Here is a 141,648-nt window from a genome sequence, read left to right on the forward strand (position 1 = left end):
GCCTGACTCCACCATCGCTTCACCAAAAATACATTTGCACTCCATACTAAACTCCTGAGAAACAGAAAAGGGACATGCTTAAAGTACGATAGCCATGTTTTACCTCTGTTTAGCGGTAATGTGGGGCCTATGAGTTTGCGTTCAATGCTGCCAAAAGAAGAAAATTGTATAGTGCCTTCTCATAAGGAACTATATGGGTGAGCTTTGATCTACTAGAATGAGAAGGATTGGCCGTTGTGTGATCATTCTCTAAAACCATCAACTACGCTGCTGCATCTAGCAATTATCAGGAATTTTAAGGAACATAGGGCAGCTTCTACACCTATATATAACTGTATGAAAGCAATAAGGAATATATAGAGTTCGTTCTCAGATGTAAAAGAATATTCTTTTATTGGGAAGTTAAAACAATAAAAAAAGAGCAGCAGGAATGCTAGAAATATCAGAAATCTGAGAGTAATGAACCAAATGATTGAGCATTTAAAGCAAGAAAATGAGTATGAACAATTTTAAACCCAGAAGTTGTCTTTTATTGTACCTGAATGCCTCATTTGGAGCTATTTTCCTCCTTCTGTAAACACTGTAGCTTCACTTTCTGTACTGAATCAGAAAGTCCAGGAAATGCTCCCTCACTGTGGCATCTCTGGGTTTTTTTATTTTGGTTTTCTTGACACAGTGGATCGAGTGTTTTTTGAAAAACACACTGTTTGGTTCTGGCCTCCTAGTGCTCTGAGAGCAAATGCCACATGTTTTAAAAAGAGACACCCCAAGAGACATCTGCGGTGTGTGTTTGTGCTAAACTTTGCATGAGTGTGAGCGCACAATTTTTATGTATTATACCTAGCATGATTATTTGCATTTATGAAAAGCACTTTGTGTTTTATTTTATGCATTAATCACGCAATATAAATAAGGCGTATTATTATCATTGAACTAGATTTCCACTAATATTTCTCTCACAAATGAGCAGGTGTTTCTGCTTCAAAGAGTTGTGGGATTTTCAATAGAAAGTTTTAGCGTCTAATTAAAATATATACATCATTTAACGTCATGTGGGTGTACAATTAACACTATGTGACATGCTTGGCTAAATATAACTATAATGACTTAATCAACAGTTTAAATGCTTCAAATAAAATGTTATTTGGAACGGCTTTGTCTGAAAAGCATTTTTTAAATTTTAATTGTTGGCCATAAACCACTTGGATTAAAATGCTCCATGGATTTTACAAGGAAAATAATCGAATGAAAATATCTAAATATAGTCATGCTGCTATGTTGGCATTCAACGGTCGTATGTACAGGTATTTCACTCTTGCTTTGCTCTCTTTACAAAACTTCAGTGTCATCTTTACAATCATCCACTCCTGTTTGTTCTGACATCCAAACTAAGACTGTGTTTTCTATCTTGAAACAGGTTTACAACCGGTGCTTTAGCAGTAGCCTACTTGTTCTCCCTCTGATCCTGTGGCCTGCTTCCATTCCCTTTGGTGTGTTGTGCATCCTTGAAGGGGACAGGACTAGACGTTTCGAGAGCAAGCTGAAAAAAAAAAAAAAAACACAGACAGCAGGAACCAAGTAGTATTTCAAAGATCCTCATTGATGCTCTAACTGGCTCATCATTATTATTTGCAGAACAAGAATACCAGGATTGTGTTCAGATAGTTATTTCATTCAAGAAATTACTTTTTCTATTTGCATGGCAGTCCTGTAGTGCTAAAAGTAGTGTCATGCAGTATGAAATACCATGGGTCCTGCATCCACAGACATTCAGTCACCTACAAATAGTGCCTGAGTGATGGCAAATTCTATCTAGTCTTGTAACATGCCTTTGACGGCACCAGGGATGGTTTCTTCAGATCCTGATCGTCAATAATTCTACTTTGCCGGGTAAAAGAAGCACCACAAGGAGGAATGTCAATTAGTACACATATATATATTCACAAGTAGACTTTTGGTTAAAAAATATACACTGCCATAGAGTCACAATATTACAGTAGCTGGTTTGCTATAGTGATTATAACTTTTCCGTAAAAGCATGTGAAACATTTGAAATGGCTGTATTAAGCTTTTAAATCTTGTGTAGTACGGTCATAGTTTCCAATATGTTTCATCCAAAGTTTCCACACCCATAACCAAATATGGCACAAAGCGAACCCTGCCTTAGCAACAGTGTAATCCGCACATCTGCTGAGCAGCCACATTATTAAGGTACCACAAATTCCAAAGGACAGGAATTGAATGTATGCCCCCACCAGCTAACTGACTTCAACATTCTCAAACAGTTTTATAGCAAATCCCAGTGATTACTTTACCAAGAGGTGAGGCTGCTGAGACGGGGTGAAATACCCTGACACGAGAAGACAGGTGCAAAAAAAACTGTGTTACAGGTCAATATGAGCCCTTTAATTACACCATTAAGCCTCACTGTCAGCCATATTTGAATTAATAAAGCCTTATAATTAGCTTGACTGTAATTTGAGGGTTATAAGAACCCCACGACCACAAGGTTTCCCTGAGGGATGCTCCATCAGCAGGGCCACCCACTAAACTGATTCCCCACACTGCATCCAGTCCAATGGTATCTCAAAGGGCAGCTATGTCAAAGAGGGGGGTGGTGTTCAGCTGATAAAGCCTTCTGGTGAGGGAACATCTGGCTCAATGCAAGCATAGTGTATTCAAGGAAGCCGAGAGAAGGGCGCCTGCAGCAGCATAGCAAGAGATGGCATAGCTCGCGGAGACAGACTCAGCAAGTGCCTGTGGGCAGCTCTCTGTGTGCGCTATTTCCAAAAGGAGAACCTTGTAATTACAATAAAGCGGCCATATTATATTGCTGACTTCCTTGAAAAGTCTGTATTTTACTAGGCAGGGCTGCAAATGCACACACACCCTGTTAGCCACAACACACTGAAATAGATCAGAGCAGGGGTTCGGCTGGGAGGAAACGGAGAAAGGGAGTGGGCTTATACTCTCCAACAGTTGGGTCACAGACTGTGTGTGCACATGTGTGGGGTGAATACACACTTGGCCTTCCTGGTGAAGCTGCTGGAGGTGTGCAGAGCCAGGTAAAGAAGGGAATTTAGAAAGAGAATGGCTCAGTGATTTTGAATCTGGCCACCGAACACACCCAGCTAACCACATACCTCGAAATAGGCAGTAGGAGGAGGAGGGAGGACAAGGGGTGACTAAGGGGCAGAGTGAGGGAGGGGGAGGCATAGCAAGGGTACACCTCAGTGGGTGTGTTTTTCTGTGTGGGGTGAGCTCTGAACTTTGCGTGCCAACTGATTTTAAACAGTGTGTGTTTGTCTGAGAGTTTAAATATGGGCACACATTATATTTTCATAAGATGTACCAGTCCTTTTGGAACAAAGTTAGGAGAAAAAAAAGCAAAGTGTGAGTCCTTTTCTTTTACATTCTCAGCATTTTTTTGATATTCATTAGTGGCTTTCAACTCTTGGCAATTATTTTTTAGAGAGTTTGAAGAAAGCTTCCTTACCCTTTGTTTGGTAAATATAGCAATGGGTGATTTGCACAATTTAGCACAATTACTCACTGTTAAAAGGTAATTTGCCCAGATGGCCATAATGGATGTACTAATAAAAGGCCGTTTGAATGACTAGTGAAAGGGCATGAACAGAAAGAGAAGCTATACTGAGCCACAAAGGCAATATAATTGAATGTATATATGGAGCAAGTGTCTATTGTACAATATTTATGTGTTAAAAACATACATTCACTATACTTAAAGCAGGAAAGCTCATATAAGAAGTGTGCCTACAAGTACTGGCAATCATTTAAACTATGAATGCTGATAATATAATTTAGGAATGATATAACCACATCTGGATCTGCATTAAATACCAAAATCCACAAAATGAAACCAAAGATGGCGGACACAGATAGGACACGAATGAAGGTTTGAAGAAACGGCTGCTTGGGAGGGGTCGTCAGGGCTGTGGAAAGGTACAGGCAGGAAAAATCACAGGAATGAATAGAGAGAGAGGGGATGGGAGGGGGGGGGAGAGGATGGGTGGGCAGAGAACTGGTGGTGGTGGGGGGCACAGAGGCATGCAAAGGGTGCGAGGGAATGAATGAGGGCCATTGATAAAGAAGGGGCGAGAGGACGGGGGTGAGGGGAGGGATTAAGAGAGAGAGCAAAAAGGGAGGGAGGAGGGATCAAACGGTATTTACACATGGAGATTCCTGAAAAAAAAAAACTGAGGTGGGGAAGGAAAAGGTGGATGGATGCACAGAAGCATCGTTACTGACCTACTGACTTTAACCCAGGGTGGGACCTTGGAGTCTTTAACACAGCCACATACTTGTGCCCTAAATGTCGCAGCTTTTTCCACAAATGAAGTCACCTGAACAGCTGTAGCACACAGTGGGCTACAGTGAAGTTCACAGCAGATTTTCCCTCAGTGAGCAAAGGTTACCTCAGTTTAAATGAAGTTCACATGAACAACACCTGTTCTGTGTTGGTTATATTGTTCAAAATTAAATGACATCTTTGTTTTTTTCTCTTCATTATATGGGTTAAAACTGTTCTGATGACATACCTGGAGCAAATATTCCATCCACTCCTGGGCAGCATCCTCGGAGTGATATAACTGCCCATAGATATGACATTATGCCTGTGATAAAACATGTTTGTCCCCCCTTCATCCGTGCTATTAAATGGGGATGGAAGCTATGATAAGGAATCTTTCACAGCTGACATCTTCTCTTGTACCCGTTTTAATCTAATTTCATTTCAATTCTCATAAAAAGTCACTAGAAATAGTCATTTGAGACATAATAACAAATGTAAAAGTATCATATGAAACATTTCCATGTATAAAACAAACAAACCAATGTTGCATTATGAAATGATCCCAAATATTACCAACCATTTTAAACCCAGAGAAATTCAAAGCTTTAATCAAAGTCATGGTTTGTTTCATTAGGACTTATCAGTCAGTGAGGCAGTGTTGTAGTTGTCAGACTCAGACTTTCTATCCAGTCCAGAAAGAAATTTTCTATCCAGAATCTGAAGTGGAATGCTGCTTTTAAAAATCCTTAAGTACAATAATGCAACTTTAACAAAGACAACACATAACTGGCTGATTAGATGTCAGAATGTCTGAGGATTTTTGTATTATGTACAACACCATGCTGTTCCTGAATTTCCCCACAGGGATAGATAAAAGTCCATCTTATCTTGTCTTGGTGGATTAGTGACCACATATTTCCTTTCCAGAGTCTTTGGATGTGGGTGCCAGTATACATCAGGCTGAAGGGAAGGAGACTTCATCTTGGACAGACACTGCTCCATCATAGAACCAATCCTCACCAACAGTTCAACCCACCACACATGCAGTGTTTAAAGTGTGGAATTAGAAAGAGAAGTATTTTTAGGACTGAGAAGGTTCTGACTGAGAACCAGTGTGTTCATTGTAAGGGATGAAAGAGGAGAAGCAGCAGGTATGTGAAGCATTAAAAGCATTCAGTTGGTGAAACAGTCAAGGGACAGAGGGCAGTGAAGCCTGGCTGTGACCCAGACTAGTCAGCTGGACACTGTGAGGTCGAGGCGGAGGTCAGGTGGGTCGTTTTGCCGATAGAGTGCTACCGTGCTATACCTGGCCCAGCTGACCATTACAAAGAAGTGTGGAGGAACCAGAGCAGCCGCCACAACCTTTTTCACACCATGCTGCCCAACTGAGCTCTGGTAGTAATACTGCATCGTTCTGTCCACTGTGAGGCATATATCAACAGTACAGAGAACAAGAAAAAGAATAACTAGAGCATTATGCTTTGGGCTGGTGGAAGCCTCAGCACCATGCAGTGTGATAGGGTAATAGCAGTGCAACATAAAGAATTGTTGGATTATAATATCTGTGTTGATGTTAGAAGATTAGCTGATACCAGTGTGACTTCAGACTGAAGCAACAAATACATAGATTTACAATTATTTAAATACACACAGGAAAAACATGTTGTGCTATTAAGCTATTCTGTATTATTCCAGGTAAGATGTTACAGTGTCGGGGGGTATAATTTGAGTTGAACTAACAAAGTGTTACTTCTGTATCTGTGGGATGAGTAAAAAAAAAAAAATCCTAATATTGAAAATATATAAAGAATAAATATGATATATCTACTCGTAATTTGAACACATGTACCTTTTATATACATTTGTGGAAAAACTTTTCGGTCAGTATGCAGTGTCATAACATCTTTATCTGTAAGGGCCGCTCAAGAGTTTAATTGCCATATTAGTTGCAGTGTATAAGACTGCAGCTGTATGCTCACGTGTGAGGTCTTTAACATTTCATTAAAGACCTTCTTCTTTTGAATTATAGTTTCTATACATTAAGTTGATTTTGTTATGTGACATTTTTGGGTGTGCAATGAACAGTTATCATATTATGGTACTTTATGGTGTTTTATGTATATGATGTTTTTATTACAATGCTGGGTTGAACTTTGATGGTGTCCTGTTATCAACTCTCTAAAGCAAATGGTAACGGCAATAAAGTGAACTCATTTTTAAAGGCGTACGCCACAGATGAGTAGACGCTGCTCCACTCTCACACTGACAGAGGGACTCCTCAGCCGGCCGAGGTCAATAAGGAATGCACCAGGGGAGAGGGAGGGAATGTACCACAGGGGTGTTGAGGAAGGGGGTGGGGTGGCAGCGGAGGAAACACAGAGGGGGGAAACAGAGGGGTCTTTTGTGAGACAGGAAGCTGCTGAGACCAGGGCCCTCTCTCTGGGTACAGTAGTGAAGCAGAGAGAAGCCTGGGATTTGAGAAAGATGGGACTGAGGGGATAAAGACGAAGTGAAATGAGGAGGGAAGAGAGCTCAGGACATGTAAGAGAAGAGCACACCTGGGAGGTGGAAGATAAAGGGCTGACTGATGGAACAAGATGCTCTTAAGATGTATATTGAGTGCCCAAATAGTTATCTTTCCCATAGACGGTGTGGAGCGGTTTGTATCGGAGCCTTTCTAACACTTTGGATTGTCTTCATATTAGGTCAGTGGCATTATGAGTAGAGAAACTGTGTTCAAAAAGTATGGATCAATATAAAAACTGTTCATAACAACTTAAATAAAGGGTAACCTTTAGTCCTTGATTATTTTATGTAAAAAAATACATAAAATAATTAAGATAAAGCATTAACTGACCACAGTTTTAGTTGTGTTGGTGAAGTTTCTTGTTGATCTTTGTTAAGTTGTTTGATAAATATATTAAATTAAATGTGTTTCCATGCAGCAACTATGGTGTGGTGATCAGGAAAACATGAAGAGATGGGACATTTACTTTGGTAATTATTTGTAAAACAAAAATATACAGAAGTTGATTAAAGAGTGGATAAAAACAAAATGAAAGCAAGATAAAACAGGCGAGGGCAATCAGTGTTAAAGCGTAGAGCACCTTAAACCAGGCAGCTCCACTGAAGTCTTTAAGCTGTCTCATTAGATGTTGTCTTTTGGGTGGCAAGTAGCCAGTTTTATTCCCGGACTGGTAGGGGCAGGATACATCTGGGTGGTGGAAAGTGCAGGATCAGTGCTGGCCATTTCAAACACAACTGAAGATCCCTTTAGCATGTCTAACCCCCTATTGCTCCAGTTATAGCTACTCAGTGACCAATGTATCTGACTGGTACTGGGAAGCTTCCATCTGTAAATGGGCCTAACTGTGTGGGAACAGAGCATTCCTGAAAATATCCGAGGATAATTCAATAAATAAATAAATATAGAACAAAACAAATCTTTTTAAAGACAAACAATAACAGTGGAAGAGGTTCAAAAGGGAGGAAAATGAAAGGAGTGTGAAAGAGGATGTGAAGACCCTGAGTGGGGGTGAGGTTAGGCTGTCCCAGGGACGGAAGCTCAAAGTAAAGATCAAGAACATAAAAGCTAATTATTGTATCCCAAAACAAGAGGCTGATCATACGGGACCGCAGCAGTGTTAATGAGGCGAGGGCAAACTCGCAAAAACAATTGTAGCTGTTTTGGCCATCAGCTCGTTCCAGTTTCTTTCCTCTGATGAGCCTTTAAAGGGCTTTTCATCTCTGTTCAGTCTAATCCGGGCAATTACTGCACGAGCAAAACATGCACTTGCCAAGACGGCAGGATAAATAACTGTGATGCAGAATGAAAATATTACCCTCCCTCTTCCTCTCTCTGTCTTCCTATCTACGCCTCTCCCTTCTCTATCTACAGTTTCTTCTTGCTGACACATTTGGGCCCACTCACGTTCTCTCCTGGCACACAGACAAAGGTCGGCAATCAATGCACACAGACTGCCCAGTCAGCCCAGTCTGCCCAGTCTCACATTGGGATTAAATATTTTAGTATTAAAGCTGCTGAGTAATGTTAAATGCTGGTTTGCCCTACAACACAATACTTTTTGGTGCTAGATTCACGTTTGAATGACAGTGGGGCAGCTACTATGATGTCAGCTTTTGCTTTGCGACTGTGGTTTAGAAGCCTGGAGATTAGTATTTTGGCCATTTTGTATTTTTTAAATCGAGAATTGTAACAAAAGTGTGGATGACAACCTTGCTCTGGAACAAAATGCGACAACAATTACAATTAACTTTCAAGCAGTAAAAAAGTACTCCAAAGCAGCCAAACCAGACATCACTGTGTTGTGTTAACCGGTCAATCACAAGGTTGTTCCGCCGTAAAGCGTACCCGACTTTATCCTCTATTAAACTCTAAATGGGACCATCATTTACTAAATGAACATCATGCTGTATTGAAGGAGACTTGAAACTAGCCATTGAGACCATAAACTCAACAGGACAATGTTTTCTGAGGTAATTAATGAAGTGAGTCAAGTCATTTTCTCATACACTTCTATACATCTGGCCTCTTTTGTGGAGCCGCCCCCTTCTGGCTATTAGAAAGAGAAGAGGTTTTAGTGCTGTATGTGCACAATAGTTGCCATTTAAAAAAAAATATATAAAATTATATTTTGAAAGCAGACTTTTTGGATATTTTTATTTGGACAGTGTCATTTAAACAAGATTGTTTATAATTATCCAAGTGTAACCACAATACCTTTTTCCTAAATGTGTGAATGTAATATAATGGGGATCTCCTGTTGGTTTAGTAATAGATGCTTTGACACATGTAAATGTACTTACTTTGTAAATACAAAATGTTTACTAATTAGCGTCATAAAAACAGCTAGCAAGTACCATAAGCTACTTCGTTTGGTAGGCAACTAGACTACATGCTTAAGCCGATGCATCTTGAGCTTTGAACCACAAAATGCAAGTAAATGTATCTGTTTTCCAGTTCTGTATTAGTCCCTAGTTATGTCTGGCACTATGATTATGTTCTTCTGAAAAAATAAATCAGCAAATCTCTTAGTCTGACATATTTTCATCTGACATGTTCCAGTGATTAAAAAGCAAGAAGAACCGCCTTCAAATGTAGAATTATATACCTTGTGTGGGACCCATTCTCAGTTTTACCCAGATTTAGCTCTGCCCAGGAGGCGCTCTCAGTCTTATAAGTGTACCCTGGCTCAGATATGGTCTGTGTATATCCCAAACCGGGCATATCATTACAGCTGAAAGCACATGGGGACAGATGGCTGACCAGTAATTTGGCTTCCCTAAATGTTGTCACTAGTCATTCCAAAGGTTCTTCCCATCCCCACAGTCTGGACCTTACAGAGGAAACAAGCTGTGCAATTTAGCAGGCATTTATAAAAAAATAAATACAGCGTAGACATGACTGTATGTGAATTTGATCCAAATTTGGACAACCAATAGACGTGACCCTTTAATCCAACATGCAAGCAGACATGGAAATATTGTCTTTAATTTATATATACACACAGGCTGCCAGTAGAGAATGATTTTAGTCAAAGAGCTAGCTGTACTTTTTTTTTTAACTACAGTGAATATTATTCTCTATTATGATAATTTTTTATTTCATATTTGTATTTTGAGCTTCTAATGAGACATGTTAACATGCTTTTATGTTCAAAAAGAGCTTTATTTTTATTGTCTGAAACCAGAGCCCACTCAGCTCTGATTGGTTAATTGGCCGGCTCTCGGACTGGTCAACATAGAGAACTTAGAGATGTCCTGCACCTTAGACTATCACGTACGATGTGAGAGCCAGCCAATAGAAGCACGAGTTTTAGTGATGTCACTATGTCGTAGAAGTAAACTAAGGAGTCCGATGGAGGCGTTTCAGGCAGGGGGGAGAGTGTGTGGGAGAGAAACTCCCTCTGGAGAGATCTTTGAGATTTTAGCCTTTGCAAACCATTTACATGCACCAAAACCTATACAACGCACTACAGGAAAGGCAGAAAAGGGCCTATTTAAAGGTACCTGTATTTCTTTCTTATGGGTACAAATTCCCTTTTCTCTGAGCAGATTGCAGATAGTGTACAAATATTTTTAAAGTTGGTATTTCACTTTTGCACAGCCAAGGAAACGTATGCAACCCTGAAGTTCAGAGGGGAGATTATAGTATTTGTTTTACATGGAAAAGAAAATAACAGTGAGCATCCAACACACCTGACATATTACCCTCCATTTTGGTATTTGACCTTTCAAGAGAGTTTGCAAGCTCAGTAAAGCTCTGTCTTTCTAAGGTGCATGTTTGTTTGTGTGTGTGTGTGTGTGTGTGTGTGTGTGTGTGTGTGTGTGTGTGTGCGTCTGTACGCAATGTGTGGGGTATTTCTGCCAAACAGGATCCACCACAGCGATGCTGGCGAATGACTTCAAACGCGGCTTGTTTTTTCGGTGCACAGTAATAACATTCACCTGGTAAAAATTGACATTGGTGAAGCAGAGATGAAGAGGAATTTGACCCCAGGGATAAAAGGTGTCTTTCTGCAGCGCTCACCCTCACACGCTGGAGGGGAGGGAGTTGGGTGAAGAAACAGGAGTGAAGGAGAGGAAGCATAAGAGCCAGAAGGAGACTGGGGAGATAGGAGGGCAGGACACTGGGAAAAGGGATTGAAGGGTTACCAGAATCAAAGAGAGAAGAATTGAAAGTGAAACACAAGAGTGAGACCTACAAGAAGGCGAACCAAGATTGTGATGAGGGAAAAATTAAGCAGAAAAAGATGGTAAAAGGGCCTGAGAAATGTTAAGAAGCATGAAAGAGTAAAGTTCAGAGGGCACAAACAGACCACTAGGTGTCTCAATGATAACTATAATGAACTGGTTTTCAGTTACATCATTATGTTTCATATCATTTAGTTATTGAGAGAGAGAGTATCTTACAGCTGGGGATAATCTTATTTTGGAATCCTTACACACTGAGGAAGAAGAAACAGACTGATGACCTCCGGCTGAAACTGCCATCTTGATTTGTATTTTTACATTATCATAGCACCAGATGCAGTAGAGGGGACTTATTGCAGAAGTCTGTCTGTATAGCCAACTTATGTTGGCTATTCCTGAATCATAATGGGCAACTTACTGTCTGGTGTTAAGGTCTCCTCTAAAAATGAAGCTGCTGATCCTGCTGCTGAACAGAAAACTCATTGTGCCTGCCCCTCTGTTGGCAGCTGCTGGTACTACAGGAACAGCTTCCAGTGGCACACTTGGCTCAGGCACCTGAAACATGGAAAGTGATGCTTAACCTTCACCTCATCCTACTTAGACTACTTATTCAAGACATGGTAACTAATCTCATGGTTTATAGCATATTAACGACCATTTTGCACAAGATTAACCAAGAGTTTAGCAAAAAAAAAAACATGACACTCAAGTTAGATTTCGCCTGCTCAGTCAAAGAAGCCAAAAGTCTCTGGTGTTTCTATTACTCTACCAACCACACATATAACAAAGGAAATGCATAATAATACTGTAAGTACTGTCTTCCAAATCCAGTTTGTACCAAAACAGGTGTTTTAAAGGGGAACATTTTGAGATATGAAGGATGGATTTGAACATGAATCACAACTTGGCCTGTTTTTTTAAATACATTTTTGTGGTCTAAAACCAAAGTTTAACAAAGCTACTGTAGAATAAATGACACTCAGACCCTTTCTAATTTCTGTCAGTAAAAACAGCCATGGACATTGCAAGCATCTGCCTGAAAAAACTAGTGTTTAATCATTAAATATTCTTGGTTAGCAGAACTTCAAAAACAGGCTTTAAATATTGATAATAAAGTAAAGTTCTAGAAAACTTAAATAAAGTTAGTAACTTAAGTTGTATGCATTATTGCAGGCCTTAAATAGTGAGCTAAGCACTTTACATTCTAGCTCATGGCGACCAGGAAGGAGAAGAGCTAAACTGGATGACTGTGAAAGACAAGGAAGGGGACAGACTGAAGGTGGTGAAAAGGAGAGCCAGAAAAAAAGGGATATAGAAAGAGGGCAGCCTCTCACTATGGCCAAACAGATGCAAGCTCATACCCACATTCCTGTCTTTCTTAACATTTAAATAAGCAGTTGAGGGAATAGAGCCACCGGTTCAGGGTGAAATGTACCTATTAAAATGTACTGATCATGTACTGAGCAGCTCTTCTGCTTCCTCATTGGCCAAGGTGCGCTCGGTAGGCGGGGATGCCATGCAGGACAATTTCACCACCGAGTAGCTCTTATCAAGGGAGGAGGAGGTAGGAGGTGGAGCAGCAGGAGACCCTGGTTGTCGGACCTGGAAGACGGAGGGGTCAGTGCTCCCTCTAGAGGGGGAAAGGTGGAAGTGCGGTGGAAGCGGTCAGCCGGGGCCCTGCGGTCCTGCTGGACTGAGAATCTCAGCAACATTTCTCCAGGACACAGAGGGAGTTCAGACTTTTCAAAACATAGACAGTGGGTGGGTGATGTATATGGAGCGGAAATGAAATCAGCAAACTGTCATTTTAAACCCACAGTGTGTTAAAGGCGTATGTGACTAATTAAAGGTCCTTTTCATTCAAATCTTTCAATATTATTGGACAATATTTAGTTTGATAACAAAATGCTTTGCAGTGTTTGAAATGACTTGTGAAAAATAAATGAAAAACACTTCACATACAGTATTAAAACCTTTACTCGGACATGATACAATAAACAGAAACAAGATTTAGATTTAATGACTGAAAAAAGTATTCATATTTTTTTTTCTTCTTTCAATCCCTGAAGCACACAATAGTCAATCAGCTCCACATGAACGATGTAGTCGGATACAAACTGGACAAAGAACTGACACCAGAGAAAGTGAGAAAAATAAAAAAGAAGAATGACAGATTCCATTTCTGATTTTACAGTTCTTGCGTTTGTTTAATACTTTGTCACCTAATGAACAAAAGACGAATATCATAGTCGGAGAAGAGGGAAACGACACAAAGAAACAGTGTGTGAATAGTTTTTTAAGGTAGAAGAAGAGTAAACAACTAAGGAAGATTTGAGATCTACCGGAAAATAGGTTCTGTTATTCCTTCTTGAGCGACTAATCATCACCTGATGAGAGTTGTGTTTAAGTCCTTGCCCTTCCGTTCTCTCTTTGACCTTCAAATATCATCACACCTAAAACATGAACAACCTCCTCTTTACAGTGAGCAATCATATTCCTTCCATCAAGTTCAATAAATGTAACCAGATTCTGCTCAGAGGTGCCTCCTGCAACCAGACCTGTTCAGGCCTTTTCACTGTGTCTTCTAATAGAGCCACAGTTTTTTCACTCACGATCTAACCTGGGGTATCCGGCTGCAGCCACATGTGACACAGTAACACAGGTTGCAGTGGACCAGATCGCAGAAAACAACCAAACAAATGCAAATAAAGAAGAGCAGGGCTATTCCTGTTTTATTTGTTCCTTATTTGCATTTCAGTCATATATGCATTTCCCTGTGTCATGGAAACCAAAGCAGACGTTTAAAGGGCCAGGGGGACCCTATAAAAAAAAGCACCATTGAACAGTTGAGCACCAAGAGGGGGCCACACACTGGTGTATACTGTCTCCAGCGAACAGCCCTTCCCCTCTCCACACGAACTGTCACTCCGATCCTCTTAGGGTCCCTCTTTAGTATGCACTACACAGGCTAAGGTTAGCACACACTCTTCAGTCTGCTGCACAATTATCACAACATACATGACAAACAAGCACTGGGGACTGAGGCCCTGCATTTAAAAAAAGCCAAAATCCACGTACAGCTTGGCAGTGATAAATAAACCAGTGAGGGTGGTGGTACAAAGGCTGCATAGCACACACTGCCTCATTGATCATAATGGGATAGGCCTTGGCTCCAGGGGGCCTGTGTCAATAGGTAAAAATGCCGCCCTGATATCTACTCTATAAACGATGATCAACTCTTCAGTCACAGCCAGCGATCCTATTTAAAAGAAAGAAGCATATTGAACTAATGTCCGTATTTTCAGAAAGCGAGTCATTTCAAAATGTAACAAAGATGGCGACAACAATACTGCTACACAGTCAAAAGGTCACAGCATGCGTCTGCCTTGAGTGCACACCGTTGCAACGACTAACATTTGTGGGTGGCGCGTTGGGATACAGCGGTCTCCCGTGGCGACCGTCGCTGCCATCAAGTAAAGTAAGCAAAGAGGGACACGCGGCACTGAATCCCTTCCTTACAGCTCTCCAATGCTCGTCCCGAGGAAAGCTTCACATCCTTTTCAAACAGTCCAAGATTCAGAGGATTATTTTACAAAAAAACAACAATGCAAAGCCCAGTTCAGCCCACATGGGTGGGTGAGTGGATGAGCATTTCTCAGGTTTAAAGTAAAGCAGTGGAGACGGGGTAAAGTGGAGGAAGGGAGGAGGCTGTGTTGATAAAGCATCAGGTCAACACAGCTGTTCATCAGCCCTCCGGCTTGGCTCCTCTTCCTCTGTGCATCGAGTTTATCAACACACCGCACATCACCGCCAAAGCTATATTATCTGCCAGTCAAAAGGCTTAGCTGCAGACAGAATCATTACACATGTGCATAAAAAGCATACACATGTGGCCACACATACACTATAACAAATGCAAAAAAAAAATGAAATACCCAACCACCAGCTCAAACTGTCTGCCTGATCAGCAGAGCTTAAAGTGGCTTAGCATTCAGAACCTGCACTGACTTCTCTTCTACAATGTGTTTTCTGCATCAGTTCATTACTCTCTTAATGACTTACGCTCACAGCGCATATTAAGAAATATAGAAGTTGGGACATGTTAACACTTGCTGTTAAATGGAGGATGGGAATTCTAAAAAGTATGCAATTAGCATACTGTTACTTCTTGATGATTCTTGGCTTTTGCTCATTCAGCTGTGTCCTTGACTGGTTTCATAATTATTCCCATCTCCAGGTATAAACATGATGCAGTAGAAGCAGGCTTAAACATTCACCAGAGGAACTCCAAACACTAAAATCCAGATTTCTTGCCGAGATGTCAGAAGATGAGCACACATGCTAAAGTCAGCCTGCTCTCTGAGAGACAAGAAAGTAGCACTCACATTCATTCCAAACTGTTTCAGGACAGCTGTGCTATACTCCAGATCACAACGCTCAAAGTGTGGTGGCCACATATTCCTTTTTCACTCAAATCTCAAAAGTCAGACTGCTAGTTTAAGCTTATCTGAACACTCAAGGTACTAAAGCACTGAGACAATCCCGCAACATAAACACTGCAACAATGCTAGCAAATCACCTAAATCAGAAGCTTGGCACCACCTTGCATTTCTTTGCTGACTAACACCAAAATAATGGATCAAGTGGGCCCAAGGGGTTGACTTTTCTCATGTAGGAAATTAACAGACATCAGGAGAATACTTCATGTGTTGAATGCATGGATGGAGAACAACTGAAACCACACCTTTATGGTTAGGCGCAACATACTGACATTAAACCGAGCCACCTGTCTTACAGGTCATCTCACTGCCAGCCTCCAATCCGCATTACATGGGGGAGACTAAGGGTCTTCTTTGAGAAGTATTTGGACTATCTGCAGGGCAGGAAGCTCATTGCTAATTCTGGTCAAAGTTTTTCACCAGCTTAACAGCGTTCTAAAGTACAAAAGACACTGGCTGTGTCTGGTACTAAGATGTGTCAGCCACAGTCAAAATGTACAAGCTGGTGTTCATTTTCCATCGTCTGCAATACAATAAAGGGTCGTAAAGTAATCATTCAAAAAAACTCTACGAGGGAATCGTGCATCCTTAGCAGACGGTTCAATAAGTGGAGAATGACTTTCCTGTGTACTTGCATACTTTGTTTGCATTGATGTGAATGTGCACGTTTTAAACTAAAATATTTTTTTAGCACCTGGTAGAGGACAGCTGTACCTCTTCCCTGCAGAGTGATACTGTAAAATATATCTTGCTGATTGCTATGAAATGCAGTGAGTATATCTAACAGAAAACGTTAAATATGAACATAAAAAGTAATACATCTGTGTGAAACCCCAGTATTGCTCACATTTGAGCATGTGTACATATTATTTCATAGTTTATCTCCTGATCATGTGGTAGCTGCATTTAACTCTTCACTGTGATGCTTCAGATTCAGTTGCCCACAAATTTCAATCACAGTAAATGCCAAGTGCCATTGTCAATGAAATCCAGCCAATCAATTACCAGGAACAGGAAACATTGGCAGAAGATGGTGCAAAAGCAGCAGTGAGGTGTGGTTTGGCCCTGGGCTCAATAATAATAATAATTTATCGTTGATGTCCATTACGCTAATGTTGATTCAACAGCAAAAAATAGAGCATTTTAAATTTGACATATTTCACATTGACTGTGAACAGGCCTTTGTTTCTACACGAATCCTGTGTTTTTCTTTTTGTAGTATTTACATCAACTGTACAAAATTTGCAAGCATTGAGCCAAAACACACTGAATAAAGTTTCCAAAGCTGCAGGTAGAAGGTGTAGGATTTCCATTATGTAACTCATATCATTGTTGCATTAGATGAACGCGACACGCTAGCTACTCAGCCACGGGTGCATTGTTTACCCGACTATATTCACATCCAGCAATCCTTCAGGAGTAGCAGTATAGCAGAAAATTTGATTGATTGGCGATCAAGTAAAATGTTGCATTACTGCTACTTTCAGATAATTTCAGCTGGTCTTAACAACTTTTGCTGCTGCTTAATGTAGTACAACAAATGTTCTTTTTGAGTCTGGTTTCACATTGAGGACTGAGTGCAGTATCCTAAATGCAAAAGCTTAATAATAATAATAAGCATAGTATCCAAAAAAACTGACTCACAGCTGGACTGGGTGATAGGACAGGTGATCATTCCTACTCAACTGTTGCAAAGGGATCAGTCCCAAACTTCATTACTGTCCGAATAGGAAGAGGCAAATCATTTAGCGTGCTCTATAATAAATCATCACATCTGATTCAACAATGATGCAATAATGGAAAAACCCTACACATAGTACCTTCAAGGTCATCTTAGGTGTCTGAGAATAGATGGTCATTTCTAGGAAACAGGAACATTTACACAGTAACAATTCACAAAAGTGCATAAATGACCACCAGCAAAGGGAGGATTTGGGAGAAAACGGGAAAAAGAAACAACTAGAATGTTGTCTTGCAGGAAGCCGTACTTCCTGTGAGCCTCAAAATGATTTAAATCTCAACCAACTGCCCAAACAGAGAAAAGGATGAAATCAAAACTAGGACAAAAAAAAATTCAAGTCATTCTACTAGTCTTACAAAGCCCGCTGTGCGCATCACAGTGGGAGGGACCAAGCTTGTCTGTTAGACAAAGTTCTCCCACTCCCCTTTTCCTGGATTTCAATGCCTTGGAAAAAGCTCTCATTTCATGAGTACAGTACTTCAAAATAGAAACTCAAACAAGTTTCAGCATGAATATATATAAAAAAAAAAAAAGCATAAAATATTTCAATATTTACGGGATTGGATGAACTCACTAGGACACCTCCTGACCAATCAGAAGTGAATACATTTGATGATGGACACTTCATTGAAATGCTACGCACCGGATTTTAAGCTAAAACAAAACATGAACACCTAACCGGATAGTGATGGATAGAATATACGGAGCTGCAGCTAGCAGTGTGACATGTTACTGAGGGGAAAATGGGGGAAGTTTACCAGTTATGCAGAAGCAAAAACCCACGGTGGGATGAAGATGTGAAAACTGAAGGGCTAACCTAAAATTAAGACATTTATTCTATATGTGTGACACGAAGGGGGGATATATTCCTTGATTCAAATCCCCTATGGTGGAAAACTGAGTATGGAAAATGACAGATGACAGTTCAAAGAGTGTGAATGTGTTTGTGGTAGCATAATGTTCACTTAGAGCCACATTATCTGTGTATTGTTTTATGTATGTGTGTGTGATGATAATAAGCCAGTGACATGGATTATGTGTGAGAGCCGGTAAATTAAAACCAGCAGGTGCTGCAGTTAAGTGAGGCTCGTCGAGAGGAGCCGTAGACCCGATGTGGGGGGGTTGATCCTGGTGTGCATCGGATCCTGAGGGGACAGAACCTAGCTCCTCTAGGTGAGCTGGTGAGGCGCCTCAAGCATCTCCATCAGGAAGGTGTCAATGGGTGTGTCGCCGATCAGCTTAAAGAAGAACAGGTGCTCCAGGCACTTCAGACCAATGGAGCGCAGCGCAGGGAGCCGGAGGAGGAGCTTTGCAAACCTGCACCACCAAAGGGAAGTGTGAGAAAATCTGAGTTAGAAATTATATTAGATCGTTCAATGTTGGAAAATGAAAATAAATTCATGAAGCATCTCTTTGGTACACTTTCCTTTTTTTTATCTGGGCGTAAAACATTTCATCATATCCTGCCGCTCAGTCAGCTGCCATGTGCTACATCTTACTTTTTAGTGCAAAACTCAAGAGTGAAGCCCAATGGATTTTGTATTCCTTAACTCCATTACATTTCTTTTAAATATGGAATCTAGCTAATAAACTATGGGATGAAAAGCGACCATAAACCATTTGATCCGGGGCAAAAAATGGGATAAAAGAAAAGGAAAAGTTTTACATCAAACACAAAAACCACAAACCGTAATAAATGGTGACAATGCGCCCCTTAATGCTCTATTACTATTGCTAATCTAGCAAGGCCATAGTTTATAGCTCGCTCAAATGTTTCCATGAACACATTATGGATGACATGATTTGGTCTTGTGGCTTCTACCGGAGAGTACTCCATCTTTTCAAATCTCATAGAACAAAGTAAGTCCACAGTGCAAGGTGAGGACATAAAACACAATCTTCTGTTTAATATTCAGATCTAAATGGGAGTTTTTCTTCCCGAGCCTCACTGTTGAGCTCTGTGTGTGATGGCCCACCTGCCCTGCTGATCGGGGTATTTCTGTTTGCAGTAAGATTCGAGCGATGCATACACCCTCTCTCTCAGTTGCTCCACCTCACTGGGGATGGACAAACCCTTGGCATCTTCAGATGAAAAGAAAAATGGACATTAACATGATATCTGTACTGGAATGAAACACATTTGACATGTTCTCCATTTAAAACAAGGTGTTTTGATTTTTAACCTTCTATCTCTCCGTTTACCTGGGTTAAAGAGGATGATTGCTCGAAGGCACCCAAGCTCTGTCTTGTCCATTTGCATGTCTCTCATCTTGCTTACAAGCTCTGTCAACACCCTGCGGAGTGGAGCGGAGAGGAGCGGAGAGTAGAGGAGAGGAGAGGAGAGAGTAGAGGAGAGGAGAGGAGAGGAGCGGAGCGGAGAGGAGAGGAGAGGTGAGGAGAGGAGATTTGCAGGGGGGAATCCCAGTTGGAGACAGGAGGACAATCCCAGAGAGAGAGAGCAGAGAAAGCAATAAAAACATGAGGAAGAAAGGGAGGGAAAAGGTAAGAACAACAGAGGGGGACGATACTCTATAATCACACTGTTATTAATGGTTATATCTCAATGTAATGAATTGTTGTTTAAACTAGTAAATGTATGGCTGAGCTGCTGCTTCTGCAGGAAAAAAGAAAACATACAAGTTAAAAGTGGCCAGGGAAGCAATGATTCTGCTTATTCCTTCTGATCATCATCTTTGAAATATATATAATTAGCTGTGCTTGCAAATGTTTTAAAAGTGTTGCTGCCAAAGTACAGGGACTAAACATACATCCATTTCACAAATATTCATTTATTGAACGAAATAAGTAAAAGAAGTCCCTGATTTTTGGTATGATTTAATTTCAAATTCAAGGATTCAGAACGGGCCCAAATTAGGTAGGGTCACGAGCTTGGTAACTTTAAATCTACGATTGTATGAACACGCATTTCTGACCAACACTTTGACATGATATGTGAAGTGTTGCTGCAAGAATAAAGACTTGGCCAGAGTGTGGGAGTGATGAAGATATCGTGGCTGTACTTTAATGTCACAAATTCATTCTTAAAAATGCTTCACAAAGGCTGAAACCTAAAGAAGTGAGATGGGTGTCGTGGCATTATTACAGAGCAAGGCATACAAAACTAGAGAAAACATACCAACGTAAAAACATATCAATACATTCTCATACAGAAACAAAAGAGATTCAGATAAGGTAATGTCAGTTAGGCAATGAGTGCATCTTAAATCTTCTCTCACTACTTCTGCTCGCAGGCATATAATATGGATTAAAGAACTTTGAAAACTAGCAGGTGAAGGCAAAGAAGTGATGGCCACCAGAGACAGTTGATTTGCTGCTCATCATCAGTAACTGAAAGACACCGCCCAGGCCCTTGATACAGTGCATTGGCAAACCAGGGATTTTATTCACACACAGGACAATGAACACAGTATTTAGAATTATTTTAAGTTGAGATTAAATGAACCAAGAGTGTATTTCATTCGTTTTTTATTTGCTCTTTTTTTGGTCTGTTAAGGCTCAAGAAGCATTTGGTCTGGTAGGAAACGGCATCGTCAATGGGACAAACGATAAAGAATTGTCTGCAATTGCATGTGTCAAAGCCACAAACAAAATATGGTGCTGAATGCAAACTTAAATTTCAGTCCTACTTTTTATCACCATGACCTTAACCACACCCATTTAGTAATCAGGTCAAACAAATCTCAGTCAATTTTCAGATAGGAATCTTTGAGTGGACACCGGCTGCTTTCTGCAAAGCTGCGGAAAAGCCTGAAAGCATCAAACTGCTAGCTTTGCTTCTGTGTTTGTTTCAAGAGGAGGGGTTTAAGGAAAGTGTTTGTGTAGTGGCGTAATTACCTGTCAAATATGGCCCCAACCTCGGCATTGTGCGCCCTGTGTATTCAATCACAATGTGTTATTACAATGTCATTACACAGTTAGATTGTTATTACAGAATGATGTCTTTTTTCTGAGCTCTTCAGATAATCAGTGCTTACGTATGATTTCATTTGAAAAATGTTTAGTGGTAAACCACTTTCTGAATGTATAAAACTGTTTTAAAATAGTTTGTCATGGGGATCATTTTTTGTGTCTTGACTCCATTTATCCATCTTTATTACTAAATGTGGACCTCTGAAAAACATTGATCAGTTTTTTTTATGACATCACAATGTGGACTTAGATAAGGGATCAACTACAGTATATTTATATGTTATGAGGAGGATATGACAAATAATACGAGCCAAATGCATGACAGCAAAACATTAGTAAAAAGTTTCCTAAGTGAAATACTATTAACCCCTCAAGTTTGTATGTGTTCCTTGCTAAATCACAGTACGTCATAAAAGTTAACTTAACAAGAAATGTGTTTGCTACAGCCTACAAATTTACCCGTAAAATGTCCCGTGTTTTCATTTGAGAAGATTCCTTTCTGGTATCTGTTAGCAAAGATAGCAACCTTATTTCGTAACAGTTAATCAAATCATGCGTAAAGCAGTTTCCTGGTCATTCTATCATAGGCAGAGCAGACGGTCACATTCAGCCAGACGGCAGCCTGCTGCACAACACAAGGGCCACACACTTTGAGCAACTCACAACCCACATTAGCATTCCTGCTAAGGTAGCATTCCTCGCTAACACACACTCTACAACATGGCTTTAGCTTTTCTTAGCGAGCGACCAAACAAGCAGTAACTCAGGAGATTGCAGTACACTTTCATTCATAAAAACAAATTACAACATGGTTTGAATACACGGTTCCTTTCAGTTGGACTTTAAGCAAGTTAAATGAACTGTTCCTATGTCTGAAAAGAGAAAAATTACAAAAAAGAAATCTGCAACTCGTAAATCAAGAAGAGAAAAAACAACTTTTCAAAAAACCCAATCGGTTGGATAAGAGAGGTGCCTCCTCTCTTTGTTATTGGTTTACTTGAATCTAAATGTTACTGGTTGCAAAATAATCTTCAATCATTGATTTGGGGGTAGTCACTGAGACAATAGAAACCCCCACAGTAGAATGACAAAGGTAGTAATACCTACTCTTTCCAGTTTGGACATTTTCTTTTTTTTTTATAGTTTGGGGTTTTCTCTTTGCTCAATATTTATTGCAAAAGATATTATTTTTGTTGGTTCACTTTTAAGTCTACCTAGTCAGAAGTTAATCTCAAGTAATGTATATAAATTACGTTCTGATATTTTAAAATGTACATCCTCCACAATAAAATATGATTCCGTTGCTTAAAATAGATGCTGATGTGAAGCTGACACAAAAGGCTGCTGCTGATAGCGAGCAGCGCTATGAGAAAATTAAAAGGTGTCAGAGGGAAATCATAAAGCTGCTCGCCATAGGCCTAAAATATCACTTTTTACTATGTAAAAACTGCAACAAACAATGAAGTGACACGTTGTGATATAGTTGGGGTTTTACAGAAAACTCATCAATAATTGGAGCATTTTTCTAAGTCAAGGTAGGTGATAAAGGGAACAGAAGAAATGTTTCACTCAAAGCAATATGTTTTTATTAAAACCTGTCGCTGTAACCTAGAAAAGTTCAAGATATCCCATTATCACATTAACCAGCATTTAGCAAGCACAAGTTTGACCTCTTAAATAATATTTTAATTAACTCTGCATAAAAACTAAATAAATATATAGTTTGAGTGATATCATTAACATGCAGTAACACTTTTACAGTAACAAATGATGGTTGATGTGATAATGCAGAAGGCTGGAGAGGCCATGGCTGTAATTACAGTCATGAGATGTTTTCCGATGATCATGGAATAAGTATATCGGGATCAAAAGGAGCTTGTTTTATATTTGAATATGCATGACTCTACACTCAGAGTGTACTTGCGTATTACTTCTAGTAACGTTTTTTATACTTATTTCTTATCACTTATTTTATAATGTTGTGACCTTACATTAGATATTAAGACCGGCAGTAATTGCCTTAAGGTTTCTAGTTGAAGATCAAAATATTGAGCATTCGGATCTGATCATCATAAAGACAACCTGTATCATGGAAAGAACATTTTTACAACATAATGTTTTTGTATGAGGAGATCACAAACAATTATTCTTGTTTTATGTTTCTATTTCACAAAATAATTATTCCTTGGTCAGCAGAAAAGACAATCCAAAACTAAAATATATACCCACGGCCTCTTCAACAATCTGCACGGTAATGGGAATACATTGACAGATTTTTTAATCACTTTAAAGAGACACTCCTAATATTTATTCACATGTTATCATTACATAAGCCAGCCGTTATCCCGTTATCAAATGCTGCAATAGGTGCTATGCCACTGTGTGTGTGTGTGAGCATGCATGGCTATGGGTAAGCATTAGTCACCACCGTTCATGGCATGCACTGTCACCCTACAGGCAGCACTAAAGTCTCTCAGCCAATCAGAGCCAATCAGAGCCAACGCAGAACACAGCAGATGCAGCCAACCAGACATGAGGACACAATATCTTAAGTTCTTAACCCAGCCACTAATCTAACTAAACCTGAGTAATTCTCGTGGATAAATAAAGGCACATTTTCATTTTTTTATTTATGTAGCTCTCAGGATTGATGTGGATTTACATGATGGTGATGTCAAAGGAGAATGAGGACGTCGCCTGGATTCTTAGGGTCAACCTATTTTAGGCCTAAAGTAGGTGGTCCTAACAATGTTTAGGGGCGGTTCTTCTCTGAGGGGTAAAAAGCCCTTTAAACGTTTCTATGGCAGCATGTCCTCTCCAGTTGGGTCACCCACCCGAACCGTGGAATGAGTGACTCTGTTTGTGCACATATGCATTTGTGTGTTACCTGTCAAAGATGGCTCCGACGCCTGCACTGTGAGCACTGTTCCTGTGGACATGCAGGCCGGTGGCCAGTAAAATCCCGTCCTTCACCGAGATGGAGCGATGGGAGAACGATGCAATCAGGAGTTCATTCCAGCCTGTTGAAGAGTCAGTGTCTCAATATTTCTAGTGAAGTAAAAGTCTAAATATTCCACAGTTTGTTTTGTTTCATAATGCTTCACATAACAAAAGTATTGATAAAACCCACTCACTTTTCATGGCTGTAGGACACAATTGAAATGTATTTATTTCTTTAGCATGGAGTCAGACCAAATTAGGAATCACAAACATTTGAAGGACGAGCGCAAAACCCTGCAGTTAGTGTGGTTTTGTAAGGTCAAAGCAATTTCATGTTTCACAATGGCTGACAATACACCCCAACTACATTGCCTTTACTATCATACTGCTTGAGTTTAACCTAAAACTCTGGAGCTACTGACATGAACAAAAACAAAGATTTACATCATCAAACCTTTTTCTTTTTTTAAAAAAAAACAACATTATTTATGATGCAAAGGTTCCACCGTAATATAACGGGCCTAGTCTGTCGATAAATAGCAAAAACAGTAATCTAAGCCTCAACATGTGGAGTTGATTTGTTTCTTATTTCTATTCTTGATAGATGTTCCTTCGCTGTACTGTTGACACTGCTTTGTTGAATTGGAAAAGATGAGTCTATTACGTTTTTTGAATCAGTATTGATTCATTAAACCTCGTTGAGGGAGACCCACCTGCCCGCAGCAGGATGACCTGGTCGTCCAGGGTCAGCTCAGAGAAGTGAGGGATCCTCTTAGCCCACTCCACCAGGGTGAAGAGCTGCTTGTCTGCTGCCTGGCAGATGTTGGTCACCGGATCATTGGGCTGAAGAAAGCAGATTTAGAGTTAGGGAATTATTTTGAACTACAAATATAAACTGAAAATCATCTCATGTGAAATGTTTGCAACAACAGTAATTACACAGAAAGCATCTCAAATGAATGCAGTTTGTGCTTCCTTTCCATTCAGAATACTCACAGAGCTGCCACCTGAAGTTCCATCTGCATGAAGCTCTGTCTTCTGCTCTACAGCCATCTCCGCTTCCAAAATCTTCTCCACGGGCATCTCCTCGTTCACCGCGCTAGTTGACTCCACCTCGCCTTCTCGTTCCCTGTTCCTCTGCCGTTCCTCTTGGACAGCTGCAGGAGCGGGGATTAGGGTTGGACGGAGAAGGGCACAGAAGAAAACAATGAAGGACAAGAAAGGGGAGGAAGGGAAGAAGGAATAGGAGGATCAGAGAGGAGAAAATGAAGGATGGGTGAGTGGATGTCAATTGGAAAGAATGAAGGAGCAGGAATGGTACAAAGGTGAAGGAATGGAGGAGGATAGAGAAGCGAGAGCAAAATTAGAGACAACAAGAAGAACACAGCAAAATAAATACAAATAAAAAGCAGTGGAAGAGGAAATGACAGGTGGATAAGTAGAAGGGTCACCGGCCAACATAATGGAGAAAAAGAGAGGTACAAAACATGACGATGAAGAAGTTGCATACAAAAAGAAAAGGCGGGAATTACTAGTGCAAGACCAGAGTAACATAAAGGTGAAAACGAGTGAAACAAAATACATATACAATAATTCATAATAATACTCTCATGCTATCTTTCATACATCTTTCAGGCCCACTACCAGTATGGACATTAACAAAGTCAATATGATTTAATAGCAATAGTTTTAAGCAAAATTCAGGAGGGACTTACAATCTTAAAGTGAGCATTTCTCACAAAGTAATAAATAAGGGTATTTCCTTAATCCCTCACACATATTAAAAGGACTACGTTTTGGTTTTCATGAAGTACAAGAAAGAAAGTTGCCGTAAAAAAGCAAGAGCAATCAGCTGTATTAAGTGCATATAAATCCAATGAATCCCTCCCATTTTGATGAATATCATTTAACAAATTATGGATGGAGAGTTTTATCTATTCCTGGTTAACTGCGTAGGATGTCTTTATACACAGTACAGCAATCAGGTGGTAAAGATACTTGGGAGGAATTAAGTAAACATGTTTCAAGTCATCCTACTAATATTTTTGTTAAGTCAGCCACCACATACATCAGTAGACAGAGACTCGGGTTATGTGATTGGCCAGGTCAGTGAAGAACATTCCCATGGTTGCTCTTCCATTCAAGATCATTGTCCTGAATTTGAATAATTTTTTGAAGTCCTACACTTAAAATATCAATGTGAACACTCTTACACATCCAAGCTGGTAGTTGCCGCATACAAGAATAATTTCACTATTCAAGCAAGTAGGAATGGTACTGTATTATCTTCCAGAGAGCTTTGTAAAGGCATTTGTTATGTTTATTGTTTCGGTCATTTGTAAAAAATAGCAGCAAACTTAATTTGATTGGGAACATCAATCTAAAATTACTACACTAGTAAGTTAGATGTAATGAATCCAAAACCCACTTTTTTGTATCAATGTGTCTGTTAACAGATTAAATCCTAGTATGAGCAGAGCAAAGCAATGACTTTATCTTAATTCACTTGATACCACTGTCCACCTGCACTGGCCACTGTGTCTGTATTCAAAAAGGAGACTAAAGGCGGGCCAGGGACAGCACATTTTGAGAAGTTGGATTGTGACGTGAAGCTACCTTTTGTTAATTTAATTCCCTATCCATCAAGACAAAAAGCTTGAAGGATAGGGAATTAAATGAACATCTATCCTTCCTCTACAAGCATCTAAATATCCTTAAATGAGAAGGATAATGCTCCTGGACTGTAGTAGAGTTAGGGTTTAGAGGATGACAAATAAAAAGAGTATGCATTCTCAGCAACTTTGACTAAAAAGAGGGGAAGGGATTTCTTTGAAAACTGGCAACAAAGTGTTGAAAGACATTTTAAAGTAGTTCCTTTTTTTAGATGTGCTATGTAAAATCTCTCTGCTTCTTGCTCACTCATACAGACAGACACGCCCCTCCCTCCCTCTTCTCCTTACATCTGTCGTTCATCTTGGCCACTACAGAAGGAGGGAGGGGGGGAGAGAGAGAACGAGAGGAAACAAAAAGAGGAAGAGAGGGGGAAAGGGGGTTAGTGTTTGCAAGGCTTACCCACCCTTATCTCCCTCTCTATCACTCTGAACTCGTTCATTCAATGCCCAAATAAAACTGACTTCTTGTCAATTTAAAATAAAAGAAGCCCTGTGATTTGCTAGGGGATTTATTCCTAATACAATTATGTTATACAAGAAAACTCACTACGTGCTACAGTTAGCTCGTTCCGACAGCGCTCAAGTTAACATGCCTGTACTACGCTTCCATCAGACCTTTGCAGTTTGTGCCGGCTTTATTTTTAACATAAAGCGCTAGGGGCATGAACGAAAAGGAGCTACATAAATTCACAGGCACTGTCACAACGCATATTTATATATTATGAAATTATGGAGTGGAAAACTCTTCGAATATGATAGGCGTTTTAAAGTAGCGCTGGCCGATATTTCAATATGCTAATTTATCATCTTTCAATGGAATCATATTGTGATGAAGTCATAAATCAAGATCATCCACATTTTACTCGGATAATCTGATGGGAAATATTTCAAGGGGAGTATCTTTTCAGTACTGTCCTTTAGTTTTTGCATCATACTTTACTTCACTGCTCAGTTAAATGTGATTAACAAACTTGACTCCAAGTGGCAACCCTCATTATACAAGCTTGTCGGACCTCCAGGCTCAATTACTCCAGAATAAACACAGCACAGGACAGGGTTCTATCGGCATGATAAAGGTGGACAATAAAGTTAAGAACTCAAATGCAGCTTAAATCATTTGTGAAATGTATTTACTTTTTGTTTGTTTGTTGCACAACAGTTCTTAATTAATTAGAACATACTAATATTTTGTTTTATTTATAATTATTATAATGGTTATTTTTATTTTATTATGTATAAGTGACATGCATTTAATAGTTTACAGCACACTGAAGGCCACCAAGGATCCGCTAGTTGTGTCCCTCAGTTTTAGGCGAAACAAGACTTCTCAAAACACATCTGAAAGGGCCTTTAAAAATGGGAACCCTACTGGCATGTCCAACAGTCCAAATTAAGTTTTATCGAGTGAGCCCCTGAGCTGGGAAATTGTTCGAAAGCAAAGTTGGCAAAACTTCTGCCTTCTTTGATGAAGAAGAGCACTGGGCTTTTCATTACCAGCGAAAGACCTTGATCTTCAAGATCAAATTAAACCAAATGTGCGTGTATAAGAGTATGAGCTTTTCATATTTGCCCCTCATCCACAACTACTATCAGATCCTTATTAACCAGACTTGGAGTATTAGTTTCTGTGGTTTATCCATTTATCCAAAACAAATTTACCACATCAAAGTTAAGAAACCTTTGCAAAAGCTTTCTGTCAGGTAAAAAAAATCCTCAAAATCTTTAAAACAAACGTTCTTTATCATAATTGCTTTGCAAACACACCTTATAGTGCATTTAAACCTAAAATTGTGTTTGTGGAAAGGTGAAATGGCCTCATTTGTAGGGGGTCATGAGTAGAAGGGGCTGAGGACCAGCCATGTACAGAGTGTTCTGAAGTGCCTCGGTTTTCTTACCTTCTCTCTTCATGCCCATGGCAAGGCACTTCTGGTAGCGGCAGTACTGGCAGCGGTTCCTCTGTCTCTTATCGACCATACAGTCTTTACTGTCCCGACAGGTGTAGGTCAAGTCTTTCCGCACTGTGCGCTTGAAGAAGCCTTTACAGCCCTCACAGCTGTAGACTCCGTAGTGCTTACCTAGAGGACGTGGGAAGGAGGGAACAGAGGCAACAAAGAAGTAAGACAAGAGTGATGACAATTTGTTTGAGAACTGTTAAAGGATCTCAGGCCATTACATCTTCTAATTTGTAGACAAAAAGACAATGAAAGGCAAAGAAGATCAAATGTTAGTAGTCTATTCACCAGAAGATCTGTCTCCACAGATGGAACAAAGGCGTTTCTGGGAAAGCATCGGCCCTGGGCTGTGGGACGACAGCTGATTCAAGCCCAACGGAGGTTTCACATCATCGGAGCTGCTCACTGCATGAAGCCCTGACATGGACACTGTTGAATTGATCTGAAAGAATGACAGAGAGGACAAGGTAAACAAAAATACGAGACAGGTGGCCAAATCACTCCAGGTAGACACATTGCTATGATGATGTCTATTAATATTCCTGAAGTCCAACAGTCCTCCCTTACCTGTGGGCTGCTAATGGGGCCGTAGCCTATTGATGGCGTGCCAGGTAGACAGGGGGAGCCCAATGAAGAACTGATGACAGAAAAGGGGGAGTCGATGCTACTGATAGGGCTGTTGACCCTGGAGGTGCTGATGGGAGGAAGTGATGTCATGGAAGCTGCGGCTGAGGGAACCAGCGGGGGCGAGCGCTGGCCTGAGGCGGGGGAGGACACAGACGAACTGTCTGGGCTACGGGAATCTATAAAGAGACGGCAAAAGGGAGAATATGAAAATACAAAATGTATTCATTAATATCTTATTCATAATGATGTGGATTTCTGTGTTTGAAATACAGTATAATTTAATATTAATAATTTGGTGGAGAAAAGGCTAAAGCTGTAGAATAGAGAAAGATATATTTATATTATAATAATGGGATACTACAAATTAAAGCTTAAATACAACCAATCATTTGTATAATTACCGTAATTTCCGGACTATAAGCCGCTACTTTTTGCACACACTTTGAACCCTGCGGCTTAAACAACGATGCAGCTAATCTATAATTTTTACAGGCTAACGGCGACCAGGGGGCGCTCTAGCAGGAAGCGCAAGAGCGAGACAACGAAAGAGAGACTGAGAAAGTGTGTGATGAAGCCATTCTGAGGCTGTTCAATACCAACACTGTTTGGAAAAAAGCGGTAATTAAAAATGTTAAAAATCTTTCTGTGTAAATATCTCATGTTACAACACCTGCAAACCTGCGGCTTATAGACAGTTGCGGCCTATTTATGTACAAAGTTTTTTTTCTTCTAAAATTTTGTTGGTGCGGGTTATATTCAGGTGCGCTCAATAGTCCAGAAATTACGGTATATTGATCTATCCCTAGTAAACTATTTATTGAACTACAAAGCAGACTTGCCTTTTGAAATGTTTCACTTTAAATAAGAAACACTGTTGGCTTTAGGCCCATCTTGGGTCATGAGGTAATTTTTCCAGTGACGTTATGAATACTTTTAGCAAGTTGGCAGATTTTAACGTGCTATGATTACAATGAAATTGGCATGCTAGTTGTCAATGGAAACTCAATGGCAGAACTGTGTTTTATGTGACCTCTAATGATGCAAATGATAGTCATTTCCTAAACATCCGTTTAACCTCCTCATTGTCCAATAATCTGCTTTGGTTTGAACATCCAATAGTTTGTTGTAATAAAACTGCAATGGACAACACAGGGCAGTATTTGGTTGATTAATTATTCTCTACATTTCTCAAGATTTACCATCTGTTTCTACACAGCGCATGAGATGTCCCTTTATTTTTATTTCACTGGTGTACAATCAAAAGAAAGTTGTTCATTTCAGTTTTCCGAAAGAATTGTGTGACTGTAAACATTTTATTTATTTGTTTTAATTTATGCTGTTGTGGTTAGTATTTTGTTTGGCTTTTCTCTGCAGCTGGCTGTTTACTGCATTTTTACTGCTATAGGCTGTGCACTTGGTTGTTGTCTGATCTTATCTGTTTTTCTTTCTTTAAACGCACTGAATAGAATGAAGCAATCATATGCTCACTGTAGCTGCCATGTGAATACTTATCAACTCAAACCACACAAAGAATTGTGGTTTAACAGGACATGTCTTTCCACCATTTTTTTAGATGTATTTTTTGAGTCTATAGCCTATCAATGTCCGGCTAAAACACATCCAAATCAGTCTCATTTTTCACCAAACACTCTGAATTAGCACTTGTAAGGAATATTTATTTCAAGGTGCATGGCAAGATGGGTGGCCAATCAATAGGTGGCGAGAATGACACCAACACTTGCATGTTGTTCCATTACTTTCCTGATGCAATGTCACTTTAAGATGTTGAGGACCAAGGGTAAATTAAAAGCAACAACAGTGAACTCAAACAATACATCCCATTGAAAGAAAGTTACATTAAGATGGCATTTCAAATAATCCAATTACATTCAAATGAACTTTGATTTAGATGGTGGGATGTCATCTGTGCCACCTGCAACTAATATGTTATTAAAAGCTTGAATGTTTTATCATCTTAGTTTGATCATTATCAACAATCATCATATCTCTAACAGTTATGAGATATGTGTAAGTATAATCAACAAAATAGCTAGAACTCAACACAAGTTCAACATGGGCATTTTTGTTTGACATTCACGTTGTTGCATTGCCGATCAAAAAACAGCGCTGTTATTTTCTTACCTCTACTGTCTCCCATGATGGTGGCTGGAGCAAAGGGACTTGTTGGCAGCTGCACACCGAGGTGCTTGCGTCTCAAACAGCCCGCTATCAAACTCTAGACCGCGGACTGAGGCCCGGGCCGGAGTTGTTTTGGGAAACCAAAAACGGGTCTGAAATTCCAACACATGAGAGAGCTGCGCATGAGACAATGATGTGGCACAGAGAATGCCAATTTTGTCTTAACATTCTACATAATTAATATCCCTCTTGCCATTGCAAGGATATGAGTTATATACTTGTCAATTTAAGGGCCTCTGTATTTGATCCATTTTATGCATTTGATGTAACGTTACAGCAGTAGTTTGCAAAGCAGTCAGCTGCTAAACTCATGTCTAACAATTACACTACGTTTAATAAAATAACAAACATTATAACAACAGCAAAGACTGACTATTTTAGCTAGGTTCAACAGTGTAAAAAACGTCCCATTCTATGATATAGATGGAGCCCAGACAGAAGGCAACAAACCACCGTTATTGCAAGCTAATTTTAGCAGTACATCGATCATAGACCAGCTAACGTTACTAGCTGACACTTAAATGGGCCAACAGCAAAGCTAAGTAACGTAACTTAGCTATCTTCTTTGAATACACAATTCATAATTATACCATATTTCGACATGACGTTCAAGGCAAACGTGTCGTTAAAGTAACAGTTTGTTGAATTAATGATGTCTGGTGTAAACTGGCAAACAAGCTAAGTGCTATAGTTAGCTACGTTAAGCTACCTAACCTAGCTAACAAGCTAGTTAGCTAGATAAGAACAGACCACGTAAGAACTGGTTGTTCCACCTATGTATCATTACCCTAGACATAACCTGGCTACATGTTGTAAATATATATTGAGTGCAAATAAATACGGATTACTGACGGTTTAGCAGCACAGCTTCTTCGCATGAAAAGATGTGGCGACTAGGCCCCGTGTGTGTCTGTTTCTCCCCCCACTTTGCCTCGTAGTCAACCCTCCCTCCCCCTGCAAGGATGAAAACATGATGATGGTGTAGGATTTGGCTTAGTGCTCTCTAACAGTTTAACATCGGCTCTGAATCACTCCAAAACACTGCAGCCCTAGTTGCTAGAGGCTGAAGAAGGGATGTGTGCTCATGTTGCGTCTCACATGTCAGTGAGGGAGACTCATCGAGAGCAAGAGTTCGAGAGGTCAAGAGAAGTTCAGCTCAATGTGTCATTTGCTCAAAAGGTTATTGGAGGGCATTGGTAAACCTGCTGCAATGGAAAACCAACAAGTATGATAAATCACATTTGTCTTATCATTGTTCAAATAGAGAATTAAATCTGCTAATTTTATATTTGAAAATTATAGAAATATGTTTTTATGCTTGCAGGAGAGGCACACATACTGACGGATGATGGCTGGAAGCTGCGGGATCCTTTGCAAAAGCACAAGTCGCAAACTATCTTTCTTTGAGGCAAAATATATGAAAACCCAGACATTCCAAAAACATTGGATTTTCAATGAATTCACATATCGACATTTAGGTTTACCTCAACTCTACCTTTCACTTTATTCATATATATTTTCTGTGTGACTCTGGGTGTAAAACGCAACTGTATATTTACTTAAAGTGCTATATAAATGAACTGCTGGCGTTTTTGTAACTGTTTTTCATTCTTAACATGTATGCAAATATTTTGTCTCATACCCAGTAGACACCATTTTAAACATTAGATACAATGTATATCCTCACGATCCAAATAACATTACAACTATATTGTGGCAACATATTAATATATATACATTTGATCTAATTATTTTTACTAGAATTGGACAATTTTGTATTTGAAATGCAATATCAAGCAAATCCTTAAAGTAAAGATGGTTACGGTATGTATGTAAAATGCATCATCACTTTTAACTGTCTGCACATTTGACTGAAACAATGACCATGGAAATACATCGCCATAGTTTGGATAAAATATTTTCCTTTTAACAAAAGACTCAGCAATGTCATTTTTTCTGTGAATTATTGGTCCTTAAATCATGCTGGGCCACCATAATAAGAGACATAGCACATAGTTACAAGTGTATTTTTGTACAATCTGTCAAAAACGGTTTATTTATTAAGTCTGCGTTGCATCACCCTCATCAGGTTTTCCCTGCCTTTTTTGAAAAATGGCTACTAGGACAAAAAATATAAAAACATGTGCTTGATTAGGGAGTTGCTTCCTTAAACTGTTGTGCTTGAAAGCTCCAGCTGTGCTTTTAGGCTCCTTCAATTTTCAATGCTTGATCACCATCAAGGGGGCTAAAATGGCATTACACAAAGTTTTGGACCTTATTTGTTACTGGAAGTGTTTTATAACATACATTTCACTTTACATTTTACCCATTTGCTAAATTAAACTTTCATATACACCTGTGTACACACTGTGCCCATTTTTTTGTTGTATCATAAAGGTGATTCAGACAGTCAACGTAATCGATTAGTATAATAGAATGATCTCACTTAACTAAACTTCTAGGAAAATGTATTTTTGAAGTCACATAGATGAATCAGAAAACTAAAATAATACAACCCTTATTTCTTACTATCGTGTGTAATTTGTGAAGGGTTTTTGTCCTCCTAACTTTTCAAGAGAATAAATACTTTTCTGCCAATTGGCTCAAGAAGAAGAAGTGCAGACAACCACAACTGCGTTTGAAGTTTCATTTTTATTATAAAGCATTCTCTTTGCATTTTCACCTGTTATAAGACAGCAATACTAAACACACACACACACACACACACACACACACACACACCACACACACACACACACACACACACACACACACACACACACACACACACACACACACACACACACACACACACACACACACACACACACACACACACACACACACACACACACACACACACACACACACACACACACACACACACACACACACACACACACACACACACACACACACATACACACACAAACAGAGTACATAAGATAAGAGACACATGAAAGCAACAGTTGGGTGACATGGATGTTGCCATAGTGTAAATTAAAATAGGTCATCTCCCACTTGGTGTGGCAGTGAATTTGGTATATTTTGGCTTGGTTTTCATGAACACTAATTGTTGATTTTAAATGAACTTAAATGTAATATTTAATTAATATTGCAGTCGCAAATCCTTTGCTGTCAGTTTCTTCCTGAATTACTAACACAACATTCTAACAACATGGACATAAACACCATATAATTAAAAAGTCAGCGTTTCATTTTAAATCCAATGAGCTGGGACGAAGCAACAGAAAATATGTCACTGTCCAAATATTTGAACGTACACTCTCTGTTCCTGCATGTGTGTGACCATGTGTGTGTTGGTGTGAGTGCTGTGTGAGGGATTAGCCTCAGTGTGTGTCCACCAGTGATTAGCCTGGTCAGTGGGCCTGTTGTGCATTCACTCAGGACATTAGCATATTAATGCAGCCTCGCTCTTGATCTCCCTCCCACCCTCTCTCTCCCGCTCTCTCCCTCCCTATAGCTCTTTCTCTTTCTCTATACATATTTCCCCGAAGGAGTTGTCGCTTCCTGCAGCTTCAATCTATAAATATCACCAATTTACGCCTCTCATGCTGTGAAGCAACGGACTATTTCACCACACAAATTTCAAGGTGCCTGGTCTTCTTTTTCCCTCCAAAAAATGTCCTCTTGTCCCCCTCTCTCTCTCTCTCTCTCTCTCTCTCTCTCTCTCTCTCTCTCTCTCTCTCTCTCTCTCCCTGTCAGATGTTTGCTCACTGTCTCTCTCCCTCTTTCTCACACCACCTCATTCAAAGCCTTTACTTTCTCTCATTTTCCCTTTTCTCTCTCCAAGTCTGGCCCCCTGAACTTTGTCAAACAGAGGATAAAACACATAGAGGCAAATTCACAGGGGCAAACACAGAGAGGGTAAGTACACACACATACGCATACACACCTCCCTCCCCTCATTCACTCTCCTTTTCTATCTCTCTCACCCCTACCACTGCAAATTTAGCAAGACCCCAGACACCGGTGCTGAAGTGCAAACCGGACACATTCAACTGTTCTTAACACGGCGAGATCAGCACTTTTTGCTCCTTTAACAGACTCCAACCCCTATCTCCAAAATGGAAAACACCAAATATGCAGAGCCATGGAATATATATGTGTCTAGCTTTGCGCCTGAACTGAAAAAATATGTCATATATTTGTAAAAATGCCATTTACATTTAGGATATTTACTTCCTTTCTCTTTTCTTCTAACTCTAACCCTAAAAGCGATACATTAATCTCAAGCCCAGCCTATAAAACCTGCTGAAACTGAAAAATAGAGGTAAATAATATTGTTTTGCATTTTGCAGAAAAGTGTTTGCCCCGAAGTATTAGGAGTCTTGTGTGAATTGCCAAATAAATAGCTTCCTCTTCCTATTTGGCTGCTGTCCCGCTGTCCTGCTGTCCACCTGTCACCTCTGTGCTGTAATTACTTTTCAAACTAGTGATGATGATATTCATTGTTCACCAGCCTGTCTTTATCAGGAGGCTCTGTAAAATAAATGTTTACTCATCTTTTTCCTACACAAGAGAAGAGCAGAAATGACTAATGCATCTTGTTGTTTTGTTACAAGTTTAAGCTTTGAGTGAAAAGCTTTTGCAAGACCCAACTTGAAACAAAAGTAGAGCTGACCTCCAGAAATGTCAAGAGAGGCTCTCACAGGCTTTACATTTACATAAACACACACTCTCCCTTATTCAATATCTCCCTCGCTTTCTCCCTCTTTCTGTTTGTCTTTCAGTGTCTCTCACTTATGCACCCACAAAGCCACTGAGTTTTATCCCGACCACGGTGGTCTGTCCCCTCGCTGATTTTCAGAGGTCAGGGGCGTGATGTCCATCCACAACTCCTGGTTTCACAAAGGCAGATGCAAGAATTGCGTTTGGACAATCAGCTCCGGACCCCCGTGCTTCTGTTGGACATCGGGAGGTTCTCATACTCACGCACGCTTGGCTGGTCAGACGGATGACCTGCTTCGCTGACTGGGGACCTCAACATTCTGAGGTCAATTATGCTTCAATTCACTAAAACCAGTGAGAGAATGGTGCCATTCCATCCAAATTTCACTTCCTCCATCTGTTGAAGTTCAACATTTGACCTCCGCCTCGCCTCAGGTCAGCTCATATCTATGGATAAGAAGGAATGGATGGTCAGTCTAGAACAGAGGAATGAGCGGGAAGGCAATGAGAAAGAAAGGAGAGAAAAGGGAGAGGGAGTAGGCTCTAACTCATGCTTGTCCTCTGTGTGGGTGACACCATGATGAACGAAGGGGTCACCACCCGGGGGCAGGCCCGTCCAAAAGGAGCCGGCGATGTGACCCTTTACAAAAGAAGAAGTGAGTCCCCCAACGGTCACACGGATCAAAGAAGACAAAAGCCTGAGATGATAACTCAGCGCAGCAGTAGAGCGCATTATTATCAGAGACATGAGCTGCTGCGGTAGTAAATTTAACTGAGGCAGGAGGGTGGGAGGAGAAAAAAAATCTGAAAACTAAAAAGTAAAGCTCTGACTCGCCCTAATCTGATTTGCCATATGCAACATTTTCTCTTTATCTGATTCGCTCCGTGAGGTGTTTTCTCTTTCTGTGGGAGCCCGTCTTTATCCAAATGATGTGGTCTTTGGTGAGGCCTGGCCTATTCATGGGAACCCCATGTGCTGTGTGCCCACCATTGAGGTGCAGAGCAGCATGGCCACAAAGGATGGCAGCGTTTCAGAGTTCTTTCCTTACAGTTAAAGTCTCTGTTCAGAACAAAGTTTACATTTAAATCACAGAGCCAGAAAATCCACACAGTTAAATGAATAAAATGTTGAATGTTATCTGAATGCTGAAATGTAAGTATGTGTTTCTATTAGTAGTCTATAAACAAAAAAAAGTATTACTTTGACTTCATGTTCATGGAAGTAAATACTTTCTGTTATGAATGCCAATGAGATGTGAACATATTCCAATAATGGGCAAAACTTTGCAACAAAGTTTTCTAGGTGTTGAAAACCTGTGTTAAAACAAGTGTTCTCTGTTATCTATTTCAAACTAAAATAATTGCTCCATTTTTCTGACAAAAACTCAAACAGGCAGTGATGCTGGTCTTAAAAGAGGCCTGGAGGCCAGACCTCATCTGGTGTGCACTTGTCTTTAGATACTGCCACCACACAGGCTATTTGGAAAAAAGACCTGCACTGTTAAAAAGCAAAAAAAGGTTGTAAATAATTAAATGTACAACAGTCAATCAACTCAAAGCTAAAAGACATGAAGACAAAAGCAAAGTAGTACCCAGTGTTTGGACCCTTTGCGGCCTAAAATCTGGATCAAGAATTAATGCAAAAGCAGGAGATAAAGTCCCTCTCAGCCACAGAGGACTCATCCTTACGTGTGTGGCAGACATCCTCTCCCCTCATCCTTCCATCAGGTCTTGGTCGAGTTTTGGTTGTATCGCTGTCTGACTGCACTTGTCCTACTTCTCCATCTCTTCTTCTCGCCGTCTCTGCCTCCACTGATCCTGCGTCCTTCTTCCTTCTCTTCTTCAACCCTTTCTGTCCGTCCCTCCCTCTGCCTTTACATTTCCTTCGCCCTCTCTCCCAATTTCCCCGCCCTCTCTCTCTCTCTCTCTCTTTCTCTCTCCTCTCTCATTCCATGTTGCTTGCCCCTTCCTCTCCTCATTTCATGCAGCGCTGGGGTTACCTAAGAGACTGGGCCTCAATGGAGAAAATCTCCTTTGGTACAATGAACTGGGCGAGAGGCAGGGGGGGAGGGAGAAAAGGGGGGGGAACAGGGTAGCATGAGGGGGTGTTGGACACAGGAGGGGTGAGGGGGGGAGTGAAAGTAGAGGGAAATATATAGAGGGATGCAGATGCATTCAGGGATAGGATACGAAATCCCCAAAAATTGAATAAGTGGCTTCGCTTGTGTGGTTTGGCGTCAATGGTCAGTCTGTTGGCGGTTGGTGCCCCCCCCCCCCCCACAAGTGCTACCCAGTCAGCCCAGGTGGTTTAGCTGAAACATTTTTCATGGATCCTCAATTTGATTGAAAAATGAAAGTTCCACATGTTTTTTATGCTTAGGACAAAGTTGAAGGCCATCGTTGGAGACCTCCGTTGCGTCAGTGGTCGCCATTTTGTTTGTTTACTTGTTTGTTTGCTCTCTGCAGGGACAGCGAGATTAGACCCCGAGGTCTCTTTACAAAGACAAGTGTGTTTCAAGCAGTGTTAACCCTCTCTTCCTCTGCACAGACCCCATTCGACTGAGTAATTACACTATCCGCCTTTAATCTATTCACAGTGTCTCTCCGAGAGGTGTTCCCCAAAGAAGGAGACAAAGCACATGCAACCTTGTTTAGAGGTTAGTTACTGATTAGCACCAAAACTGTTGCAGTTCATTTTCCTGCTGCACCTTATTGAGCTTCTCAACGATGCCATTCAGTTTGTCGTTTGTCTCCGAGTTAGCAAACAGTTCCCCTGCTGCTCAGCTCTGTGTCTTTACAACTCTCTCCCCCAGCCCCTCTTCTCATCAGAGGATGTGAGAAAACAATAGGGCTAATAAAAGAAGCAGAGAGATAATTACAGCACGGTGATGAAGTAAGCGCTCCTACGCCCCGGACCATAAATACCAGCAGTGTGAAATGGGATATGTGGGTGACTTTGGGGTGTCTTTATCTGCTTTTCTCTGCCAACAACGGCAATTTATTCTTAATACCATGTTTGTGCCGTGTACATGCCAGGGTGAATCTGGGATCTTGGATGTAATGACTCTATCAGGCCCTGATACCGAGAGGCCCCTGCTGAGGGAATGCATCCAAAGGGATTGGGGTGAATGCGGCACAGGAGGTGTCAAAGTTGGATTGGGGGTGCAGGGTGTGTGTGTCCAAGTATGTGTGTGAGACAGGGGAAGGAAGGGGGGGGGGCGCTTAGGGCAGATTGTGCATGGTACTCACCCTTTTGCGGGCAGGGCTGAATGAAGTTATTTCCAGGCCCCTGTCCATCTGTTACCGTGGCAGCAGCAGTGACCAAGGTGTTGCCATGGCGAGGTGGACACAAAAAGGCGTGGCGTGGGAACGGGTCCAGGGGTCAGGAGTGAGGGTCAGGGGGTCAGGGGTCACAACCAGCTGGACAGCACACAAGAGGAGGCCGGGTGAGAAAAGAAGGAGGGAAGGTTTGGTTTTCTTTCACTTTTTGGCCCTTTCTTCTCTGGGGTTTTTTCTCGGGTGGGAGACGTCCGAAAAGTGGAAACCACTGGACATTAACATTGAACTGGGGCGGTAAGATGAAAAAGAAAGGGGGGGGGCTGTAGAAGGTGAAGGGGAGTGAGAAGGGCCATGGGGTTCACACACTCGCCGGCATTACGCCTCATACCTACTGGTGTCTAATCGCGCATAGCATTTGACAGGCAATTGACTCTGTTCAATGTACGCGCAAATGCCACTTTTGAAAGGTTGTGGACGACTGTGTGTGCGTGTGTCTGTGTGGCCGTGGCCTGCACTTCAGCCAAATAGGTGACAAAAAACAAAAGGGCATTCAACAACTTTTCATTCTGGTCATTTCAAGCTCAAAACTGCTCGCAGACAATAAGACAAAGTGAAGGCGGCTAATGAATAAAGATTTCGCTCAGCATGGGAAAGCACATTTACCATAATGTCGAAAAATTATATTTTTATCTAGAACTTCTGTATCATACATCTTGTGTCAAAAGCTGTCCAGGAAATAGGCTTTGAACCTTGTGATCTCTTATAATTGTTTGGTGTTACAAACAATTAGTTTGAGATTTGAAAGCCAACATAGGCAAAGTTGAAATACCAAATAAGTTATTTAAAAATGATCAAAGTAAAAAATAACAACATTTAGTTTTTTTTTCTTCTTAAAACCACTAATCTACACAGCTTAAAGCTCTTAAAGTCCTGCTTCATTGGCAGAAATAAAGTTTGTTTTACAATGCTTAATAGGAGAAAACAGTGATTCCATGGGGACGTGTAAAAAAATGTATAAAGACATATAGGTTACTTACACAGAGGATGCTTGTGATTAACAATAAGTTAGAATAAAGTTTTATCCACAATATTACAAGTTTGGCTTTCATGATAAAGCTGATATCTTTCTATGATCACCAACAAATAATCTACCAGTAAGAGCTGAGGTGTTTAAACCCACAACATTCAAGATATGACAGTGTCACTATTTAAAGTTTGCATACTGTATCGTAAAAAGTGAGATGTTAATTTTTATCAGAAAAAAGAAGATTCAAACTGCTATATAAATACTGTGGAAGTTATGAAACACTCACTCCATGGAGAAAAAAAACAGCATGCATTAAGCGTTCTGTCAGGACTATCTTACATTAATGATGTCACAACCAGTGATGTCATAATAACAGAAATGTTGTAGTCAATACCAAAAAGAAAGAAATTCCCCTGCTGCTAACTTTTCCTCTGCCAATTTCAACACAGATTTGTTTTTCACAATTTAGAATTATAAGGACAAAAAGTGTACGTTTCCTAAAAGTGTGTATAGTAATTTTACTGCGCACCATTTTCAATCATCCCTGGGAAGCCCTTTTGGTACTAGAGGTTATAACAATACCTGTGATACTGCAACAACAAAAAAGAGTACCTTCAAGTGAAATCTCTGGTCACAACTATATAATATACAGATCATTTCAGTTTTTGTGTCCCAGTTTATTTTCACTTCGTAAAGTCACTCTAGTACAGGACTGCAATCTGGCACAAACTGGACTGTCTGTAAATTTGGAGCACATGCAATAATGGAGCATGTGGAGCAACCGTAATGCACCCAGTGTGAAAAAAACAAAGTGATACTTCAAACATTATAAATCAAATCAAATCTAAATGTGTTATCGCCCCAAATCACAAAAACATGCCTCAAAGTGTTGAACAAAGCAAACAAAAGCAAAGACAAAGACAAAATACAAATATCATAGCACAACAATTATAAAAACAACATAGTGCCAATAGTGCCATTTGATAATAGCATGTGTAAAACCAGACAGAAATGATGCGCATGAAGATGGAAACTAGGTGATGGAAACTAAGTGACAAGGACGACAGATGGGAAGAGATGTGTTTTTTAAGGAATCACCGGAATTAGCCTCTCGGATCTGAATGGGAAGACGAGTCCAAAGAAGAGGTGCTCGGAAGGAAAAGGCTCTGCCGCCTACTGATGATTTGTGAATTCTGGGGATGGAGAGACTGGCATTATGGGATTGTGGGAGTCTATAGATATACGCGGGGTAATTAATGATGATAAATAGGGAGGTGTTAGTCCATGTAAGATTTCAAAGGTTAACAGTAAAATCTTGAAGTCTGATCTCGTGTGAATCGGGAGCCCAATGCAATGAAATGAGAACAGGGGTGATATGATCAAATGTTCTGATTCTATCCTCATATCCTATAGCATGTAAACATGTTGTATGTTATGAAGTATGAACGTGAAAATTAGTACAATATGGGGTCCTTGTTATTAAGGGAGAATAATAATTCATATATGAGACTAAAACAGCCAAGGTTCCAGAAAAGATCTTACATGTTTTGTGTTGGCGTACAAGCTGCACTAGTGTCCAATGGGTTATCTAGGTGGAATGCTGTCACCTGTTCAAACTGATCAAACTCAAGCTATTAGCCCTAAACATTACTTGTAATCTAATTTCTCTCTTAATATGTGTACTGTAAAGTGAAAATCTTCTTGGCAATAAACCATTTTCTGATTCTGACGTTGTGCAGGCCAGCTGAGTTGTCAAATGTTAAAGATCTATAAAGAAAACGTCAAAAAATGTGAGAGTTTTGCCTTTTTTAAAATAAAAGATACTTTCTGTATATGCTATTCATATTACAGATGCAAACTGCAAAAAACTGCATCATGAAATACGCTCCAAACTTTAAAAATTGTGAGGTGAAGCTTCAAGAAAGACAGATTTAGTGGCTGAAGTTCTGCGGATCTACAGCAGCAGTAGAGATTGAAATGTCCACCTGCTCCGTAGCGAACAGAATAAGACAGCAAAACCTTGAGCCGCATCAGTGGATAACACATTATGACAACGTGGATAAGAAGTCGCTTACAATGCCATTACACACACTAGAACACACACACACACACATGCACAGAGTAAATACACAGGGCCTCTTTAGACTTTAATAGTTGCGGGGATCCATACTCCTCCACAGAGCACAGTAATAGGATTAGGAGCAGCCTTGGGAGGACATGGCAGGCCAAGTCCAACGCTCCGTTTGACACCTTTTGTCCTCGAGCCCTGAGATGCAGATCACAGCAATAGGATGAGGGACAAAGGCTTTTGAACATTGTGTTGTAGCTACAAATATATCCTGATGGGAGAACGCTGAGCTCCTGGTTCCACAGCGGATAAAACGCACTGACAGCAATTTTGACAACTCAATCAATTTTGAAGATGATATAATGTGTCTTGAAAATCAATGAAATGTCCTCCTAACTTTAGTAAAGCAACATCCTCCAATGTTTACACATTTGTTTACATATTTCTAAAACCCCCAAAAATTGGAGGGAAAATGTTATAAATCTTCACAATACAAAGGTTATATAATGATACTGATTGTAAATTTAAAGAGTATATTTAATATGATGTTACTTTTTATTCCATAGCTAAATTCTTAGTTTTCAAATGTATTTTATCTTCTGATGTTTTGTCAGTTTTAATACGTCAATTCCTGTTCCTTTGTATGCATATTAACATGGATAGGATGTGTCTTGTTGCGATGTTGAGGTTGAAACTGTTGTTCAATAAACTAAAAAACATCTCTATGATATTGGCCATTTTTCAATTAGATGCATTTGCTTACATGCACAGGAAACGGAACGGATAAGTTAAAACTTTTCACAAATAAGTGTAGTAAATACTCAATAGTTGTTGGTAAAATAATGAATGTACTCTTTCAAGGACAGAGGAGCACATGATAACGAGGGCCCAAGTGTATAACAGTGTATATGACAAGATGTATGATTACCTAGAAGAGACTAGGTAATGTGTAATACCCTCTCTTGTATATAAGCATGTGAAGGACACTGGTCGAGGATAATAAATACATGTATCTTGTTTTAAAACTCAAGCCGGTGACGAGTGAGATTTTTCTAATAGTTGTTTCACCACCAGTTTAAAATCTGGTTAACTCTCAACTGAGCAGATATCTCTGAGATGACCTGTGATTTTATTGTTGAATATGTATTTAAAACCATTTCATTTATGTAACATTATCTTTGATTTTAAATTGACAAAAAGAAGCCTTCTTTTTCTCATTGTAAAGAGATAAAGGGCATGCATCATCCTTTTAGTTATTTCATATTTGAATGGTCTTATATTGAAATGCAGGAGGTTCTGTTGCAGTGAGAGCAGCAGCTCATCCTTGGTTTCAGCAATTATTGGCATTCCCAACGATCTCCTCACATCCCGTGCCATGACGAGGTGACAGAGATTCTCTGTCCTCTCCCCTGCCACTGCACTCCGGGAGAACGACCAAAAGCAGTTTTACGACCAAGAGCTGCTGACCCTCACTTCCTGCCAAGAATTAGTGAGACGAGGTTCAAAGTGATCATAGGCACACATACCAACACCAAGTGCAACGAGGAACGCACATGAACCCTGGCACACAGGTTTTAAGATTTAGTGTCAGGTGCATTAACATTAAAACACTCAATGCTTTAACGTTACGGTTAAAGATCTTTCTAAAACGCTGATGTTGAATTCATTTGGATGCCTGGATGTGAATGAAAAATTTCACTAAAGGACAGCCTACAGGTGGATGTAACAAGTCCATGTCTGTTATCTGGGAGCTGTCCAAAGGCATTCTGTGAAACATACAGGTGAACTTGAAATATTTAGGGGGAAAGTGAGTTGAACAGTTACAGCACCTATCACAAAGCAGACCTACAGTAAAGCACGGGGCTTCTCCTTTAAAAAGAAAAAAAGAGCACAACATTTCAAGCGAATGAAATTGCTTGATGTCAACCCAACGACAGAGGAGAATAAAGATAAATCACTGTGCTGAGTAGAGAAATAATTTAGGACCGATGTGTGCACACTCACATTACAAAAAGACATTCAATGAGAGAAAACCACAATCCTTAACGACTCAGTTACACCAAGTTGCAAACCACATAAGGACAGGATGTCTGAATTGTTTCAAGCTTTTCTTTTTTTCACATAAAAAATACTTTGTTGTTGCTCAATACCTTGTTTGTATATTACTTCCTACTTAATTTAGTAGTCTGAGACACTTGCAATAAGCAATTAACTAATTATAGCGAACAGTTGCGCAGTTTGATTTGGTAGTAAATAAATCAACTGCTCTATGCAAGGTGCTATAGAAAATAAGTTGTGTTTGATAAGTTAAAGCTTAGCACTTAAAAGGTCTGGGGTGCTGGAGGAGCGCAGCAAACAACAGCAAAAGTATGCTCACATCACACTCTTATGGAGAAATCATTTTTAGATTATTACCTTTTGCAATACATCTTTTATTATTTCTGCCAAATGTTGGTTCAGTGCTAACATACATGAACTACAGTTTTCTGTAAGAATCACATTTGATAAATGGGATGCTTTAAACTCAAATAGAAAAATGAAGAGCACTTGGTATTGCTTGAAATGGATATATATGAAAACATTTGACGTTTCACATATGCACTCTATCAAACATTTATCAAATAAGTGTCTTAAAAAGTTCTGTAAAAAAGTTTCTACAAGAAAATCAAGACACAGTGCACTTTGCTTGAATAGTGTATTCCACACATGCCAACATACTTGTGTAAATTAAACTTTATACACTAACATTTCAAGAGCAAATTGTGGTGAGGCTCAATGCATGTTGCTTTAAACTTCTTGACATACTTGCTCTCTCTTCCCAGCCCTGAAAGAGATCCTGTTGAATCAATAAGAGCGATAAAAAAGGAGGGAAATGGCACGATGTGATTACAATAGGAAAGCACCAGAGAAAGGCAAACCTTCACTTTCGAAGCAACCCATGACTTTTCAAGAAAAAGGTTGTAATGTGTGTGTGTGTGTGTGTGTGTGTGTGTGTGTGTGTGTGTGTGTGTGTGTGTGTGTGTGTGTGTGTGTGTGTGTGTGTGTGTGTGTGTGTGTGCGTGTGTCTGTGAGAAAGTATGAAGAAAAAGAGGTGCATGTGATTATTGGACAAGGGCCGGACAGGGGCCACGCAGGGCGGCCTGCAGACGGACCCAGAGAAAGGGACATTTACCTTGAACTCCAATCGTCCCATCTCTGGGGCGGGGTCAGGTATTGTAGCGGGGTCTGACAGGGTCAGGAGGGGACAAGAGGGGGAGCAGGGACAGAGAGTACCCCTGGGGCCGTGGTGCGCTGCCCCTGTGGGGGGCCAGAGAATGTGGGGGCAGGGGGAGGGAGAGTAAGTATTGGCAGATTTTCATGGGGTGCAGATGCTCAATATGCAGATGTCTAATCGAATTGTGCAACGATGAATTGGTTCCCTCTCCTAATTTGCATCAGAACAATCCCTGGCAGTGGCTCAGGGGTCAGCGGAGCTCCCCCGGACAAAATGAGCAGCCGGCTGCAGACGCCCCTGAGGACGTGTGAACTTGAAGTAGACTTTACTCAATGACAAGATTATTGATTGATTCAAATTTCTGTCTGTCTGTCTGGGAGTGCATGTGACATCTGTCATTCCAGTGAAGATGTCGTTTCTCAAAGTATGAAATGGAAAAAGCGTTTATGGTTCTTTGGTGTTTGGCCATCACTACACTGACCAATATTAGTGAGTGAACAGGGTTTGGCCAAAACAAACACTCGGATGCTGCCATATTATTGAGATCATGTTCTAATATGCTGAGTGTAAAGTTCCAGATATAAGTGTTTCAGGTCACAAAAAACTAACTCAAACCCGGACAGGTTGAAGAGAAATAGGCTTGTGTTATGGTTGATTTTTGTCCTCAAACAAAAAGGCGGGTCTCCATTTTTTTGTTCTTGTTTAAGCAAAATACATTAAAAAAAAGCCCCACAACCAGCATGATTTTGTAGTCCTTTCCTTGAGCAGTCATCTCAGAAACAGACGCTCTAGAAGACACAAGACCCTCGAGCAGACTGATGTAACAATAACAAAAACCAGAGAGCAGCCCTTTCAAATGAATGCTGGAAACCTTCTCTAAAAAGAGAGCCTCAAAGATACAACTTCTCTGTAATCATATTAATGAAGTTAAAGCAATGAAGAACACAGCAGAGTGCTGGAGAGGAGGCAGGAAAGAGTTTCATTTGAAATGTTGAAACACCAATGGGCTGATGTACTTTTCAGATGTGATTTAGAGTTGGAGCAAACACATATACTGTATACCTACCACTGTCACAGGGTGAGTGCAAGGCAGGACCCAAACGCAGAAAACTGGACAGACAGGAAGAATGTAGGGATTCATTGCAAGGGTCATCGTAGCTTAATAGCTTAACAACTAATATCAAGAAGCAACAAAGAACATGACTATCTGACAGGGAGTGAGTGGAAAAGGCATGGTTTTTATCTGCAGGGTGGATGAGAAAAGTGGGAACAAGTGAGCAGGTGGGTGGAGAAGGTCAGGTGACTCAGACTGGAGGGAAAGCAAAATGGGCAACAGGTAAAGAAGGGCGATAATTGGGGGGGGGGGGGGGGCCCTGAAGCGAGAGACAGAAAGGCATGATGTGACAAACGTTGTTTAACCAACCAACAACAACCTGCATCAATTAAAACAATTACTTATATTTACAATGTGAAAATAAAATACAGTTGCAATCAGTCTGCGTCTAGAGTGACACAACTTTGCAATTTCAATTCAATTGTTCAGTAGTTTCAGTAAATTGGTGTTGTGATTTGGTCATAGTGAGTTGCTAAAAACGGAAACGTTGACTTTGATTAAATCTATCTCAAGAAATTTCACACAACTGTATTAGATTAGTTGAACGCAATAATATTAAGTTGAACCTAATATTTTCTATTATTTTACTTAATATTGTGTAATAATCTATTTATATATTAAAATGGTTATCACACCCAACCCCCGTGGAGGGGCATGGAGTTTCAGCAGTTGGAAGCTAGAGTGAAGGGGTGAGGGCTTCTTTGAAGGATGTGTGAGGGTTTGCAGTTCGACTGTGACTGGGGAGAGAGTTACATTGAGACGGTTCTCGATTACATTTAAAAGGAATCTTGGGAATTGAAGCAAACTGAAAATGATAAATCTGGAAGTTGTAGGCTAGCTTAAACGATATGTTTTTGATTCCATATCATATAGATGCAACTGTTTCTGATAGACAAACCATTTGCCTAGAATTAAATAGACTTAAAGGTTTTTGTGTTGATTTTGTTCTGAACTAGCTTCACCTCCTGGTCACTAAGTTCTCCACGATGACATACAAACAACATGCCTAAAATCATCCAATAAGTCAAAGTCAAAAGTCAAAGTCAAATTTATTGTCAATCTTTCAGTTTGTGTGTATAGACAGAGATATCAAAATACTGTTTCCCAGAATCCTACAAATACATACATACAAAAGATATATACACTGCCCGGTCAAAAAGAAGGTCACAAGCCTGTGGGGGCAGTGCTATGATCTGGGGTTGCTGCAGTTGGTCTGGTCTAGGTTCAGCAACGTTATGTGCCCAAAGAATGAGGTCAGCTGACTACCTGAGTATACTGAATGACCAGGTTATTCCATCAATGGATTTTTTGTTCCCTGATGGCACGGGCATGTTCCAAGATGACAATGCCAGGATCCATCGGGCTCAAATTGTGAAAGAGTGGTTCAGGGAGCATGAGACATCAATTTCACACATGGATTGGCCACATACATACACACCTGCTCACCGATTTATATATATACACACGTATATATATACATACATCATCAACATAGACATATACAGCATATATTTACATATGAACACATAGAGGCATAAATAAAGGCACAATATATACAAAATAACACTCACTGAACCATGCAATTGAGGAAAAACGTATAAATATGAATTATAAAAAGTTATATTGTTTAATTTCAATTTATAATGCAGTTCTGGATCTTATATTACATGGACAACATGCTATTTGTAAAAATAAACCAGAAGGAAACAGTGTAATAATGCCAACCAAATGCTGGAGGTTCTAATTTCTCTGGCAGCTCTTTTCTCTGTGCTGACTTCCCTCACAGCAGCTCATATCAGGGTTATGTTGCTCTCTAGTGGTTACATGAGGATTGACATGCGCGTAAGCCCGGAGATTTAGTTCCTTTATTGTTATATTTTTGAGACCATGTAAAACGTTTTTCAGTGACCCTTTAAAAAAAGATACAGATTTACAGATTTGAGACTTGTTGTTTGTCTGTAAAATATTTACATTGACTGTCTGTTGCCTGTTTCTGTCAAATTCCACAAATACTCTTTGTCTCTGCTTGACTGCTTCTAAAGTCCCAATCCCATTTTATAATGTTAGACGAGAACATTTGCCTGCTTCAATTCCTTTCCCAACGTAATCACTTAAGCTTGGTTCTTGCTCCTGCATGAATAACTGCTGTCAGACTTCAACAGCCTGTCTTCCAAGTAAAGAGACCTGGGTTGTGACAATGGTTTTAGAATGTACTGCAAGATTAGTCAGTGATTCAAGAAAACATTATGTGACTTCCACCAATGTTTCAGTGATAAACTTCATCATGTATATTAAAAGTTGTAACACAAGAGGAAAAAAGGAAAATAAATAAATGCAAATTTAAAAGTTGGAAGTGTTTTATTTTACAATATTGATTCTACAATAAAATACAAAATATTTGGCCATCAAATATAGTACAAACATTTTCATTTAATACAATATTTACACCCCCCACACACACATACACACACACACACACACACACACACACACACACACACACACACACACACACACACACACACACACACACACACACACACACACACACACACACACACACACACACACACACACACACACACACACACTCTTTTTTGTATATACAGTAGGCTTTTGCCATTTTGCAAAACATTTCTCCAACAACTCCTGTTGCAGGACCCAAGATGTCCGTCTGATGACCTGGATGATGTCTCATCTTCACATGTTTGATGATCTCAAAATAGGAAAACAAATTCCACAAATAAAAATGTAATCTGTGAATACTATAACTCCACAACGAATAAACGAAAAGCATGTGTGAATATCTTTCTAAGAGTCAAACAATTTACAAAAACAGCCATGTTTAAGACAACATAGATGTTTACAGTCCCGGTAGGAACATATCGAAGAAATTGGAACTTCATCGACCGAAGATTTACCCTCAGCTCCTGAAAGGTCAGAAACACACTGTTAGTCTATTCATCCTGCACTGAGCTTCCTTTAATAACAGCTGCAACACTTTGTTGCAAAGGATGGTCATTCTGAAAGCAAAACTAAGTATGGAAAGTTTTACTCACAAGATGGAGGGTTTTCGTCTGAAACAAGAGGAGACAAAACATGATTTCAGTTGACATATTTGTAAAATATTTGTCACCTTTTTCCAACCAAACATGACTATCATTCATTCTCCTGCTCAAGTTAAACTTGAATATATCTAAACCTTAAACCCTAAAACTTTTTCACTTCACTTCACTGCAATGTAAAAATTATAGAAGATGTCTGGTCCAAATGTATTTCAATTTTCCATTTGTTTTTCTTACCTTTCTTCTTTTTGCAAACCATGATGACCAGTGGGATGACATGACGAGCAGCTATTGCTATTGCAATGACCATTGCATTTTCAGACGCATTCTCTGTTGAAAGAATAATATCAATTGGACAAGAACCATAAATACAAACAGATAAGAACAGAAGTACAGTAACAGCGCAACAGCAGTGCATGAACACAGGAAAGTAATGATGGACAGATATGGTTTTTCCACAGTCCGGTAAAGGCCTTCCCTGATGTTAGCTCATTTAAAAACTGTAATAGATAAATAATCAGTCTACCACTAAAACAAACAGTCCTATCTAGCACCTTAGAAGAAGGAAAATCTATGAAATGAACTGCAAATGCATCTTTCTCACACCCATTACTAACAATTCCAGTCGTACCGTTGTTGGTCCTGATATCTGCTGCGTTAAGTACTTTGACGATGTCCTCCGCACCAGAGAGCTGAAACACACATTGGTACTTCTTCCAGTCTTCAGCTAGGACTGAAAAAAGTTCCAGGTCAACACTCATCTGGAAGCATCCGTCGTGGTTGGGGAGCATCTCTCCGGGGTCCACGTTGTCATGAAGCTCCTCTCCATCTTTCCTCCAGGACATCACGGCTCTGTCCGGGTAGAAACCTGTAGCGTGGCAACTGACTGGAGAGGAGGGAGACTTCTGGGAGAGAGACACTGAGGGGAGACCTGGACATATAGAAGATGCTGACTGTCAGTTGCTTTGCTATCATGGCTATTTCACTGTAAATTTGAGACAGAAATAAACATTGATGCAACTGCTAATCAACATCCGGTCATGCGATTCTACCTGCTCTTAACAGAGAGCTCATCCCATAGTACACATGCTCCTTCAGCAAATCTGGACAAACCATGGTGAAGAAGCAGTTATTCTGTTGAAACAGAGTTCTATTATTATCCCACTTCTGTTTTGTGAGGACTGCATGTTTTTTATGAGCAACCCCTGACTCTATCTGCAGGTCAAATGATAGGAAGTCTTCTCGATCATAACCATACCGAATATAACCTTTAAGCTCCACAGTCATCATTCCAATGACAGCCGTACATCTCCTGCCAAGTGTGGATTCCTACGAGAAGGAGAAAGACTGCAGTCATTGCTGTTACTAAATAAAAACAGCTATTAAATCAATTCAAATAATTAAGGTTTGTTATTACATATAAGTGTTCCGATCAATGGACATTTGATGGTGTTATTTGTAGTACTAGAAAGATAAATTCACCTCCAGTGTGGTTGAAGATCTTCATAAAAATCTCAATGTTTAGTTTGAGGTGGTCTTGATGATAACGGCACTCTTGAGTGTAAAAATCCATGTATTTTGGTTGATCTTCTAATTGATTCTTCATCCCTGTTCGGGTTCCACTCTGTTAATGTTGCTGTCGTAGTTAGCAAACTCAACTCCATCAAAAACCACAACACCAACCCTCTCTGGGAAGTTTGGGACGTCAGTAGATCCAGTGTAAAAAAAAGCCCAGGGAATGTTTAACTGGAAGAAAAAAAATGTTTAATTTTTTTAATGATTTTGTTTTTGTTTTACTGTGTGCAGAAAGGCCCTTTTTAAAAAAGCATAATTTAATGGAAATTAGGACCCTTGTCCTCAAGGCACAGCATACAATATCTGTTACATTTAATGAAAAGGAAAATATATGGTGGGGCAAAAGCTTCAATAAATAACTGATTGTTTGCAGAAGTCTCTGAAAAAACACAAATAATGAATGTTTCTTAAAAACAGAACATTCACATGACACATTAAGTTACTTTTAGTTCCTTTTCTTTATTGCCTTGAAACCTGTCTCTAATGATCTTTTCAACTATAAAAAAGAAAAGAGAAAACATCAGAAACAGCTCTCCTTATGATGTTGATATAATGATGTGCAATTTAACATCATGTCATGTCATCACTGGAAACATTCCACCTGCAACTTTTCAATTCGCAGGCAAACAGAAACAGATGAAGCTGTACTCAGACTTTTTGTTAAACACAAAAAGGACTACAAACGCTGAGTCCATGTTTAAGCCTTTTCAGAAAGCTTCTTTCATGGTGCACATCATTCTTTAGACAGTCATTTTCTTTCTTATTGTTCAGACATTTGTGTCCGGGATCGCCAACCACAACAGACTCGTGGAGAGATTTATAAAATATATGTACAGTATATGTATAATGTTCATATATGCCCTACGTCAGCATCAATTGGACACATAATGGTGTTATTAAAAATGTAGAAAGGGAAAGTATATGCTACCCTCCACTGAAAGCAGCAAACAGGAATACCAGGAAATAACTGCACACTGACCTTACCTGCGGATGTGGCATGACAGAAGCAACACTAATAATGTATTCATTTTCTTTTGATGAGTAAAACCTAGAACTAAAGAGCTAAACTTGCATAAAGTGCCAACACTCAAGTACTTGTAGACTACTTGAGTAAAAGTATTCGGTTACATTCCACCACACTGTATAGGAATGTTAATTATGTTTATGTCATTGTTGCTTGCCTACAAACAAAATCAACTTTTCATTCCTGAAAATGATGCAGCTTTGAGAAAATAAAAAAACATATACACTTTTTTCTAAATATTTGTTCTGTTGTTTCTATAAATATATTATGGTGGAAGAATTACAGATATTAAAGGGAAAAAAAGTGCATTATAATAAACTTTAAGTACCAACATGGAAAAAGCTCAATTCAGAAGTGACCATTTTAAATCATATTTCCCATAATATTCTGATGAAATATAATTGTCTATTTCTACTTTTTCCAATTTAGTTTTAGGCTGCACACCATTCCAATGTAAAACAGATTGTAAAGGTGTAGCACATTTCAAGTACTTGATATACCGCTCTGTTGCTGGAACCATTTATTTTATAATTGTTTGATAATTTGAAGCCATCAAACAAATATTCTAATGGGCTATAAAGTAAAATATTTTCATCTGAAATGTACTGAAGTTGTTGTAGTAAATATGCTACAAGTAGGTTTGCCTCACAGTTGGTACTTTTGTAGATCAAACTGCGTTCTCTGTTACATGATATACTGCAAATATTTGTAAAAAATAAACTGTATTTTTAAGGTGTTGTTAAACCCTCGCTCCATAAAGGTCTATTATATTATGTAATTGCAGTGTCAGTAGAAAACAAGCGGATCTACATCCTTTTCTCCTCCAGGATGCTCCTGCAGTCTCGCAGCCTAAATAGGTGAGTCTCAGTGACAACGCTAATATCGCGATATTTCCTTTCAGACCTCTTGTATCTACATCAATGCAATTTTACCCAGTATATAGGAGTGGAAAAGTTCAAACAATTATTCTTAAATAGGTCTTCATCCTGTAATAATTGTCTAAAGGAAAATAAAACCAAGCTTTTTATCTAAATAGAAACAACAAGAGAGCACAGAAGGAGGCACATTTTGAAGTGGAATGCGACCTCGCGAGATTTCAGTGAGTTTACTTGAGTAAATGCCACGTCTTAACAATAGCATCCACGCAGACACAAGTATAAGCGTTTTATCAAACGTATTGCTCGCAGGACGGAGAGTTATCCAGTGGCACAGCAGGCAGTGATATCTGACACAATCCGGTGAGAAGTAATTGCTTGTTTTGTAATCTATGTCGCAGTCAATAATTCTGCTGCAGCAACATGTTAGCAAGTTGTTAGCTAGCTAGCCAGTAAAGCTAGCAGGCTTTCTATACAACTTGTGTGATGCGTGGTCGTTGTTTGATGAGTGGGGCTTTCATTGTTTGCAGTTATATTACATGTATTTAACACTTACAAATTTTCCGCTTCATACCAACACCCTACGAGGATGCTGCCAGTAAATAAACACGATATAAAACAATGCAAGGTTCTAAATCAAGCTGAAAAAGATCTTTATTAAATCAGCTAACAGGGAAGGTGTCGGTATGACTGCTATTGTTATTACAACAGTATTGCATTAACAGTTTTGCATTTCCACAACACAGCCACATTAATGTGTGAACTTAGCACAACTTTAATCTTTAATCAAATACAAGATAATTGAGTGTTTCCATTTGATGCAATGGTGTGTTTATACGCTACAGCTGTAGTTGTCAGATGTAGTTACTTAGCAGTTTCATATTATTAACACAAAAATATTGTAGGAAATGTAAGTCAATTATAAGCCCAAGTGATGATGTTTTATGCAGCATATAAATTCAATTAAACTAGCCCCATTTTACCAGCTCCAACATTAAAGTGATTTACAAATGAATGAATGTGTAACACATATACCCTCGAGAACACGGTTCATTGGCTGATGATGCAATTCCTTACACTAGGAGAGATAAAACAAAATCTACTGCAGCTGTATTTTTTCATTATGCAGCGCCACGGTTACTGCACATACAAAAACAAATCAGTGCATTCAAAAGTTGCAGTAATTTAGTGCTGCAATATTTCAATGTAAACAGTTCCAGCATTTGCTACTGTTTCATTCCTGGTTCTTTGATATCACAGGGAAAAAGAGGGATTTTAGGCCCTTTTTAACCTATTGAAGAGTTGTGCAAAATAAATGCATACATTACCAGCATTCAGCTGCTAACAAGTCCAAATGTAGTATCTTGATCATAGATGTACACATGGCCTCTAAATAAAATCTTCTGACATCCTGTGTTTTTTAAATTTTTTATTCTCTCTTCTTCACTTTTCGCTTTGTCATAGGGGATAACATGGACTGTGTACGTCTGCTGGCACTGGCCGCATCTGCAGTCATCCTGTTAGCCTCCCATTCAACCACCGCTCATAGCCATTCCCATGGCGACCATGGACACGCACACTCCCACGGCCACGGGCACTCCCACGATGACCATGACGAAGTGAAGATGTTCCACGGAGCGAGCAAGTGGAGCGCCGAGGCTAACATCCCTCTGCAGGAAGAGGAGCACCACGGGCACGCTCACTCTCATGACCACGGACATGATCACGGGCACGCTCATGATCACGGGCACGGACACGCTCATGATCATGGACACGCCCATGATCACGGACATGCACACTCTCATGATCATGGGCATGCTCATGATCACGGACATCAGGAGGAGGTTGTTCGGGTGCATAAGGAGGAAAATGGACACTTGCACTCACAGGGAGGGGATAGGGTGAAGAGAGAGGCAGAAGTAGAGAAGAGGGATACGTTGGAGCTTTGGACGCAGGTGAGGTCACTGGCTAAGCTGTGAACAATGGGTTGTCTGTCTGAAATGTTGCAAGGAATATGTGTTTTATATTAGTCTCGAGGAAAAGAGATGCAAAGCATTTTATCTAGCAGTGGTGCTGCTCAGAGTCACACTGTATGAGACCCTGTAGTAAGCAGCAGCCCTCAGGTCAGATCAGTTTCCTCCTATTCAGATACACAATTCAAGTAGGAATTTGCCAACCTTCCTGGAAAAATATTAGCATGAAGAGCGGGTTTAATATAAAAGCTGTTTCCCGGAACACAAAACTGAATTTTGGAAATGATTCCTCTTCATAGTGCTGAGCATTACATTTGGAGATTGATACCACTCTCACATCTGCTTGTTAAGGCTGCAGGAAGTCTCTCTGGCCAAGAAATAGTCTGGCACAAAACCCAGGCTCACTTTTTCCCTGTTTGAAGTTAGTTTTATGCTGTACAAATATAAGCATCTCCTAGCTTCAGCTTTATATTTAATATATCTCATTTTATCAATACTCATCTTTTTTCACTGCAATAAACACATTTACTCTTATAATGTGAATGCTTTTAGGTACTGTGATTTAATGAAATACCCCTTAATGTTGTTCCATTATTACATACAGAATGGTATTTATATAATCATTTATTAATAAATAATTCTGCTTAATTTTGTTGTTTTACTTTTATTATTCAAGGAGAATGATATTTTTTTGTACAGCCCTGCATGTAGTTACCATTTCTTTGTTAGTTGAATTACTGTTATTGATCACTGACAAAGCACAGTACATTCAGTTTTAGCATAGATTATCCTCCCCACAGATCACAGTTCTGCTCCTTTCCCCCTCTAACTCCGGTTTTCTCATGTTGCATTGCGGTTAACTTGCAGTTTGATGAGGCTAATGCAAAGTAAATCTCTCATCCCTGTCGGCAGGCTATTGGAGCGACCCTGCTGATCAGTGCGGCCCCTTTCCTCATCCTGTTCCTGATTCCAGTTCAGTCCAACAGTGACCAGCACCAGAACCTGCTGAAGGTGCTGCTCAGCTTCGCCTCAGGTGGACTGCTGGGTGACGCCTTCCTCCACCTCATACCACACGCTTTGGGTAGGTAGTGATCGCTAGACGTAGGTTTTTAATGACTGCTCAATTGTTACTCAGTTTGATTACACTCTCCTCTAGAAAATGTTTGCTAATTTGAGTCGAGAGGTGTGTTTTGGTGCTTTTGTGATGGAAAATATGCGTGGTGTAATAAGAGCGTAATTGCAGCGAGGTGTTTTTCAAACAAAAGAGCATGATCAACCAAACTAATGATCAACGTCATATGCAGGTCAATTTAAATTGACACACACACACACGCACTTCCACACGACACACACAAGCTTACTAACAGTGACATAGGGACAGGCCTTTTACCTAAACACATTCCTTTCTTCAACACCCAACACAAGCATGCTACGACAGTGAAAAAAGTCCCCTCCTGATAAAGTGCTGTAGATACCCCCACTAGGCTCTTATTTGTATTCCATTGAATACACAACAGGTAAGGACATCTAAGAAACAAGCTTTTTTACTTTGCTCTTTGATCTTGTAGCTCACTATCAATCTCTTATCAGCATTCCAACCAACACTTCTGCAAACTTTACACAGATATAAACAAACAATATGAAGGCAATGACGGAAAGCAAATTGAAAACCCAGACATTGTAGCAGGATCCTCAGCCTGTCTGTTTCGATCTGAATGTCTCTTCTTGTGTGTTGTGCACAGAGCCCCACTCTCACCATGGAGAAGAAGATCTCGGACACTCGCATGCAAGTGAAGAGTCAAATGACCATGGCCACTCCCACGGTACGCAGTTACTGCTTATTCTCTGAGCGTATGTCATCAGAAGGTCTCAGTTGCAAAAATCTGTCCAAAAAAATGTACAGAAGTCAAAGAAATACCCTATTTTGACTTTATAGATGGTGACATATACCCTTTAACTGTCAGCAGTGTATTACAATAACATGGGGCCTCAGTCAGTTTCTAACTCTGTTCATGTGTCACAGTTCTAACCTGTGTTTCCTGTCGTCTTCCTGCACAGGGGCTGCCCACGGTCACATGATGTCGGTGGGTCTGTGGGTTCTTGGTGGGATCATAGCCTTTCTGGTTGTGGAGAAGTTTGTGCGGGCACTGAAGGGAGGCCACAGCCACGGACATTCCCACGGTCACTCACATGGTACGCCAATGTTACCTGACGGAACACATTCATTGTTATATATAAAACAGTGTTTCCCACAGATCTGAAATATATTTGGGGGGGTGCAGATAACCGGACCCGGGGGGGGGGGTTGGGTGGGTGGCAGCGCATGACCGCGGGGAGGTCGCGTCGCATCACACTTTACCTTTTAAGTGTCCGCGTCTTGGGGTAATTTTTTCTGGTAAGATCTCCCTTTCTGTTTTGTTGCTTGTTAGCAGACCCTACACACGATAGCAGAGCAAACAGGTACAGGAGGCGTAGAGCGAGAAGATCATTGTCCACTAGTTAATCGATCGCGGATGGCGTCGTGCTTGCGGACGGATAAAAGAAAAAAGAAAAACCTAAATGGGTCGCAAAATATACTTTGGCGGCCGTTAATTTACCTGGGCGGCCCGCCCAAGTAAAGTCTGTGTGGGAAATCCTTTAACATATTCATAGGCAGGACTAAGTAGGGTCAGTTCTTCACACTTTATTTTGTGTATTAGCCCAAATGGCTTTAGAGATCTAAAGCCTCTTTACTTACTATTGTAATCGTCTCGATATTCAATCTGGGCACTGAACTGTCTTGTAACATTTCCAGATGCTCCCAAGGAAAAAGACAGTGATGGAGAAGAAGAACAAAAGGAAAAGAAGAAAGAGGGGAAAAAAAGCAAAGACAAAGTGGTGCCAAGGAAAGAGGAGCCAAAGACCACAGGTGAACAACATGTAGAATCACAGATTTACTTGTGAACCAAGAACAGTAGCTCCCTCTGCTGGTCAGACACTACCAGGTCTGAATTGGGGAGTGATAATAATGCATTATGCTTTCCTTTCGTCATGTAATTTGGCAGCTAACATGTTAAGTTTAATTAGGTTTTAATCAATGTCCTCAAACAGTCCTACTATATAATGTCACAGTTTAGTCCTATGTATAGGAACTACTTTTTCTAGTGGCATCTAAATGTTGTATGTATTTAAGGGTAAATGGGTTGTTTAATGCAAAAGCAGTTTTTATTTTACCATTGTCCTGAAAGTGATATCTCAGGAACACCTTGTATCTACTTTCTATTTGTTTTCTAGCAAGAACTGATTTGATTGTGGTGGTTAAATGTCACTGGGACTCATTTTTTCATGGGGTCATTATTATAATTGTGATGACATTTTGAACAGACATGGATGCAAACTGCATCAGCAGGCGGAGGTATACAGCCGTGATGTGGTTGTGCCAGTTTAGTAGAAGAGGGAGTGGTTTCCTGGGTCTGCAAACACATGTCGCTTTTATGACACTGTCAATCATCTACAGTGGAGCAAAAAAGTATTTAGTCAGCCACCAATTGTGCAAGTTCTCCCATTTAAAAAGATGAGAGAGGCCTGTATTTTATTTTATTTATCATAGGTACACTTCAACTATGAGAGACAAAATGAGAAAATAAAATCCAGGAAATCACATTGTAGGATTTTTAATGAATGAATTGGTAAATTCCTCGGTAAAATAAGTATTTGGTCACCTACAAACAAGCAAGATTTCTGGCTCTCACAGACCTGTCACTTCTTCTTTAAGAGGCTCCTCTGTCCTCCACTCGTTACCTGTATTAATGGCACCTTTTTGAAGTCGTTATCAGTATAAAAGACACCTGTCCACAACCTCAAACAGTCATACTCCAAACTCCACTATGGCCAAGACCAAAGAGCTGTCAAAGGAGACCAGAGACAACATTGTAGACCTGCACCAGGCTGGGAAAACTGAATCTGCAATAGGTAAGCAGCTTGGTGTGAAGAAATCAACTGTGGGAGCAATTATTCGAAAATGGAAGACATACAAGACCACTGCTAATCTCCCTCCATCTGGGGCTCCACGCAAGATCTCACCCCGTGGGGTCAAAATGATCACAAGAACGGTGAGCAAAAATCCCAGAACCACACGGGGGGACCTAGTGAATGACCTGCAGAGAGCTGGGACCAAAGTAACAGAGGCTACCATCAGTAACACACTACGCCGCCAGGGACTTAAATCCTGCAGTTCCAGACGTGTCCCCCTGCTTAAGCCAGTACATGTCCAGGCCCGTCTGAAGTTTGCTAGAGGGCATTTGGATGATCCAGAAGAGGATTGGGAGAATGTCATATGGTCAGATGAAACCAAAATAGAACTTTTTGGTAAAAACTCAAGTCGTCATGTTTGGAGGAGAAAGAATGCAGAGTTGCATCCAAAGAACACCATACCTACTGTGAAGCATGGGGGTGGAAACATCATGCTTTGGGGCTGTTTTTCTGCAAAGGGACCAGGACGACTGATCCGTGTATAGGAAAGAATGAATGGGGCCATGTATCGTGAGATTTTGAGTGAAAACCTCCTTCCATCAGCAAGGGCACTGAAGATGAAGCGTGGCTGGGTCTTTCAGCATGACAATGATCCCAAACACACCGCCAGGGCAACGAAGGAGCGGCTTCATAAGAAGCATTTCAAGGTCCTGGAGTGGCCTAGCCAGTCTCCAGATCTCAACCCCATAGAAAATCTTTGGAGGTAGTTGAAAGTCCGTGTTGCCCAGCGACAGCCCCAAAACATCACTGCTTTAGAGGAGATCTGCATGGAGGAATGGGCCAAAATACCAGCAACAGTGTGTGAAAACCTTGTGAAGACTTACAGAAAACGTTTGACCTCTGTCATTGCCAACAAAGGGTATATAACAAAGTATTGAGATGAACTTTTGTTATTGACCAAATACTTATTTTCCACAATCATTTGAAAATAATTCTTTAAAAATCCTACAATGTGATTTCCTGGATTTTTTTTCTCATTCTGTCTCTCATAGTTGAGGTATACCTATGATAAAAATGACAGGCCTCTCTCATCTTTTTAAATGCGAGAACTTGCACAATTGGTGGCTGACTAAATACTTTTTTGCCCCACTGTATATATGGAACATAAGCTTTTAATTTGCCTGCGGGGTTAAAAAATATATAGAAGTTGAAAAGTAATCTTCTTTTGGCATCACATCAGTCAGTCTGTTTGGCACAGGTATGTGAACCTTTATATGAACAACGTGTCCTCGATCTAACAGAAAAGGGCAATATAAGTATTCCTGGACCTGTGTGTAGTGGCAGGCTGGCAGGAAACGGTGTGTTCTTATCCTTATTTCTTTATTGTCTCCTCTGACAGACATCAAGGTGTCGGGTTATCTGAACCTTGCAGCTGACTTCACACATAACTTCACTGACGGCCTGGCCATCGGAGCATCGTTCCTGGTCAGTCCTGCTGTTGGCGCCGTCACCACCCTCACCATCCTGCTGCACGAGGTCCCACATGAGATTGGAGACTTTGCCATCCTTGTCCAGTCTGGCTGCACCAAAAAAAAGGTAACTGACTACTCAAGCTTCGGCTTCATCTCAGAATTTGTACAACACAGACAATAGGCAGGAAGTTAATCGCCCCAGTCTTCTCTATCCCCAGTCCTCGAATAAATGGACTTTGCTGAATATATATATATACTGTATATATAATCAATTTGACCTTGTGAAATATCACAGGGATCCCCCTTTAGATAAACCACTTTGGGAAACAGGATTGTCTGATTGGTAACAATAGTGTCAAACTATCCCTCCTTGTTTTTGTCATTGGCCCAACAAATCCTATACATTCAGATTTGAGTGTCAAAACTTCAAGAAAGAGCTGTCAGCAAATTGACATTTTTGGGGTCTATACCAGTAATAGGTGTGTATTTACAGGTTACATTTTTTCACCTTTCTATGCAGATTGATTTGTAAATAACCAGCTACATTTGTGCAATAGATTCAAAGGGGAAAAGAAGTGGTTCTGAAGAATTCTGTGGTGGTTTTGAGACTCGTAAGACATGAATCCTCCTCTTCCTTTTTCCCATCAGGCCATGTGTCTACAGCTGCTGACCGCTCTGGGAGCTTTAGCCGGCACATCTTGCTCCCTATTGGCCGAGGGTGTGGGCGCTGCGGCGACTGCCTGGATCCTGCCGTTCACTGCCGGCGGCTTCGTTTACATCGCCACGGTGACGGTGCTCCCAGAGCTGCTAGCGGGCCGCACCAGTTTCGGCCAGTCTCTGATGGAGATTCTGGCCCTGCTGTTTGGAGTCGGAATGATGGTGCTAATCGCCGAGTACGAGTGAAACGCAGCAGAGTGGATGGAGAAAAGGGTCAAAAAACGGTTGGAAAAGAAATGATGCTGGTTTTAAGTAGAGTCCAATTGGATTATTGTTTGTCTTTTTTTATTGATTCTGTTTTGGGACGAGCACCACCTAATGATGGCGAATGGATGATTTTTGTTATGTTTTTTATGGTGTTTCACGTCCTGATTTGTAACACTGTTTTTTGGGAGAGACTGAGAGCTGGAAAGAAACGTTCTGATTTAAATATTTTCTGAGGACTGCTCTCCATTAAGGGTCTCCATCTAGACAGGATGAGATATTTCTGTTCACTGGTTTCACAATTTACTCACTGCGATCAAGAACCGGATCCTTCAGCTTCACATTTACCTGTGGCCGGTTTCCAAGAGGGGCTTTAAGTAAATTCCTCTTCCAGCACTTTTTCTGTCCCTTTGCAAATAAAATCTACATTTCACAGTTGGGTCAGTGAAAGGTAAAGCAATGTTCGGGCTGCACTGTTCTCACTGCAGTGCTGTTTAATGTCTGTCTGGAGATGTTGAATGTTAATATTTTTACATTCCACAAAATAAAAGTAAATGTTGTGGGTTCTACAGATGTACTCTCAAGTCATTAAAATATCTATGAAGTAAAAATCAGCCTTCACCATTCCTACACAATCTACTGTATAGTTTATTACCAATCGAGGAGAATACCGGCTGCTGTGATGATCATTTCCTGTGATTACTTTACAGTGTTTTCTAAGTAAAGGTACATACTTGTTACTATCATTTGTTTTGCTACAGAAAGTGCGTAAATATTAAAATGCCCGTTTTTAAGATGGTACATGACAGAAATTCAGTTTGAAGAAACATAATGAGTCTGCTATCAATCTACCTGGCCACGAGACGAAGCAGAAGATTTCTCAATTGGCTCTTATTTCTGAGAAGGGATTCTCCTGTGTCAGATGATCTCAGTAGCACAGGAGTATGAAGACATGTCACCTGATACCTTTTATGCAGATCAAGTTTCACCGCATTCTGGCTAAATAAACAGTTGAGGGTGTTGGCCAAAAGTCTTCGATGAAAATGCAGTCTTATATCACAAGTGGTTTTACAAATGACGTCAATAGTTACTATCCTTTTTCAAGTGGTATATTTTATGGATATTAAACATTATATTTAATGCATAACATTACATCACAGAAAAACTGATAGACAGTACAATTCACTTGAATATTGAAGACAACATCTGCAGGAAGTTTGAGTCAAAACCAAAGGTTTAGCTGAATATGGAGCAGATTATTTTCTCTCGATAATGCCTCATAAGTCTGCTTACATTTGGGAATGTCGAAGATGACATACTGTATGCTCTTTTTCAGGTTGAAAAGCAAAACGGCCTTTTTAATCCATATCTCGGTCTGTATTTGGCCTACTAAAAAAACAAAAAACATGTTGCACTTCTTTTTGTAATATGTAATATTTTCCTCTCCCTGATGCTTGGCCAATGTTCTGTTGAGTTTTGTGTTTAGGGTTAGGGTCTTCACTGTGCCTTTATACTGTAAGCTTTAAAAAATGTTTGCATCTTCATAAATCAAACAGAAAAATCAAACAATTATATTTGTTTCTTCCGACCAATAAATGAAATCCTTTAGTTGCAAAGTTGCTTTAAAGGCCCTCAGTGGGGGTCTGGTCCCTGTTGTTTGGAACCAGGAACCTAAACAATTCAACTGTATGACATAATTATGATTTATTTAAAGGATGGTGTTAAATTATGTGATGTGGTGTCAACGAAGGGGGTTATAAGTCTGTTGCAGAGAGCTAAATACTGTTCAAGACAAAATATGTTCTGTCGTGTCTGCGAGATGCGAGGACGGCACATCAACACTCCAACTGTAAATCAGAACTCAGACTTGGAGACCGCTGACAGCTTGAGAGTTATTGGTACAGGAAGAAGTACAGAAGGGTGCATAAAAAAGAGAGGTGGTTGTGCAGCATTTGTGCAATGTGCTTTTTGCCTTCAGTTTGCAAAGATGACAGTATGATCAGTCTGTGCCTGCCTTTCAGAGCACAGTGTAGTTGAGAAGTGTGCATCAGTTGTGTATTCTTAATACATAAAAATTTGAGATGTGTGGGGCACACCTCTTGTCGACTCCTCCCTTATCTACTGACTAAAAGGAAATAAACAAGTATAACCAAATAAGAAATTGTTTCTTATGTACGTGTTTTCTGTTTATGTGCTGATTAAAGAAATATGTGCCACTCCTCTTTACTTCTCCAGAACTTAATTATGTAGGTGGGATTTCAGTTACCCATGAAAGAAAAACAAACAAAAGATATCCGTTTTACGATTAAGGAAATAATGTCGAGGTTACATAAAACAATGACTGCGTATAAGCTTGAAACTGTAGAGTTTACAGAGGTACACAATCCAAAATGTCACTGTTGCATTACTGGAACAACCCTGAAATACCAAATTTTGGGATGCTCTGGTAACATTTACACTTGAGCGGAGAAAATTCAGTATTCAGAGAGAGATTATTTTCTCCATTACAATCTATCCTCAGGCACCTGAGTTAACAACCTCACACATTTACAGATTGTAAATACACTGCCTGGCCTCGTTTCCACAAGCTTCTGCAAAGTCACAACATTTATTTCTGTCCAGAGTTGCATACATTTTTCGCCAAGATCTTGTATTGATGACGGGAGATTTGGACCACTGCGCAAAGTCTTCATCCCAAAGATTCTCATTCGGGTTTGATCTGGACTCTGTGCTGGCCAATCCATGTGTGAAAATGATGTCTCATGAACCACTCTTTCACAATTTGAGACCGATGGATCCTGGCATTCTCATCTTGGAACATGCCCATGCCATCAGGGAATACAAAAAAAAATCCATTGATGGAATAACCTGGTCATTCAGTATATCACTGATGGGGACGAGACCACCTATATCGAGTCCGAGTCAAGACCAAGACCTTAAAGTGTCGAGTCTGAGTCAAGACCAAGACTTTGGGATTTTGGGGTGGTCGAGACCGAGTCAAGACCGAGTCTTTGGAGGGTCGAGACCGAGTCGAGACCTACAAAAACAAGTCATTTTTGAAGACCATGGGTCTAAATAGGAAATTGGCAAGAAAAACGCTTTCCCTCACACTTTAATTAGCTAAAATACTGTTGTGGCCTACATGAATGTACAGGGTAGGTTTTTTAATAACACAAATTTGAGAATCATTATCACGAGACATGCAGGCCTAGTTGCTGAGTTATATGAGGAAATATATAACTCGTGCCATTTTCAGCTCAGCAAAGTACCACGACCTAGTAACTGTAACGTTAATTGTGGTAATTAAAAAAAATAATAACTAGCAAAGGACCCCACTACACCCTGTCCTTACTGCAAGTTCGTCAAGATGCATTGTGGTTGTGCACATTGAAAACGTTTGATCTTTGTTCCCAATAGAAACGTTTTTTGTGTTGCTAAGCTGTGTGGTGCCTTGCTCAGCTAACATTACATTAACGTTAGCTAGCTCGTCAGCTCCATCAATGGCATCCAATGCATAGTTTAGCTAGATAACTTATAAAAAAAAACATTTCCTGAGATAGATATAACTTAAACCACCAGTAAATGCAGATTGTACTTTAAATTCAAGAGAGAGAGAGAGAGAGAGAGAGAGAGAGAGAGAGAGAGAGAGAGAGAAACGCTGCGAGGGCTCTGTAGAACACATGTAATAGCATATTTTAGCCCTTTAGTTCTTATGTTATTCAATCCAGGATTCATTTGTCTGTCGCCTCGCCCTCTAACGTTAATCTCTCTCCCGTTTCACTCCCCCTGGCCAACCATTGCTTACTGTTAACGATAACCAGCTAACGGTCATCTAGTTTATCATGACATTGAGGGAAAAGACAAGCTAATGCTGAATCAAATGTCACAAAGCCAACTACTTGGAAACAGCTAACAATATTAACGTCAGCTAGCTAACAGTTAACATTAGCGTAACGTTACAAGTCTAGCTTCACTTACCTCTCAGGGTGTTTCGTTTGGACCTGCCGGTGGATATTTTATGTGGTGCCAGACGACTCAGTAATGATCATATTACAGAATTTGCATTCTGCGCTGTGTTTCTTACGGAACCCGTAAAGGGACATGGGGAAATAAAAAAAGTTAAAAGTTTCTCGTGCTCACGCGAAAGTTTCACGTGCTCACGCGAAAGTTTCCCGTGCTCACAAGAAAGACAAAGTATTTCGAAAACAAGTAGCCATCAGATGACATACTTGTACATGAAGTCAGGGCCGGTTCTTCCTACAGGCCATCAAGGCGACCGCCTAGGGCGCCAAATTGGCGGAGGGGGCGCCCCCTAGTGGCGCCCTTAAGCACACATATTTGTTTTAACGATTTTTTTTTTAAAGCATGGGATATAAAACCCTCATTGAATTAAATGCCCCAACCCATATTTTGAGATTTTGCAAAAATCAGAAAACAATAACGTAAGGGGAAATGTCAGCATTTGAGTTTTAACCAATTACAATTTTGACTCGTTTTAACTTTGTGAGTATTTAAGATAATAGGCCTATCTCAACCACTGAAACCCAAAAATGTAAAAAGATGATCCTTTTCGTGTTAGTGTAGGCCTTCGGTTTTGAACTATGTAGCCTAAGCCGCTATTGCCCTACTACCTTCAATTTCATTTAAACGTGCTTCTGGCACAACCTCTTCGCGTAATGTGGTAGGCCTACAAGCAATACATGCGGACTGTTATGCAGAACGCCTCGGCCTAAAATTAAACAAATCAGCTGGTATAGGTAGGCTATGTCTGCGTATTCCATGTATAGGTCCAAAATACAATCATTGAAGATCTCGAAAGAGACCAGTAGGCCGGTCTAGCCACATTAGTGTGCGTCTTTCACCGTATAGCCTACTATGAACAGTTAAAAAAAACGAGTTAATAGTCTATGGTGTTTACATCCAAATGCTGAAATTGCCCCGTTTTTAGTGTGTCAATTTCTGTGTCAGAATTCAATCGTCTCCTCAGGCCTATACCTGTTGATGTTTTTATACATTTGCCTTTCAGATCGACATCGACGTCATAGGTGTTATGACTGATGAGCAGCTAAGAGAGTATATAGAACAATATGGGGACCAACTTGCAATCCGTGCATTTTGTCGCCAAAAAAATGTGAAGTCAGGAGGAGTGGAGACAGTTAAGTCTTCTCTCATGCAAAAAGTAAGAGAGGCTAGGGGAAAACCATAGGAAAACTCCTGACAACCCAGAAGAAGGCCCCGGTATTGGAAACCAACGTGCCGTTAAAGATACCCGGCGGGTTGGGATGGGATGGCTCCACTCTGAGGACGACACAAATAAAAACCAAAAAGGGAGGTGGAACACGACACCTTTCGGTCCGGAAATAAATAACGATGAGAGAACTGCTGGAGACAGGCAAAGGCTTGTTTTTTCCAAATGGACATTCGTCCAAAGGGCCGATGGCAAACTTCGAATTTGATATTCGTGATTATAGTCACAGCCAATGCCGGGGTGGCAATGGTATTATCCGGGACCTTTCCCGGCCCAAACCATCGACCTGGCCTGATTGGCCCATGGGGAAAATAGTTGTAACTAATTTTTGTCACTTATCTTATTCTTGCATTAATATCAATTCAACTGTAGTCTGCATAAATTCACCATAGCAGCGCAGCCGCCTGCTGCATCACAGCAGATTAAATTCTTAGGTTCTACCATGTAAGGGAATTCTCTCCTCCCAAATGTTTCAGATGGTTTGGCCCACGGCTCGTCTTTTAAATAACAACGGCGCGAAACAGAGCGCGTCAGTGATGGAGGGTAGAAAGAGGCCAGGTGGAACGGAGAGGGCTAAGCTTAAAAAAAGACAGGAGGTGGCAGCCAAATGTGCCAAATTGACAGATATGTTCTCAAGACAAGCTGGTAGGTTACTGAGAGATATGGATAATAGGCCTGGTTGTGAATTTGATCAAATAGGCTATAACGTGGCGAACGTTTGCAATGTCAACTCAACTGTCATCTGACTGCTTTTGTTGTTAAATATGTAAAATCTCACAATTTATATGATTTAGAAGTGTATTCCTATATTCAAAGAAGAACCGAACACTTTCTTTACATTCCAGTTCTGATGAACAATTGCTTAACGCTTTATCACACTGTATCTCCTCATCAACTGTAGCCTGCATTCCCACAGGCGCGCACATGTGGTTACTAACGCAATATTAAATAGGGACGATCACATTTGTTGTTTGATATTTGTTATTAAATGCATCTCAAACATGCAATTAAAATAAATATAATTATTTAGAAGTGCTGTATGCAAATATTGTACATGGTTCGCGTGTGCAGGAACAGGGGCAGCGCGAGCACGTTGGGGTGTTTAGTTGCCTTTTTTAATTACTGGAGAGTCTGCACGCGCGTTCTATCTGCGGGAATCAGCATCATGTTTCATGTTCAAGCCTTCCCCTCCCATTTATTATAATGTGAGCTGAGCCCGCTCAGACCCGTGCAGGGAATAGACTGTTCTATTTTCAAGTTGCAATGAGCACTTATCCGGACACCGCGCGGGCACGACGCTTTGATGTGAAAGGAAGAATCTGTTTTCTTGTCGATTTCTATCCATTTCGGACTGAGCACGAATGCAGATGCAGAGATGTTCACGTCCCGTGCTTGCTGTGTGTAAACGAACCGAACACTTGCTTTACATTCCATTTTTCCATTTTTTGACAAACAGTTTCAAATGTGCTGTCACGCTTATCTCCTCTGCAACTGTAACCTATTTCGTCTCGCCGTCATATCGTGCATTTCCACAGAGGCGCGCACACTGTGGTTATCAACTCACTATTAAATATATTTTTTTATTGTTATCGATTGTTTTCTAGCAACAGCTCAGCAGACCACTTCCAGTGCTACTGATGATCCCAAGGAGGGCACGACTACTGAAGGGCCAGGTAGAGGAAGATACTGTAGTTAGTCAAGATAGACATTTGTGATGTAAAATATTGGCATAGAGAAGAAAACCATGGTAGGGTGGTAGACTAAATCATGCAAATCATTTAACACAACCACAATTACAGTAAATAAATAAATGAATTAATCAGTGAATAAAAGGATAAATAAAGTGTGTCATGTTTTCTAGCAACATAGACAACTCTTAATGAACATTTCTGTAGCCTCAGAGGATCAGGTGCAGTCTGAAGGAGAATGCAGTAGGCATGGAGAGGCCAGGACCACAGAGGAAACAGGTAGCAGGATTTAAAACGAACTAATTACTTGAAATGCATCAAAATAAGCCCAAATGAAATAAGTAATCACTTCAATCAATAATTAATCAATAATTGTCTATGTGACTAATTGCTATAATATAGGAGAGTCAGATGCTGAGAGGGAGGCTCGAGGAACCTTAGAAACAGCAGGAGTGCAGCAGGAGATCTCACAGGCAGCCAATAGCATAGATGAGGAGGCATTTGATTATTTTTCTCGTCCTCAGAGACAAGACCTACAAATGTTTTTTAGTTTCCATCCTCAGCAGCCCACAACACCCCCTGTAGCCAAAGTGTTCTACAACAAACAAGGCACCAACCGCAAATGGTTGACTTTCAGTGACAAAACAGAATCACTGTACTGTTCTGTTTGTTTGGCATTTGCGCCACCTGCTAAAACAAACAATCCCTTCATTAAGGGTGGTATGAAGGCATGGAAACATATCCATCAGCGCATTGAAGAGTATGAACAAAGTAAGATACATAGGAATTGTGCAGATGCTTACTTTCTGATGGCTAAAGATGCAAATGTAAACAGCCTTTTGGCAGGCAAACAGATGTCTTTACATCATGAGAAAGTTAAACAGAAGCGCCAGGTAATGGAACGCATTATTGATGTGGTTAAAGTCATTGGAAAATGTGGTCTTAGTTATCGAGGGGATAAGGCAGAGGCTGCTTACACCCTAGAAAACACTGCAGTCAATCATGGCAACTTTTTAGAGTTGCCACTGCTTTTGGGCCGATATGATCCCTGTCTTCAGCAACACATTAGCAGTTGCATTGAGCAAAGCAAAATTCACCATGACAGTGGGGGAAAAGGAAGAGGGTCTCTTTTGACACTTTTTTCCAAGGACATAGTCAACAAAGTGGTGGATGTACTCAAAATGCTGATAAAACGCAGAATCGCTGATGAGGTCAGAGAGGCAGGCATGTTTTCGGTACAGATAGACACTACTCAGGATGTGTCATCCACAGACCAATGTTCTGTCATACTAAGGTATGTGACAGATGTGATTCATGAGCGACTGGTTGCTGTGGTGGATTGTGAGAAGTCCACAGGTCAGCATTTCACTGACCTGTTGAAACAGACTTTGGATGATCTCAGCATTGATATTGGCACATGTGTGGGCAACTCCACTGATGGTGCTGCCAATATGCAGGGCCAATATCAGGGGTTCTCAGCATTGCTCTCTGAACTGGCTCCTACACAGATTCACATGTGGTGTTATGCCCATGTGTTAAATCTTGTTCTGACAGACACAACAGGCAGTGTGGTTGAAAGCACATCACTTTTTTCCATTCTGAATGATGTGGCAGTGTTTCTGAAGGAGTCGTGGAAACGCATGCAAAAGTGGGAGGAGATGAGTGAGGACAGACGTCACCGGAAATTGGCTCCAATAGGAGCTACAAGGTGGTGGGCTAAGGATCAGGCCCTTACAAAGGTGTTTGGGAGCTTTGGCGATCCAAGGGATGCTCTCTATGTTGACCTCTTGTTGACCCTGGTGGCAATTGAAGCGGATGACACTATAAGGTCAGTGGTCAGGGCCAAAGCAAAGGGGCATGTGGAAACCCTTTTGAGATATGAGGTTATACTCACAGCCCAGATTTTCCTCCGCATCTTCAGGCACACCTCCCCTCTATCCAAGTATTTACAGACACATGGGATGAATATTTTGTCAGCTCAGCGTTTGGTTGAGGGGACAGAGGAAAGCCTCAAAACATTTGCCAGGGACTTTGAGGGAGTTAAAGGAGCAGCTGATGTGTTTGTGAGTTGGGCCAACAAGAAACTGGAAGAGGCAGACAGTGAAGTTGTTGTGGAGAGTTCTCTCCCAGAAAAACGACTCAGAAAAAAGAAAAGAATGCCAGGAGAGCTCCAGGAAGATGACCCACCAGTCTCACCTTATACTGCATTTGAGGTCAAGGTCCATAATGTTATTCTGGACACAGTTGCTGGCAGTATCAACAGGAGGTTTGCAGCCAATGCAACACTTGCCTCAGATTTTGCTTGCCTTGACCCAAACAACTTTGCTGAGTTGAGGGAAAACGGAATCCCCAGTACAGCACTGCAAGAGTTAAGCAAGTGTGTATTGAGGTTTGATGACAGAGCGACTGTCAGCAGGTTGCATGACGAGCTGTATAGCCTGGCATCCCAGTGGGAGAGACTGAAAAAGTCTCCTCTGGAGGATTATGTGGTCAGGACAGGAAGAGAGGTCACACAGACTGATGAGGAGGGTAGTGGAATTTCATACATGGAGCCAGAATTTGAGCTGGAGAGCAGGACATGCTCTTCTTGCAAAAACTGTGCTATCTGCGTTTACTTGATCCTCACACAATGTAACCTCCTCACAGATGCTTACCATGTAATCGGGTTGGCTTATAAGTTTCTCTTGACTCTTTCAACCACCCAGGTTGCATGCGAGCGGAGCTTCTCTGCCTTAAAATGTGTGAAAACCAGGCTACGAAGCTCAATGTCGCAGGAACTCCTTGATGCATTTATGCTCATGTGTGTTGAAAAGGACATTTTGATGTCCATTGACAATGACACTGTCATTAACGAATTCGCAAAGACAAGCACTTTGCTGAGGAAACTTTTGCTGTTTTAATCTTAAATACAGTATGTGCAGTTTGATTTTTGAAATAACTTTGATTTGTGAAATAACTTTTCTTCTTTATCATTATCTTTATTTTATTTGAATTTGAATTATATATTGTTAAAGTGACGCAAAGTATTATATACCTTTGTTTAAAACAAATAAAAAGCATTGAGAGAGAATTGTTTTTTGTTTGTTTTATCTTTTCATGGACTCAAATTCCTCCTCCATATCAGAGTGGCCTGAATTTGAATTAAATTCCCGGACTGAGAAAATGGCCCACCCCGGCCCTGGTCACAGCGCAGTATCCCCTGAAGTCACAGTGGGCCAGCTGTACGAGCAGACCAAACTAGGATGTTGCGCGTCTATGTAATGGCCTACTAAGGCCTATTAACATCAAATTTATATTAAAAGATTCGGATTCCTGGCCACACCAACACAGTGAGAAGGACACCAATATGTGTATAAAATGATTTATTTATAATTCGAAGTTAGTTTAAAACATTCCATGTATAGATATTTAAATAACATATGGTTAGAATGATGTTCAATTTATCTAAACTACTCAAATACAAAATGCAGTTCAGACAAGGGGTTCAACCATACTAAAAAGTCCAATCCGGTTAATACCGAACTCCACTCTGGTTCCCTTTTTGCCAGAAGAAAGTGTCTTTCACTGTTCAAGTCCGGTTAATCCAGTGCCAGAGTTTGCACTTTGCCGGCCTGCCACACCGTCCGTCAGCTTCTGGTCGCAGAGCCCTCGATATACAAATAAGAGGGAGACTCAGGGTACACCAATATAACTTTGATTACTTAAAACCAACAGCCGAGAGCAGGAGAAATAGCTACTTCCCTTAATCTGGAGTCTGCAAGCGTTGGATCGCAAGGGTCGAACGACAGTCTGGTCCAGTGGCGAAGAGGAACTGCGGGGGTCCGTCCTTTGCGAGTAGCAGTTAAGGGATCCAGTCCGGTCCGATCTGCGGCGATCTGAGGCAGTAACTGTGAGGAGAAATAAAAAACGCCCCGTCTAACAGGTAATCCGCGAGTGGATTTGCCAACTGGTGAATGGGATCGCTGATTTTCACTGGTTTCTGGTGTGTCAATTTGCAGTGTCTGTGTCTTTATTGTGACAGTTCATTAGGGAGGTTAAACAAAGCATGCATATGTTTATAAATAAAAAAAGTTCATCGCTAAATAGCGCACAACAACCATCAAAAATCACAACAACATATAAAAAGGTTTAACCATCCATCCCACTGTCTAACATGTTGACTTCATTCCATGACACTCCTCCCCCCTTTAACAGTTGTCATCCTGACAATCTTACTGTCCATACCTGTCTGGAGGCCTACCCCTATTTTGTCTTTGAGACCTTCGCAAGGGTGATGCATTTCTTGGGTCTTGTGGGGCCACAGAGTCCTCTCAGGTCCTGTGGGATGGGGTTCGTTTCGATATCTGGGGCATTTTGTGGTACTTGGGGTGGATCGAAAGGGCAAGGCCTAAGATGGTTACGATGGATTGTCTTAATAGGGCCTTCCTTTCCTTCTGGCCTGATCTGGAAAACTGGCAGGCCAGGGCGTAGTTGATCCAGAACAACATAGAGTTGGGGCTGCCAATGGGGCGCCAACTTGCCCTGCCCTCTGCGGCGGAGATTTCGCAACAGTACCCGCTCTCCGGGTAGCAAGGAGAGGTGCTTTGCTTTCTGATCATACCTGTCCTTGTCTCGCAGTCTGTTTGCTTTGGTCTTTGTTGCCACTTGTTTATAGACTCTCTGCAAGGTCAGGTTATGTTGGTGAACCCAGCCTACCAGGTCATGTCTCTGGGTCAGAGGTGGTGCACCCACAGCAGTTTCAACAGGCAGACGGGCATGTCGGCCAAACATTACAAAATGTGGGGTCATTCCAGTCGTCTCATGAGTGGTATTGTTATACATCTGGAGCAGAGAAGGCAAGTGGTCTTGCCAGTGTACTTGGTCTTCCAAGCTCAATGATCCTAGAAGGGACAGCAGAGTCTTGTTAAATCTTTCACAGGCCCCGTTTCCTTGGGGCCTGTAGGGTGTGGTTCGGACCTTTGAACACCCATAAAGGCTGCACAGCTGTGCCACTAGATTTGACTCAAAGGCTGCACCTTGGTCAGACAGGATACGTTCCGGGCAACCCCATGGTTGGATGAGGTGTCGCCAGAGAACACGAGCTGTGGTGGCTGCCGTCTGGTCCTTTGTAGGGATGGCCCATCCATACTTTGTGAAAAGGTCAGTCATAACCAATAGATAAGGGTAAGTGTCACCAGGCCGGCCAAGAGACAGGTAGTCAATTGCGACAATTTCCAAAGGGTATGATGTTAGGATAGGAACTAAAGGTGCTCTTACCTCTGGGCCCCTTTTCTGTTGGGTGCAGCTTGCACAATTGGATGCACATGTCTGTAGGTCAGTTCCCATCCCTGCCCAGTAGAAAGTCTTCCTCAGCAGGGCATCGATCTTGGCTACGCCCATGTGCCCTGAGGCTTGGTGATACTTGTCCCACAGCTCCTTCGTTTTGTTAGCGGGCACCACAATTTGGGAGAGGTTCAGCCCAGTATGGCGTTCTTGGGTTCTCCGCTTCAACGCACCTTGTGTCAATTTGCAGTGTCTGTGTCTTTGTTGTGACAGTTCGTTAGGGAGGTTAAACAAAGCATGCATATGTTTATAAATAAAAAAAGTTCATCGCTAAATAGCGCACAACAACCATCAAAAATCACAACAACATATAAAAAGGTTTAACCATCCATCCCACTGTCTAACATGTTGACTTCATTCCATGACATCTACACAACCACACTGGCTAAAGACGTGACACCGGTATCTGATGCATCATCGGACTTGGAGCCCCCAGAGGAGAGTCCAATGAAGATAATGTATCTTCTGCCTCGTATCAATACTATTTTGTATTTATATTGATAGGCTATTAATTGTGAAATCTGGGGCGGGAGGTGGTTATCATGGTAGCCCATTGTGGACAAACATTAGACTTGGTAAACCCAGCCCGATCTGCTGGCGATTTGATTTCGCCCTGCAGCTTAAATAAGATTGAGCTTGGTCTGGTTGTAGCCAGGCTAGACAAACATGTAGCGTATTTCAGATTCTAAAATGAAAATAACGGAGTAATTACTGAATAGTAATGGGCCACAGAATTTGACTAAAGACTTGTGTATGCGTGTCAAGGTGCGCCGCCAGAGAGGCGCTTAGCTGCTGCAGGCCTTTCTCACTAAAAGTGTCATTCCGGAGGACAACAGTGAATATAAGCTACTGTTGGTCTTATTAAATGTGCACTGTATATTCACTGTTAGCCTCAGTGGTTTGTGAGGATAAATATATTGTCTTAATTCAATGTCAAATCTATTAGGAACAAGAAGCTTGCAAAATAAAAAAAACTGAATCAAGGGTGATAGTTGAGTTGCAACAAGAGGTTATATTTGCTCCACTGACTTCTCCCTAAACTTATAACAAGTTCAGAAAGATTTTTTTTAACAGTTGGACAATATGTGGCTGTATAATCTTATAATTTGTTGATCATCTGAATTCTTTATAGACTAGGACAAGGTTGAGAAACAAAACCAGGAGAAGTCATCAATGGAGGACTACAACTGATCATCAAGTGGATCATCCAGAGTGCTCTGCCGATTTAGGTGCAGCACCCAGTGGTTCAATGGAGGAAAACTTAAGCCCCATTTCGTGGACCCAGTCTGTGATAGAACTTGTGTTGTATGGAGATTAATTTGTGCAGTAATGTTCAAAAATAACTTTTTAAGATTCTAACAAAAAAATATTTATTAAAAGTAATAGTTTCCTGTAGTGGCATTTAAGTTACATCTGCATGACACAGCAGCTATGTTTAGAATAAATCACAGGTGAAATCTATGACGACAGAGAAATGGAGAGATCATGATTTTGTTGACTGCAGCTAATGGAAATGGGCCAATGGTTTTCAATTCAATGCCACATTAACTCAATGCATATACCATAAAAAACCTGCTTAGGTGCAAGGTGTGAATGTGATAGTACACATGACTGCTTGCATCAGATGATGCAAAATCAAAGATAAGGTAATAATTGCACATTTGTTTGTATGTTTTTTAATTTAATTATCAACAGACAGGAGAACCAATCAGCCAATCAAGACAAGCAACTCCTGTGATGAGTAACACAGAGGTTCTGCATCCACCATCTGCCGATACTTGCCAATCAACAAGCAGCCATGGATCTGAAGATGAATGTTTAATGGCTGAGTCAAGATGCAAACCAGTCGTTAAATGATGAGGCAGACCTTGCCCTTGCCATCCAAGCATCTCTTGAGGAATCGAAGTAGACTTTGGACCCGTTATTGGTGATGATGGGGATAATCAAGACTCCACCCTTCCCTGGAATCCACATGACTTTAACAGTATGCAGGTATAGTTTAGAACTAAGCTCTAACATTACTGCCATGGATGACTGCCATTATTGATCCATTTGAAGAGTTTTTCTTATAATTACAATGTCTATAAAATGTACAAAATACAGTGAGAAATTGCCAATGTCTTCAGATTGATTTTTCATCCAAATATTCCAAACTAAAACATATTCTATTTATTGTGATGTAACAAAAGAAAAGCAGCACATCTATGTCATTTATAATATCTACTGTACCTAATTACACCTTTTCATGCTGATTAATATATTGATTGTCAAATATGTTTATTCATTTTATACTTACTAATTGATTAATCAATCAACAATCACATCTAATTGCCTTTTAAAAAATCTTGTAGCACTCTACACTGAATGCCGGACCTGAATCATCAAGCAGTCTTCCAGCTGCACCAGACCAATCTGAAAAAGAATTTCTCCTTGTGAAATTAAGACGAGTAAACACAGTCGAGGATGTCCTTAATGTCTTCATGGAACCAAAAGTACTGAAAGCTAATCTAAAAATGGAGTTTACAATTGAGAAAGCTGTGGATAGTGATGGTGTGTCAAGAGAGGCATACTCCGCGTTCTGGGAACATTTCTTGGAACAGTGTGAGGGGGAAGACGAATGAGTACCCAGACTGCAACCAGACTATTCCGAGAAGAAATGGCAAGCTCTTGGAAGAGTGTGGTTGAAAGGATACATGGACCACAAATTCATGCCAATCAGACTGTCACAAGCTTTTGTTCTAGCCTGTTGTCAAGGAGTTAGTTCGGTGGATGAAGAATTCTTGATGATGTCATTTGCCAGATTTCTTTCAGGGAATGAGCATGCATCGCTTGAAAAAGCACTACAGGGCAACATTGATGAAACTGTTGAAGAGGACTTACTTGAGATCTTCTCAAGAATGGGCTCACACTGCCTGCCCTCTAAAGACAACTTACGAGCTGCCATCTTAACAATGGCGCACAAAGCTCTGATTCAAGAGCCTAAGTTCACAATTGACTGTTTCCACTCCAGTATTCACAATGCTGTGCTAGCACTCATAACCAAAGAGAGCATAATGGAGCTTTACGAATCTAAGAGGCCAACTAACAAGAAAGTGGCCCAGATGATGAAGCCATCAACTGAAAGTTTAAATCCACAAGAGCAGACAGCTCTTAACCACCTGCTACGGTATGTTAGAAGCATCGACCAAAGATTGGAGATGTTCTTACGCTTCTGCACAGGATCCACTGTGCTGTGCAAAGACACAATCGAAGTAACTTGTAATAGATTGTGTGGTTTAAGTCGCAGGCCTGTAGAACACACATGTGGAGCGGTTCTTGAGTTACCAATTTGACAATATCCTGTCTGGTGACTGCTTTACAATGGATATTGTGTAGTGAATGTAAGGGAACTTACACATGTCCATCTTCCACAGATATTGTTATGACATTTGTCTGTAACATTTTATTTGATGGGGTCCCAAATACAGTGTATCTACACCATGAAGTGTAATAAACTGTGTAACAATATGTAATATCATGTATCATGTATGTAACCACTGACCCTTACCCTATGTACACTGTAAATGCATGGTATTAGTACACAGTTTGTTACACTGCACTTAGTGATTTAGATACATTTGATCATTGTAAAAAAAAGTTTTACCCATTTGGGTAAAACATAATTTTAAGGGGTCCCTGATACAATGTATCAACACCATTAAGTAGAGTGTGACTACTAATATGTAATGCCATGCATTTACATTGTACATACATTGTGGAAGGTTAGGGGTTAGGCACAATTTAAATACATGATATTAGTACATAGGTTGTTACACTGTACTTAATGATGTAGATTCATTGTATCAGGGACCCCTTAAAATAAAGTGTTACCCCCATTTGTTTGAAACAAACTATTTCTACAGATTTACATTTATTTACATTCAAAACACTTCTTTTGTTCATACATGTATTACACAACCAAGAAAACACTGAATGGAGAAATGATGTAGAGCGCTGAGATTAGTCAGATGAATTATCTGATGAGACTGCTGTACACTTAAAACAAACACATTTCAATTTTGACCGTTTTTGGTTTTATCTCCTTACTCTAAATGTTTTTGATGTAGGCCTAATATGAGTTAGGAATCCACTTTGGATATTTACAGTAACAGACAGTTTACGTTTAGTCAGAAAGGTCTGTGATCATATTTGTTCATTCATGTATTACAACTAAGACAACAGTGCTGGCTACTACAAGGAGAGGAACTTAAATCAGATGAACTGTTTTGATTTTTGTTTTATTTTGTTATTGTAACATTTATTTTGCTGTGATATGTGCAAGCACTCTGAGTTTGGAATTTTGCTTAAGTCCAAAACACAGGTCTAGTTTAATAATTTAGTCAGAAAGGTGGGTCCGTGTAGCCTACTTATAAAAATGATTGCATACACAAATATTTGCATGTTGGTACTGTTCTGTCAAGAGCATAATATTGTTAAGTTTTGTTCAATAGAGATTCCCAGTTCTTCTTTTCTTTATTGTGGTTTTGTTTGTTTCCTGTTCATTACAGATTTAAAGTCAAAGTAAAACATCAATGACAATCCTCCTGTCCTGTACCACAACAAATGTAGTTACATCTCAGATTAGAGCGCAGATCTTATCTCATTCTTCAAATGCAGGTACAAATCCACTGCTTGATGAGCATCAGCTGGAAGATGCAGCTGTGACTCAACCATCAGAACATTGCAGATGTTGTAGATGTCTGTGTCACATGGCACTGTTGGTCGAAATGTGCAGTTACTCTGACATAACTGTACATCAGCTCTGTCCACTGGGGAAAGGCAGTCTTCACTTCGGTAGAGTTCTGGGAACACGTACATGATTTGAGGTCGACCACTGGGTACCCCGTCATTCTTCGATGGTCTGATGACATGTGAATCCCACACTTTGATGGTCTCATCTAATTCGTCCTAGAAAAATAGAATTCATTATTCTCATGGGCCTTACATACGTTATTATTACATACGAAATTATTTGAAACTAATCACGTTAAATGTTAAAGTTGTTGATGAAGTGAATTATTGGAAATAAACAAAACATCGAACATCAGAGTTGGTTGCGCTGCATTTGCCATGTCAGCATCATGGACAGCTTCGTAGCTCAGCTGACGTGGAAAAGCACCGCAGACCATGCTAAAAAAAAAACGCGGTTAGAGCCATCTTCACTTTTCATTATGAATTATTGGAATTATCACTGTATGGACACCACATGGATGAGACACTTGAGTGCCATACAGTAGGCCTTTTTCACCGCCATGCAGTGCCTGCTCATTGGAAAGTTTAAGATTATAGAATGTTTAACACAATAGCCTGTGGCACATTTGTAGCTTACCTGAATGATACCCATGAAGCAGAACTGAATTAGACTTCTGTTCAAATAAGTACCATCGAACAAACCACGATCCTTCAGATCAGTGAACAGAGAAATGTAGAATTCCATTGATTTCCTTCTGAGGAAGCCCAACCAACTCTCTATTCGCTGATTTGCTGTGCTTGCCCCTTCGATGTAGCTGTCAATACCAGAGCCGTCGTGAATGTTACGACGGAGAAAACGCTGAAAGTCTCTGACTTTACCATTCTCTGTGCCCCGGTCGGCTCTGGCAATCCTTGGACAGCCACATGATCTCTTGACTGCCTCTATGTAGTAGCCTCCAATGATTTTTGGGTCACTGCTGGTAGTGAATGCATTCATCCACTAAATGTCCATCAGTTACTACTGTGCACTTCTGGTTAGATGGCCCCAGTGAGCAGTATAAGAATAAGAAAAACTTTTACCTCCTTTCTGAAGTACCACCCACTCTTGGCTTCACCAGGACCACACAGAATTATTTCCCAACATCGCACGGAAAAGGTGCCCCCGACGGCATTGGGGGGAACTGTAAAAAGAACTGCAGACTCCTTGGTTCTGCGTGGAAATGATGTTGTGGATGGAAAAGATTTCTTTGAGAAGATCTCGAACAGTTTGAATGGTGTTCAACTGTATCATATTTTGGAAGGAAACTCTGAGACATATGACACACTTCTTCCACAACACCTGAAACAGGTTCCATCAACAAGACAAATACACCAGGTAATCTCACATCAAAATAGCATCTGCCACAGACAGCTATCATGCTTTTGCAGGGAGCCATTGGATTGCCAATGCTTTTCCCCAGCTACTTTTTGTGTACGAGACTGCTCGGAGGAGCAACAGACTGATGCAAGGGCCAGGAAGAGACGTCCATTGACCATGTTGATGGAGGAGATGGAAAACGAGATGGGAGAAGGAGGAGATTTGGTAGATGAAATGGAAGATTTGGTGGAAGAAATGGAGGAGGAGCCATTGAACGGTCCAGAGGGTGCTATAGTGGATATAATTATCAACAGTATTGAGACAGGAGATTGGCTTGCAGTGGTGTATGATGATCACCGGTGGTTAGGAAAGTCCATTGATGTAGATATAGAGCACCAAGACATCAAAGTTGAGTTTTTACATCCTTGTGGTCCTACTGCCAATGTTCACCCAAAACATGGGAGAAGGGATGTTTGTTTCTGTCCACTGAAAGATGTCCTTCTGAAACTGACAGGGACAGCATGTCCCCCTCCAAGCAAGTTGGACCAGGGAACTCTATGCCATAACCCCTGATGTTATGGATTTCATAGAGCACAGACATGTTCAACACCTCTTGTCCAATGCCCAAGTCCTGCAGGTTAGACAACCAACTATATAAATATCTACATAAGATAAAATAGATGCAATTATTTATTTACTTACGTGTCGAGAGAAATTGAAGCAATAGAACTTACCTGCCTGAGGCCCTTTGGAAAAAAGAAGATTTATCTGTCTGAACCCCTGTGTTAGAGCATAGCTGGATTATAACAGATATTTCAACCAATTGAGATTTACAGAAACACTAACCTCATGAGTGCAACTGCTCACTTTTCTTTTTCTTCCAGTGAGCCCTTGGAAGGAGTCAGGAAACACATGGCGAGGATTATGGATCCTGTTACACTTTTTACACAATTAACACTATTAAAGAGCTTTCTAAGTTAGTCCTCAGCTTATTGTGTCCTCAGTTCAGTTAGATATACAGTTTAGTTAAAATACTGTATAGATCACCTATAGAGGACCTCCAGATGGTCTACATTTGTTTTCTCTTTTCAGACCAGGAACATTTTGACCTTTTCATGTGTGCCTTAAATATCCTGTCACCAGGTGTTCTTAAGCTTGACATTCTTTCCCTTGATACTCTCTCCCTTTGTCATGTCAAAAGTAGTGAAATATCTTTAATAAGTTTAATTCTCCATTAGTTTGTCAACACCGTCAGTTATGTGTCAACACCGTAAGATGAAGGTTTTTCATTTTTTTTAAAGGAATGTGAGTGGCTTTTGTTCAATTGAGTGTTGTTTTTGCAAAGCCACTGATTGTATATGTTTAAAATGTAAAAATGAGTAAACTAAATGAAGATAATTTGAAATGGCTTGTTCCCAAACAATGAAAAATAATATTCAAAGTGTATGCAATGTAATTTATCACTTAACTTTGCTAAGGCACACCATCTCTACATGCTTAAAGATGTTTTTGAATTGATCAAACAAAACAACACATATTTTCATGTGTCAGACGGAGTTGACAATTCAAGTCAAGTTACAAAGTAAGTAAAAGTAATATTTTATGAAAAGTGGTTCAATAAAAAACTGTTCCTTTTTATGGTATGATAGATAGCACCCGTGTTTATAAAGATATCAAATTAAAATGACTGTAATTTTTTGTTTTTACTTTTCAAAAGTAGTTTTGTCCCGATTTACAGAAAAAACCAGATTGCGACTCGTGGTTTCTAAACCACTGGAGGCGTCAATGTGACCAAGTCCATTTCTTGCCATGTTTACAAGGTTATTAAAAATATAGAGGGGGGGGGGGGGGGGTTTGTATAATCATATAATTATTATAATTATATAATACATCTTTATATTGGCTATTGCAGATAAGCATTCTGATGAACTGGCATTGAACACTTTGGACAACCTCAATCTTCTGTTTCCATGTTTTCAAGCTCCACAAATATTGTTAAGATACAGGTAAAATGAAAAGGGTATTGAACAATGTTTAGTTAACGTGCTGAAGACATTCATTATGCTAGGTCACCGGTTTGTAATATTTTTGATGAACTAAAGTGTTCTTTTAAGTGCTGAGAAACTCTTAAATGTAGGTCAAGGTGTGTTACTGTACATCTTGACTTTAGCAAAGTGTTGCTAATGTTGCTAACTGCTATTATTATTAGTGACATTAGATTTGATCTCACTATGAACAAAACTAAAGCTTGCTTCTAATTAATGAGAGGTAAGCTAGTGATAATATTTCAGAAAAAGCATAATTTAATGAACTCACCAACAAGTGAGCTTGTGAAACACTGAAAATGAATGTGGTTCAAAGCTGGAGCTATCCAGCGTTAAGAATTATTGGCTGCTCCACAAAACGTGTTGCTCTCTATTCTTGGATTAAAGCAGACGCCTATGTGTCAGAACTCTCTCTTACTACAGTGCTGAATGGACCTAAATAAGTTATACAAAAACTGGTTTGGTTTGGTTTCTAAATAGTCCATCCTTTTCAAGGGAAGCACCTTTTGATTAGTTTTAATAGGAACTTTTGATCCATGTCTCCGTATCCTCTCCACGCCTTCAAAGCTTGTTACTGCTCTTACACAGATGTCAACTACCTGTTTAGTGATACCGGAGAGAGGACTGGCCATTTTTATGAAGCTCTAGTGTTCCAAAAGCCTGAATTGTTTGAAAATTGTCCTTGGACCAAAAGTCTGTTGGTGAAATAGCCCATTACCACCAAAGCAAACACCCATTGATCCAAACTAATATGGCAATGCTTGACCTGCCCTACCATGTATCTCTTGGCTAGTATGTGCGGCCTTTGTTGTGGGATTGTTTTTCAGAACAATCAACCTTTGGAACAAAGGATGTTTTTTTCTTTAGTTTATAGCAGCTTTATTACTGTTTCCACAATTTTGACTGTCAATTCTACACTCATACAGTTTTGTGGTGTATAGAGAAATAAATGATTCGATACGATGTCTATTTCCCAGAACCCTGGTTTCCTGTTGTTGTAAAATAATCTTAATAACAGGGATGTATTCCTACAATTTACCATTGTTATAACCAAAGAGGATGTAATGTTAATTTGCTGTTGTCATCAGATGGTAGTGTAGGAAAACAAATGTGCATATATAAGAAAGGGCAGTAGCTTCTACATAACATTGTGTGTACTCATACCATTATTAGTGCTTAGAATAGATTTAATTGAGCCTCTGTGAGAGTCCGCTGTGAATTGTCTACCCACAACCCACATGAAACAAATTCTATAATCGTTGAAATATTCAAAGTGTTGTTTAATCCAATTGTCCGCAGTGACAGGAAAATCACAATCTTTTATTTATCTTTATTTTAATTCAACCTGGCCCAATATTTGTGCCATTTAAGTCTGCATAAAATGTTTGTGTTAATCTCAAATTCAATGTGTTACCCAAGAATACTATATTCATTTAAACTTCTCCTTCAGAAATCTACTGCAGTGATGTAAATGTGATTGTGAGTTAATTGAAAACATGATATTCTTGAAACTCATTGAAGCCAATTTGTGTTGGAAACAGAAACTGCAGTGTGTGTTGAATTAGATGCGATGCAGGAGGACATCTTGGTATCTTAAGGGAGGAAACATTGTTTCTTACACAGTTTACGTAATGTTTTCGTCAATGGGCACCTGTTATCTCTCCTATCAAAAAAAATGTTGACCCAAATCATCAACATACAGCCCGTATTTTCAAATGTTCATACAGTCTATGACAACACGAATGCGAGAAATTACTGTCTCTCCCAGCTTAAACAACCTTTTCAGTAGTTAATTGTTTCCTCTTTTATTTATTATAATCTGGCTTCATTTTAGAGCTCTACTAAAAACACACATTCTATTTTCTCATTTAAAAATGATTATTAGAAGTCCCATTGATATATGGTCTAAATCTCAAAGTTGAATCAGCATTTTGAAATAGTCGGTATAAAAGCTTTAAATATGATCCAAGGTTAAGTGTCTTTTCAACAGAGACCATAAACGTTTATTAACTTAAAAATGGCATTAAAAATGTAAAAGTCGTTCTACTACACAATATAACATGGCTTTCTTAAATGCATATCATGTATTTTTATTTCAAAGTTTCATCATAGACTCTGTAAGACTAAGCGCAATCCTATCAATCCATAGATGTGCATTTTATAAGTATATGGATAGCACAAAATCTTGATTAATCTTTGGTTTAACTGATCTCAGAAAAGATAAGAACAGTGGACAAGAAAACAGCTGGGAAAAAGAAAAGAGCACATAAAGAGCCGGACGACTGTTATTACAGAATGCAGACAGGAAGCAACACTAACACTAAACAGGACAGTTTGGGCCATGTCAGTTATTAAAGACTGGTCAATTGAAAAGAAAGTGTCCCACACTTTGGGGAGCAATCAATGCTGCCATCATTTTATTTATTTGAGCATTTATTATTCATCTGTTCAAAATTCAAAAGTTAAAATTGACTTGATTGAAAACTATTAAAGTTACAATGCTATGGACTCAGTTCTAACCATACCATCCTCCAGAGAATGTATTCTTTGGGGAAGCAGTGCAACAATTTAAAATAAATTAAATAATTGTTAAATCAATCCTTTGGTGTTAATGACATGATTTATTAGCCATGTAACAACCTGGTAATGGACAGCCAGTCATTATGGCAAAATGAACCCTGATCAGCAGCAGTTCTTACATGCAGCGATAGCAACGCTGTAATGCATGTCTGTAAGTCAAAATGTGCCCCTGGATACACCTATTTTAGCGGGAACTACCACATAAGCCACTCTGAGTAATTTGCCAGTCATTTATATTTCCATATTTGCCCCTTTGTTTAGTTCCTGTTCGACAGCTGTGTGTCATGTTTACTTGGAATTCTTATTTATGTTGCACTGCTCAAGGAAATAGCTTGAGAAAATAAACATCACCTTATGTTTCACCAGAGTTCACCAAAGTTCCAGTAATCACCGCAATCAAATGTATGTGTCTGAATGTCAAAAACTGATTCTTTATGAACACCCCATGTGCTGTGGCCTCCATCAGATCAAAGTTTAAGGCAATAGCCAAATATAAACTGTATGAATTTTCCGCCAATCACTTTCATATTGTTGTTAGTACTGAACACTACATTCACTAGATGAGGTTGGCCCAAAAAAAATAATCATAAAGTAATCGTATGGATTAAGATAAAACATCTGGTTGGGAATTAACAAACCCATAGATGAAGTGTGTAGAAATGTTGAATTAGCGCCACTCTTACCAGCTTTAACTAGAAAGCGAATAACACGCAATGAATTAACGGGTCCATAATCCAATATTAAAATACAAATTCCTCTACAATGAACCACTCTATATAAGTTATTTACTACTTTAACAAAAATTGGAGATAACACTTTTGTATTTTAACGTAATAATAAAACAATACTTTACAGAGCATTCTGACACTGAAGTAATGCTAATTGCTACTTTTAATTTAAATCCACATCTGTGTACTTTTGCACTGAAGGAAGCTGAAACAGAAATACTGGGGTGTGGCTTAAGCATTTCTGCGACAGGCGCTGCTGAGTATTTAAGCACACACACATCCCAACCAGCATCCATTTCCATTTTTCAGAAAGGAATGAAGGATGGAGAGCAACAGAGATATGCCCAAGTAAGTTCACGCAAAAATTCTTTTCATTATTATTATTTGCGTTCATTTTTTATACTTCAGTTATATAAGATAATTTCTTGCAATCATCAATAATTGGTATCTTAAGGGAGGAAACATTGTTTCTTACACAGTTGACATGCTGTTTTCGTCAATGGGTACCTGTTATCGCTCCTATCAAAAAACATGTTGACCCTAATGATCACAATGCAGCCCCTATTTTCAAATGTGTGTGATTTAAATATTGTCCATAAAATGATCGGACAGGGACACTTCTTTAAATCTTTTCATCAACTGAGTATCACTGCTCTTTTGGATGATTTTACAATTGTAACATTCCAACAATGTGTTTCTGTTCCGTATAAGAAGAGTCTAGAAGAGGCTGTTGTGTAGTGATGTCAGGAAAGTATTGGTCGCTATGCTGTAAAAGTTAGTTAAGGCTTCTGTACATATTTGGGTGTGTACTGCAGCATGTTGGCTTCCTTCTAAGCTTGTGGGAAACAAGCATAAAAGTGTGAATGTAATGCAGGGTGGGATACGTCTTGACCAACAATATCGAGACCACAGAGGTTCATGCAGAGCTGAGAAGCCATCTTGCCTGAGATGAAAAAACAGATGAGGAACTAAATTCTTCATAGGTCACACATCTTAAAGATTAGGGCATGTGCAGAATGAAACTGGTTTTTTCTCTTAGATCAATCTCACAGAATTTCCCCCTGCAATTTATTTTTACTTCCCTTTGTGCAACATTTTTTTTTTTTTTTTGAATGAGGCAGTCACGCTGACCCGATACGTGCAGATATTGGTTTTAAATATTCTAAAGAAATGCATGTGCAGCCCTTCTTGCTGCACCCTGGTTATATTCATACCTGCAAACTCAGAAGGGCTGAAAAAGGTGACAAACTAAACCGTTGTAGGGGGGTCTGGGGGCATCCCCCCCAGCCAAATTTTGCTATTTTAACATGTAAATTAAGCATTCTGGTGTACTCCCATAAGAAAATAAAGGGAAAAGACAACCTTTTCTTATGGTAACAATGGCACATTTATTGACCTGTAAACTGGTCAGTTAAAAACATTTTGAATGTGAAAAGCATTCAGGACAGGTCAACAGTAAATCCCATTGGCCAAATTTGGCAACATATCAACATAATATTATTTTCATTTTTTCCTCCTTTCGGCCTGGACAAGCCTTTCAAGGGCCCGTTTTCGCTGCTTGGCAATGTGCCTCTTTCGGGCCACACTATCGTTCTCCACCACCTCTGCCCTATTACTAGCAGCACTGGTAGATGGCTGGCAGCCAACCTCAACCCTCCTTTCTCTGATTACAAGCTGATTTTCCTGTCATTGGGCTTTGTCCCTAGTTCCAGCTGCACTAATGTTAGAACACAACCTCCTATCTACCTCCCCAAACTTCAAATCATCCCTTCTGAACACTTCCACCCCAGTCTGGTTCCTGGTCTGCAACGTGTATTCAACAGTCTGCACAGCACTGAGGGTGGAGATCTTCATTGACGTTGATCGTTGATCAATGATGGTCCCCATGACACTGAAGGAAGACTCAACCAGGGCACCATGGAAAATTGAGAGGGCAGCCTTGACTGCCTGACACAGTGCAGGGTACTTCCCTGTATTGAAGACGACGGCCCACCACTTGACAACATCCTCTCCATGCTGAAAACTGGGAAGCGCCTGGTCAACATTGAAACGCAGAATTTCTTGGTCTGTGTCAGCATCTGGTGGCAGCAGGTGACCCATCATATGTATGAGCTTCCTCAAATATATTCTCTTCATAGCTCTGACCAAAACGACCTGTACTCTCGCTTTGTACACGTTGCCTAGCAACACCGCGCATGCGCATTATATCCTGCTCCGCTCCTAGTTATAGTAGTAGGCTATTCATGGGAAACGCATGAACAGCACGTTAAGATCTCGGCCAAATCGTAATTAAAAGCAGTTCTTCATTATTTAAGCTAAGCGGCGGTAACGCCAGTGTTAAACACGGTGTTAAACACGCAAATGCCGGTTGGTGTGCGTACGTTACTGAGTGTTTATCGGTCCACGGCCGTAATGAACGTGTCGCATTGGTCCATATGTAATGCGCACGTTCTGTTGTTCCCATTGGCATAGAGCTATTGAACATTAATTTTAACAAAGGATACGGATAACATATAGCCCACGTCATTGTATGAATAGCCTATATTTTTATTACGCTATCATCATTCAACATGTAGAATCACGGATCATCCGTTGCACCACTACTAGCTACTCACTAAACCACACACGGATGTGTATTTGTTCATTACGTGTTCGTTTTCATCCCTCTCATATCTGACCACAATGACATAGCCGCCAGCAGGGTTGGGTAGTAACTGATTACATGTAATCTGGATTACGTAATCAGATTACAAAAATCAAGTAACTGTATTCAGCCCAGATTACAATACAAAAATGCGTAATTAGATTACAGTTACATTGTTGGGGATAACCTGATTACATTTTATCTTGCAAACAATGAAACTTTTTATGACAGCCAAACTATCTATTAATTTGACAAGCAGTTCATTCGTTTATCCACTAGATGGCACCATCATCCATTTGCCTATGTAGTTTCTTGACAAAAAAACGGTTCAAATCAAAACTCAAGATGGAGGAGCCGTCGACATCTGTAGACAGACCCCCCGTTGGGAAAAATGTGTTTAACACGTGGCAATATCGGAACAATTTTGAATTAAAGACCGTGGAGAACAACAATGTATATGTACTTTGCAAGTTGTGTAGACCAAAAGTACAAGTACTGTCAACGGCGTTGACATCCACTTCAAATCTGAAGAAACACCTCGAGGTAAGTTGAACGTTATTATTAACACTAGCAGCTAGTTATTAGCTTGGAACGACACTATTATCACCCTCTTACGTGTATGTGTCTTATGTGTCACTTAATATTTATTTCAAACTAAGACGGCGCATTTGTGAAGAAACGCAAGCAAGTGTGTATCGAAGTTAGATATGTACGATAATATTATAGCAGTGTTATGCTGTGTAATTTTCAGTCATTTGCTGTGTGACCACCACTCATTTGATTTCCAACCCATCTAAGTAAACTAGCAAGCTAAACTGAACATTCATTTAGCCGTGCTGAAAAAAATTTGCGTGCAGAGGGTTGCCATTGAATTGTATCCTGGTTTTGGTTAATGTTAGTGCTAGCCGCGAGGAAAGACAATGGTCGCAGAGGCGTCCCGAATCATTTTTATAAACCTAACGTTGAGGTATACGTGGTAGCCAGCATTGATGCGCGGGCTGACCCGAAGTCAATGCAATCGGTGGGGACAGTTTCATAATTAATTTCACCAAGTTTCATATCAGCAACTTTTGCATTACAGCCTGTGTAAACAGCACACTAGAACATGTATTTCAGATAAAACAGAAGTTGATCAAACATTAATGAGTCATGATGAAAGAATGAAAATAATTGTGTGATCAAAATAATAATAATAAATAGAGAATAGTAATATTTTTTCCCTTGTGTGATTATTTCAGAGAAAGCATGCTGGAAAGTATGAGAAGAGGCCTGAGCTGGACACAACAGATCAACAACAGACTGGACCACCTAAAGAAAAGCAGGCGAGGCTCACACAATTTCAGAGCAACATTTCACAATCCAAGGTTAACTCACTTATGTTAACCTTCATCGTGGATGATGTCCAGTCCTTTAGCATACTGGAAGAACCAGCATTTAAAGGACTTATTGAGGGATTAAGTGGGGGGAAAACTGTGATGACCAGAAAGACACTGATGGCTAAACTTCAAAGTGAATACATGAACATGAAAGACAAACTTAAAACAAAATTACAACAAGTGCAGTCAGTCTGCACAACTGCTGATATATGGACAGCTTCTAATAGGAGCTTTTTTGGGATGACATGCCATTGGATCGAGGAAGGTGAGCTGGACAGGAAATCTGCAGCTCTTGCCTGTGTCAGAATGAAAGGCAGACACACATTTGATGTCATTGCTGCAAAGATAAATGAAATCCACACCACATACAACATCGAACATAAAGTAGCAGCAACAGTGACAGACAACGGAAGCAATTTCGTTAAAGCCTTCAAAGAATTTTCTGCAAATGATGATGATGATAAAGAAGAAGAAGAAGTCACTTTTGAAGATGTTAACACCATTCTGTCAGAGGAAACCGATGAGCATGTACACCTTTTTCTTCCGCCGCATCAAAGGTGTGCTTCGCACACACTTAACCTAATCGCAACAAAGGATCTCACAACTGCTTTGAAACAGGGGTCAACACGTAGAGTCTACAACAGTGCAATGGCCAAATGCTCTGCATTATGGAATAAGACCCACAGGTCATCACTGGCTGCTGAAGCAGTTGAAGAGATAGGCAAGATGAAATTCATTGTTCCATGTGTCACACGCTGGAACTCCGAATATAATGCAGTGCAAAAAGTTGTGTCTTTCAGTGAGGTACAGCTAGGGGAAATTTGTGACCGCCTGGAGGTTACCAGGTTATTGCCCCATGAGATTGCCTTCTTGAAAGAATATGCAGAGGTCCTGAGGCCTCTCTCTTTCGCCCTTGACCTTCTGCAAGGAGAACATAAATGTTTCTTTGGACTGCTGATACCCACACTTCTTACTCTGAAGAAGAAGCTACGTGAACAGAGAATTTCAACACGCTTTTTCAATGCTGCCATTCACACCATCCTGGCAGCAATCGACAAACGCTTTGCACAGACATTCACCAATCAGGATGCAAAAATTGCAACAGCAACAATGCCACAGTTCCGTTTGTGGTGGCTGGCAGAACCTGAGAGAGAGGATGTGCGCCAGCTGTTGGTATCAGAGGCAAGCCGCCTAGATCCAAATGAAATTCCTGAGGCGAACGAAAGTGGGAATTCTGCACAGTCAGATGAGGATTTCTTCAGTTATGGACCAGAACATCCCAGTGTCAGAAGTGGTGTTGCTGACGAGGTCAGAAAGTTTCTAGAAGGAACAAGCAAGAGCCTTGACTGCCTTAATGAGTTTCCAAAGGTGAAGAGGCTGTTTCTGAAATATAACACCATCTTACCCTCGAGTGCACCTGTGGAGCGGCTCTTCAGCCATGGCGGCAACATCCTTACACCCCAGAGGAACCGCTTGACAGATGAACATTTTGAACAAGTGCTACTGATGAGATACAATAGGAAACTTGTTTCTGTGGCCTTTGATTAATGAGCAGATGTTTTTTTTCTCTCTCTTCCATCTATTCTGTGTGTGAGAGGTAAGGGATGGGAGGGCTTGGGTTGGGGGAGGATGAAGAGGGCTGGGGAAGGGGGGATTGGGGCAGGGAGGAGGTGGGAAGGGGAGTTCTTCAGTTCAGTGCTGACCCTCATAAAAAAAAGATTCATATGCAGATGTGTTGAAAATGTGTTGACTGTTTTAAGATATGTTTAGTTAATAAAATGTGTAGTTAATTAACAAACTGACAGCTTTACTAAGAGCAAAAAAAACAAACGCTTTGCACAGACATTCACCAGTCAGGATGCAAAAATTGCAACAGCAACAATGCCACAGTTCCGTTTGTGGTGGCTGGCAGAACCTGAGAGAGAGGATGTGCGCCAGCTGTTGGTATCAGAAGCAAGCCGCCTAGATCCAAATGAAATTCCTGAGGCGAACGAAAGTGGGAATTCTGCGCAGTCAGATGAGGATTTCTTCAGTTATGGACCAGAACATCCCAGTGTCAGAAGTGGTGTTGCTGACGAGGTCAGAAAGTTTCTAGAGGGGGTGGGAAGGGAGGGGGTGGGAAGGGGAGTTCTTCAGTTCATTGCTGACCCTCATTTGCAGATGGGTTGAACATGTGTTGACTGTTTTAAGATATGTTTAGTTAATAAAATGTGTAGTTAATTAACAAACTGACAGCTTTACTAAGAGCAAAATAGATGTAATGAAATTATCAAGTGAAAAATAAAATGAAAATTCTTTGGTCAATTCTGTGGCGGTGTCTTTTAAAGGTGCATACTTGTGGAAGTAATCTAAAAGTAATCAGATTACGTTACATGTTTTTGGTAATCCAACTGATTACGTAACTGATTACAAAAATTACCATGTAATTTGAAATCAGTAATCGATTACATTTTAAAGTAATCTGACCCAACCCTGGCCGCCAGTAATATCAGGTAACAGGACGGATGCTGTGGAGATCAGCCTTCACAAACGTATTCTTTTCGCATTGAACGAGGTGACATAGAACTGGTCTAGCTAGGCTAACTTTAACACAATTCACTGAGGTTAGCTAGCAACCTAACAAGCTGATAAGCTTAAGCATGTTAATACACTTTATTTGGCTAAAATAATTTTACTTCAGCAACGTTAAAATGATACAGCATACAATGTTTTTGCCAGATTAGCTGCTACTAGACTTACCTCAAAACTTGTATCTGTTACGTATCCCAAAAATGGTCCAGAAGAACCACTCGCTGACTACTGAGTACTCCACTCCAAGAGGGACCGATGGGTAAAAAGACGCGCGCTGTGGTTTATCTTGCTTATGATTGGTCGGTGGTCGTGGAACGCGAGTCATTTGAACAAAGATTTTATTTATTGTGAAGATAGCAAACTTGTTTCTTGCTCATTATACAGTCGGTTATACAGTCTATGGTTGGTCGGTCAGTCGTTGGTCAGTCGTCGGTCAGCCCCCACTGAATTTCGCCAAAGGTGACTAGTTTGCAGGTATGTATATTGTTTGGGGGGGATTATGGAATAAAAAATACATGCGCTCTTCTTCCAAAAAGACCCGAATCTTCGCTCTGAGCTCGAAGACGCGCGACAAGACTTTGCCTCGGGACAGCCACCTTGCTTCGCTGTGAAACAGCACAGCTGTATGATCAGCTCCCATCTCCTCACAAAGAGCGGAGAACAGTCGCGCTTTCAGAGGTCGCGTTTTGATGAAATTTGAAGAAATACACTCCTCAATGTCAGTTTCGGTAATTTATTGACAAGGATGACGACACCCTGAAACAGAGTAATGCAGCAAGATAAGCTGACAAAGTATTACATCCATGCAATTCAATCAACACAAATATATACCACGAAACAGAGTATAGTAGTATAACAGTATAATATATATATAGTATAATATATAGTATAATATAATAGTGGAAACAGTCTTACATGAATGAGTGGACGAACGTCTCAACTCCAGGCGGAGTGAATGAACAATGTTTGAACTAAAATGGCCGCTCGGCACTACCGGGTCAGAGCACGGCATAACCGGGCAGCGACAGCAGTGACACTGCCCTCTAGTGGCCGGCGATAAACTCTTCAAAATTGACCGCTTCCACAACTGCTGTCAAAACGTCGTTAAGTTCGGTCTGAGCTGTCTGAAAGCCAGCGCTTCCCGATGGATGATGCATTGCGTCCACTGCGCATCTGGTGCGGCCCTCTCGATTAATGCCTGCAATCCTTTCCTTTTTCCTGCCATGGTCTGTGCACCATCTGAGCAAAACCCCACACAATTTCCCCATTTCAGCTCATGTTCTGTGAAGTAGCTGTCCATAATCTTGAAGAGCTCCTCAGCCGTGGCTCTTGTTTGCACAGATTTGCAAAAGAGCAAATCCTCATTTAGTGACAGTGACTCTGAATTTACAAAGCGGACATATGAAATGAACAAACATTTTTTACTGCTGTCTGTGGCTTCGTCCACTTGTATTGCAAAACGATTTTCTTTCAGTTTTTCAGTGAGTTGTGCTTCAATGTCATTGGAAATGTCGCAAATTCGTCTCGCAACTGTGTCGTTTGACAGGGGGATTGTTTTTAGTTTTGCAGCGCTTGTCTCATCAAGCATACTTGACACCATGTCAACAGCAACGGGGAGAATAAGTTGCTCAGCTATCGTGTGTGGTTTTTTGCACTGGGCAACTCTATATGTGACTCTGTATGATGCCATTTGTGCTGTACTATTCACTGACGCAGCTTTCACCATTCGCTTTTCCTGCTGACGGTATTCGATGAGTTTTCGTTGAAAAAAAATGATGGGTTTATCAACGTGAGTTGGGTGTGATGTCTCAAAGTGTCTGCGCAATTTGTTTGGCCTCATACTGTCTGCTGCCAGTTGTCGAAGACACAGAACACACACGGGTCGCTCCTCATCACCCACCTCAGCTACAGTGAATCCTAAAGCAAGATACGCTTCATCATACTTTCTCTTTGGTTGGCATTTCGATTGGTTTGGCCCGTCTGTCTTCTCTTTCCCTGTTGTCGCCGAATCGCCAACTTTTGTTGCCCTTGTAAAAACTTGTCCATTTTGAACCTTAAACGATATAGCCTACACACGTCTGCTGCCCTGTTGTTCTGTTGTCATTATTCCGCCGCAATTAACATGCCAACGTCTAGCCTATTATTCGCACTATGGTTCCAGGCAAGCTTTTTTTTTTTTTTTTGCTGGTTTCCTATCTAATGTTCTTTTAACATGTTTAGGACAATTACGGAATCCATTGTGAGTGAGCTTTATCGGCGCGCCCCACACTTTGAGAAACGCTGTCTTAGATTCAAACACAGATATACCCGTGGCTGTAAATCATCATACATTGGTGGCGTTGGGTTTAAACGTTTTGCTAACAGTTATTTGAAGATGTCACATAAAGACAGTGTTTCCACAACCTTTTCAGTAGTAAGTTGTTTCCTCTTTCATTTGCATATTATAATCTGGCATCATTTTAGGTGCATTATTTTTTAGGTATTATTATTATTTGCATTAGTTTTTCATACTTCAGTTGTATAAGATAATTTCTCGCAATCATCAATAATTGTATATATGAAATAAGGTAAAAATGCCATTACTTCTGTTGTTGCAGTTCTTTATATTTTCATGTTAGGTAAATAAGGCAGTTTAGTTCTGCACTTATTCAAGCAAAAAGGGGTTCCTATTTAATGAACCATGTATCATGAATTGTTTATTATATATGTATTACTTTATTAATTATGATGTAGTTTAAAGCATAGCAGTAGTAGTACATGTGTATTTTCAAGTAACACTTTTCAACTGTATTTTATTAATAATTATTTTATTAAATTAATATATATTCATATTTTAATTTATTTCAGTTTGTCACTAACTGGTGTAGGTTAGAGATCAAGTCATCTTCTTTCTTATGTTAAAAAAACTAACAAAAGAAAAAAGTAAAAAAATAATAACAAAAAAAAGTCTCAACATGGTATAAAAATAAATACTCAAATAGTTTCCTTCATGTTCAAAACTATTTGAGTATTTATTTTTGTATCTTGTAAAGTCTGTAAGTCTGTTTTTAATGTTATTATAATTACTTCACACATTTGCTATTGTTGCTGTATATTTTAAATCGTTTTACTTCCTACCTCCGACGTTGACATTGTGATGTTTTCATTTAGGAGGCCGTGGGATACGGCTCGAGAAGTTCCCGACATTGAAGATATACAGACGCCATGGAAGATGATAAAAATTCTGAAGTTCATCACTCTGTGTGTCGTCGCTTTGTCTGTGTTTGGCTTGGCGCTGTGTAGCAAGGTTTGCCATTATTTATTTTTTCATTTTTATACACACACTGTGAGAATATTGATTTAATTTTGGTGAGAGCAGCTGCCCTCAAGTCACTGAATAAACTAAACGATTAAATGATTATAACTTTAAATCTGTTCCAGGCTTCCTTCCTCCTCCTCATCACCTTGTCCAATGAAGGCACAAAAACCCTCCCAGATGTCATGAAACCCGTCGCTCTGCTTTGTATCGGCTGCGCTCTTATAACTCCCAGCGTCTTGCTATTTCTTAAAAGTCTCTGGAAGGCTTGCTGTCAAACATCAAAGCCGCCAAGACTATCAACTGTTGCCCTGGTAAGACAAGACTCAACATGTCTAAACTTAATTTCATTTTTGACTGATGCCAAAAAACCAAGCCTGATGGGTATCATGCCACTTTTCTTTAATGTGTGTTTTTTTTCATTTTCTCCTGCTTCTTCTTTTTCAGGTTCTGGTCTGTGAGTTATTTGTGGCTGGGGGTGCTGCGATTCTCACTATCGTGGCAATGCCACACTTGGACATTGTGACCAACGTGACGATCCTGAACGGGCTAGCCGTCTTCTCTGCATTCTTACAGATTATCACTCAGTGCACTGCCAAAGAAAGGAACAAGTCCCTAGTCCCATCCATCACAGCTGTCATCCTCATTCTGCTTGGTTACATCCTCTTCCTCTACTTGTACATCACAAAGGATCCTACTGATAAAAAGATGGCCATTTGGGTGGGTCTGGCTGTTGGTGGGTCCTTACTGGTGTCTTTCAACTGGTGGGAGGGCTACTTGAGACTGATCAGCGAGAACAGCAACTCCGTCTTCCTCAGGTTGCTGTTTAGAGACACGAAGAAGTGCCAGAACTTACTGAACATCCTCTCCAGCCTGCTCAGGATCGTGGTGACTGCCTCTGTGCTCGTTGCCTATGTCCCTTTAAACAAAATGGACTGGAGTATTGTGAAATCAATCCCGAGTCATGAGACAAAGATTATAGCCATCATCATTGGGGTCCAGCTGATCTCCTCTGCACTCTGCCACTGGTTCGCTCTGGTAGCCTGCAAGATGCATGCCCTGCGACGATGCTTCATCCTGCCTCTGTACTTGGCCTCTTTGGCTGTCATGGTTCTGTTCATCATCCCGGTTATTGTTTACTATCAAGACTATAAATCCGATCTGAACGGCACTGAAATCAACTTCACAGGCTACTGCATTGGTGTTGTAGATGGCAGAAACCAAAACCTGACAGGCAGTGTGTTCCAACATCTGGTTTATGATGTTACACACACTCTGTGCTTCCTGGACATGTCCAAGATACTTGACATTGGCATACTGACAGGTAATAAATTAGACCCTGGTTTAAGATACTTTGTATTCCAGCACATCTATTAAAAAAATAAAGGTATTATAAGTCCTTGTGGCCATGATGCATTTGATACTGTGTGTTAAATGTCAACCTGGCATTGCTGTTTTGATAGTTTGTGCTTAATTATTCTATACACCATAAAATACTAATTTGGGGATAATTGTTTGTTAATTTTCATTCAGGTTCAGCAGTGTCCTGGTGGCTTGGCCTTGTCATGGCCACTATCCATCTGTGGCACCTCAAGGTGTTACGAATCCAGAGGACCCAAGACCTGCTCACCAGGAGACTTTATGAAGGGACTTTCATCGAGCAGTCCTTGCTCCTCAACACCCGATACGACGCCCAGATCAAAAGCAGAATGAAGATGTAAGTGTGTGTTGGAGTAATCCTCTATTTTGGTTGTTGATTCTTCAAAGTGCGTTCGGACTTGGATTGAAATTTAAGGATAAAGTTACATTGTTTCTTCTCATATTTGCAAATCTTGTCACCTGTAGTTCGGAGGCCTTTGATACGACGATGGTGTATCTATGTGCGACTATGTGGCACGAAAACTACGATGAGATGATGAACATCATTATCTCAATTTTCAGGTAACATTTTTTCCACTGCTTTGACTGAATGAATTTAGTTTCTTGCTTGACACTGTTTAATAAACTACAAAGGGATTTGAGCCTCACCATTGGTTGAAAAGACAGAACAATTTCTTTATTTGTTGCTTTCAATGGATTTAATTTTCCAAGGTTTTTAGTAATGTACTCTTAACAACCCAAAAATATACATTATCACAGCAGATTTTCTTTATGTTTCTTTGAACATTTCAGACTGGACAAGTATAGACCAAAGAAGGGGCAACAGCATATTGATTTAACCTTTGAAGCCCATATCTACTTTGATGATGCATTCGAAAATGTGGAGGGGAATCGGGGGCGTCACCTCAACAAATACGGTCAGACCCTTGTGGAAATCCTTGCAGAAGTTTACACGTAAGAATCAAGTTCACAGATTGTCTAGATACAGTGCATTTAAGTGTTGATTATCAAAAATGAATCAAGTAAAATATGAATATCAAGCCCTTTGATTCTCTTTCATCAGCATCTTTACCAGCATCGATCAGGGTTTCTTCAAAAAGACTCAAAAAATTCCGGATCAGAAGATCTTAACTACGCCGTATGGGGGTCGTCTGGTTGTCACTATGCCTCATGGGAACATTATCACGGTTCACTATAAAGACAAAGAACTCATCCGCCACAAAAAGAGATGGTCTCAGGTAGGAAAATAATAACTTATATACAGTACCTCAGAAGGAACATTAAAGTGTACCATTTACAGTATATATCAGTCCCTTTGAACAGTACTCAAATAAATATTTATTTCTAATTTTTTAGATCATGTACCTTTACTATCTTCTGGGCTTTAAACTTATGACCAAACATTATGGAAAATGGGAGAAGGGAGAGGACGAGAGCAGTTTGAGAGCACATGTTGAGGTGAGTTAAGAGAAACATCTAAAACTTGAGTAGATTGTTTTTAGGATGAGCTCAACCACTCATACACATTATTTTGATGTAAAAACGAAATGAAAACAAACTGCTCTTTCAGAAAGAGAAACGCAACACCTACCTCCTGGCTTTAGATGGGGACACCGACTTCCAACCGGCTGCTGTGATGCTGCTCATTGATCGTCTAAAAATGTACCCACGTGTCGGAGCAGCCTGTGGCAGGATTCACCCCACTGGATCAGGTTGGAACATTGTACAATTAAGAAAAACTAACAGTAACTAGCAATGAATAGATATTTGTGTTTAAGTTTCCAATACTTCGATATTTTGTGGACAGGTCCTGCAGTGTGGTTCCAGAAATTTGAGTACGCTATCAGTCATTGGCTACAGAAGACAGCGGAGCACGTGATTGGCTGTGTGCTATGCAGCCCCGGTTGTTTCAGTCTGTTCAGAGCAGAGGCGCTGATGGATGACAACGTGATGAAGAAATACTCCACCAAGTCCATGGAGGCGAGCAACTACATCCAGTACGACCAAGGTAATAAGTTATTGAATAGGACTTCCTGTCTCTAACTCTTGGTCTTGGGGTTATCTTTTGGATTCGGTCTACCCCTCTGACACACATATAAATCCATTTTTTTCCCGTGCAGGTGAGGACCGCTGGCTGTGTACTCTGCTGCTGAAACAGGGATGGAGAGTGGAGTACAACGCAGCTTCTGATGCCTACACCAACGCACCTGAAGACTTTAAAGAACTCTACAACCAGGTGAATACCTACATTGTTTATGCATACTGATATATTTTCATATCAAAATCATAAATGTTTAAGGATATCTTTAGGTAGAACTTGTAATTAATCCATAAGTCACACCAGTCATAGATAAGAAGGGACAATCTGATGACTATATGCCAATTTCAGCGTAGGCGATGGGGACCGTCCACAATGGCCAACGTGGTGGATCTGCTGGGAGCTACAAATGTAATTTCCAAGAAAAACCCGTCCATTTCCAAACTCTTCATGTTTTACCAGCTCTTTGCCCTCGTCTCATCAATCTTGGCCCCTGCTACCATTTGCCTTATGATTGCAGGTTGGTGTTTTTATGATTAATTTCTGTATAACCTTTTGTTCTTTCTAGCAACTGTCCCCTGCATATAAGATTGTCTTATGAATATTAAAATTGTTTTTATATTAATAAAACATTTACATTTGTATGTACCATCTTTTGTGTCCTCTAGGTACTTTTACCTTCATGTTTGAAATACAGGGCAGCGCTTCCCTGGTTCTGGGTGTGATACCTCCTTTAATCTACCTGATTCTTTGCTTCAAACTGAAATCGGACACTCAGATCAGTATTGCAGCAGTCATGAGTGTCATATATGCATTCCTCATGTTGGTGGTGTCAATGACAATTATTGGTAAGTTATATTCACGTATAACATACACATGTGTAGTGACTTTATCTGGAACTTCTAATTGTAAAAATCCTCCATAACATCCTCTTTCCTCTAGGTGCGATGGTGAGGGACAAAACCATCCTGACCCCCAGCAGCCTTTTCATTGTTGCCATGGCAATCATCTACCAGGGATTCTTGAGACAAGGGACAAAATGGGTTTTTAATTTCTAAAAATAAAATGTTGATTTTTCCAAAATATATCTATATATTATATTTGTCCCAGGTGCTGGCCTTTTGATGCTGTTGAAATACAATCTCCCAGGTTTAACATTTTAAACATTTTTTTCATGTTTGCTGGACAAGCCTGGGATTTTGTCAACACCGTAAGACACAAAGAAACATAGAAATATGTATTTTGAATAAACTTATTGCAGTTATTTTGACTACTGGAGGTTATTTTAATCTGTGTTATTCAATCCATGTTTTTAAACTAATACTATTACTTTAAAATATATATATTATCAAGCTGCCAATTATTATAACTGGGGAAATATACATGTTCACATTTATTTTTTAATCTCAAAAACAAACAATGTTAGTCAGCAATACAGAAATTACACATTTATTTAGGAAATGCAGTGCTTTTGTTGAGATAATGTGAGAAAATGTAATAAAATATCTTTTTAAAAACAAAAATGAACAGAAAACTCATCTTATGGAGTTGACCAGCTGTTTACGGTGTTGACGCACATCTTACGGTGTTGACGAATTAGAAGAGAACTGGAGATAACTTCATTTAACATGGCCATTGAACTTCAAAAACTCAACTTTTCAACTGTAACATTTCAGGATAAAAGGCCATTTAATATCAATCGTTATTTTTGCACTCACACCCACTTTAAAAACAGGAACTTGGCAGTAGGCATATCGGATCTCTTGAAAAGTCCATAAACTCATATCTGATCTATTGAACAGTCCATAAACTCATATTGGATCTATTGAACAGTCCATAAACTCATATTGGATCTTTTGAACAGTCCATAAACTCATATCAGATCTCTTGAACAGTCCATAAACTCATCAAATTTACAGATCATGGAGAAAAACACTAAGAATATTCATTAATTCAGCCTTTGGAAATGGAAAATTCTCTGTAAATCTTGAACTCATCTTATATCATGGCATGAATTTAAACACCTGGCAACAACCGATTGAAAAGGTCCTCATCTAGGAAGTCCATGACCTCTGAGGAGAGCTGGTAGATATCCCTTTTGCGGCTTGTGCGGACTGGTAATGATGGGTGAATTTTGACTGTGATGTCAGTAGATGGAACATAGCAGACATCCTGGCACCCTTGTTTCCTTTGGAAACGACTACATGGCCCATGAGGGTGGAAAAAATCCACTTGAACATCCCCTTGTTCTTGATCTGTTTTAAGCACTTTAGCCAGCCACCAATTGTAGTCATAAACCACAGCAAGCCAATCCTCTGTGTTGATGTCACTCGGCCCCACTGCTGACATTAAGCCCTCAGGTGCTCTGGTCGGCTCCTCCTCCATTGCCTCCACTAACATGGCAAGAGGACTCTGAACAGCCCGATGCTCATCTGCATGCTGTGGTGTGTGTGGTGTGGTGTGGTGTGCAACTGGATTGTGGTGGTGTGCAACTGGATTAAAACAGCGGCAGATTTGTGGCTCATTACAAAAGCATGAACTATGCCTACAGTAGATGGTATTGCCCCGAGCTACCACTTGATGAACCTTTCTTGTTCCTGAGATGGGTCGTAGGGACTTGGGGAGGACAGCATCATAAGCCAGGAAATCAGCAGTGCTGACATAGTGTAGGTGGACTCCACTTAGCCTGCTGGACACAAGCTGATGAAAAGTCATGCCATTGACGATGTCCACTCCTCCAAGAACCATTCTGTCAGCACACCGCTTAACTGTTGCCCCAATACCATCCGGGGCGACCTTTCCGTGGGATGTAGGGAAGAAGTTCCATGTTACATTGTTGAACCCCAGTCGAGGAGGGATGGTGGAGAGGAGGAGAAAGTTCTTTTTATTTTTGTATTGTTTACTTGGACCATCAGACCAAAAGTGAATTGTGTCAATGTGGGGGAATCTGGTATGAATGTCCTTCAGAACTTCATCCATGTAGGTCCATATTGCTGCTGCGTCTTGGCGCTTGGACTCGGAAATTGTGCAAAAAGCTTGTTTTTCTTGCTTGGTGTAAAACATGCCTGTATGGAGCGTTATCAGTGGGAGATTTTGGCCATAGTGGCAGGATTGTACTTCGGAGCTGTATTTGCATTTCCATGCTTCAGAGAAATCGATATGCACAATCACTGTTCTTTCATTGCAATTTTCAATCATGTTTCGGTACTCTTTGGATTGATTTTGAACAAAATGGACATGGGTGGTTGTTTCGTTTCTTAATTTGTCTTGGTAGAGATCCATCAGCTCCGACAGAGTACCCGTACGTTTCTGTAGTCTGGTATGAAAGTGAACTCCATCCTCTGTTTTCTCTTCGACCCATTCCCACTGCTTCCAGTCCACTTTTGTTTTCCCTTGCTCTAAAGGCAGACTTGATGATTTGTGAAGGCATCTTGCACAGGTGCGCAATAGACACGATTCACTTGGTGGAGAACAACAGACAAGCTGAAAACTCTCTTTAAGCTTGCTGGTTGACACAGCCTGGAAAGATTTCAAAACATCAAGCATGAGCGTGGCGTTTTCATGGATCTGGCACTGACAAGTGTTTCGATCTGAGGTTTTGGGTGGTGTTATGTAGAAGGGACGTAGTGCACAGAAAGAGGAATAACTCAGGCGAATGCTGGGGTTTTGCTCAGTATATGACTGGTGGAGATTCTGCATTGTGTCTGTCATTACCATCCTTTGACGTTTCACTTTTTTTCTTGTGATGGTGTCTTGCTTGTCTGTCGTGATTCTTGAATTGTTTTCAAAAAATGTGTGAACCACTGAGGAGATTGTCTGGAGGTAACTGGGCTTTCTTTGGATTGGTGTGTTTTCTCTGAGTGTCTGAGTTCCCATTTGTCAACACCATAAGGTAAGTGGTCAACTCCATAAGACAACATTTCTTACGGAGTTGACGTCTGATGGAGTCTTACGGAGTTGACGATATCTTCAATTTTTCATCATAACATGTGATTTCTTTGCAGAAGCCATCTTGTTTATCACTAGCTGCTAGTGGCCTCAACAATAACGTTATATTAAACTTTTATTTCTTGATAAAATCACATAAACCTTGAATTTTATCGACCATGGTGTTGACACTCTATGGTTGTGACATAGCTGGTTTTGTAAAAGAAGATAATTAAGGAAAAATATGAGAAATATTTACTTACCAGAGCAGTGGCCTCATGGCATGTCCACCAAACAGCAAGTGGAAAAGGGGTCCTTAGAGTATGAGTTGGCCAATATAATGTGTTTTTTTGCATTTTTAGAAAAATCTTATGGTGTTGACAGAAACTCCGGACGCGATTTCAATCACGTAAAAAGTACATAAATATATATTTTTAATTGTAAATTTCTATATAGTTTGAATAATTACTTAAAATACATGATCACAGTAGCTATTGTGTTTGTTTTATTTTAATTTTAACAATTATTTAAGTATTGTAAAGTCATGGAACTTGCTTTCGGACAAGGGTATTTTGGGGTTCAGGCAGCACACTAGGTGATGTAAAATAAAATATATGTGTAAAAAAGCATTAATTCACATTTTGTGGTATAAATAAGTTCTTGTTTTATTGTTTAATCAAATTATTGGACATTTTTTAAACACATTTTAAGAATTACAATGAGTTTTATCTCTCGGACATGTTTTGTCCCTCATCTCAAGAATCCCTGCTACATCGTCACAGCGATCATGCATCCTCAGGAAATCCAGCTGGTGTTCTACGGTTTACTCTACATCCTCTGCATCCCAAGTGCCTACCTCTTGCTTACCATCTACTCCATGGTCAACATGAACAATGTGTCCTGGGGCACCCGTGAGACAAAACCTGCGGCTGGAGTCGCCAAACCAGAGCCCGCAGCAAAGCAAACCAATGTCCAAAAAGGTAGGTGCCAGATCTCTGAAAATAGTAGTTAATTATCATTCCAGTTATAATGTTAGATCTGTATTTTTGTTTGGGCTGACTTAACTAAAGCTGATCTTAACCCGTACAGCCAAAAACACCTTCCAACGGTTCGTCTCTTGCTGCAAATGCTGTAAGAAATCCAACCAGCCATCTCAAGGTGGTGTCAACCAGAAGAACCTGATCCCGGAGACCCCACAGCCTGTACTCCAGCCCCAGAACACTATTGTGGAGGACGTGAGGATCCCAGAGGAGAAACAGAAGTAAGTCTTCAAGGTGGAATGGAGATTGAAATGTAAATGTACCATTATTACAAAGTGTGAGGTGATACTAATACTTTCTTTCTGATTGCGTTTCAGGCAGCTGGACATTGTTTTCGACTCACCTACCCAAAGTGAGTCCAAACTATATCATAAAGATCTGCATGATCTCGTCCCCAAAACATTCCATTTCACTTGCAAATCGGATAACATGTAATAATGTCCTGTCTTATTTTCCTCTCTAGGTTGGTTGACACAATTACAGAGTGTGTCTCGTGATATGCAGCTGGTGGAGGGCTCTCTCGACGAGGTATGTATGTCTCGTTTTATCAGGGTAGCACGATCGACTTCCTCCAAATGACAGTGTCAAAATGAAGCCCTCCTTATTTTTTTTCCAATGCAGGTGACAACTGGTACATTTAGGCCTTTACAACAGTTTTGCGCTGCTTCTTGACATGCATAAATAACGTGATATTTAACTAAAGGTGTTTCTGTGTTTCTCCACAGGAGGAGGAAAGCTTCTGGATAGAGCTTCAGAAGAAATACCTGGAACCTCTGCAGGACGACAAAGAGAGACAGAAAAAGATTGTCAATGACCTGCAAGAACTGAGAAACAAGGTAGGTGTGGGGAGCTGAAATACAGACATCACTGTGCAATTACTCTTAAATTGACCTCATATATTTCCTTACACAGATAAACTTTGCCTTCTTCATCCTGAACGCCCTGTGGTTGGTGGCAACATTTACCCTCCAGTTATATGAAGCCACCTTCTCCATTGAGCTGCCCAAGATCAACCTTCAGTTGGAGTATACTGGGGAAAATGTGAAAATTGAACCCATTGGCTTCATGTTCATTCTGGGATTTGCAACATCAGTTATAATCCAGTTCATTACTATGTTCTACCACAGGTGACTTGCATTAAATTATCTTGATTTTCCTCAAAAGGGTTTTTGTAAAAAATTATGTATTTTATTTTTAAAAAATTTTTCTCCATCCAGAATCTGTACTCTGATCCATTATGTGGCCTTTCTGGGCACAGAGACCATACAGCCAAAACATGACACAGAAGAACCATGCCTGCCATGCAAAAAGGTATTTACAACCGGTATTGTTGTTTCAGCTACTACTATTAGATGCAAACACTTGCAATGAAAACAGAACATTCAATATATTTTCAGCTTTGATTGTTGTACAAAGTGCTAGTACACACAATTCTGTGGGAAAGCTTAGTGAGGTTGAGCACTGTGATAAGGGGTTGTACAATTTAACATCATGATGAATCCTAACAACACTCATTGTTACTTTTAAAATAGACATTTATCCCCTCAAGGGACACTTAAGTTAAGTTGCTATTAAGAGAAAATAACCTTGAATTGTCACGCAAGACTTTAAACAATGAAGCTAAGATAGTTTGAATGTTTTGACGTAAGTGCAATCACACCCTTGTGCGTCTTTGATCGGACCTGTACAAATAGTTGTACAACATCAGAATTGTTTGTGCGGTAGCAATTATGTGAACTGATGTCTCTTTTCTCTCCTCCTAGGTCGCATCTGTCTCTGAAACTGTCTCCACCTCCGACTATAACCATGACTCAGACTCAGACTCAGACTCTGATTTGTCTGATGTTGATCTTTACACCAGAAGTAATAATGGAGGCACTCAGGTGTAAACACAGACTCTGTCTAAAAAACTTTATATCACAAAAATACACCATATAGGCTTTCCCAAATTGTCTTTCGTATGCATATATTATTTAAGTTTACGTAGTCAAGCACATTTTATTTATGAAGAGCTATTACTGAACACACTTGTCACAAAGTGGTCAGCAGATATTCTAGTTGAAATGCTTTATAAAAAGAACATATCAGGGACAGAACAAGACCGTTTTAAAGTCTTTAAAACATATTTATTTGTGTGTGTGAGTATTTGTGAGTTTGTTTGCAAGATTTCACTGTGAGTGCTATTGAAATATCCTTCTGAAGGTATGTTGTAATGCACATATCTTTGACTTTTGTGTTTTATGCACTGTAACTTGCACTGTAATTTAAAGATGACGGGATTAATAATTAAGACACAATATGAACAATATGAAGAGCAATGATACTATTACAGACAAACTAATGAAGTAATTTTAATGGTCTAAGAAGTATGAGAATGTCCAAATCTGTATCATACTGTAGAAAAATGTACTTGATTGCACTACATATAATACGATGAAACTCCTATTGAAGTTATATTCTGATGGGTAAAAAGGAAGCTGCTGGCCCAAATCAGCATTACCAAAAATAAGTATCTTTATAATGTTCCTTTAATGAAGAACAAAAAGGATGAACTCAGGGAAGTGAAAATCTGTTTTATGCAGTTTATTTTTACATTAAATATAATGACAAGTGTTAAGAGGTTGTTCTGTTTGTTATATTTTTGTGGCTGTTCTGTTTTATAAAGCTCTTTATAACAAAGTGTTTAATGACTCTTTACATATGAATATTAAATGTGACCTTTATGCAAAAGTTACTGTATATAGCTAAATTATTTGGTTTAACATATGAAAGAGAGACATACATTGTATTACATGTTTTAGACACACTTAAATTAATATTTAAAGCTATATTTACTTATATTTTAGTCTTTATACTTTAGCTTCTAAACCACAGTATTTCATCCCACTGGGGGCTTTTCATGCTCACATCATCTTGGAGTTGACATGATATCATTTTTAGGTACGTGAATTCCTCTGGCTGTCTAACTTGTAAGACTAGAATAAGTTTAGTCAATTATATAAAAATGTTTATACTTAACTTTGCTACTCCGAGTACATCCACCCTCAGGGCGCAGACGTTCTATAAAACAGTAAAACACAAACATGTTGAAGCTCCTGCTCTGTGACTGTATGACTACGCCTAACAACACATGAAGTGATAGTTCAGAAGCAATATAATTGTGACACATTTAATAATTAACACGCGCACATACAACCAGCTGTACGTGAGAATTGTTAGCCCAACTTCATGTGATTTAAGAAAAGGTTTCAGTACAAAATGTAGAATAATTATTGTTATCTGCTAACAAAATGTTCAGTAGTGAAAATACAGCAGACAAAATGTTATTATTTTTATGTTATAATTGTCAGCAAATTATTAAGCTTTTTTTAAAATGTTCGCACTTATTTAAAGGATTTTTGTAATATTATGTGTTATGACCCAATTGAAGGCCTGGAGGTGTTGGTGTCACAATAAAAGTGAGTGTTGCCAGAAAATGTTCTTATTGTCACTCTCTTGTACGGCATGCTTCATAACGTTTTAAGACGTTGTGGGCTGTTTCCTCTGCAAAAGGAGGTTATGTTTTCAGCTGGGTTTGTTTGTCTATCATGGAAAAACCGTTTGCCAGATTTTCATACATCATGTTGGAAGGGCCGAGGAATAAACTATTTAACTTAGGTGGATAAACAAATGTTGTTTCACATAAATAGCTAAATGCCTTTTTGGTTAATTCATATAGTGTCAGAATAATTATAATAATAATAGTTCCAGAATGGAAAAGTTCATATGGGCGACCGCTGTAGTCAGAGCAACAACCTTAAAACAGATAACAGGTTTTTTGAACTCTCTGAACAACACATTTTGTCTGTTCATGTTCACACCAAAGTCCAAATAACAACTTCAAAACTTGTAGAGGTAGCTGTCTTCTCTGCGCTCTTACAGATTATCACTTAGGGCACTGCCAAAGAAAGGAAATGCTTCCTAGTCACATCCATCACCGCCTTCATCCTCATTCTGCTTGGTTACATCCTGTTCCTCTACTTGTACATCACAAAGGATCCTGTTGATAAAAAGATGGCCATTTGGGTGGGTCTGGCTGTTGGTGGAGCCTTCTTGGTGTCTTTCAACTGGTGGGGGGCTACTTGAGACTGATCAGCGAGAACAGCAACTCCGTCTTCCTCAGGTTGCTGTTTAGAGACATGAAGAAGTGCCAGAACTTACTGAACATCCTCTCCAGCCTGCTCAGGATTGGGGTGACCGCCTGTGTGCTCGGTGCTTACATTCCTCTGGACAAAATAAACTGGAGTATTGTGACATCAATCCCAAGTCATGAGACAAAGATTATAGCCATCATCATTGGGGTCCAGCTGATCTCCTCTGCACTCTGCCACTGGTTCTCTCTGATAGCCTGCAAGATGCATGCCCTGCGACGATGCTTCATCCTGCCTCTGTACTTGGCCTCTTAGGCTGTCATGGTTATGTTCATCGTCCCGGTTATCGTTTACTATCAAGACTATAAAACAGTTCTAAATGGAGCTGCAATCAACTTCACAGTCTACTGCAATGGAGTTGTAGATGGAAGGAACCAAAAGCTGATAGGCAGTGTGTTCCAACATCTGGTTTATGATGTTACACACACTCTGTGCTTCCTGGACATGTCCAATATACTTGACATTGGCATACTGACAGGTAATAACCTGGTGCTTCACAGTGACACCATACATTAAGAGATAACTAATGAATATTTTAATATTTTTAAGTTTTCAGGTATACAGTTATCATTCATTTACATTTAGAGTTCAAAGCAATGCCTTTAGGTCACAATGTCCTTTTTGGCATCTGCTTTTTTTAAAAACAATGTCGCCCTAAAACATTTACCTTATTTGGCTGTCACATTTTCTCTTGTGGCATTATGTGAAAATTATGGAATGACTAAGAGAAACAAAAGCTGGTTTGGATCGTAGAATACAATAAAGGTCACCAATGTATTGTATCAAAAAGTAACTCAGACTGTCATGGATTAATGATTGCCTTACAGTCTGAAGATGTATAGTTGCTAGGTTCTTTTAATCCTTTCTTCCATCATTCCTCAGGTGCAGCAGTGTCCTGGTGGCTTGGTCTTGTCTTGGCCACTGTCCACATCTGGTACTCAGTCTGTATCGCATCCAGAGGACCCAGGACTTTTTAATTCGAAGGCTGTATGAGGGAGGATTTTTAGAGCAGTCACTTCTTCTTAAAACTCGATTTGACATCCAGACTTCCAGAAAGCAGAAGAGGTAAGTCTGGTTGCTGTGTGTTAATGTTTGTGGGGATGATCAGGCATAACCTAGTGAGGATCATGGGACCTAGTTTTAAGTTTGGGTATGATGAAGTTATGTTTCTGATTTTAGTAGTTTAAGATCAAATTGAGATAAAGATGTCTTGAATAAAAAAATATTACAAATGTGTAGAAAAAATAACATCAGGGAGTCCGACAGGAAATTAGGTATGATGCAAATTGTGATTATAGTACGTTGTTTGAAGAATCCCAAGCTTTCAAATACAGGCGTGTTTTATAGGTATGTCTAATTTTTACTTTTAAATTCCTTTGAATTGTAACCACATGTTAGCACATGTAACCACATGTTACAGAACAACAGCAACAAGTTTCACATAATTAATTTGATCTTTAACAAAGACTGCAAAACAAAACAACAAGTAGTTCCATAATTGATATTCCAACTACATATTTCCAGGCCTCAACACAATTGATATGGGAGTATATGTTGGGTATCATGTCTGAAATAGTCATACTACAGGCCTGGTTGACAGACAGTATGCCAAGAAAACATCCTCAATTTGCTCATCATGATGGTTTACTGTAGATGTGTGTAAGGGTCACAATTAATTATTTGCTATATTGCAGGATTACAGCTCTTGTGTATGTGGGATTTTGGGCAGTTTTTCAGTGTAATACTCAATTGTCAACCATGTAATCTTGTCCTTTCCAGATTCACAACACTATACCCAGTAAATGTGTTTCTTTGTGCTACCATGTGGCATGAAACTTACGACGAAATGATAAAGATTGTTATTTCTCTATTCAGGTGAGTTTAAAGAAACAAGCTATGGGCATGGATTTACCTGCTCTTGGGAAACAACAGCAGTCTAAAGCAACCTCATTACAGCAGCTTTTTGTGATACTTGTAACCCACCAGACTGGACAAGTACAGGCCAAGGAAGGAAGGAAAAGTAAATGATGTGAACTTTGAAGCCCATATTTACTTTGACGATGCCTTCAGAGATGTTCCCGGTAGTCGGGGACGTCAACCAATATGCAGAGATGCTTGTGGAAATTATCAGAGAATTTTACAGGTAAAAACTATGAGATTTAGTTTGAGAAAAAAAAAAAAAGAATGAGACATTGCGGTACAATGTTTGACCGTAACAGATTAACCCTGTTCAATGAAACCCAAGTATCTTTCATCCTGTCATCAGTATCTTTGAAAACATCGATAAGGGCCTCTTCAAAAAGCAGCAGCGTTTTCCTGATCAGAAGATTATGATGACGCCATATGGAGGGCGTCTGGTGCGAACCATGCCTTTTGGTGGTTCACTACAAGGACAAGCAACTCGTACGCCACAAGAAGAGATGGTCTCAGGTGGAGAAAATTGTGCCACAGGCTTTGATTAGTATCCAGTTTGAAACATTGTGTAGCTTTGAAAAAGTGTATTTTCTGAATAGCATTCAATATCTTACAGGTCATGTACTTGTACTATCTCCTGGACTGGAAAGTTTCGACCAAGTATTACAAAAGGTGGGGAAAAGGAGGTGACGAGGATGAGCTGAAAAGTTTCAGGTTAGATGAGATTGCAAACTAATTCGCGCACACATGAACCAGTGTTTGTGTTACAATAATTTTACATGAGAGTGTACTAAATGTAAGCCAAAGAACTATTTCTGTTCTCCAGAAGGAGAAAAACAACACCTACTTCCTGGCTTTAGATGGGGACACTTCCAACCGGCTGCTGTGATGCTGCTCATTGATCGTCTGAAAATGTACCCACGTGTTGGGGCAGACTGTGGCAGGATTCACCCCACTGGATCAGGTTGGTCAAATTGGATATAACAGCGAAAGGAAGACATCTGGAAAAAACTGTGATTGATGGTTGTATCAATAAAAAAACAAGTACAAGGAGTTTAAATACTGTATATACCAACAAACCCAGCAATTGTTTATTTTACAGATTATTAAATTGCAACACCCAGAGCACACTGCATAATTTCATCATTAAACTCAAAGAATTGTATCAGACAAATGCACCACGACAGGTTTCAGTAACAGTAAGTCTTTATTTCCCTTGCAGGTCCAATGGTGTGGTACCAAAAGTTTGAATATGCAGTGGGTCACTGGCTTCACAAGACAGCAGAGCATGTGTTTGGCTGTGTGTTGTGCAGCCCCGGATGCGTCAGTCTTTTCAGATCATCGGCACTGATGGATGACAATGTGATGAAGAAATACACCATCAAGTCTTCAAAGGCTCAACACTACATCCAGTATGACCAAGGTATCTGAACAACCGTAGGAGCATTCTGCCTTACTCTAGACTCTGCTGTGAAAGTGTAATAGATAAATGTAAAAGTCTGAACCAAACCAGAACTATATTACATGAGAAAATCTGTAGATATGTGGATTCAGGGCACAAACCTGTAAATAAAAGTAAATGGCATAGTGGTTAAGGTGGATTTTGACACGGACACTGATGCGTTGTGATCCTGAAGGTGAGGACAGCTGGCTCTATACTTTGCTGTTGAAGCAGGGATGGAGAGTGGAGTATAACGCAGTTTCTGACCAACGCTCCGGAGGACTTTAAAGAGTTCTACAACCAGGTGAGAAGAATCAATCAAAATGAAATGAGATTCAGATATGTTGGCCCAGGGCTGTGCTAATTCTGGGCCCGCAGCTGTTGTTCTGTTCATTATGTGATTTTATCAACATTTTACGGTATAATTCATGCTAATGTTCACTTGCCATTTCCAGCGTCGACGATGGGGGCCGTCCACCATGGCCAACATTGTGGACTTGCTTGGCGCTGCTACCATGATTATCCAGAGGAACCCGTCCATCTCCAGACCGTACATGCTCTACCCAGCTCCTCGTTTTGGGCTTGTCCATTCTGGCACCTTCCACCGTTGTCCTTATGATTGCAGGTCAGGCTGTTTTTTTGTTTATTTTCTGCCACATTAGAAAGGCATAGCAAGACAACAGGGGAAATTAGTCGATGCTTATTGAATGACACTTTTAGTTTCATTTACATGTATAACACCAAGCAAACACATAAAAGGATAATCACAGCATTTAGGTATAATTAAAGCCTTATAGCCTTAATGCGGATGTGGTTTCATAAATCAGGTGATGCTTACATATATGTGGTTGTTTAGCCAGTTATTTTGTTTGCTTCCCGTCAATCATTCAGGTACATTGACTGTGCTGCTTGACGTTCACCCCAACATTGCTCTGGCCATGGCTGTGATACCTCCTGCTATCTTCCTCGCCATTAGCTACAAGATCAAGTCAGACACTCAGCTTCGTATTGCGGCAGTCATGAGCGTCCTGTATGCCTTCCTCATGATGAAATCAGGACTTACCATAATAGGTACACTCACACAACAATCTACAACACCTGGTTATCATCAAATCATTCTTGCTTCTAAGCGGCATTTTCCATCTGTTTCTCTTCCATCAGGCAATATGGTGAAGGACCAAACCATCCTGACTCCAAGCAGCATGTTCCTCATCTCCCTCGGCATGTTTTACATCATTACTGCCATCATGCATCCTCAGGAGATTGGCCTAGTGTGTTATGGCCTCCTTTACATCATCTGCATCCCTAGTGCCTACCTGCTGCTGACTATTTACAGCATGGTCAACATGAACAACGTGTCCTGGGGCACCCGGGAGAGAGCGCCTGCTGCTGGCACAACCAAAGTCGCCATTCCTGAAACCAAAGCCCAGAGAGGTGGATAGTATGATTCTTCAAAGAAAAAAGCCAGTAATGTATACATTTTACATGTTGAGACAACGATTAATGTGAAAGCCAGCAGCTTTTGTCATTGTTTACTAACCCTAACCCTCACTTCCATTTGTAACACGATTATGTCATCAAATTTGGAGATTCAATTTGAACGAAACCTTAGATTAGAGTCTCCAGTATTCATAAACAACCTGAGTTTTAACAAATACATTTTTAGGACTTTCAAATTTAAATAGCATGACTTCCCTGTCAGGTGTTCACTAAGGCTATTGTTTTAATGACATTAAAACACAAACCTTTCTTATTCCCTCATTTGAAATACTGCTAATACTTTGAATCAGTTCAACAATGTTGCATTTTTGCATGTTTGAGTTAAGCTCACGGTTTTTCTCGCGGGCCAAATGCTGTAGAAAACTCTGTCGGAGAGGCAGTGCAGACGAGAACATCCTCAGCCAGACGGATATCGTTGGGCCTGAAACTCAACCCCGAAACAGCATTGTGGAGAATGTGAAAATACCTGAGGAGGAGCAGAGGTAAGATCTGATGTTGGAACATTGATTGGTCATTTATTCAAACAACACAATGTAAACTGATTGTATAGTTAAGGAAACTCCATCAGAAACAATCCATGGGTATGGTTTATTCCCACTGCTCACATTGGCAATAAGCCGTTTGAAATACATTATGAGAAATACACTTAACATTACATTTAATGTTGGTTGATATATATTCGGGGACTACAGAAAACTAGTTTTCCATCATAAATATTTTGTAGTGGTCTGTTTCTAATATTTTGGTTTTTATTTGGTTTCAGAGATAATCCTGTCATCATCTGCCCTAACCAGAGTAAGTCTCAAAATGAGCATATTTAGAATTATTAGCAAAATTCATGACATACACTTGTTTCTGTTGTGTAATATTCAGCTGATTTGCTCCAGGTTGGGTCACACAGCTGCAGGGCGTGTCTGATGACATGCGACTGAGAGGAAACGCTCGACAAGGTGCATATAACACAGCAGCATTGTTACATTTGGACCTTCCTGTTATTACCTCAGTGATAAAGGTTTGTCATCAGCCAACAGCCATTATAGCATTACATTTTGCAGTTGTACATATGTAAGACAAATCTTAAAAGGTGACCCTGCGTGTTATGTGGGGTAAGAGATATCATGCAAAATAACCCATGTTTTAATGTAATTAAAGTCTTATGTACTGAACTCACTTTACAACCTCCACATTCTTAGACATATCTCCTGAGTGACACACTTGCCAAGTTCTTTAATAAATTATAATTGAGCTTGGGTTTTTCATTAGCGCAGTTAAGTGGACAAAGAATCGGAGGAGAGTTATTCAGGAGATACCAAATATGTGTCAGCTATTAAAATATACATACAGCGTCATACTCCACCCTTCTAATACATGGGTTTGAATGGAAAAACTGTTGCCCATTCTGTTGTTCATGGTTGAGGCTTTAGGTGTGGTATCATTGATATAAAGTAATTATCTTCATTCCCTACAGGAGGATGAAAATTTTATTTTACCTTTATTTTACCAGGCAGATCATTAAGAACAAGTTCTTATTTACAAAGATGGCCTGACATAAAACAAAAATAGGTGACACTTAAAAAACATACAAAGACATAGAAAACAAGGATTGGTTATACAAAATCATTAAAACCATTAAATCAGCGGGCCTAGGTGCACAAATGGGAGACTGAGCTGAAGGATTAGACGGAGGGGAAACACTTGCAGGGATCAGTGAGATGGTGTGAGATGGAGTGTTTGAAGGCCGGAATGGAAATGAAAGTGACCAGTTTGAGGTGTGTTTGTAGTGCGTTCCAGTCTGTGGCAGCAGCTGACTGGAATGATGCAAGGCCGAGTGAGGATCTAGTTTGAGGGGTTGTTAGCAGGATGCGAAGAGAGGACCGAGTGTTATATGTGGTAGGTAGACGATGCAGCAGGCGGGACAAATAGGGGGGTGTCTGATGAAGGATGGTCTTGTAAATGAGAGTGAGCCAGTGAATATGACGACGAGTATGAAGCGATGGCCAATTTACCAGAGAGTAAAGACTGCAGTGATGAGTATTTAGGGGGGCGTTTGTAGCAAAACGGATGGCAGAGTGATAGAGTGTGTCCAGTTTAGCAAGAGTGCCCTTAGAGGCAGTTCTATAGATAGTGTCACCGAAATCAAGTGTGGGGAGAATAGTCATTTTTATAAGCGTGAGTTTAGAAGAGGAAGTGAAAGAGTGGCGGTGGCGGTAAAGGAAACCAAGTTTAGCCCGCACCTTAGACTGTAACTGGGAGATGTGATGTGAAAAACATATTGTAGTGTCTAACCAGATACCCAGGTATTTGTAGGTGGAGACTTGCTCCAAGATTGCCCCCTCACAGGTGGAGATGTTTAAGGGAGACGGAGAGGGTACACCCTTCCGATGAAACCACATGGCTTTTGTCTTAGTTGTGTTGAGTGACAGTTTCAGTTGTGTAAAGGCATGTTGTACCTGGAGAAAGCTATCCTGGAGCGTGGATTGGACAGAGGAGGGAGAAGGACCAGAGGCATATAAGATGGTGTCATCGGCATAAAGGTGAATGAGTGAATTGCCAGCAGCTAGGGGAATGTTATTGATATAGATGGAAAACAGTGATGGGCCAAGTATAGAACCTTGAGGAACACCCTTTGTGACAGAGAGGGAGTGAGAGAGTGAGTTATCGAACCTTACGCGTTGCACCCGGTGAGATAGATAGTGAGAGAACCAAGCCAGCGAGTGACCTATGACCCCAATACTACTCAGCCTGCTGATGAGGGTGGGATGGTCAACAGTGTCAAAGGCCTTTGCAAGGTCAATGAAAATAGCAGCACAATGTTGTTTGGTGTCTAGCGTGGATGTAATGTCATTTAATACCTTTAAAGTGGCTGTTGTGCACCCATACCCAGCGCGGAACCCAGACTGTGCGTCAGAGAGTATACCAAAAGTATTAAGATAGTTAGTGAGCTGATTGTTCACAAGCTTCTCAAATACCTTGGACACACAGGGCAGGATGGAGATGGGTCTGTAGCTATTTGGATCTGACTGCTCACCACCTTTAAACAAGGGCAGGACGATGGCTTCTTTCCAGTCAAAGGGTATTTCAGCCGTGTGGAATGAGTGATTGAAGAGTTTGGTTATGGGTGCTGCAATGATGGGAGCTGCAGTTTTAATAAAAAATGCGGGAAGGTTGTCAGACCCAGCTGATTTTTTGGGGTCTAGAGCAGACAGTTCCTTTAAAACCTCCCCCTCTGTAAGAGGCCGAAAGGAGAAGCTGTGTGTGGGAGGGTGCAGGTGTGGGGGGCTTAGAAGACTATGGGCTGTGGAAGGCGATATAGTAGGGCCTTTGGACAGTGTGTTCTCAAAGACAAAGCCAGACTTTACAAAGTGACTATTGAAAGTATCTGCCATTGCAGTCTTATCTGAGATGACAAGATCATTGACTTTGAGTGAAACAGGCATGGCTGAGGGCTTGTTCTGAAGTTTTCTTACTGTTTTCCAGAAAGCATTCGGATCGGAGCTACATTGTGTGAATTGAGCCTTGAAGTAACCAGATTTGGCCTGGCGTACGGCTTGTGTAGCCTTATTGCGGAGTTGCCGGAATTTGAGGAAGTCTGTGGGAGACTTTGATAGACGGGCTTTTCTCCATGCAGCATTCTTTTGATGGAGAAGAGATGTGAGCTCTTGTGTGAACCAGGGGCTGTGACGATTTTTCAACCGTTGTTTCTTGAGGGGGGCATGCTTATTGACCACAGCACTAAGCTGGTCTTTGAACAGAGACCACGCATCATTCACAGAGGGAACCAGGCTGACTCTGTGCCAGTTAATATTGGCCAGGTCATGGAGGAAAGCTTGGGTGTTAAAATGCTTTAGACAGCGCTTAATGCTGATGGTAATGGGCTGTTTGGTGGAGATGTTTTTGCGAATGCAGGCTATAAAACAGTGGTCACTGAGGTCGCTGCAGAACACACCAGATTGATACATATGGGGAGTGTTAGTAAGAATTACATCCAGCAAGGTAGCTTTCTCCGGACAGTTGGAGTTGAGCCTGGTTGGTTGGGTGATAATTTGCTGGAGATTAAGGGAGTCTAACTGCTGTATGACTTTCTCAGGAGGCCTAAGCATGTCCCAATTGAGATCACCAAGCAGAACAAGCTCAGACTTAGTGAAAGGTGCCAGTGCTCTACTAAGAGCCTCAAGAGTACATGCAGGGGCTGAGGGGGGGCGATAACAGCCAGCCACTGTAATACAAAAATTATTCGATAGCCTTATCTGAATGATCAAGAGATCAAACTGTTTCGGAATAGACTTGGCAAGTACCACTGAGCAGTGTAGTTGTTCTTTAGAGTAGATTGCTACTCCTCCACCTTTAGATGATCTGTCTTGGCGGAATAGATTATAGCCATTAATGTTGGTATCAGGATAGGAGACAGAATTACGGAGCCATGTCTCAGTCAGGACAAGGACATGGGGATTGGAGGATTCCACCCAGACTTTAAGTTGGTCCATTTTTGGCACCAAGCTTCTTACATTTACATGCAGAAAACCCATATTGTTTCTAACACAAAAATCATGGAAACAGAGATCATGTGACTGAAAACCATTGAGAGGGGGAACAGTATCAAAAGGACCAGGGTTGACATGAACATTACCAGAGATTATGAGTAGTAACACAATCAGAGCACGGCAAAGGGAGGATGAGTCATTGTGTTTACATTTGTCAAGTGTAGGAAGATTAGAAGGTAAAATAATCATATTGCTGAGAAGACTCATAACATAACATGAAGACAGAGGAGGAATAGTAATGTTTACAATTGATGGTGACCCCAGAGACAGTGTAAACAGCAGGGAAGCCAAGTCTCTATTATAGATGTTGACTGAGTCAGTTTGATGGTCAGGCAAATGAGGGGGGTCGAAGAATATCAACTTCCCCATGTGCGCAACTGATGAGGGGGGCGAGACAGTAAGGAGGAAAGCAAGGAGAAGGAGGACATTGAATAGTTTGAGGCAGGCCATGCTAGGTTCGAGGAAAAAAAGTTGCTGCTAACAGTTAGCACAGTTAGCTGGATAAGTTAGGTCACACTCACCCACAAGTTGTATATCCACAGTCACGGACTTGTTAGTCCATAGTCTACATGAGTGTTAGCAAGTAACCACCAGAAACATTAGCAGGCACTGGTGAGCAGATAGCAGGCAGAGGCTGGCTAGATTAGCTGGCAGGGAATGTGGATAGCTAACCAAGGGGCTAGCAGGCTAATTAATCAAAGGGATAGCAGGCAAGCAGGCTAATTAACCAAAGGGCCAGCAAGCAAGCAGGCTAGGCAGGGTAAGAGGAGTACATGACGCATGGGACAGCAATGAAACAGCAGATGGGGTTTCCACAGAGCAGTGTAGCAGCACGCCATAGGCAGCAAGCAGCAGTGAAGCAGCAGATAGAATTACCACAGAGCAGTGTAGCAGCAGGCCTCAGGCAACAGTGAGGCAGCAGGTAGGATTACCACAGAGCAGTGTAGCAGAGCAGTGCAGCAGCAGGCCTCAGGCAGTAGTGAGGCAGCAGGTAGGATTACCACAGAGCAGTGTAGCAGAGCAGTGCAGCAGCAGGCCTCAGGCAGCAGTGAGGCAGCAGGTAGGATTACCACAGAGCAGTGTAGCAGAGCAGTGCAGCAGCAGGCCTCAGGCAGCAGTGAGGCAGCAGGTAGGATTACCACAGAGCAGTGTCAGATGTCCTTGGACTCCTCCAGCAGATGTCCTTGGACTCCTCCAGCAGATGTCCTTGCAAAATGAAAGCTATGACAGCTACGACAGTGATGACGGTGAAGATGTTATGTATTCAAGGGCTTACAACAGAAGTGGAACAATGGTGTAAAACAATGACGAACAACACCAAAACAACAACAACAACAATACCTGTTTTTCACTTGGAAACAACCAAATGCTTTGTATATGATTTGCAAGAATCTAACTTGATCTTATTTTCATAATTGCATAATTTATGATATAAGTAAACACTTTACCTTAACATGATGAAATGGAGTGTGTTTCAGGGTGCGTGTGTGTGTGTGTGTGTGTGTGTGAATTTCACCAAAAACCATGAAACTAGCTGGTAACCCTGTGTATCGCTATGTTTTTATTCAAGGATCTGAACTTGTGCTATTTACTTAAAAACTGAATTAAACTGTGAATCTTTTGCTTTAACTCAGCAACATTTAATACAATGTGAAGCTTTACCTACACGATTATGACGGACAACATCAGCAATGTTAAAAGGAGAAAATGAATGCATGTTTAATTAAAAACTTCACCTTTCGGGACTTTTTTTACATTGATTTCTTGAATTATAACAGTTACACGGGTCTCTTTTGAAAAATGAAAGAATGTCTCGGTATGAACAACAGTGACAAATGTTTTAATTTTGATTTCATTTATCACCTATAATGATGGTTTGTGAACATCCCTACATCAAGCTTTATTTACGGGTTGATTGATTGACATTTCATGTTTCCTGTCTCTCTTTTTAAGAGGTATTAACTTCTCTGGTTTAAAATCTTGAATCTTTGAAATCTTTTTTAAAGTCTTGAATATAAATGTATTCACTTTTATGGTCCATGGAGTTTGACATGAACATTAATAGCTGTTATGACAATGATCTTAACATAAAATACACCTTATATAAGTGTTATTAGTGGTACAATATTAAATTAAAACAAATAAAGTTTCGTATCTGTCATGTCTTTGTGTTGTGTGTTTTATTTTGAAATGTTTTCCCCTCCTGTGTCACTCGTTAAGCTTCACTTCCTGTCTGCGTTTCCCTCCTGTGCCTGATTGCATCATTGTGTTCACCTGTTGCCCCTGTGTTTCTCCTCCCCCTTCCAGCTGTCTCTTGTCTTGTGATTACCCATGTGTATTTAGTCCCTGTTTTCCTTTTATCTGTTGTTCAGTCATCATTTCTTCCCTGATCTTGTCCATGTTACCTGCCTGTTCCTGTTGCCCTTCATGTCTGGAGCTAAGTGTTTTTCATCAACAGCTTTTGAATAAAGCTCGCTTTTAGTTTTTTCACCTTTACCTGCTCCCCTTGATTTACTGCACTTGGGTGGTGTTTCCCCAACCCTGACAGCCAATACATTTTATACCAAGAGAAAGACTAATTTCTTGAAGACTAAGTACTATGGAAGCAGATACAATGTAATTCATTAAGTTTTATCCTCAGAAGAAGTACCAAGTAGCTGTTTTGGAGGAAAAATTACCAAAGTGAAATCTTTGAAAAAAAACAAATGTTTTTATTTGTCATGTTATGACAATGCCAAGTATGCTTTTGGTTGGCTGTAGCCAGCGTATAGACAGCAAAATTAAAACTCTACAACAAACTTTAAATTATCCCGGACCACCATCACTGGTAACTTGTGGTTGTTGCAGCTTTTGGCCTCTGGGTTGACACCTTTGCACAATATATATAAATATTTGCTAGGACTTGATATTAGCATGTTATAGTAGTATTTAATACAGTATGATTATATGACACAGATGTTTTAAACAAATGTACAACAACAAAGTGTGAAATAAGGTCATTAGCCCTCTTTGCTGTGAACTTTACATCAAAGTGTGACTCTGTGAGCTTCAAAAATTCATCATAATACTGCTGCTACAGTAGGCCTACTCAGCAGAACAGAAGTACCATAATACCTTTAAAGATCAACCGCATGATTGCATATATGTGTATCTTAGTGAGGTGAAAGTAATCTGAAGAGTTGATAGAGCTATGTTTTATGAGCCAGTTGCTAAGGACTGATGTTTGTTGTGTTGGTCAAGGCTTGATTTTATTATTTTACATGTGCATGTGTCCCATAACAGCAACAAATAAACTGCCCACAGAGTTTACAATTACACTAATGAAACCCTTTTGACCGTATCTGATGGTAGAACACAAGATATGCGTATGAACCCAAGGACGGTCCTACCTTTACATTTCCTTGTTTTCCATGGCTAATCTCCCATACTACTGGACCAATAAGACCAATATTTTGTTGTATTCATCACTGTATGTTAAAGGTCTTGTGGTTGTGATGATTCAAATTTTGGGAAAATTGAGTTTATTGTTTGTTTAATACCGTCATGACTGTTGGTCTCTTTACTCCATCGTGTGTGTGGCTAATAGCTCACAGCTAATAAATATCCTGTCTTTTTTGACTGTGTTGTTGTAAGAAACCAGAGGCAGAGATCTGCACTCTAGTGAATGCACTTTTTTTCAAATGGATTTAATGCACAGTTTCATTTCATCTTTCCTTCAGTTTGACCCCTCACTACAGGACAGTGTCAAGTTATAACTGGCTTTCCTTTGAATAGTCTCACTTCCCTCTCTTGTCTTTCCTATGTCTCCAGACTTACCACAGTTCCACTTTTCATCCGTGACTTAAATAACAAACATCAGTACACAGTTTACAGGAAATTGTGAATCTGATCTCCGTATATCAACATGTGTCCAATGAGCCACTTCATCATGAGGTTTACATTTTAGGCATAGGATTGCTTTGATCAAAAATACTGAGAAAGTCAGTTAATAATAATATTATACTACTCCTTTTACTATAACAAACCGTATTACCTTCTACTATATTTCAGTGGCACTTTATACAACTTCCATGGTCTGCAAGAATGAGCACTATGAATACTTCTATACATATGAACATGCAATAAACAGTAGATTAGACTCTTGGAGGATATTTTCAAAAAGAATGCCCTGCAAAAAAAAAAAAACGATAGCTACACAGCATATTTGACAACAGGGATGTTGGTATTAATGAGTTCCTCTTTTTTTCTTCTGTAGAATTTGTAATACAAGACATTAAAAAAACAAAAACAAATTACTTTTCCAAGATCTTATCTTTTTGGCAGTCCTGGTATATTTTGTTGTATGTCAATATGTGTCATTTTAGGTCACTTAAAGGGAAGTTTATCATAAAGCTATCCATTCAATTAGGATTTAGTTAGCTGATCTAAACATATGTGAGATATTTGATCTAAATCACAGACAACTGCCATTCCAGTGTGACTTAATAATAAAAACCACCAGTTTCAAAGTCTCAAAGACATGTTCAGGAAACTTTGGGAGTCACACTATTGTGTGACTGCTTCCTGCCACTACAGCAGTACTGTGCTTTGGCCCGCTGCTTTCATCCCGAGATTGGTCGTGGGATTGGGTCACCTGTCCTTCCACATAGTCTGCCAGAGCTCTACTGTACACCCGCGCGAGACTATGCCTGAACCGCCCCCTCACTTCCAACCCCATGCAGAAGTACAACAGCGGGTTAACACAGCTGTTCAAAAAGGCGACGCCCTTCGCCAAAGGGTGCCAGATTTTCAGTACAGAGTTCTTGTTGTCCACCATCTTCACCAACAGGAGGCAGTGGTAAGGCGCCCAGCAGAGGAAGAAGGCAGCAACTAATGATGCCAATATGCGCAGGGGGCGAGACTTCCCTGCGATGCGGGTGCGACGGATACCAATTGCTGAAAGGATGTAACAGATGAGGATGACCAGGAAAGGCAGCATGAAGCCAAAGAGGAAGCGGATTGAGTAGAGAATTGGTTTAGCAATGGTATTTCCCTCCTTCACCTCCAAAGAGCACTTGCTCAGGTTGTTCTTCCCCAGGTAGACTTTGCGGTAGACAAAGTATGGAGTGCTTAAGATGATCGCTGAGCACCAAACACAGAAAGCCACCACTCTGGCGGCCCATATGCTACGATGCCGCTTTGTGAGGACGGGATGCCAGACGCACAGGGCTCGGTCCACACTGATCACAGCCAACAGGAAGACGGAGCAGAACATATTGGCGTACTTGAAGAAGCCGTTGAACTTGCAGATGAAGATGCCAAATGGCCAGTGGTCGAAGAAGAGGTTTTTAGTGAGGGAGAAGATTCTCGTGATGCAGAAGATCAAGTCTGCTATCGCCAGATTCACCAGCCACACGTTGGTTACCTTTGGCTGAGGATGAGGAAAAACAGAAGAAAAGCAATAAAATATGTCAATAAAGAGGAAAACAGAAGAATGTCTTGGATATTGTTTTGAATTATTTTCATTATAAAGTAAGTTTGCAGCATGAATTGAAAAAAGTATTGTTTACACTGAGCTGATCCTCAGGAGAAACAAGAACAGGACAATCAGCTTCAGAAAAACCTTTCCTTTTTATACATTTGTAACTTGTTATTCACATTTGAAATCCACCTTGAGTTTGAATCTAACCACCCAGATCACTATGGAGTTCCCTGGGATGCCAAGCAGGACAGTAACAGCGTAGAGGACAATGGAGATGTTTTCCATTATGGCTTCAGCCTCCTTAATTGATGCCTGGTCATTCTTGGAAGGCTTCAGGAGTGGAAAGGAGGCATTGAGAAACATTGTGTGGCTGGAAAAAGAGAATACAACACAGTCAAAATATTACTCCTGTTTCGAGCAGACATCAAAAAAGAAAACATACCAGATCAAGAGGATAAGGGGGTTGGAGTTGGTTACCTAAATGTCACGGTGTGGGGGAGATAGGACCCAACCACAGTACAGAGACAGGAAGGCCGATATCCAGGTCCAAACAAAAGGCAGGATTTATTCAAATTAAAGCTTTACTTAAAAACAAAGAAGAACCTAACCAACACTAACCCCAAGGGGACACAGGGAACACCACGAACAGGAGCAGTTAAACGGACAGACAGGAACAGGCAGGTAACATAGATGGGAACGGGCACAGAACATGGACGAGACCAGGTTGGAAACAACGACAACCGAACATGGAGCAAAAGGGAAGTTTTGCTCCACATTCGATTCAAGTTTGGAGAAGTAACAAACCGAAACAAACTGAAACCAAAGGGGGTAAACAGGGTTGAATTTAACCGCACTAAACAGGGCCGGTGTGAACGCCCCTTTTCTTGAATGAAGTGTGGGCTTAGACTACTTCCTCGTTTGCTTTCATGCTAAAAACTCCAACCAAGAAGAATATGTGCAAGAAATACATCTTTCAGTCAACTTTTCTGATCACAAACCCCTTTATTTTCATATGTTGCTACGGTAATAGACATGATGAGACTTTATAAATATGGGTTAAATATATGGGTTTGTGTATTAACTGTGTTTGTTGACATGTCAGATGTACCAGCTGAGTCATTGTGCAACAGTGTCTGAGAATATGCTGCCTTAAAATACATTTAAAGATACAAAATCCATCCTTTCATTATAAGGTTAAGAGACAAATATGCAACATTTCACAACGTTTCTGTTTATATGTAAGTTTGTCAAGACCATTCCCACAATTTTCCCATTCAGATTGCCTCAGATGAGTATGCAACAGATCCCATGTCCCACATAGTGATATCTGACATGAAGACATCAAATGGTTGTTGATATGACTAGCAGGATAACACAGTAACCTTTGGTGCAGAGATCAAAGATGGCAGAGAAGGCCAACCAGATGTAGACATTAGGTTCATTGAGGCTGAGGACAAGCAGATGACAATACATATATTAAAAGGGACCTTACCAGTGGGAGCAAATGCAGTTGAGCTTCAAAATAATAAATAAAAATCCAGCTGAGAAGTTAAGTGTGTTTCTGTAGATTACAGAAGGAAACAGATGCCCTCAAAGGGGAAACATATACAAAAATACCTCAATTATAGAATTTCCTAAAAACTTAGTAAAATAAAAACATGTCACAATTATCTGAATAACCAAAGACATCATGTAACGAAGACAATAACATCAACTTATTGGGGAAACAGATAAACTAAAAGTGGAAAGAGATTGAGGAAGTTTCCTAAGGTTTAGGTAAATTTCAACATAACAACAGATTTAGGCAACGATTGTAGCGCAGTTTTGAACAATGGTTTGACACTGTTATACAGGTGGATGTAAATCATTAAAAATGTCAGCGATGCACAAGCAAACACAGGGAAGAAGAAAAACTGTAGCTATGGTTGTCAACAATACAGCTTTTTAAATGTCTATTGATTAAGTTTTATTTCTTTTAAACGGCCTTTAACTGCCTTATATCATGTTGGTTGTTTAATATATACGCATGGTATTTTAGAAACATTTCAAATGTTTTGTAAGTCAAACATAATCCAAAAGTACCCATTGTTTATATATAGTTAAAAAAAAAAGAAGTACAAAGTACAAAATGTTCCACTGAAATAAAATGGAGTATAAATGTGAATTTGAATTTGGAGACAAACAAAATGAGTAAAGCCGAAATAATTAAATGATGACTTAATGGATTTAGATAAACTAGTAACTTAGATATGGTGCGATGTAAAAATAGGCTATTTAACATTAATGTGTTGTATCTTTCTTACAGGAGCCTTTTTTTTAGTTACACTTTTCAGTTTGAGTTGCAAGTGTTTCTTATCTGATAAAACCGCTGTACGAACGTTGCATGTTCAACATCAAAAATGTTGCACTTTTATCTGGTTTACCACCGGGGAATTCAACTTTCCACCTCAAGCATGACTTTGTAAGATGTGATGTGAGAATAATATCTGTGGAGCCTCTTGATGTATTTCAAAGATGTAATCATCACCATGCATGATCCTAACAGAGTCTAATGAGACTGTGAAACAAAGGTACAATCTTATGACCACTTCTAGAAAGTTTGAGTTATAGCTTCACTTTGTTCTCCTTTTTAGATTAATTTGTTATTTTTCAGAAGTCTTGGTGATTTGGTGCTTTATTTAAAAAAAAAAAAAATCCCAGTCTTGGATCAATAAAGTAGTTCTTATCTTATCCTAAAACAAAACAAAAAGTCGTTGACACTATTCAGCTGCGGTTTGACATGGATTTAGCATTTCTTCCGTATCTGTCGGTTCAAGTAGCAATTTTTCATGGATGACTATTAGTTTTATATTCCTGACTTATATATGTCTTTTTTGTCATCTGCTCTACAATAACAGAGAAGCAGTTGTTGGCAATACAATTGTCACAATCTTGTTGTGCTTCCTGTTTTACTTTGAAAAGTGTTCACCCCCTGTGCTATGCTATTTCTACATCCATTCTCTGTGCCCTCTTGTTTGATTACCTGATTCTGTCCACCTGGCACCTTCGTGTTTTGCCTTCCCTCCCAAGCTGTGTCTTGTCTGTGTGATTGAGTCTGGCATGTATGTAATTCTGGTTTACTGTTTGTAGTTGTCAGATCCTTATTCTGCGTTATGTGTATTGGAGAGTTTTGTTACTTCTGTTTTGCCTTGCCCTGCTTTGCCTTGTACATCCTTCATTTGGGTCGACACTGCTCTGCCTTCAATTGTGACCAAAACCCTAAGATCTCAGGCCTCCTTCCTCAGTACTCATAAAAAGCTAAGGGCATAAGATGAAATAAAGTGATGAAATAACATGTTTAATTGTTTACCACAGATGGGTTTTAAAGCTTATTTTGCCGTTAAAATCAAATGACCGTAGTGAATGCATTTTAACACTGAATCCATCCATCCACTGAAAAATGTGCATACATTTCCTCATTTAGCGTCATACACTGATAAGAACATAGAACAGTCTATTGATATATACGTAGAAAATAGGACAACCACTTTTTAATAAATAATCGATTAGAACTATGGTCAAGTCTCCAGGAAAGTCTGCAGATTTGCAGACTCACAGAAAGTTTGCATAAAAGGCATCCACAAGTTTGCATCAAATCCCTTAAGCAATTTAATATTTGACAGCTATTAGGCTTTAAAGTTCTTACGTTAGAAAGTGCGGAGATGGGGATTTTGGCTATGCAACAATTTGCTGGCCGTGTTAAAGCATCATATCCTAAAATAAAAAGAATGTTTCCAATAATAATATGGAGAAGGGAAAGTTTCAATGAACTGGACTGAGTCAATGTGTTTAGTGTTGGAATCAGATTGTTGAAAAGTAGACATTTGATCATTTGTAGCAGATGATTAAAAAAAAGTTTCAAGTTAGAAAAAACATTCTAAACATCGCTGCGCTGGGAACGTTCAGAAGATAAACAAAAAATACCACAGATGCACTATGCCCAAACAGCTCAACACAAAACCGCAGCAGCAGCTTCTTGAAGCGCTGGCAAAAATAAATTAACTGAGGTTAATGTAGACTTCCTGTTCTTAACCACTACGACTTTTGCAAACTGGTATCACATCTTGCCCCGAGCTGCTTACAACTTTGGCTAACAAGTCATCATTTTTAAAGTTACTCTTTAGGTCTCAGCACCAAATGCTGTTGATTTTAAATGCTCTCTGTTTCTATTTCCCATAATTTGGCTATTTTACAAACACAGTGAATCAGTGTTTTCCAACATTAAACTCGAGACCCCTGAAGAGGCTCCCAGGATAATTATGAGAGTGGTGGTAATATGGAGAGAAAAACAAACACAATAGTTGAAAATGTTTGGTCGTACTTTATTCTAAAATGCACAAACAGGTTGACCATTTTAGTCCACTGAAAACTTCTTACAGAGAAGGGAACAACTATCTGCTTTATAAGTCATTGTCTAATAAAAAAACAACAACATTAAACTTGAAATCACAAATAGTATTTTTTTCTAGCACCTACATGAACTGACCAACATGTTTATAGTTAAATATAAATTTGTATTTAAATAGTATTTTATCCGTTGTGCATTGTCTCTTTTAGATTAGACTCTTTCCGCACACTGTCAGTTAAAATAATTTCACTGCACTCTACTTTATATGTATTTTTGTCAGGCAACATCACCATTATCAGAGTGGAAAGCCAACCATTGTTGGTCGTTGAGGAGTTAATCATGACAAAGAGAATTGATTGAGTTTCCCCGCCACCAATGAGCCAAACACACATCAAATGTTTCCCTTATCAGCATCAACTTCTTCTTCCTTCTTTTTTGTTATTATTATCCAAGGACGGAAAAGGCAATTTACTTAAAACCCTGTTCACAAGACCTCCCTTCCCATTGTATATATAAGGTTTTTGTTATTGCGCACAGCCCCTGATTAAATAAAGAAAGACGCGTTACTCATTTGTAACTATCTTGCTAGAAAAGTGTTTTCACGCAGTGTGTAACACATCTCATCTGTGGAATAAGACTTACAAAATGTATTTCCTACCTGTAGTTGTGAAACTGGTATCACAGCGATGAGGTCTGCTGCTTCAGTGTGTGTGGTCAGAGGCAGAAGTGAGGATGTGTTTTCGTGTGTGTGTGTGTGTGTGTGTGTGTGTGTTTGTGTTTATGCATTGTTCCACTGTTCCACTGTTCCACTGTTTCACTGTGACTGTAAATGGTTTCATTGCCTAAAAATGGACATGTGTTTGAGTGTGTCTGTCACACACGCACACACACACGCACGCACACACACACACACACACACACACACACACACACACACACACACACACACACACACACACACACACACACACACACACACACGCACACAGACACACACACACACACACACACACACACACACACACACACACACACACACACACACACACACACACACACACACACACACACACACACACACACACACACACACACACACACACACACATACACACCTTCCTCTTTTTCCTCTCTTAGTGTCATACGTGTCTGGCTGTGTGATTTATTCTCTGCTCTCACACAGTCACTTTGTTATTTAACTCACACACACACACACACACACACACAAACACACACACACACACACACACACACACACACACACACACACACACACACACACACACACACACACACACACACACACACACACACACACCCATATACTGCATAAACACATGGAGTGAATGACCGTCTTGTGTTAATCAGAGAGGGTCGTTTCTTTCTTCTTCAGAATCCTCGGCCAATCAGAGTCCTCTAAACGAGACCAATGACCCTGTGCTGTTAAGACAGCTAACTTTAGATCATCTTCATTATTCCACAACGAAAACAAATCAAGATCCACAAACATTGCAAACGTTAATCCTTGCTTTGGGTTATTATGCTTTTTTTGAGGGGGGCGGTCAAAATACAAATTATTTCACTGCTGTTTATGACTAACGGGGTCATAGATATATTCTTGTTGTAGAAAGTAAGGAAGAATAATAAAAATAAACTTCCAAAGGGTGGCTAAAACAACATCAACATAGTTATTTCAAGTATTGATTTTATTCATCAAATTCTCTGCTGTTTGTGGCATGAATGCAGATAAATTCAATTTTTTGTTTTCTAAAAATAAATAAATAATAAACACTAAAGTACTTTAGTAATTTTAGGCTATATTTAGCCTCTGGAAAAATAAAGTAAACTGTCAACTATAACGTAACTGCACCCTAAAGGTCATTAACTGTTCACTTTAACATTTAAAATATGTGGTCCTCCTTACACTGCCTTCCAAGAATGTTTCAATCTGTATCAATCACTTCCTCCTTTCGGCAGGGCTCATGATCTCCTGATGTTGCACAGAGCTCACAACAAAAGAATGTTCCGCAGTCAGAGGGAAAGATATTCGACAAAGATTTGCACTTTATATTTTCCTTCGAAGGAAAGACTGTCATTTGTATGGAGACATGTTTAGGGTGCATTAAACATATGTTACACCTTTAAATGTAAGATTCATGATTGTTTAGGTAATACATTAAGCAGTTTATATACTCTATGTTGGTGACATATGCATATGTTTTCTTTCAAGTTGTGTTCTGTCTCGCAATGCTGCATTCTGGCATCTGCAATCCGTGTTTTAAGCATCTGATTCTCCTGCTTATGCTGCATTCTAGTGGCACAAAGGGAAGTTGTTTCATTGTTGCATTCAAGTTTTTGAAGCCTTGCTAAAACCTTTGTATTGTGCACAAAACGGGCAAAGACATACTGTTCAACAGGTTTGATTGCATTTAAGTCTATCTTTAGCCACGTTGTAGCAGCTTAGCAGTGCTCTGGTCTTTTGGTGGAGTCTGAAATATCTAATCTATTGCATGTAATGGTAAGTCATTTGGTACAGATGTACATCATAGCTAGAAGAGGAACTGTAATGGTTTTTGGGATATCCTGTTGATTTTTTCTCGAGTGCCGTTGACATTTTTCACTTCCTTAAGCATCTGCTGAATGAATTAACAAAAAATGTGTACTGAAATGCCACCACGAGTGAATATAATTATTTCAAATATCTGCAAAACCACTCACATTATCCTCAGTTGTACTTTGTGTTTGTTGAGCACATGTTAGCATGCTAACCTGTTAACAAATGAGTTTATAGCTCGATAGATGCCCCAAAAGGTAAGTGATTAACTGAAACAACAACAATAGCAGAACACTGTAAGTAAGGAAGTAAGTAAGTGAGTGAGTGAGTGAGTGAGTGAGTGAGTGAGTGAGTGAGTGAGTGAGTGAGTGAGTGAGTGAGTGAGTGAGTGAGTGAGTGAGTGAGTGAGTGAGTGAGTGAGTGAGTGAGTAGGTACAATTGTATTTATATAGCACACTTCTCAACACGAATGTACAAAGTGCTTTATAGACAGTACACAAAAAAACACATAATTACAACTGTAAAATGTACAATAAAACACAACAATACAAATCACCTGCATCCGATGCCATCATGATGTCACTGGAAACCCTGAGGAGAGCTGATTCTGTAGAGCGATGTTTTCTGAAACCTGATTTAACTAACTCTTATTCCTTTAATACAATACACACATTCGAGATTTCACCACATAAAACAGTACAGACACTCAGAAGTTCAGATGATACAATTTCCTAACTGCAACACTTCCTTTTTGAACATATAAATTCCTCTTCCACATCACAATCACATACACAAAATCACATGAGTCTGCTTTGGCGAACAGCTCAACATCACTTGGCAGGTAGAAATACAGTTTTTGTTTTTAATTGTATTATACCTTTATAATAAACTTCAAACTGTCGTTGATAAAATCAAAGTGTTGTGATTGGAAGACAATGTAAAAATATGTTCCTTGTGGAAATTAGTGGAAATGTATTTCTCTTTATCTCTATGGCTCTCTTTATTTGTTTTCTGTTCTATAGTTATCTTGGATCTAAACGCTTTATCTCGTTCAGCTGAAATGGGCTTTGGTTTGGCAGTTGTCACTTTGCTCATCGCTCTGATGCAAGGTCAGTAGTTCCCTGATTGCTATTATACAAGGTGGAAGTATAGTTTGTATTTCATTTTCCTTTTCCACTCAAATGAAAGCTTCCTTCTGAGCCTGGGCAAGTAAAGTGTTTGAAAGAAATTGAATGAAATAAGACATATTTTGGTAGAGAGAATGTTCTTTGTTTGTCCTGATAAACTGCACTTTCAAGACATTCAATTTGCCCCTCTAGGTGTCTCTTGTCAAACTTGGGAGATCATGCTGCCCAAAACCATCTTGGTCATCAGTGACTCCTGTGTCACAATCCCATGCCGTTTCATGATCCCAAGCAATGAGGAGGCAAACATTGTCAACTGCTCCGAGGGTGGTGTTTGGATGAAAGGAACACAGTTCGGTCCGCGGGTCATAATTGCACACATTCCTAAATTGAACCTAATACAAGTACGTCTTCTTTTTTTTACCAGCCTCTATTGTTTGCATCCTGTGAGTCTGTCCATGTGTGTGTGTGTGTGTGTGTGTGTGGGTGTGTGTGTGTGTGTGTGTGTGTGTGTGTGTGTGTGTGTGTGTGTGTGTGTGTGTTGACAGAATTTGACAAAAAACTTGCCATTGTAACCAATCAAAATGCAATCACGGAACTTCAAAGGTGTGAAGAAGAGAATTCAATGAAGGTCGGATTTCAAGATATGGTCCTAGCTCCCACTATACTCCAAGGCCCACATTTGCATATCGTCAGTTGTGATCCTATCACAAGAAGACATATTTGGTATTTTGATATCTTTGGAAACTTCTGATCATCACAAGAATTTAAAACAATATTTTCTACTTTAAGGGGAAACTAACAGGGGACATCAAACAGAAGAACTGCACTACAATCTTCAACAACTTCCGAAAGGACAACAACGACGAGTACTTCTTCAGGCTTGAGTGTTCAAACCACTTAAAGTACAGTTTCGGTAATGGAGTCACAATTAGTGCCCAACCAGGTATGAATGGATGAAAGGAGCACAGGCAGTTGAAAATGGTTAATTGTGGTCCTTCTGTGTTAAATTCAAATGTACATCTGGCCATTAAGTATTAATAACTTTGAGTGATGGTAACAGAAAAGTTTTTTTGTGGAGCATTCATCAACTATTAGACTCATAGCTTTACCTGTTTCTTTGTTACCTGTGATATTTCATATCTGACTTTTCCTGGACAGATCTCCCCCCCTCCATGTTGTCCTCTGTGGGTCAGGTGTCAGAGGGAGCCCAGGTCAGACTGCAGTGTTCAGTCACGGTGCCCTGCCACAGCATGCCCCCTTCCATCACCTGGCTGCCCGAAGACAACTCTAGTCAAAAGACTACACAAATGCAGGTGATCACTTATTCACTGATTCATTTATTCACATTGCTGCATGTCAAACTTTGCACATTCAGGCTACTTATGAATCATAGCCCGCCTACACAATGATGTTAACGTTATTCTATATTTTTGGTTCATGTCAAAGAATCCCTTGAAATATGTAATGTCTTGGGGATGTGAGCCACAGAGAGCACAATCATTTCCAGAACACTGCCAGGCATGTCTACAAATTGGTTGGGGATTTATTTTTTATAACGGAAAACTACAGTGTGTGTGTTCATGTTTTTAAGTCATATGTAACTCAGTTGAACAGTGTGATTTATTTCAGTGTTTAATAGGTTTTGTACAAAAATGAAAAAAAATAATCATCTAAAGATTTTTTTTATCACTCAAAAAGATTGATTTTTTTTTGCCTTACCTAATTATCGGTAAATACAGTATGAAATACATCAAACATATTACGTATATTTGATTTGGAATTTAGTATGTTCATTTTATGGTACTTTACCTCTGTTACTTCTTACATTTAGGACAGAAATGTTGCACTTGTTTAATTTACACATGTTATTTTAGAGTCACAAATGACATCAAGATTGAGCAACATTTGATTAGAAAATTAAAGATAAGACCACCAAACTGTATATCTAGAGTGAAATGAGCTCCACTGCTGTCTCATGGAGGTCATTATTCTACATATTCTCATTATTTTACATTATCTTAATTTTCATCCCTTTTATCGAATGTATTTTGATCCTATTTGTATTTTTTAACAGATTCTTATTATTCAAAAATTATATACACCCTCTTGACAACGTGTCAGTAATTAAGAGGATTCCTCCCTGTTTTGTCAAAGCAGAGTTTAAACGATGGACAGATGATCATGATGTCCACGCTGACCTTTAGTGCTGAAGCGCACCACAACAACCAGAGCTTCTCCTGTTCTGTGACCTACCCGCTGACAACAGGGGGCAGCAGCCACTCGTCTGCAGAATCTCAGAGACTCAGCATCCTGTGTGAGCCACTCACTGTTTATTAAACAAATCTGTTTAGGGACCATAATATAGTTTACTTAAAATGTCCTTAAATTAAAAGCAGAGGAGAGTTCAAAAACCTCTGTGAGAAGTGGAGGGTAAACTATGTTTCACGCAGAGGAGGATTGTGACATTAATGACACATTTATTAAAATTGCAGACATAAAAGATGTTACTGTTCCACAGGGGGAATTACAAAAAGGAAAAAAATCAAAATCAAACAAATGACTTTCAGAAGCTGTTTACATGATGATACTTTTTCTAACCCGAAGGCCAGGAAACAATGGGGTTGTAAAAAGAGTCTGCGGTTGAAAGAAACTTTAAGTAAACTTTTGTGGTACTTAGATGATAATAATGAATTATGTGCTGTTACTTTTACTTACTGATACATCTGAGGGCTTTCACGAGATAGGGAAATAGCAGAGAATCATAAACATAATCCCCCCTGTGTAAGAGACAGCCTGTAAAACTTTGGGATTTTAGCCCTTCAGACCATTGACACACTACAGGAAAGGGAAAAACCCTTAAGTAAAATAGCACCCATTCAAGTAAAATTACAACGGTATCATCAATAAAATGTACTCAAAAAGGTAATTCATATCAGATTAACAGAAGTATAAGCAGTGACGGGTTGCTGTTTTTTTTGTCTAATGTTGCAGCTGATTATATACTTAATATACTACATTGCGGCTTAATCTATAACAAAATATCACATTTCATAATCATATCGTAATCTGTCGATGATAATTTGTTTTTATAATCTAAAATTGTAACAGGTAACTACAATGGTTTCTGAACTCTGAACTGTTGTAGAGTAGAGGAATAAAGTAGCAGGAAATTGAAATAAGTAAAGAGCACATCAAAATTGTACTAAAGTATAGTATTTTGATTATTGTATTTATACTTTCCACAACCGATTTTAGGTATAAACATACCTTATTTAACCAACGACTATGGTGAGGAATATTGCTTTGACTTTCCCAAAGTGTAGAAACCACTTCGTCAGAATACATGAAATGTTTTTACAAGGTTAATTAGTCTGTTACAGTCACTGAGAGAAGTCCCTTTTTTTCTATTGGAGTCTCTGAATAACAACCAGTATGGATTGATTTATACATTGTTTCACTCACTGACAGATTTAACAAGTTCCTCTTCCCTTCCTTCTTCCTCCTTCCTAACCCCCTCAATATAAACAAACTGGTGCTGATTTATTGACCATTTAGCTGATGAATGTGTGAGAGACCGTACAGTGTGGTTTGGGAATACAGCCCACTTGTTTCAACATGACTTTTACTCACTTGACCTGAAGGGGATTTTATTTTCATGCACAGACGGAAGTTTTGTTTTAAAGCTGTCAGTATTTAAAGAGCTGAACAAGTCCTAGCTTGGTTTTGACAGAAGTAATTAACAGTAAAGTATATGGCTGCAACATGACACAAGGTGCCTTTGTGACTGTACGACAGGCAGTGGTACTGTGTGTAAGAAGAACTCAGACCTGACCTGAATTAAAGTAAACGTTTTGTGTTACAAGCACAAATAAAGGTCATTCATTCAGAAGTATTAGCATCAAAAAGCAAAAGTTCTCATTGTGCACAATGGCCCTTTTCTGAACATGTCTACACTTATTGATGCATTACTTTACATTACAATGCAGCTGGTGAAGTAGGGCTATCATTTTTGTTTACTTTAAGAAGCGCTGGGTTGAGAAGTTTACAAAGTCTTCTATTGTATAAACCTATAACATCACTTATTAATGTTGATGCTTTCCTGTTGCATTATCTACTGAAGTGTATGTTATCAAGTTAACGTAGAAAAGTGAAGTATTAATTCAGGATGGAAATACTCAAGAAAAGTTCAAGTACGTCACAGCTGTTCTTACTTACGGTACTATAGTAAAGAGACATTCTGAGACAGCCTGCTCATTTTTTTGGTGAACTATTATTTTAACACAATATATCACTGTCTGTTTCCCAACAGATGGTCCTCAAGACACCACGGCAACCATCAGCTACTCTGTCCCTGTCGATGAGGGCCAAACTGTGACACTCACATGCTTCAGTCAGGCCAACCCCCCTGTAAGCCTCTACACCTGGTACAGAGACGACTATGGAAAGGTACCAGACTGTATTTATTACATGTTAGGTCATTTTTTATACGTGAATAATCATATGAATTAAGTCTATTACCTCTTTTTACTGATCATCAGTTTGATTCTAGTTCCGTGCTGGTGCTAGTTTGGTTCAGTTGGTGAATCGTTTTTCTGTTTTAATGGACAACGTTTGGCAAAATGGTGCTGTAAATGAAGTTTACCCAGAACTTTGTTGGTTCCAAATGGAAACCAGTTTTTAGTGCGAAGAAACGGCACAGCTGCAATGGAAACATAGAACTGGTTTGCAATTGAGCACTGACTCCGAGCAAGCCCTGGAAAAGCTTAGATCAAAAAAGGTGGGCCCGAAAGTATAACGAACAATGCTCTTCAGATAGTTTCCTGGATGTTCAGCGTACAGTTCATTGTCTCGTATGAAACAAGGCTCTTAATTCTATTGATGGGGTCGTCATGTTGGACCAATGATATTTTAGACAAAAGTGTTCCATCAACAACAGTTTGGAAATGGCCCTTTCCTGTTTCAACACAATAATGGCCCTCGGCACAAAGCTAGGGCCATAAAGAAACCAGTTTGTTGTTGTAAAACTTTCCTGGCCCGAACAGAGCCCTGACTTAAACCCCATCCAACACTATTCGGATAACCTGGAAGGAGAATGCATTAAGTTGTACAAATATGTAGCAGAGACAGGATTACACTGTTAGTAACTGTGATATTACAACTTTTTTTTATATATAAATTGTTAATATTGATCACATGACAATATTGTGTAAATATGTTGGCGCTTCTGAAATCATTTCCCTTTCTTTGTGTTCTCGTTTTGCATCCTTCCCCAATGCCACACATATAAGAAACTTTTTCATTTCCCAAAAAAGAGACAAAGTGTACACAAAGATGAGTTTTGCCTTAGTGTTTTTTTTTACTTCCTGTCATTGTGTGTTTTCACATCTGTTCTGATCATCTCTTCTGGCTTTATTAGTTCCACCTGTTCCCCTATAGCCCTACAACCACCTGACCTCCTGTACAGCTGAACTTTATCTCGTCATCAGCTCTGCCTGTATTTAAGTCCTGGAAGTAGGGTTAGGAATGTTTTTTAAAACTATTCTGACCTGATTTTTTAACTGGAATATGTATTGCCTCTCCTAATCACAGCTGACTAAGATTGGTAAAGGAGAAAAGCTGGTCCTGCAGGTCAGCCAGATGGACAGCGGGTTGTATCTGTGTGAGGCTCAAAGCCAGAAGGCCTCTCAGAGGTCCAGACCTGTATCTCTGGAGGTCAAAACCACCACAGGTAAACATATGGCTGTAACACTACTGCTTTCTAATGCTAGTGCTGCTTTTCTGGTCCTTCATTACAAGCCGGAAAGACTGACAAGGAGGAGGTATCTCTTTAATTACTTTTTAATTAAAGGTGACATATCATGTTTTTTTTTTTAACGATGATAGTTGTATTTTGGTTTAAATTTTTCCTCATTCAATCTGTTTCATTGACATGTATTCAACCTCCTCAAAACCTCCATTTCAGCGCCTGCCCCTTTAAGTAATTTCCTAGTTTCACAAAATCCCTTGAAGGGATGGGTGTTGCAATTCAGCGACACTATAAACTATGATACTTCTGCAATCTGTTTTCCTTCTTTTGTTTTTGTGACATTAAAACCTTAGAGAAGCTTGTTTGAATGCACAGTTGCTCAATATGGGGTAAAGGCCAGGATGAGCGTCAGACTTTGAAGCACCTTACTTTCTAGTCCGTGACATCATTTCAGCGCCAAAATATTTCCCTGACTTATAGTGGGAAAAAGATGTGTGCGCCAATCATGCATTTGTTTTTAGATAACCTGCCCAGTACGAGCATCTTTCTAGACCTTATTTAAATCATTAGGTTAAGTTGTAAAATGCATTACAATTATTTTCCATCTCCATTCAATTTGACTGAGCCGATATAGGACAATGGAAACTGGGCTTAAGGGAAAACTCAAGTGCCCAGATACTTTTTGGATCTACAGTCGCTGAATTTTGGCTTGAGTAACTCTCTGAACGGGGCCGACCTTCTGACGCTGTATCCACTTCTCTTTACACATCCGTGTATAGGAAGGAGATTCAGTGTATTGATACTTTCTCAGTATTTATATATTGCATCATAATTTGAAATAGTATAATAGAAAAGACACTAAAATCTCATGTTTTACAATAAAGGACGTATTATAACATGTGTTTTTCTGTCATGTTTTAATCCTCCTTTCCAGGCAGGATTCAGGGTGTTGTTTTTCCCTACACTATATGTGGCGTGTTGCTGCTCCTCTGCATCATGACTGTTGTTGTAGACGTGTACAAATATCAAGGGTAAGAATGTTCAAGAGCAATATAAAGCTTATATCACTTTTATCCTTAGTGTGATTTGTATTAATTTCATCCTATTTCCCCTCCAAATATTGTTCTTGATTTATTTTACCCAAAATCATTATGATTTTTCTTGGTGCCTTGGATTATATGTATATTTTTGTTTTTACTTGGCTATATTGTAAATGAAGTTTCTCTATAAATATATTTCCATATGCTTTAAAAAAGGTTCAAGTAATGAATGAATAAGAATCAAGATTTTGTTTTAAATATAAGCCATTTCCATTTTTTGGAAACCTCAAATGCTGGTGTTAAAGAAAAAGGTCCTCCTTCAGCTAACAGTTCTTGTGTTTGTTTTTCCGCTCTTCCTCAGTATATCCCGGAGGCTGAAGGTAAGCGGAAAGCCTTAACTCAAACTGAGAAAGTGACAGGCAAATGCAAATGTCCCCTCTGTGGAACTATTAAGCAATTTGGGTCCAATTGATTTTCAAAAGCAAAATGGTGCAATGTCTTGAAGGGCAAATAGTTATACTGCATATGCGTCGTGCATGAGTTGATACGTGTCCTAATAAGAAATATGCTGGAAATGTGAGGGTAAAGGTACGATGCAGGACATAAGAATACCTTCAATTCAGCAACTACTGAAGATGTTTTAGCCACTCTCTTACAAATGTACTTGAGTTGTGGGATCCAATACTCTCACATCCTGAAAAACATCATATTCGATGAAAAACATCTGATGCTGTCGTGATAGTTGTTTATTCCTCCCTTTTTAATCAACCAACCTACAAAATGTACAACTTTAAATATACTTAATTTGTCTGTGTATCTTGGTTGTCGATGTCATCATGTTCCAAATAAATAAAGTGTTTAACATCATGAAGATAAAGGAAGGTGCCACTCATTGACTTTAATAATAAGAGTTCTTTATATTTTGCATTTTTTCAGATGATCGAAGTGAAGGGAGAACACACCAACACTAATCTGAGGACCTGCAGTGTCAACTCTGACTATGAGCAACTCCAGGTATCTGCTATATGTTTACTTAAATGAAAATATGTAAAAAAATGAATATGTAAAACAGTTGCTAGATGGATATGTGGATTGCCACATCACCACCTAGGGCCATTGACCATGAGTTGGGAGTCAGAAAGCCCTGTGGGACCAGCTGTCCAGGTGTGGTGTGTGTGTGTGTGTGTGTGTGTGTGTGTGTGTGTGTGTGTGTGTGTGTGTGTGTGTGTGTGTGTGTGTGTGTGTGTGTGTGTGTGTGTGTGTGTGTGTGCGTGTGGGGGGGGGGCGGTGTGTCAGGTGATAGGGAATGACTCGCATGTTAGGGAGGCAGGGAAGAAGCAGTCTGGTTGTCCTTCTGGAGATCCTAATGTTTCAAAATGTTTTGTCGGTTTAAACATTTAAATTACAGTATTATCATTTTATATAATTATATGTGTTTTGTTGTTCTCTAATGTGTATTTTTTTTCTTTCCACTTTGCTTCATCATCGACAGCCTAAAACGATGACCCCTCCTGACGCTTCCATCTATCAGAACACCATCGCTCTGCAAGCCACTTTCAACAATACTCCTCTGTCAAAGTAAACGTGAGGGAATGCAGTGGAAGAGGGCAAAAATGCAACAGCACCTCAAAATCAATGTGATCTTGAACTTCTAATCCTGTTATTTTACTTAACTCTCATGTTATCCATCCATTTCTTTTTCCATAATCACAACTTTTTATTTCATAGTTATAACGTTTTTTTGCCTTTTCTCTACTAGTAGAGGTGTTTGTATTTGTTTGGTTTTAACTTTTCTTTATTTTCGTAATTGACTTGCATGTGTATGAGGTCCGAGTATGAATCAAGGAAGAAGGTATTAATGCCTAAATATGAATGCTAGCATCACATTTGATCTGTATCATGCTTTTATTATTTTTATTGTTCAATCAGTAGATTTCTTACATACTTTTGCACATGTTCCTGTAATTCATTATAAGGCAACAGCCATCAGCTTTGGCCAACAATTGTTTCGATGTTTTCCCCCACAACGTGATTTTGACCAATAGCTCTGTTCAACTGCAAACATGGAGAAGCCGAGATCACTGATGAGAAAGATGCTGTTGCTGCAGTCAGTCATTTTTTTATCCTTCATTTAGGCTTTGGAACACAACACAGCCAGCTTTACACTCACAGCTACTGTTTGAATTCAAGTAATCTAGTTCTCTTTTTACCGATCATGAAAGATGGGAGGACTCGATTGGTCGTGCAGTCAAGTTACGCTTTTAACACTTAATAAAATCGCCTAATCTGACACAGTGACTATTGTAATAAACAAAATTACCTTGTATTCTGAACCCGGCATTCAAGAAAAATAATGAAATCCTAGTTTTTTCAGAATTCCAATAGCCTTATCTGCCTTTCAGTTCATTCGTACATTTTGAGACTTTTGGGTGCAGACACTGGCAGCCTTATTTTCCACACGTCTTCAATAGGACTGCTTCCTTTAAGACACACAAACAGACACAATTATTAACCAATCAACACACATTGTAATAAAAGGCTCCACAAATGCAATGTTCCAACTTAATCTTTACTTTTCTCAACTTAAATGCCATGAATAATAATGAATTTAAACAAAACATGAACACTGACCCTTGATACTGAATCAGCCATACATTTTTTAAAACCTGTTTTGAATTGTTTTGTACCGTCACTAACTGATGACTCATTGCTTCTCTTAATCATCTACAGCAGTAAGGGCCTAATTCATCATTAAATGGTTAAATGGGAAAATGCATTTGAATCAGTTCCTTATAAGCCATGATTACTTTGTTCCCTGTTCTAAAGGAATTGAGTGACTATCTGGTGTGATGAAGCACCTCAGCAGCATCCATCCTGCCAAATGTTGTTCGTGTTTTCTGAATCGGAGACATGTTGGTTATTTTACCCCATCATCAGGCAGTGAGTACAAAGATGAGAAATCTGTAACTCACTGAGTTTACGTAGTAGCAAGCAGACACAGACATGCGGGTGAAAACATAAACCTCTGTCCAGATTGGAAAAAGTAACTGCTGCATAACTGAACTTTCCACATATGATGATAATAAAAACCCTTGGAAAACTACTCAGAATGAGATCAGAGTCCTGTCAGGGTACTCAGGCAGAACAGCAAACTCCCACAAACTCAAGAAATTCCACAGGAAGCACTGACATGCTGGTTGTTTCAATCTTTGCTTTGATTACACGCTTCAATTATTGTCTATGGAGATTTGGCAATTGTCTGGCTGCCATGCTAAATTCCTGGGTAATGTGATTAAACTTTGGCAGTTTAGTCTGTGTCAGTGTTAATCCCTAAAAATAGACAATCCAGGTCAAAGCTTCCATGGGCCGATTGCCGTAATGTGTCTTTTCATGCCCCTGCTGAACGTTTTAGTGGCAGGCTTTTCATGTTTAGACAGGTTTTTGTTTGTGAGTGTGCCAAAAATAGCAGACAACCGTTAGCAATTTTATATGATCTCACATTGCATTAGAAAAAACACTGCATCCGTCAATCATTTGCATGCTGCCTCCACCACTCACCCATTCTCTGCTGCATTCCTCACATTCCTCCATTCAACAAAGGTCAGAGAAGAGTGAGAGAGAAAAAAAAGAGAAAAAGTTGAAGATATCCGGAACGTGGGTGGTTTAGGAAATGAATAGTTGGCCTTTGAAAACCACTATTGAGGACTGGCCCACACTAAACCCTTCCCTTTAAACACACGCACACCGAAACACACAGCCTCTCCATTACCCCATATGGCATTATCTTTGATAACAAAAGGAGGGCAGACCAGTCAGCCCTACAACCGTTATGACGTATGTTTCCATGCATCGCTTTCCCTGACACAAACTTCAGCAGATTAGCATTTGAAGCCAAACACCATCTGCGATCTGACGACAGTAACACATGCATTTAAAAAACA

At 39.9% G+C, this 141,648-nt stretch overlaps 7 protein-coding genes and 1 pseudogene across 14 annotated transcripts; 5 read left to right on the top strand and 3 right to left on the bottom strand.

Annotated features, from left to right (window-relative positions):
- Positions 1-12,985: 12,985 nt before the first annotated feature.
- Positions 12,986-32,690, bottom strand: rxrba (retinoid x receptor, beta a). 4 transcript variants are annotated; one of them, XM_063898673.1, is made up of 13 exons: positions 32,439-32,690; positions 31,530-31,678; positions 29,328-29,563; positions 29,049-29,202; positions 28,704-28,883; positions 27,097-27,117; positions 25,133-25,293; positions 24,850-24,979; positions 24,084-24,216; positions 21,122-21,157; positions 19,469-19,560; positions 19,243-19,348; positions 12,986-18,583 (listed from the first exon to the last, which is right to left on the bottom strand). In XM_063898673.1, the coding sequence occupies exons 2-13, from the start codon at positions 31,543-31,545 to the stop codon at positions 18,436-18,438; spliced, it is 1,413 nt and encodes a 470-aa protein (XP_063754743.1). In that variant the 5' UTR covers positions 31,546-31,678; positions 32,439-32,690; the 3' UTR covers positions 12,986-18,435. The 4 variants fall into 4 exon arrangements, with proteins under 4 accessions (XP_063754743.1, XP_063754745.1, XP_063754744.1 ...); XM_063898675.1 differs by lacking the exon at positions 21,122-21,157; XM_063898674.1 differs by lacking the exon at positions 27,097-27,117 and having other exon boundaries at positions 32,439-32,687.
- Positions 32,691-39,578: 6,888 nt separating this feature from the next.
- LOC134875237 (major histocompatibility complex class I-related gene protein-like) lies at positions 39,579-52,619 on the bottom strand. The gene is given in 9 exon segments (XM_063899713.1): positions 39,579-39,698; positions 45,825-45,949; positions 50,283-50,375; positions 50,677-50,976; positions 51,098-51,327; positions 51,329-51,374; positions 51,528-51,653; positions 51,656-51,791; positions 52,605-52,619. Coding segments are annotated over 9 exon segments (1,191 nt in total).
- Positions 52,620-53,555: 936 nt separating this feature from the next.
- On the top strand, positions 53,556-62,407 carry slc39a7 (solute carrier family 39 member 7). The gene is made up of 8 exons (XM_063898665.1): positions 53,556-53,882; positions 54,984-55,474; positions 56,405-56,573; positions 57,235-57,315; positions 57,551-57,685; positions 58,287-58,400; positions 60,843-61,039; positions 61,564-62,407. Exons 2-8 carry the CDS (start codon positions 54,992-54,994, stop codon positions 61,816-61,818), a joined length of 1,434 nt encoding a protein of 477 aa, XP_063754735.1. The 5' UTR covers positions 53,556-53,882; positions 54,984-54,991; the 3' UTR covers positions 61,819-62,407.
- Positions 62,408-85,861: 23,454 nt separating this feature from the next.
- On the top strand, positions 85,862-100,103 carry LOC134874413 (chitin synthase chs-1-like). Its single transcript, XM_063898406.1, has 15 exons — positions 85,862-85,883; positions 95,277-95,412; positions 95,547-95,735; positions 95,869-96,745; positions 96,955-97,138; positions 97,267-97,362; positions 97,594-97,755; positions 97,865-98,039; positions 98,158-98,259; positions 98,372-98,513; positions 98,609-98,809; positions 98,922-99,037; positions 99,191-99,359; positions 99,508-99,687; positions 99,782-100,103. Exons 1-15 carry the CDS (start codon positions 85,876-85,878, stop codon positions 99,895-99,897), a joined length of 2,853 nt encoding a protein of 950 aa, XP_063754476.1. The 5' UTR covers positions 85,862-85,875; the 3' UTR covers positions 99,898-100,103.
- Positions 100,104-103,537: 3,434 nt separating this feature from the next.
- On the top strand, positions 103,538-106,485 carry LOC134874414 (chitin synthase chs-1-like). The gene is made up of 8 exons (XM_063898407.1): positions 103,538-103,746; positions 103,856-104,027; positions 104,124-104,158; positions 104,270-104,334; positions 104,532-104,642; positions 104,719-104,933; positions 105,024-105,117; positions 105,570-106,485. Exons 1-8 carry the CDS (start codon positions 103,554-103,556, stop codon positions 105,693-105,695), a joined length of 1,011 nt encoding a protein of 336 aa, XP_063754477.1. The 5' UTR covers positions 103,538-103,553; the 3' UTR covers positions 105,696-106,485.
- A 3,571-nt stretch (positions 106,486-110,056) lies between these two features.
- LOC134875238 (chitin synthase chs-2-like) lies at positions 110,057-112,793 on the top strand (annotated as a pseudogene).
- Positions 112,794-120,078: 7,285 nt separating this feature from the next.
- LOC134875394 (chemerin-like receptor 2) lies at positions 120,079-130,589 on the bottom strand. 5 transcript variants are annotated; one of them, XM_063899956.1, is made up of 4 exons: positions 127,899-127,968; positions 124,236-124,300; positions 123,043-123,223; positions 120,079-122,802 (listed from the first exon to the last, which is right to left on the bottom strand). In XM_063899956.1, the coding sequence occupies exons 3-4, from the start codon at positions 123,214-123,216 to the stop codon at positions 121,933-121,935; spliced, it is 1,044 nt and encodes a 347-aa protein (XP_063756026.1). In that variant the 5' UTR covers positions 123,217-123,223; positions 124,236-124,300; positions 127,899-127,968; the 3' UTR covers positions 120,079-121,932. The 5 variants fall into 5 exon arrangements, with proteins under 5 accessions (XP_063756026.1, XP_063756030.1, XP_063756025.1 ...); XM_063899960.1 differs by lacking the exons at positions 124,236-124,300; positions 127,899-127,968 and adding an exon at positions 130,351-130,589; XM_063899955.1 differs by lacking the exon at positions 124,236-124,300 and having other exon boundaries at positions 127,899-128,023.
- On the top strand, positions 130,581-139,581 carry si:ch211-171h4.5 (sialoadhesin). The gene is made up of 12 exons (XM_063899954.1): positions 130,581-130,635; positions 130,817-130,903; positions 131,114-131,322; positions 131,711-131,864; positions 132,080-132,234; positions 133,079-133,235; positions 135,231-135,367; positions 136,511-136,649; positions 137,602-137,698; positions 138,069-138,087; positions 138,644-138,721; positions 139,200-139,581. The coding sequence occupies exons 1-12, from the start codon at positions 130,596-130,598 to the stop codon at positions 139,287-139,289; spliced, it is 1,362 nt and encodes a 453-aa protein (XP_063756024.1). The 5' UTR covers positions 130,581-130,595; the 3' UTR covers positions 139,290-139,581.
- The last annotated feature ends 2,067 nt before the right edge of the window (positions 139,582-141,648 follow it).

This window comes from Eleginops maclovinus, chromosome 13, assembly GCF_036324505.1.
Source record: "Eleginops maclovinus isolate JMC-PN-2008 ecotype Puerto Natales chromosome 13, JC_Emac_rtc_rv5, whole genome shotgun sequence".
Lineage (NCBI taxonomy): Eukaryota > Metazoa > Chordata > Actinopteri > Perciformes > Eleginopidae > Eleginops > Eleginops maclovinus.

Bases quoted from the DNA above. Each gene is read 5' to 3' on its own strand.
- rxrba (XM_063898673.1), bottom strand. The intron at 19,561-21,121 runs GTAATTACGCCA...TCCACTCCGCAG, and splicing joins GTTGGGGCCATATTTGACAG to GGTGTTGACAGAGCTTGTAA. The intron at 18,584-19,242 runs GTGGGCCATCAC...TTGGTGGTGCAG, and splicing joins TACCCCGATCAGCAGGGCAG to GTTTGCAAAGCTCCTCCTCC.
- slc39a7 (XM_063898665.1), top strand. From the start codon at position 54,992: ATGGACTGTGTACGTCTGCTGGCACTGGCCGCATCTGCAGTCATCCTG. The intron at 55,475-56,404 runs GTGAGGTCACTG...CCCTGTCGGCAG, and splicing joins CGTTGGAGCTTTGGACGCAG to GCTATTGGAGCGACCCTGCT. The intron at 57,316-57,550 runs GTACGCAGTTAC...CTTCCTGCACAG, and splicing joins TGACCATGGCCACTCCCACG to GGGCTGCCCACGGTCACATG.
- LOC134874414 (XM_063898407.1), top strand. From the start codon at position 103,554: ATGCATCCTCAGGAAATCCAGCTGGTGTTCTACGGTTTACTCTACATC. The intron at 104,028-104,123 runs GTAAGTCTTCAA...ATTGCGTTTCAG, and splicing joins ATCCCAGAGGAGAAACAGAA to GCAGCTGGACATTGTTTTCG. The intron at 104,934-105,023 runs GTGACTTGCATT...TTCTCCATCCAG, and splicing joins ATTACTATGTTCTACCACAG to AATCTGTACTCTGATCCATT.
- LOC134874413 (XM_063898406.1), top strand. The intron at 97,363-97,593 runs GTAACATTTTTT...TGAACATTTCAG, and splicing joins ATCATTATCTCAATTTTCAG to ACTGGACAAGTATAGACCAA. The intron at 98,514-98,608 runs GTTGGAACATTG...TTTTGTGGACAG, and splicing joins GATTCACCCCACTGGATCAG to GTCCTGCAGTGTGGTTCCAG.
- si:ch211-171h4.5 (XM_063899954.1), top strand. From the start codon at position 130,596: ATGAGTCTGCTTTGGCGAACAGCTCAACATCACTTGGCAG. The intron at 130,636-130,816 runs GTAGAAATACAG...TCTGTTCTATAG, and splicing joins AGCTCAACATCACTTGGCAG to TTATCTTGGATCTAAACGCT. The intron at 133,236-135,230 runs GTGAGCCACTCA...GTTTCCCAACAG, and splicing joins TCAGAGACTCAGCATCCTGT to ATGGTCCTCAAGACACCACG.
- LOC134875394 (XM_063899960.1), bottom strand. From the start codon at position 123,216: ATGTTTCTCAATGCCTCCTTTCCACTCCTGAAGCCTTCCAAGAATGAC. The intron at 122,803-123,042 runs GTGGATTTCAAA...CCTCATCCTCAG, and splicing joins TGGTTAGATTCAAACTCAAG to CCAAAGGTAACCAACGTGTG.